The following is a 143,039-nucleotide window of genomic DNA, read 5'->3' as shown; positions in this document are numbered from 1 at the left end:
CCAACCCGCTCGGGCCAACTTATGACCGACCGACCGACTAAGGACCGACGACCGACTGGTGGAGGACCGTCCGACCGACCGACTCGGAGGGACCGACGACCGACCGACTGCCGGAGGACCGACCGACCGACCGATCGATTAACGGCCCTCTTCCGTCCGTGGATATGTCGGTCGGGTTTCCACTCTCCGGGCCGACTGAACCAGGGAGTCTGATGGCCGACTCTCGCAACATGCCCGGCTGACCGTCAAAGGGGCCCGAATCTCCACCCGACGCCACACAGATGGCCACCGACCTAGGGTCGGTCGACTCCTCCGATCGCCGTACAGCCGCCGGAGCCTGTCAGTCCTGACAGCAATATGCGGCACTGCCACCTAAGGGCATTATCCCGCCTAGGGCATTGTCAACCCTAGTGATTTGACAGCCCCGCGGCGATATGACGCTTTCACGGCGACTCTGACAGTCTACAGTGAGTTGACAATTCCTCAATTGTCCGCGCCATTAATGACGGCGCCATACGCGCCCACTATAAATATCGGGGAAGGCAACAGTGCAGAGGACTTCGAAACCACAGGCTTGCTCCCCTCTCTCTCTTTCTCTCTCTCTCGTTTGAGCTCTCTGTCTTCATTTCACTGTTGCCCAGTCACCTCTCTGACTTGACCGTCGGAGGGTCCCCCGGAGCCGCCTCCGGTCAGTGTGGACTTCCTTTTTTGCAGGCGCTCGTTCCCGGCGATCAGGCGACGAGGGGATTGGCCGCAACAGATTGGCGCGCCAGGTAGGGGGGTTTACAGCAGTTCTAATGACAAAGACAAGGGCTCAGCGCTCGAGGATCACTGGGTCGGCGAGGCGCTCTTCCCGCCGGGAAGAGACCTCTCCGCCACCTTCCGCGGGAACCCAGTTCCCCACACCCCGCGGTCACCACGGAGGCGCAGATCGCGGCGATCGTACGGCAGATGACCGTGCTGACGGATGCAGTTAAAAGCCTTCAGCAACAGCCGGTCCGACTGCCACCGTCACCGGCCGAACAGCCCGCGGCACGTCCGATGCCCTCCAGGAGCAGCCGCCGACGCGTCGACCTCCATCGCCCTCGCAGGAGCACCTACCACGCACTCCTACCGGGAGGAGGGGAATGGCCGCGCGCGACACCCACCGATCCCGACGAGACTCCATCCCGACTGGAAACGGGCAAGGAAGGAGAACGCCCGCGGACGCTGTCCGCCTCTCTCTCGATTCTTCGGAGACTCCACCCCTGGGTCTCTCAAGCACCGGCGGACAGGACGACTACGAACGTAGGTTCGAGAAAATCGACCGTCGGCTTCGCGCAGTTGCAGGTGGACAGGGCAGAAGTCTTCGAACGACGTCGGACTTTCAGACCGTCCCAACCTCTCTCCCGACTCATCCTTGATGAACCGATCCCAGTCGTTCAAGATGCGCACGTGAGCCCTACGACGGCTCCACCGACCCAATCGACCACCTGGAGAGCTATAAAGCTCTCATGACGATTCAGGGGGCAACCGACGCTCTCTTTTGCAATCGGCTCCCCGCCACACTCCGCAAGGCTGCCAGGGCCTGGTACTCCGGATCTTCGATCGGGGAGTATCCACTCCTTCGGCAGCTCGAGCACTCTTTCGTGGCTCACTTCAGCACCAGCAGGAAGCCGCCGCAGACGTCGGACAGCTTCTCACCCAAACAGAGAGAAAACGAGACCTCCGACACTTCGTGGCGCGATTCAATACGGCCACGCTTGAGGTCCGGACCTCAACGAAGACATGGCTATCTCAGCCATGAAACGGGGGTTGAGGGCATCCCGATTCACCTACTCCCTGGACAAGACCCTCCCCCGGACGTACGCCGAGCTGCTGGAGCGTGCATACAAGTACATGCGCGCGGATGAAGGAGCTTCCGACCGACGCTTGGCCGAACCCAGAGGCCCGAAAGAGAAGCGGAGGAAGGGTCGGGAACCCGCTGCGCCCAGCAGGCCCCAGACCGATGGTCGGGTCTCGACCACCATGATAGAACCAAAAGTCGCCCCAACGGCAGACTCCAAGGCCGACACGCCCCAGGTATGATTCCTACACTCCTCTCTCTGCCCCCCGTGCGCAGATTTTGATGGAGATCGAGGGGAAAGAATACCTGCGACGGCCCTCCGCCTCTGAAGGCAAAAGGTCTCGACCAACGAAATACTGTCGATTCCACCAGGGCCACGGCCATAATACCGAGCAATGCATCCAGCTTAAGGACGAGATCGAAGCCCTCATCCGTCGAGGGTATCTCGGTAAATTCAAAGGAACCCCCCAACCCAACCTGTGGCCGACCGACGACCCCAGCCGACTGAGGAAGCAACCACCAATCAGCCGACGGCGGGTCATCAATATGATTTCCAAATGACTCGGCCCAGGGACGTCTGCTAAGAGGGAGCCCATGAAGAAGCCGCGCCCGAACGACGCGATTACTTTTACAGAAGAAGACGTTCGGGGCATCCAAACTCTCCACGACGACGCTGTTGTTGTCTCGACAATAATAGCAAACTACGATGTAAAAAGAATTTTTGTAGATAATGGAAGTTCCGCGAACGTTTTGTTTTACTCGACTTTCTCCCGGATGCGATTATCGAACGACCGACTCAAGAGGGTCCCTACACCCTTGGTAGGCTTTGCCGGGGATGTTGTCACAACAGAAGGGGAGGTCACCCTGCCCATAACGGTCGGCACCGAACCACGGCAAAGCACGGTCCATTTGACTTTCACGATCGTCCAGGTGCCTTCGGCCTACAACGCCATACTTGGAAGACCCAGACTTAACGCCCTCGAGGCAATCGTCTCGACATACCATCTCCTCGTTCGGTTCCCGACCAAAAATGGGATCGGAGAGATGCGCGGGGATCAACAGCTCGCCCGACGATGCTTCCAAATCTTCGTCCAAAGCGATGAGTTGAAAGGCTCCCTGGCGATCGACAAGCTGGACCCACGGGAGGAGGGAGAACGGGGCGAACCGACTGAGCAGCTCGTCCCCATCCCGATGGCCGGGGATCCCGACCGAAAGGTATGGGTCGGTTCTCAACTACCCGACCCAGACCGACGATGGCTGGTGGAGCTGCTGAGAACCAATACCGATGTATTTGCTTGGTCGGCAGCGGATATGTCGGGCATCCCCCCAGAGACAATGATGCACCGACTCAACATCGATCCGACTATGAGGCCGGTGCGACAAAAGAAAAGGTCTTTTGCCTCGGAAAGACATAAGGCCATCGACGAAGAAGTAGATAAGCTACTCGAGGCGGGCTTTATCAGAGAAACCACCTATCCCGACTGGCTCGCGAACGTTGTCATGGTCAAGAAGGCCAACGGGAAATGGAGGATTTGTATCGACTACACCGACTTAAATCGGGCCTGCCCGAAGGACAGCTTTTCACTTCCGAAGATCGACCAGCTGGTAGACGCAACGTCCGGATTTCGACTACTCAGCTTCATGGACGTCTTCGCCGGGTACAATCAGATCCGGATGGCGCCTGAAGACGAGGAGCACACTGCCTTCGTGACTCCCAAGGGTCTCTACTGCTACCGAGTAATGCCCTTCGGGCTGAAAAATGCTGGCGCCACCTACCAACGACTCGTCAACAAGGTCTTCAAAGACCAGATCGGATGCAACATGAAAGTATACGTCGACGATATGCTGGTAAAGAGTGCGCAGATTCAGGATCATGTCCGGGATCTTGAAGAGACTTTCCGCACTCTACGACGACACCGGATGAAGCTGAACCCGACCAAGTGCGCCTTCGGGGTAACTTCGGGGAAGTTCCTCGGATTCCTCGTCTCGCAATGAGGAATCGAGGCCAACCCAAAGAAAATCAAGGCCATCATCGACATGCGGCACCCGGACACCAAAAAGGAAGTCCAGCAGCTGAATGGGAAGATCGTCGCCCTCAGTCGATTCATCTCTCGGTCGGCTGAAAGATGCCTCCCGTTCTTCAAAACCTTGCGGCAGGCCAAGCAGTTCTCTTGGCCGGACGAGTGCCGACAGGCCTTCGAGGAACTGAAGAAGTACCTCGCCTCCCCGCCACTCCTTGTGAGGCCGGAGGTCGGGGAGGTCCTGTACCTCTACTTGGCCACTTCCCCAGAGGCGGTCAGCTCTGTGCTCATCCGGGAGAACGAAAATCAGGTTCATCAACCAGTATATTATGTCAGCAAGGTGCTCCACGAAGCTGAGACCCGGTACTCAAAGGCAGAAAAGATGATTTTCGCTCTAGTCATTTCGGCACAGCGACTCCGTCCATACTTCCAAGCACATGCCATTGTGGTCCTCACCGACCAGCCCCTGAGGGCTATCTTGCACCGACCTGACACGTCGGGACGGCTGGTGAAATGGGCTGTGAGACTGGGCAAATTCGACATCCGGTACTGACCGAGACCTGCCTTAAAGGCCCAGGTTCTTGCCGACTTCATCGCGGAATGCCCGACGACCGACATACAATCGGGGAGGACGACCCGGTGAAGGTCGGGACCTCCGACTGTTGCCCCGATCCGACCTGGGTACTACACATCGATGGAGCTTCCAACGCTCAGGGGAGCGGGGCCGGTTTCCTACTCACCGACCCAGAAGGAGTGACCACCAAACACACCCTCCGATTCAACTTCAAGGCCTCCAACAATCAGGTCGAGTACGAGGCGCTCATTGCGGGGTTGAAATTAGCACTAGAACTTGGGATAGACCGTCTCCAAGTCTTCTCCGACTCCCAACTGATCGTCAGACAGACCAAGGGTGAGTTCGAAACACGGGATCCGACCATGGCCAAATATCGCCAAAAGGTGAAAGATCTCGTGACGCCCTTCAAACACTTCGAGATCTCCCACATCCCAAGGGCGGAAAATGCTCGGGCCGACGCGCTATCCCGGCTCGCGACGTCCGACTACGGCGCCCTGGGTCGGACCTTCGTGGAGAATCTCGGACGACCTAGTATCGACGAGATCGACGAGGTGCTACAACTGACGGCCGAACCAAGCTGGATGGACCCGATCGTTCGGTATTTGACCGACGGGATCAGCCCCGAGGATCCCACGGAGGCCAGGCGGCTCCGATGGTCGGCCTCCCAATATGTAATCATGGATGGCCGACTCTACAAAAGGTCGTTCTCCCTTCCCTTGCTTAGGTGCTTGGGACCGATCGACGCAGACTATGCTCTCCGAGAAGTGTACGAAGGGATCTGCGGGAATCACTTGGGGAGCAAGTCTCTAGCCTACAAAGTCCTGCGACAGGGTTACTACTGGCCCACCATGAGGAAGGATGCGGCTGAGTTGGTCCGGAGGTGCGAACCCTGTCAGAAGTACGCCAACGTGCAGCACCAACCGACCAGCCAAATCGCTCCCATCGTCGCTCCATGGCCCTTCGCCCAGTGGGGGGTCGACATTCTCGGTCCTTTCCCTCTGACATCGGGTCAAAGAAAGTTCATAGTTGTCGCCATCGACTACTTCACCAAATGGGTGGAGGCCGAACCCTTGGCGCAGATTACCGAACGAAAGATGGAGGACTTTGTCCAAAAATCCATCATCTTTAGGTTCGGGTTGCCGCATACCATCATCACCGACAATGGGTGACAATTCGACAACCAAGACTTCAGAGATTTCTGCGCAAGGTTTCACATCACACACCGACTGTCTTCGGTCGGGCACCCTCAGTCCAACGGCGAAGTCGAGGTGACCAACCAGACCATACTGCACGGGCTCAAAATCCGACTAAATGAAGCCAAAGGCTTCTGGGTCGACGAGCTGGGTTCCGTTCTGTGGGCTTACCGAACGACCCCCTGCATTCCGACCGGGGAGTCGCCTTTCAGCTTGGCCTATGGAACGGAGGCAATGATTCCACTCGAGATTGGACTGCCGTCTACAAGGGTCGAGCGGTATCAAGAGCCAGACAACTCTGATTGTCGGAGGGCCGACCTAGACCTCCTCCCTGAACTGCGAAATGAAGCTCAACTTCGCATGGCTTCATACCGACAGAAGGTGGCCCGGTATTACAATGTCAGAGTCAGACCAAAGCTCTTCAGGCCTGGTGACTTGGTCCTGAGAAAGGCAGAGGTCTCGAAGCCCCTGGACCAAGGGAAGCTGGCTCCGAACTGGGAGGGGCCCTACACGGTAGCAGACACCTATGGTCCGAGGGCCTACCAACTGAAGACTCTGGAAGGAAAATCCATTCTCCGAACATGGAACGCCGACAACCTGAAGTTGTATCACCAATAAACTTTGTACTTGTTCATTGGGAATGCGAATCCAGTTTGAAATCTCGGAGTTTAACTCTTCAACTGACGATCGGCGCTCGCCAAGGTCGAGCCCCGACGTGCCAAATCGGACTTGGTATCCGTGCGAAACCGACGGCTCCATAGTCGACGACATACCGGACTCTGACAAGGACCGATATACCTACATGGACGGGAGCCACACTCTTTCGACCTTCGACGACATATCGGACTCTTACGAGGACCAATATATTTATATTGACGGGAGTTGACACTCCTTCTACGATCGTACTTTCGGGCCAGACTATCGGCTAACTTACCGATTGAGCCCCGACCAAAGAAAGGCGAAATGCCTATGCGACCGCCATCGCGACTCACCGACCGAGCTACGGTCGGTCGAAGGGTATTCGGCTAGCCATCGTTTACCAAACGATGTGACCTCAGTCGCATTCATGATTCACCAACCGATATGCTATCGGTCGGAAGATATTCGGCTTACCACCGTATATCATGAAGCGTAGTATGGATACCCGACACGAGGGTACCGGGATCTGACTTATCGGTGTTCGGATGACTAAATGCGCCGGACGACAGCCGACTGAACGCGTCGGAAGAGACCCGACTACCACACTTTTATCCCGCAGTTGGTCGGCTTCCGACTCAACGGACGCACCCGACTCATGGTCGGAGGAAGGACGCCTGACTTACGACCTCGACCACCGAAGGCCGGTCCAAAGTCGGGACTTGACCTACCTTCGGGGCAGCGCGAGTTGCCGAACGACCTAACCGACCTATATGAGTCGGCGACCTATGAGTTCGGATGCATTCTACAACTCATGAAAGAAAGAAAAACAGACAGGGGGAAAAAGTTTAAGCCTAAGACTGATTTCATTCAAGGTCAAAAGGAGCTTACAAAATCGGACCGAAGCCCCAGCTACAATTGTTCTAAGAAGAAAAATGAAAAAGATAAAGGCCAACGAGGCCGCGGTCATCCCTCCGAGTCGATCTCCTCGACCGATGGAAGATCGGGGATGACCGGCGTATCCACCATGATCGGCGCTGGGTCGACGGTCGAAGCAGGATCGTCGGTCGGTGGGGGGCTGACAGTCGGCGTCGGGACAGGAGTCGCAGCCGTCTCTCCTTCGGCCACTTGTCCCTGGACGGCCTCCCCCGCCACGGCGATGCCTCCCGATGACGGGTCGGCCATCTCTTCAGTGACTTGGTCGCCGGCCCCCGGCGGGACGATACTGCTGAGGTCCAGCTCTGGGTACAAGGCTTGGACCGCATCCCGACCATCCTCGTACCCCACCCGGTACGACGCGAAGCCGGACTCTAACATTTCCTCCCGATATTGGTCGGTGGCGCGGAAGTCGTCCACCGCCCGACTTGCCGATCCTTCGCCGACCTTGCTTCCTCTTCCGCCCGGCCGAGAGAGTCCTTTGCTGACTCTGCCTCTGCCTTCGATATGTCGGCGTCGGCCTGGGCGATTGACAGATCCTCCTCAGCCTTGGCAAGTTTTTCCAGGCTGACTCGGAGCTGCTCGCGCTCACCCTCGAGTTCGGCGGCAACACCGTCGCGCTCGCGCCGCAGACGGTGCACGGTTCGACCCTTACGTTTGGCCTCTTTCCTGGCCGACCTTAGCTCGGACCCGAGGCGGGAGACTTCGTCTACCAACTTGGCCTCCCGGTCGGCCGACTGCTTCAGGTGGTCGACCAGCATTGCCCGGTCGGCTTTGACCGCCGCCGCCCTTTCTTTCCAAGCTGCCCGGACGTTCCCGAACCTCCGGTATCCGGCTTCGAGTTCTGACATGGTGTAGATCAGCTGCCGACGCAAGCGTTTCGTCAGAAAAATAAAGTAACTAAAATATTAAGGAAAAAAGAGGCGAAACGAAACTTACCTCGACCATGGTCGGGTAGAATGAAGATAACATCTCGGTTACCTGCCGAGACCTTAGCGCCTCCACGTCGGCTGGAAGGAGGATCCCCTGGCACAACCTCCTGGCCAGGTTGTGGTCGGCCAACGCCGACGCCCCTTCGGGGAACTGTGCGCTGGGTGGCACGGTGCGACTCCCCGACCTCGTGTCGTCCGCGGGGTCCATCGGGGCTTTCCCCCGATCGGCCGCCCCGACCGACGGAACTGGCAGGGAGGGGATGCTCGAGTTTGAACCGGCGCCCCCCGTTGCGGCCGCAGACGCCGTCGGATGGTGTTCGATTTCCCGAACGTCATCCGGTGCCACACCTGCCGGTGAGGCCGCCGATGTCCCTTCGGTCACTTCCTCCGCCGGCCTCTCCTCCGATTGCACTGCCGGAGCCGCGAGCGCTATTACCGGCTCCGACTGGTCGGTCGCCGATGCTTCGACGGTCGGCGCCGCTGGGGTGGGCTTCTTCGATGGACGCGAAGGTCCTGCCCCCGATGCCGGCCTCTTCCTCACTGCGTACTGTCGGATTTCGGCGTCGGTCGGCCGCATTCTCGGAGGTGTCCCTGCGATACCGATAGAAATGTTAATCTAAGAACCGGAATAAGGGCCGAATGAAAAGAGGACCGGGGGATCGGGCGATACCTAATCGGGGGACCAAGCTCAGGCCAGCGTCATAGAGAGCTTGTTCGGTAACAAGCTCCCTCTGCTTCGGAACCGACATGTCTTTGAGTCGATGGAAGTCCTCCCGGTCGTCCGCCTCCACCCGGCTGTTGTCGTTTGCTTCGATTCGGGGCACGCCCCAGTGGGAAGGAAAGCCCCAGGGAGAAGAAGATGAGACGAAGAAAAACTGGTTCTTCCACCCATGGATGGACGATGGAAGACCAGTAATGAAGGAAAGACCCTTCCGGGGGTTGAAGAGCCACCACCCTCGGGCCTTAGGGTGGGGTCGGAGCACAAAAAATGCCCGGAAGAGCGAGATGCGAGGGTTGGTCGGCAGAAGCTGACACAACAGAGCGAAGTTAATTATTAGTCGGACGGAGTTCGACGTCAGTTGCGCCGGACAAAGTCCGTAATAATCTAGCAGATTCCGGACGAACTCCGAAATCGGAAGCCGAAGACCCGCGCGGAGATCTTCGACGTACAGCGCCAATTGGCCCGACGGAGGGTTGTTAACCCGACCGCCGGCCCCTGGGGTGGAAAGTTGAAACTGCTTCGGGATGCAATACTGATCCCGAAGCCGATCAACGTTCGGCTCCGAAAGCGAAGAAACCTCAACTTCCGGAGTCGACCGAGGGTCATCGGTCGGATTTCCCGACCGAGCCCCCCGAGATGGATTTCCGGCCATCGCACCAGAACCGAAGGAAAGGCGAGGCCGAAGAAGAAGAAGAAGAAGAAGAAAAAGAAGAAGGAGAAGAAGAAAAAGAAGGAGAAGAAGGAGAAGAAGAAAAAGAAGAAGAAGAAGAAGAAGGAGAAGAAGAAGAAGGAAGAAGGGAAGGGTCACGAACCACCAGGAGATCGGAAGGGGAGGCAACTGCCGGCGCCGATGGAGGGGCCACTCGGACAGAGTCTCTGCAGCAAGATGTTCAGGGTGGGGCTTCGAGCACAGGCGGCCCTATATATATAGGGCCGTTCGACGGCCGAGATGACCCCGCGCTGACCGAGGTCCCCCGGACGGGCGACACGTGGCGGCATCTGGGCCCTCCCTTCGGCCCGATGGATCGGTGCGCCCATCCCAGAAAAGCCGCACCATCCTCATTTAATGCGAAAGACGACGGCCCCAACCACCTCCGACATGTGGCAAGAGGACCGCAGTTTCGAATTTAATCGCCCGCGGCGATTCGCGTTTCCGATGGGACGCCTGACAGCGCCCCGCGCTCCCAGAATCGGCGTCGGGCGACGGTTTGCGTTCCCCAAAAGGCGCCGGACATCCGATCGTCTGACACCGAATCGTCCGACATCCGACCTCCTGACGCCGACGTGACACCTGACGCCGACGGAATGGGACGTCTGACACCGACTGGATGTCTGACACCGACTGGACGCCTGACGCCAGTGGATCGCACGGCATTCATAAGACGCCTGACATCGCATCAACCCGCGGTACGGTCGGAATTAGGCACACGGTGATTCCACTCCTTGTCGCCCAGCGTCGCTGTCCAGGGGATGGCATCGGCCAGCTCACCGTCCGACTCAGGAGTGGAGGGGGGCAACTGTTGGGGAATACCGACCGACCCCGCTCGGGCCAACTTATGACCGACCGACCGACCGACCGACTGGCGAAGGGACCGACCGACTGGCGGAGGGACCGTCCGGCCGACCGACTAGCGGAGGGACCGACCGACCGACCGACTGCCGGAGGGACCGACCGACCGGCCGATCGATTAACGGCCCTCTTCCGTCCGTGGATATGTCGGTCGGGTTTCTACTCTCCGGGCCGACTGAACCAGGGAGTCTGATGGCCGACTCTCGCAACATGCCCGGCTGACCGTCAAAGGGGCCCGAATCTCCACCCGACGCTACACAGACGGCCACCGACCTAGGGTCGGTCGACTCCTCCGATCGCCGTACAGCCGTCAGAGCCTGTCAGTCCTGACAGCAATATGCGGCACTGCCACCTAAGGGCATTATCCCGCCTAGGGCATTGTCAACCCTAGTGATTTGACAGCCCCGCGGCGATACGACGCTTTCACGGTGACTCTGACAGACTACAGTGAGTTGACAATTCCTCAATTATCCGTGCCATTAATGACGGCGCCATACCGCGCCCCACTATAAATATCGGGGAAGGCAACAGTGCAGAGGAACTTCGAAACCACAGGCTTGCTCCCCCTCTCTCTCTTTCTCTCTCTCGTTTGAGCTCTCTGTCTTCATTTCACTGTTGCCCAGTCACCTCTCTGACTTGACCGTCGGAGGATCCCCGCCGGAGCCGCCTCCGGTCAGTGTGGACTTCCTTTTTTGCATGCGCTTGTTCCCGGCGATCAGGCGACGAGGGGATTGGCCGCAACATTTTTCATAATCTATATATAAAGGTTTGCAATTAGTTTTTCAAGCTCTACATGTTGTATGTTGTAACAATAGCAAATCATCTAGTTTGAGTTTCAATGACTATTAGATTTTCCTCCATTTTTTGCATTTATAACACAAGATAAAAGATTAAGTAGATGACATTGTGCAATTAAACTGAGATTTTAAATTTTTAGTCTTTAGTTGATGTGGGATGCTTTGCCTTGTGAAATAAATAACAACCATGTGTTAAGATAACAAATTTGATGCAACACCATATCAATCATCAACTGAATGTAATACATGTGTGCGTGATGGACTTGACATGAGCAACTTGTATATTCATCTAATGGAGGCCTTTAGTCATCACTCACTTCCGTATTATTGTATTGCAAATTAAAATGAGGGCTACAAAAAGTATTCTACTATATCTTGCTAAGAAGAAGCCACCATTGCTTCCTAGCATCATCTCCCGCACATAGCAACGAAGATTAAATCATACTCCAAAATCACCTTTGCTGAAAAAATGAATCCTGGGTGCGGTGTGCCACCACGAGAAAACCGGACTAGACCGTGCGGACCGTTGGATCCAGACCGGGCCGGAACCAGTGCATCCCCGGTTCGCGTAACTTTAAAAGGACGAGAGGGGGTTTATAGCTCCAACCAAACTTCAGGTTTCCGGCCGACACCCAAAACTAGGGTTTTGGAAACAGAGGAGGAGAGAGAGGGAGCCTCATCGATGCCGAAGAAAGGAGCCTCCGTCATCGCCATTAGATCGCTGTCGGCGCTCTCCAAGGTCAGCTACTCTTCTCCTCCCCCTACGCCCTCGCCTCTCCTCTCCCGCCCCACCTCACGCCCTCTTAGTTCTTCGCAGAAGGACCTCGAGGATGCCATCAAGGCGTCCCCTTTGGTCCTTCGCTTCCGGAGGCTAAGCACCGCCGTGCAGAGGACCGACTTCGCCGCCGACCCTCCCGGCGGCGGCGGGCGGGAGGTCGCCGGAGATTCGCATCCCGGCCTCAGTGTCTCTTGCACGCAGAGCCCACATGGGTTCTATAACGAACACCCGTATCAGCAGAGAACCGATGGTGTTCATGGAGGAAACCCAATTCCGAGCCCCGATGGGTACCAACGGTGGAGTCTTGGTGAAGGTTATGGGGAAAAACTCAATGGGTTTTATAGGGGGGAGCCTCTGAGACAGGACCCAGGGAGCTTCCATAATGAGAATAATGGTAGAGTCGTTGGGGGTTGCTATCAAAAACCCGACGGGCATTATGGAGGGAATATTGGAGAGGTGAACCAGAGGAATCCTGATGGATTTTATAGACAAGAATACTATCAGAACCTTAATGGGCATCAGGGAGTAGGTACTGCAGAAACTTTTCCGCAGAACCCAAATGCTGTCAATGGTAACAAACCAGTAGGAAAGGGAGAGTCATATATGAATCCTGGTGGGATCTATGGAGAAAGCCAAAGAGGGTTTCAGCAAGACCCTAACAGGCATTATGGCTATTGTCCAGGCCAAAATTATCAAAATCCCAATTTGTACTACAGAGAGAGCCCAAGAGGTGATATCCCAAATAATATACAAGGGGTTTATGGTGAAAGAGCTGGAGATATCCATCACAGACCCAATGGGAGTTATTTAGAAAGACCTGTGGATCCTCAGCAGATCCCAATGGGGTATCAATCAATGAGTGCTGTTAATCCTCAGCAGAACTCTGCTTCTTTTCACAGTGAAACTGGCTATTCTCATCCAATGAGCAGTACCCAAGCTAGGGATGGATTGCCTGCTAGCGAGTCTTCCGCAACTGGTGAGAGTGGTGGTTATAAGGGTACCGTTGATGAGTTTGATGAATTCTGCAAAGAAGGGAAGGTGAAAGAAGCTATAGAAGTTTTGTCTTTACTTGGGAAAACTGGTGTGGTTGTGGACCTCCATAGATATTTACAGTTGATTCAAGCATGTGGGGAGGCAAGGTCTCTAGAAGAAGCAAGAATTGTCCATGACCATATAGCACGAACAGTGGTTCATGTTGAAGTTGGGGTTCATAACAAGATTTTGGATATGTATACCAAGTGTGGTTCAATGGTTGATGCTTACCAATTGTTTGAGAACATGCCTCAGCGGAACTTGACATCTTGGGATACTATGATTATGGGTCTTTCTAACAATGGTCTTGGAGAGGATGCAATCGATCTTTTCGGGGAGTTTAAGCAGAAGGGATTGAGGCCAGATGGACAAATGTTTGTCACTATTTTTGCTGCTTGTGGCATTCTTGGAGCAGTCAATGAGGGAATGTTGCATTTTGAATCGATGCAGAAGGATTTTGGAATTTCTCCTGGCATGGAACATTATGTGAGTATTGTCAGTATGCTTGGAAGTGCTGGTTACTTGGAAGAAGCTCTTGAGTTTATTGAACAAATGCCTGTTGAGCCAAGTGTAGATGTTTGGGAAACTTTGATGAATCTTTGTAGGGTTAATGGAAATGTGGAACTTGGGAATCGATGTTTCGAAGTTATTGAGCAGTTGGATTCTAGTAGGCTAAATGAACAGACTAAGATTGGTCTTTTGCCTGTGAAAGCTTCAGACCTGGCTAAGGAGAAAGAAAGAAAGAAGGCTAATCTTCTTGAGGTTAGAAGTCGGGTGCATGAGTATCGGGCAGGGGATAGGTCCCATCCTGAGCATGAGAAGATTTATGCACAGATAAAGGGTTTGGCACCACAAATGAAAGAGGCTGGCTATGTTCCAGAGACACGGTTCGTGCTGCATGACATTGACCAAGAATCTAAGGAGGAGGCTTTGCTTTATCACAGTGAGAGGCTGGCTGTTGCTTATGGCCTTATGACTAGCCCTGCACGTTCACCAATTCGAATTATAAAAAATCTTCGTGTTTGTGGAGATTGTCATAATGCTATGAAGATCATATCAAAACTTGTTGGCCGTCAACTTATTGCACGGGATGCTAAGAGGTTTCACCATTTCGAGAATGGGGCCTGTTCTTGCAAGGATTATTGGTGAAATGGAACATGTAAGTTTCTATTACACTAAGCTTTCCTCCCCTTTTTTGAAGAGTGAGAATGGAGTGCTTTGAATGAAAATGCAATAATTATTGTTGTTGTGTGCTCCACATTGCTAATGTAATGAATTTTACTGGTTGTATTAATGAACCCTCAGGGCAATTGGTAAAATAATGCCATCTTCTTCTTAAACAATGTCCCACATCTGAAGGAAGCAAACTTCTTAATTCTTATGCTATTGCCAACCTTTTCATTTGTGGGTTTTTCATGCCTAAGATTTCCTTGTATGTGTTATGCCAAATCTGCTATTCAGGTTTCTTAGCAATGAATGTCAACAAATCATATAACATGTGTCTCTAATATGTTAAAGGTATTTATTAGTGTGTAATATGGGGGGCATTTATCGGCAAAAACTAATCAGAGTAGTTGTGTTTTTCTGTTTGGTTCCTAAATAATTTAACCAGCAAGTACCTTATTCAAGTAGGTACTTATTTCTTGTTAATTGACTAAAATTCTTTGGCCCCTCCCTTCTCTGAATTCATGTTAAAATTGAATAAGAATGAACAAGATGCTTTCCATTTTATCTGAAATCCGAAAATTGTTAGATTTTATTCAAGAGCCAAAATAGTTATTTGGCTGAATAAACAGGAAAAAAGTTGAACAAGTGAACTTTATTTAATTTATTCATGTTTATTCAGAACCAAACATGACTTAAGAATGAAAGAACAATCATGCGAACAATGTCTTTATCCACTTGCCCATCCTGAACTTTACCAACTATCAAAATAGCAACTAAAGCCTCCATATCAAAGCAAAGCAATATAAAATCATCCCATAAAACCAAACATGGAATATAAATATCCAGAGAAAAGATAAATTTCCCACCCAATATAATACATGTTCCAAGTATGATAAACTTTAAATCTTGATGGATGAATCATAAAGTTTAAGTGAATGATAAAGAATTGTTTGGAATTTATTGTCATCTTTAAGGAAGATTTGAGAGGACTATAATATAGTTTGGGTTGAAGGACATAAGAAAGAGAAACAAAGACCTAGAATAACATGGACAGAGGTTATGAGGAAAAAATATGGCAAATAAAAATTTCCTATGAGATTGACTTTGTTGGAATGATCGACCTGACTTAGAAAATTTAGCTGTCTGCAAGCACAGGCTAGTCAATCTTTTCTGAGTGTGCGAGAGTTCTGCATACATGTATCTATCACTATTATCTTCCAAATGTTTTCGAATCAATAAGCTTGGTAAACATTATCCCAAAATCTACTGTTCGCTATTTTTTTTTTTTTCCAGAAATACTTTCTCAATCTCTTTCCATGATAAATTTTCATTTTCTTGTGGGTACCTTCCACAGGTTATGATAGAGGAAGAAAAGCGAAGGGTTGAGGGAAGGTTCTGGACCATTCAATGTTGAGTTTTGAAAATATAAAATGGCATCCATATTGATAGATTAATCACCTAAATGTTTAGCTTGTTCATGGTGCATATAACCTAAAACATATTCTAAGAAGAAAAGTAGTATATGATACTCTTATATCGACCATTAGCTTGTTAAAAAAGACCTCAAGAGATGATCCACATTTAACCACTGTTTGGAAGCATAGCTCCTTTTATTTTTCAGTAAGCGAAAACGTATCTTTTGATGTTAGTTGGTGGGGATGATTTGAACATTTAACCTCTCTCAGAAAATTCTGAAGATGAGTTGTGTTGGATTGGGTCTCTGGATGTAACTGTTGATGATGTTGGTGCAGATAATTTTAAGAAGAAAATGAAGGTGTTTTCTTGCTGCCACTCTGGGGTGTGATTGTTTCTTTAAAAGGAGATGAGGCCTTCAGTTACTTAATTCTTGACAAACCTGTTTCTTTTAAAATAATGATCTCCTTGGCATATTTGCATCCTGATTAATGTATTTTGTTTGGGGTTGGGTCTCCCCCTTTTTTTTAACCAAAGCGGGGAATAAGTGATGTGTAATATCTCTGATTAGGCTATAACTTCTTCCTACAATAATCAGGTAAATTCCTGTAACATATTTGACAAAAAACAGTAATCATACCCAGAATCTTTAGTGTCTTCACCTGCCATTCCCTTTTCCCCTGTTATCCTTCTTTCTTTAGCTTCTTCACCATAATCATACACCCTTCGCATGTTTGGGCAGCATTCATAGTTTGAAGGTTGACCCATCATCCATGAGCATCACCAGACCTCCTGGTAAGGTTTCTGTCATTGAACTTATAGTTGCAGCCTTCATGACACTATGAGGGAAGGCATGAGGAAGCTACTTGAGGCATTCCTCTAATCTTGAGCTTTCTGGCCTCTGGTGTCTTCGATATTCATGCTTTGTCAGGGAGATATCTGTGCTTGTGTTGTATTCATGTTGCATGAGAAAGAATTCGTATAGTGTGACAGAAAACATGGCAGATGATGAGCAATTAGCTTTGTTGCAATGGCTCTTCCATCCATAAATCAACGAGTCCTTTTTTTAAACCTTTCCTGAATCTATAGAGGTGGTGAAATACTTTATAGGGTTGTGGTATGAATTTATATGTCATTTATTATACCTTTGATAGAAACAAATATAAACTTAGTGGTTATACTCCTGTGAGAACTATCTCAAAAACAAGGCTTGCATCGGCTGTCCCCTTTTGATTTTTCCATTTGTTATGTTTTCACAGCATCTGATGAGCATAACCTTAACAATTGATTCCAAATTTTGCTTAATGTGATAGATCTGTGTATTGTTGTTCTAATTTGAAAGTATTTAGCTGTGCTTTTCCCATTTCAGACGGCAGCATTAGAATAGACAATGGTAATTGTAAATTGTGGCGAAGAGGTCGACCTAATAAACCAGAGAATGGAGAAGTTAGTATCATTATCATATTCCCAGCCTTTTCTTGTCGAATTAAAATTGACTATGGACCTTCAAGTCAAGAAGCCTTTTCTGTAATTATAGTAATCATCCAACCAAAGAATATTTACCAAACTTTGTGAGATCACCATAGTTTGTTAAACTCTGAGTGCCCTTGATCAATGGAAATGTTGATGAATGCATCCTTTTTGTTTCTTTTTCTTTTTTGAAGGACATGGAGGGCCAACGCACACCTTTTTTTTATCAATGGATTAAAACAATACAACAGGAGCTACAGTACAGAAAGGATAAGGCCACAAGGACCTAACAGTCTGCTACATAGCATCTTCACACTGTTATGGCTACTAGCATTGCGGAGAGGCTTCCAAAGAGAGATCAGGATGCATGATGCTGGGGAAGGCAGACTTCTGTAAGCTCTGTTGTTGCATGAAATTTCTTTTGTTATGCTCGACCAAATACACCAACAAATAGCTAGGACCAGTTTATCCCAGCCAGCCCGTAAATCCTTCTAAAATATTCTGCCTTCTCCTGTCCCTCTATAGATGAAGGACATTAGAAAAACTTCTATTGATTCGTAGCTGCTTCAACTTTATCTTTCACCATATCTGTGTGTCATTTACATATAAAAAACTTCGATGCCCATAATATACTCTCTTCCTATAACTTTTCTAGAATTCAAAAGGGTGTTTATGTATAGCATGAATGGGAATTACCTGAATTCCCACTGGGAGGGAAGATGGAGACCTCCTGCAAACTTTTTTGAGATTTCCTACTTGGCTTGGATTGTGGTCCTGTGCATTACCTAAAAACAATCAACTCTTAAGAACTCACAAAATAATCTAGAAATTTGGTGAATTAAATAAAAATTTATATTTAATGGAAATCATGACGAGGCCCACCATTTTGTACTAGTTTAGATAGCTCTTTGGCTTCAGTTTGGCAACAATTACCAATGTTTTTGTGACCTAAGAAGAGGAAGAGATGAACAGCAGGGAACTAAGGGGATGTTTGGTTGGGAAGAGTGGGGGTTCAGAATCGGAATGGATGACTCTTATTCCAACCGTTTGGTTGGAAGGAGTTCCATTCCGATTTGATTTCGATTTCAGGGTGGAATGGGAATGGTTTAATCTATATAGAACTCAATCCTTACTCTCTTCTATGGATTCAAATTTTCATTTTAATTCCAATTCAGATTCCAGTCACGAACCAAACACTTCGGAGAATTTGGCAATTCCGATTCCAGGTTATTTCGATTTTCATTTCGATTTCGGTTACGAACCAAACATCTTCTAGCAGTAAACAGATGAATGGCTAAATAAACCCAACACGGAAGCAAAGAACAATGAGCGTGTGTCAGATGCTCTAATTTGGAGGGGTTAAGTATTAATAGTGCTAAAGACCTTGAGGCCATATCATTCTTAATGTAAGTTGTTGATATTGTGAAGAAATCAAATTTGCTGGCAATTATTTAAATTGTGGCTTTCTTAGAGCTATGTTTGGCATATTGGCTCTTTTGCCTTCATGTCCCGGGGTCTCAGAGATGTCCAAAGATTTATAGGTATCAATTTCCTTGTGTTTGACTAATTTATTTTATCTATGAATCTTGCTTATTTTTAATTTAAATTTTTAGACTTAAATAAGATTATAAGATGGAGTCCTAGAGGAGAAATTATATCTACATTGCATACACTATGTGGCCGTACATGCCCTTGATCTCAATTGCTTGATTTTATAGAGCCCATTCGTCAAGTGGCCATCTTGATGCACTGCTACAGGAATAAGTGGCTGTGATTATCATTATACATTGTCATATGGTGCATGCTATATAGGATATAATTTTTTCTATTAAAATTATGGTGACAATGAATTCAGATTATCAATAACCAACACCTCCACCTCCGAACATTACAAAACTACTCAATTAGTATCTTGCGGCGAATCTAAAATTTTGAAGCAATAGGCAAATCTTGTGTTAAGAAAAGACAAAAAAAAAAAAGGAAAAAAAAAATCCCAGTGCCCTTTCTTGACGCATCCCTCTCTTGTTTTAGGTTTTGGGGGGAATATCAAGTGCTTGTAGAAAGACCATTGCCCGAAAATGACCCACCCAAATAGAAGGAGCATGTTTAAGGATCCTCTCCTATCCTTCTGCCAAAGTTACGGTGACAACGAATTCAGATTATCAATAACCAACACCTACGGACATTACGAAACTACTCAATTAATATTGTGATGACTCTAAAATTTTGAAGCAATAGGCAAATCTTGTGTTATGAAAAGACAAAAAAAAGAAAGAAAAAAAAAAAAATCCCAGTGCCCTATCTTGACACATCTCCCTCTTGTTTTAGGTTTTGGGGGAAATATCAAATGCTTGTTGATAGACCATTGCCCAAAAATGACCTGGATAGAAGGAGCATGTTTAAGGAATCCCTGCTGTCCTTGTTCTAAAATAAAAGAAACATGTTTAAATGTATTCCATATAACTGCATAATTTTGATCTTAACACTGCTGTGGATCCAACCTTAAACCAACACTTTGCCAGACCCAAGGTTAAACTTGAATGTTACTTTATTGGTGTCACATTGCCTTTAATTACTTATGGTCAAATGCGATCACCTAAAATTGTCCAGTTTGATATGGTTAATTCAATAGCAGATGTGGACAAAACAAAAAATAACAGTTTGATATGTTAAAAATTTGGGGAAAGAAAAAGGTGACATATAGTTTGTTAGAGACATTACATTAGAAGTTCAGCAGTGTGACTCATTGTGATGGAGTCTTTCTTTGCTCATGCAAGTATCACAGAAGTTTGTTATGCATGGAAAAACAATTGATCTCTTACTTTTCATGGTTTGATGGAATAGCTACACCAAAAAAAAAAAAAAAATGAAGATTTGAATGGATTGGATCTCGCTGCTTTTTCTCCAAGACAACAATTGCAAACTTCTTGTAGGAAGCATATTGAGATCATATGGGTGAGTGACACTAGTTTCTTTATCTAGTATTTTCTTTTGAGTATGGGTGCCTCTGTTGTTGTCTAGAAAACATAATATTGCCACTTCTAAAGTTAAAAATGCAGCTTCCTAAAAATTTTTAAATGTTAGATAATATCTTGAGAATTGCTTTTAGTAGAAGATTAGTCAAAATAGAGTGCTTAGAAGAAACTCAAAATGTTAATTTGTAACCTTTTCTTTGATATGATTGTTCATTATCTTTCAGATATGGAGAGTCCACTCACAAAAAAACTGTCTGGTAATATTTTATTTTTGGTACAATATTTCCATAATGTATCACTCCAAATTATCGGATATACCAAAAGTATTTTTAAAATTTGCATAAATATAATTTTTTAAAAATGGCTTTTTGAAAAGCAAATGTAACACTGATTTTAGGTGATGGATTCAGTTAGGTTTCTTGTCAATAAAATATATAAATAATATATATATATATATATATATATATATATATATATATATATAAATATATATATATATATTATAGACAAAAAGAGCATCAATCAAAAATCATTGCAATAATTGTAGCCAAAAGAAATGGAATTATATTAATCATAACTGTTCCCAATTGTGGTATGGACTTTGGCTCGATTAAATCTGATCTTATTCATAATTGAAGACCCATAAGTTAGGTCATATTCAAAAATTGGATATGATCTAAATTTTAGATCAAGTTTGGATTTTTTTTTTTTTTTTTAACTCAACTAAACATGACCAATCTATATATAATCTGAGTCTAATTAAGGTCAACAAAATGGACCCAACCCCACTTGAATCGATCTGATCTAACGCAAAAATCCTGACCATGTGAACCTTCTTCTCCTTCACTCTAAATATCTTTTTCAATTTTTTGAATAAACTCTTATTTAAACTAATTTTTTTTCTTTTATTTTACAGCTGCATCTCTTCTCTCATCCATTTTCACTTAACTACTCTTAAATACTCATATTTCATTATTTGCTTGAATATATTCTTCTTTATCATGCCCTCAAATATATATACATCTATGCATATTATAAAAGTTATAGTTTATAAATTTATTGAAATTCATATATTTTTATTTAAAATTTTAATTTTTTTAATCTATTTTTCAAGTATTATATTTTAATTATGAAAGAATAATAAAATATCTGACTCAAATTATAAACTTGACCTATCTTGACTTGATCATGTCTCCAACCCGAATCTCTCGGGTTGGGTCCAGATCATACCTGGCCTCGACTCCACCTAATCTGACTCGGCCGACTAATACCCTGGGCCCATATTCATGATGGGAAATCAAGTTAGGTCGGGTTAGTGTCAAGCATGTTCGGTCCGACCCGATCCGTTTGCAGCCTTGGTCTGGCCAACTTTATTAGTTAAATAGGCTCGTCTCCTTGACGCGTTGCTTGTTCGGTAGGCACGGGGTGAACCGATTCCTTGGAAGACTGAGAGGCGAGTTTGGAAGTCCTCTTCGATGGTAGCTGCCCTCGAGTTCCCAATGCGATGAAATCTTCTCCATTTGCTCCTATGGATCATCGCCACTTTTCCTTCTAATGGTAACCTTTTGGTCCTCAATCTTCCGATCGTTTGTTTTATAAGAGAACGAGACAAATTATAAAACCCTATCTTGATCCTTTTTAATCCATTGTTTTTTATCCGAATCATTACCCTCTTGGATTAATTTTTTATCTTTTTAATTTTTCATTAGATTTTTGCGAGCTCAAATGGGAAGTTTTTAGCCAGTCCGATCTGGAGGGCGCGAGCTGTTTTTGTCATTTGTTGTTCATATTATTAAAAGCATTAATTTTTCTCTCTTTTCTGGTGCATCGTGGATTTAATTCTTTGTTGGTTGAGTTGGAATAAGAATTCTGCGAATTATGAGATCTTTATTGTTCTAATTGTTTGGTTCTTCATCAAGAAAAAGGACGTTGGGGCTTTTGAGATGTTTTTTTTATCAAAAAAGTTTTTAATGTTTAAGTGTGATTGGCTTGCAACATGAGTGTTACTGTTTTTCTATTTATTATTATTATTATTATTATTATTATTATTATTTAATTTCAGGCGGTGATGGTAATTGGAAAGTTGTGAGCCTTGATCTTGTTCAGTGAAGAAGAATGGTGTTAGTTTTAGCGTTAGGTGATCTTCACATCCCTCACAGGGCACCTGACCTGCCGGCAAAGTTTAAGTCCATGCTTGTCCCAGGGAAAATCCAGCACATTATATGCACTGGAAATTTATGTATTAAGGTACTTCCCCTCCATATCTTTTATTTTTCTTTTGATGTTTTTGAGCCTTAGTAAGGACATGGCTTTCTTTCTGATTTCTTTTATGTGTCTTTGTGGCTGTATCTAGCATATTCAGTATATTGTTTGTAAAGTTATGATTTGCAACCAAAGGATTAGGAAAATTGGTCTTTGTTGTGTGCTTAACTCTTTTTTTTTTCCTTGTTGTTGTTGTTTTTTTGAGATTACGAGGGGCTAATCCCCACTTTCTACCCTATCCCCACCTCAACATTTGAGGGTGACTCCAAAAATCAAACCTCTGCCCCTTGCCACTTGGGTAAGGGTTGATACCATCTGAGCAAGCTCTTTCGGTGATGTTGCGTTCTTTTCTTCATTTGAGCAGAAATGGTTGCTTCTTCTTTCAGACATGGATTTTGTTGCTGAGTGTAGGGTTTGGACAAAAAAGTTCGATGGAAAAAATGATATTGTCCTTAAGTATTCATGACACTGTAAAACATCAAGCTTTTATGTTATGTCACCTAGACCCTTCAATTTAGCCTAAAGTATTTGGACGTAGCACTTCTGCATGGATGTTGGTACTACACTTAGAAGGTAATCTACTTTTTCTCCCAGAAAATCTGTGTATAATGGTTTTGGGTCATTCATGACCTGGTAATTTCCTTCCATTGCTTTAGTTGGTCATGACTTTCCTTATCTTATATTCACATGGTATTCTACTGATAACAGAGATTCTGATTGAGTATTGTAGCTGCAACTTCCTTTGACAGACATTTTTCATCCATGAAAGTTGCATGCAGTTGGTAGTCCTCCTATTCTGTAGTTTTCATGGATGAAAGTTGGTTGTCAGATCTTTTTTTTTTTCTCATCAATATAGTGGGGATCTTTCAGACAAGCTTATAACATATTTGGCAATACTTGAATATATCATTTTATGATTATAGAAGTAAAAAAGATAGCTCTCAGGAAAGGTTGTGTTTGGTAAGGTTCAAAGAAGAGTGCTCACATAGGCAAAAGTCATAGGCTGCTTTTAGGAGAAGCTAGAAAACTAGCTTTTGCCTTATTCTTATATGAAAAAATATTTTATTTCCATGATGATAATTAGTTTGCTTCCCTTAAGAATAGACATATTGGATTTGCACATGAATTGGCCAACATTCAAACGTTGACGGTCATTTTGAAGCCCTTAATTAAAATAGATATTTCAATGATGTTGGATTTAAGCCTGATAGAATAGAAGCCATCAGTTCTTGGTTTTTTTCCAAGGCAAGCTTTTTCATTCTTGATATATCATTATGTATGACGGGATGCCATTTTGTTATAGTACTTTAACTGTATTTTATGTTCAATTATGCTGATAGTCAACAAGCTGTTTGAAGCAACTCCATTATTATATTCTAAAGAATTATTATACAATAATATTATTTTTGATTCATAATGTTGGAGCCTGACAGAAGTTTTATTTGGGTACTTGTAGTTTTTGCTTTTTATTCCTATCAATAATCAACTTATACGACTAAATTATTTTCTATTTCTTTAGGAAGTTCATGATTACTTGAAGAGCCTATGTCCTGACCTGCATGTTACTCGTGGTGAATATGATGAGGATTCCCGTTATCCAGAGACCAAGACTCTTACCATTGGCCAATTCAAGCTTGGACTATGCCATGGCCATCAGGTTGGCTTTCCCTCTGTGTCTGTTTTTATCTTTTCAACGTGTTTTGTTTTGTGGATGTCACAATAATTGTATCTTCATGCATCTACTGGCTAAACTTTTTGCTATTACAGCATCACCTCATAAAAATATGGGATCTATGCAAAAGATCAACTGTCAGCTCCACCATGTTTACAAATTTAGGTGGTGGAGTTGTTTTCACCCCGCTAGATGATTGTATTCTAGGTAAAAATCAAGGGGTCTAATAATTTTATATCGACACATTTACAGACATATCTAAACCATGATTTTCAAAGTCCTGGTCAGTACCAAACCATATCAGGCGACCCAGATTGGGCCAGTAATTGACTGAGTTCTGGGACATATATGGGACCCCGATTCCATGAGAACTGGTTGGGCCCAATTGGTATTGCTTGGTAACAATCAATGCAAACAGGATAGGGACCAGGACCATCTGGTTCCAGTTGATACAGCCTGGATGTGGTTTAAAGGCCCTAACCGGCTTTTTTTTTTCTTTATCACATTCTAACCCAGGGAGGAAAGAAGGAATAAAGAGTGGAAGAAGAGGAAGGGCTTATACCGGCCTCCTCCAACTCTAAATCTTTTATGGATATAAAGAGTCTCCTCTCCCGCCTTTTTATCAGTTTTCCACTAAAAGTGGCTGAAAATCAAAAAAGTAAGGGAAAACAATGCTGAATATGTGATCAATATCAGCATTTCAAACCCATTTTGACTTAGAACCTCACCTAACATAAATAAATATAAAATATCCTAACCAACAATAAACAAGCATCACAACAAATAGAACAAAAAATCTAAGAAGTGGGGGTCCTGGTAGGTAATGAGGTGCCGACAAGTCCCAAGTGTTGGTACAGGGGCATCATGGTATTGTATTAACACAGTGCCCAACTGAATTTGTCACTGAGACTGAGAATTTTGTAACCTTAATCCACACAGACAAAGGAAAATTGATCTGCCTTATTTACTTTGTTCGTTGAAATTAATATCTTGCATTCCTTGAGAATAAGTCCAAGCTTCCTCAGAATATAGTTACTAATTGCAATTCCATTGTGTCACTGAGAGCTAGTTCACAACAAGCAGCAGTTATTTGTGTCAGCACACCCTTCAATTCAGGTTTCCAACAACTCCAGGGATTAAGGTTATACTAATAAATTAGAAGCATGCTAGAATTGAAATTCCCAAAAAATATAAATAACACCCTCACTAATTAGTAGAAGCATTAGTGTATACTTGAGCAGGTAAGCTCCTCTTGGTCCATGAATCCCATTTGTCTAACCACAGTTTAGCCTCTTCCTAAGGTTGTCTATGGCCTTTTTTTATCCTTTGATCTTTAACTTGACTATCTATAGTGAATAATCACTTCTTTTTGCATATCTACAGTGAATAAAAGCATTGCTGATATGCTGGCATCGAGTATATCAGCTATGTCATTAGTAAGTACAAAGCTTGTAAAATAGCCAACCTAACTCTCCACACTTAAAATGGATTCTTTAGTTTTGATCAGATAACTCTTGCCCAGAATTACACAAGCAAGTATATCTTTCACGGTATTTGAAGGTTTTTTTAGCATAAAGGGAGGAAAAACCTAACAAGTAAAATTACTCAAGTCCAAATAGTTGAACAAACACCTCCAAGTCTTCAAACCAGAACCTCAATTTTGAACCTGGAACCTCCTCCATTTGGAGGAGGGTTGCAACTAGGAAGCTTTTACCAAGCTTACCTTTCCTTCCTAATCAATGACCACATTTAAGAATTCTACCTTTCTAGGTTTGGAAGAGGATAGAAGATGCTTATTTTGTCAAGAGCAAGACTCCATTTATATGGCAAGACATGCCTGAGAGGAAACATGAAGAGGAGAAAAGAGCTGGGCATCAAGCTAGAATATTATATTCATTTTTATCCATGCAAAGAAGTTAAAGGTGTGGGAGTTTATTTTTGCAGCATCATTTGTCAAGGATTATTTATTAAGCCATCAGAAGTTGGCAAAATGTGAGGATGCATGTTTTAGACTCACTCAAACATCTTTGGTGATCTGTGGTTGAAAGTCCCAAACTCGGAAGAACGAGAGGATCTATTCAGTGTGGATCAAATCGGAATTATTTGTCCATTTTCTTTTCTGGACTCATCAATTTTGGGCTCAGTAAGCATTGATGTTTGAAAAATTGAAAGCAATGTTAATATTGTCCTAGGAAAGAATCATTATTTTCATAATGCAATCTAGAGATGGCACTTCAGCCTTTTGATTTTATCATATACAAAGTGATAAATGAAGAAGAAACAAATCAAATCTTATCATGGTACGGCTTGGTTGCTTTATTCATTATTATTGGTGGACACATACTAATTGATCCCTGTGGATGACATCATTTGGTTTTGTGGGTATGTCTGTTTGATGGAGTGAAGGATATGGAAAATGTGATCCCCTAGTTTTTTCAGAAGATCTGGAGTAGCAGCTCAGCAAAGAAAATAGCCTACCATTTGAAATGCTTATTTATAGGACAGTCTCAATGCTAGATTGGTAGTTAGAAAGTTGGGAGATGCTAACAAAATAGATTTGCTTGTATTTAGTAAACCTACATAGGCTTTCAAGTAACATGGACGAGTAGGTTATTATGAAACACTGACGTACCTAACCTTGGTACATGAATCTTGTGATTCTTTCTTCATGGCAAATGCAGGGAATGATATAAGATAAACTTTTGTTTATCAGTTTACAAAGCCTTTTATCTGTTTATAGTTAGATGAATATCTAACATCATGCTACATTAGAGTTGATAAGCCTTGTTGACATTAATTCTGCAAGGACAGGTATTTCCTAAATGATGTTTGATATGAAAATTTATTGCTAGCGATGTACTTCATATATTTTATTTTATCTGTCCAAATACCCCTCTTTAGCTATTTATTTCCTAGACTTATTTCAAGCATGCATTCTCATGTGAGTACTTCTCTCACTTGATAAAATAAATGCAGATCATCCCATGGGGTGACCTGGATTCCTTAGCCATGCTTCAGAGGCAGTTGGATGTTGACATCCTTGTGACAGGCCACACTCATCAGTTCAAGGCCTACAAGCATGAGGGTGGTGTCGTCATAAATCCTGGCTCTGCAACGGGTGCCTATAGCAGCATCACCTATGATGTCAACCCAAGCTTCGTGCTCATGGACATTGATGGCCTCCGTGTTGTGGTATACGTCTATGAGCTAATTGATGGAGAGGTCAAGGTCGACAAGATCGACTTTAAGAAGACTGCAACAGCCAATGCCTCTCACTAAAACTCCACCAGCTGTTATCACCATGTCATTCAACTGAACGTGTGGAGCATACATTTGGAATTCTATTTTCTTATTAGACTTGAGTGTGGCTTATGATGATTCTGAAGAGTGGTTTCTTTGCAACTGAGAAACAGGACTAGATCTATAGATTGTTAATACCAGAGGAATTTTTTTGTGGGTGATTACTTTAGTCCTTGAAAAGTTTTATGACCTTTTCAGATCGATGGTTTTTAGTGAGTTTGGTAAATTTATTTATTCCAATCTCCCAAAAAACCAAGTAGCCCAGGTATACAAGCCAAGGGAGTTATCAGAACATGCCACAGGTGGATTCCACTACTGATAGTTTCTATGGTGATATCTTGAATGAGAGATCAGGTTGAAGTAATATCCTTATTAGGAGCTAAGAAGGCTACATACTTGGTTGTGATTGAGGCATTCATTGTGCCTGGAAACTATGGTGGGACAGATGAAGGGCTCGAGGTATGGGTTTTGAGGCATCCGTGATTCGATGGGATGGTCATGTTGCTTCGAGTAAATTGCAGTAAACCTTCTTTTAAATGATTATAATGATTCGACATAGCTAATTCTTATAAATCTGATACTCTGATACATGTTGCTTCATGTTGGTGTCCTGTGCACCGTCTTCTGCATGAGCGTTGTATAAAATCCAGAGGGGAATGAGATGCCTGAAACAAAATTCTGTCCTTTCATGTGTACCATATAATCATTCAACAAATATGATGGTAATTAACTAGTATACATCCGCCAGGTTGAGTTGGTTTTAGGTCAAGCCTATTTCCATTACGACCCTCCAATGTCAATAGTTGCACCTTAGACAATATATTGGATTAACTGATTGGGTATTTGCAGCTTCATATACCAATGCATTTTGCTATAATGTCAGTTTCCCGAAGTTTTCCTTTGTTTTCTAATTGGATATTCCAAGAATATCTTGAATTTCGATTTTATCATCAAGATTCTTTCACATGAGAATTTCCCGCCCACATTCTATGCTTGCCTTTCATTCATCAGAATTATTGTATTAGCTGTCCCCACTTTGCCACTTGAATGGTTCTAGTGTCCCAGCATTTAAAGAACTGTGTATCATCAAGAGTGTGATGGTCCCCCCAGCCCTTTCTTGTTCCCTACTCCAAATATCCCCCTATACAACAATTGCCTTGATATAGATAACATTTTCTTTTTGGACACCCAACAGTGCCCTACAGGTGGCCTGCACCATGACTTGCATTATTAAGGGCAAAAGATTCTGTCATGAAAAACAGAGAACAGACCTCGGTTGCCAGCAGTTGCACTTATTACTGCAACCTTTATTCTTTCTTTGAGAAAATTGTTAGAAGGAGAACTTGAACAACATGTAATGTTTGTAAACCTCCCCAGGATTCACAATTATGGATGGAAAGTTGGGATGGTTCACAGCATCTGGAAACCCTTGTGTCTCAAGGCACAGAGCAGCATGCTGACCATAAACAAAGCCACCCTTTCCCTTGACATCCTTCAAAAAGTTGCTGGTGTAAAATTGCACCCCTGGCTGGTTCGACCACAGCTCGAATGCCCTCCCTGAGCCACCATCCTTCACGACCGCCACCTTCCTCATCCCGTGACCGTCCATCGGTGAATCAAGAACATAGTTAATGTCATATCCACCAGTTAACTCGTTGATGCGGCTCCCAACAATCATAGGCTTCAGGAAGTCGTACGGGGTCCCGGAAACCGATCTGATCTCGCCAGTTGGAATGAGGTGGCTATCAGTTGGTGTGACATGAGATGCAAAGATCTGGACCGTGTTCGATAGGATTGTGCCGCTGTTATGGCCACCCAGGTTCCAATAGGTGTGCTGCAGCAGGTTCACAGGGGTGGCCTTGTTTCCAGGCTTTGCATCCATGGCCACACTTAATTCATAGGCCCCCGAAATCTTATAGGTCACATAGACATCTAGATCACCAGGAAAACCTGTTGTAGTTGACAAAAAGAGTTGTAGTTAACATACAGAAAGGGTGAGAGCATCTGTCGTTTGACACAACAAATGATTCATGTCTTAGTTGTTTAAAGATGAGACAACAAGAAGTGGATACCTTGTTCCCCATCAAAACTATGATAGTACAATGTGATGTAGGGAAATTCACCATCTACCTTCTCTTTTACAGTCCAAATGACATGACTGAAACCTCTGTGCCCACCTGAAATTAAAATACATAGGAAATTGCTCCAGCAGATGTGGTAAGCTACATGATGATAATGCAGGGAAGGAAAGGGATACCATGAAGTGAGTTGTTTCCATCGTTAGCATATAATCTATATGCCTTCCCATTTAGAACAAATCGTGCTCCAGAGATTCTGTTACCGACACGCCCGACCAATGCTCCAAAATATGCACTATTGTTCTGAAAACAAAGTCAATAGTAGTTTCATTAGAAAGGGAATTGATAGTGTTATCATGTTTAACAGAATCAACAGATGTCAAATGAGATGGTAACTTCTAAAAATTAGAAGGAAGAGTTTAAATGATTGATAGCACATAATGGTCCATATATTAATTTCAAGACCAACTAGGTTTCAAGAATAAATTCAAAAAAAAAAAACAAATATTGAGTTCCATGGCAAGCACTTATCATATCATCACCGACATCAACTCATATCTGACAAAAATCAATTAGTTCAAGCACATGGGTTTAGCTGGTTCAGTGAAATCCTTTACCATTCATTCTCATAGGGGTATAATCAAACATATGATAAGTAAAATATTGGAAACCATGTGAATGATCTGATCATAATCAACAATATGTATATATATATATATATATATATTGTGTCCTCTTAAAAGCAAGAACAGTGAGGCACTCTGTAGCTGGAAAGCCACATTCACATGCCATTACTTTTAAAAATGATCTAACTTGATTTCAGCAATGAAGTTTGAGAGTATATACTATTCAAATATACTGCAATATGGAATAAAATATAGCAATCCAATATGATAAGCTAAAATACAGCTAACTCTTCAACATATGTTATGACTTCCAGCAAACACTTGACTTGCTTGACAACCTTTGGCAGTTGTACCAAGGAATCAGCTTCCCGCCTCTTAAAATATCAACTAAACAGTGTCAATTCCTTGGCATGGCTACCATGGATGCTGTGACCAATTAATCCGCCCACCAATTTCATACATTTGCGTTCTCCATATGTCACACTAAAATGGGGATTCCTGAGTTATAAATTCAAATAAATATATTCATCTTTTTATTTTTTTCATAAAATCTTAATTTCGTGTTTGTTCCCTAAGCTGATAAATAAGAGAAGTGCAGCAGGGTGAAGAAACTGGGAACCAAAATAATCTTCAAGCTATATCACTTAAAATTCCTCTAACTGCCAGCCTTTAAATGAAGAAAAAAAAAAAAAAGCGAGGAAAAGAAAATGAAATGTTAGAAAAAAAGAAGTTACAGGAAAGAAAGAGACAGGACCCTGATCTCTACCTTAATCAATAACAGAGCCAGCATCAAGGCTACAGGCATTGTGGAATAGAAACTTTATTGATAAAAAGAAACAATCAAGGGCAGAGATCTATTAATCTTACAATATATGGGCCAAGTCCATCAAAACCAAGAACAACATCAGCTAGATTCCCTGCAGAAGAAAGAGGAAAAATCAGAAAATTACATCGAAAAGTCAAGAAAAAAGAAAACTTATGCACAGATAGATCCAGGACAAAGAAAAAGAAAACGAAAAGCTCAAGCTTTTAGAGGCCATACGAAAGAAAAAGAAAAAGAAAATTTCAAACTTTTAGAGGCTTTGTAAGAGCAACAACCAACATGAATCCAGACCTTTTGAGTCAGGAAGAACGACAGAGACAATGGTGGCACCCCAGTTGGTAACCTTCACACAGAAATCCCCCTTCTTGAGCTCATAAAACCCCACCATTTTCCTTGGGCTGGCAGTGGAAGCACTCAGCAAAGCCAAGGCCAGAAGAGAGAGGAAGAGAACCAATGGAGGTCTGGCCATGGCTCCCAGAAGAAGAGAATGCCGACAGGGAAGTCATAGACCGGTGGTCATATAAATATAGAGTGGGGAGAGAGAGAGAGATAAAAAAAAATCCAGGTACGGCTCAGATATTGCAAAGTTGAAGGCTTGAAGCGGTTTGTCGCATTATTCTTCTCAGAGGATTTGTCTCGTCCGGGAAAAAGTCGTCAGTCTAGAAGCCGTAGGGTTGTTGAATTTTCCTGAAGAAAAATTATATTCCAGTTGCAAATCGTACAGTAGCTAACAGTACTCATGCATTTCAAATAAATTCATTAGATTGAAATTGGCCCCCCACGTTCTAGTGCCGGAGAGGATAAAAAAAAAATTATAAATAAATAAATAAATAATATCTTATATTTTAACTCTATTTGTAAGTATTTGTATGCACCTCTAATTTTATCAATTCCAACCCTATATTTACGTATTATTGCAATATCCTCCATCAACCTTTTAATTTGATAAAAAATTCACCACCGATACCACATAACATATTATTTGGAATTGAATGAGTTAATATAATTTTATTAAATTATTTTAAAATAAAATTTAATATAAATTTAAAATAAAATAATGATTAAATATCTAAATCTTAACGATGACTTTATCTATTTCTCTAATTCTCTTAATATTAACTTCATCTTTTTTTTTCAATCATCTTTCTTATAATGACTATACAACCGTCGGTGGTTACCCCCCGGCCATCATTGGCAAAAAAAAAAAAAAAAAGAACCAGAGTTTCTTCATCTTTATGGAAAGGCATACTTCTTTTTTATGCTTCAAACACTATTATCACAACTGACATTTTCTGGGTGGCTTTGGTGATCAAGCTTCCCAGTGACTTCATTCTCATCAGAAACATTCTGATTGTTCCTTATAAATAGTGAAATGTCCTCGGGCACATCTATACCAGCTTTGGAAAGTTGGACAGCTCCCCTGCGTTTTTCCTTTGTAGTCTTAGCCTACCTACATCACAATTAACCAATGCAACAAACTAAGTTTTAAAGCCAACTCATAACCTAATTGTGTAAATTATTTCTAATGTCAAAACCAATTCAAGTATTGTTAATTGAATATTACATACTTGACCAATAGTGCCTGAAGAATGTAGAAGAGAATAAGCACCATCCGATATCCTGCATTTCCTGCAGCAAAGCATAGGATCATTGAAAAGTATCAGAAACAAGTTATCTCGGCAAATGTAATAAAATCACCACCAGCATTTTTTTTAAAACAGAAAAAAAAAAAAATAAAAAATGAAAGACTCGTCATTCATTTGAAAAAGATCAAGGAAATGAACGTACTCTAGAATTTTAATACTTCTAGCTTGCAACAGCTTCGTTTGCTTCTCCTCCCGGAGATGGAGAAAAAGATTCAAGGAACAAAACAAACTAACGAGAATAGGTATTTAAGAAAAAAAATAAAGAAATAAATTCATAATACTTCAAAAAGGTACCTCCTACTATTCAAAGAAACGCTCCATACCATGAGTTTTCTAAATATTTTATATCGTGAGAGCTTCCTAACAAAACTTTTTCAGCAAGAAGGAAACAAAAAAAAAATTTAACAAAAAAATCCTCCATCCCATGGCACGGTCACCCACATCTTCTTCTCCTTCTACTCTCTTTATCTTATTTTCCCTCTCTTTTTCTTCACCGATGATGGTCAGAAGTCGCCTGCGGATGTTGTACGATCGTTATAAAAATAAAATTAAAAAAATTAAAATTAAAATTAAAATATTTTAATCATTAAATTATTTTAAATTTATAAATTTTATTTTATTTTAAAATAATTTAATAAAATTATATGAACAATCTAACTTCAAATAATATATCGTGTTGTTTCGATGACGAACTTTTCTTCAAATTGTAAAATTGATAGAAGATATCGTAACAGTTTATATTTTTTATTTTATTTTAAAATAATTTAATAAAATTATATTAATTATTTAATTTTTAATAATAAATTATATAGCACCGATAATGAGATTTTTTTCTAAATTGAAAGATTGAAGGGAGATACTGTAATAACTTACAAAATACAGGATTAACAAATGTATAGAATATTTAAAAAATGAGATAACATATATTTTTTTTTTCCTTTCTATCCAAAATAAAAATAAAAAATAAAAAAATTATTATTTTTTAAATATCACATGGGTACGAACCTATCCAATCATATTAACAAGGCAGATGGTATCATTGACCGAGTAGGTTCATGCAACAATATTTTTGCTGCACTACTGAACACTAGTACTAATAATTATGAACACTCATGTTAACATTTACGCTTTTGATTGTCAACCTCAGGTACATCGAGCATTAATTACTTCTTCTATGGAGAACCTACGATTGTCCAAAACTATTACAACAAGTGATTTTAATAGTTGACGGCACATAAAAGTGCATGCGGTGGCGCGAAAGACGCTTTTACTCAACATCAACGATAATAATTACTTATTAAGAAGTCTTATGGGGCTTATATATTTTTAGATCTATCCATTTGAATGCCAAATTTTTCAATAGAATCTTCCCATGATATCAGAATTTACTGATCCTTCTTGCCCACTGCAATCTCCATACTCTCACTTAATAATATCCTAGATACGATGGCTAGCATAGCTTTTCATTAATTTATGTTTAATCAAATTGATTAAGTTCTGCCCACTAGATAGACCATATCCAAGATCATTATAATTGAAATTATCTTTGAATTGTACTGTATGCCTGAAGCTTCGATCATCTTTTTTTTTTTTTTAATACAGACAGACGATCACACCAATCTAATACAAAAACAATCCAAAAGATCAAGATATATAAAATTTTACAGAACCGACGGACAATCATCGTCCGATCTCCAAATTTAATTAGCGGTATGATCTGCAATAAAGGCCGCCACCTAATCTGTCGTAATGTTCGCCTTCCGTTAAATATATCAAATATTAACCGCATCAGCTTGACGGAGGAAGGTCCAGATATTTCGAATAAATGGATGAACCTCGAGCTGCCCTCCACCTCCCTGGATCCAAGCAATAACCGTAGCAGAATCACCCTCGAGGCAAATCCTCTTTGCATGAAGCTGTTGGCTAGCAAAAGTGACACCGGCCCAGGCGGCATAAAACTCCGCACTTGGGACAGAAGGCTAAACCAGGTGGCAGCCACCAGCCGTCAAAAGCCTAGCATCAGGACCACGGATGACGATCTCTGCACCGCCTCTCCCATCCCTGACACTACTATCAAAATGCATATTGACAAACCCCAGGAGAGGGGGCTCCCAAGACAGAGAAAATCCTGTGGGTCGCTCCCAAGGCAGCCAGGGAGCTCTAGGGACCGGGGTTGTCAAGGGTCGGAGTGGCCATATCAAACCGGTAATACTCCTGAGCAAGACAGACAGCTCTCTCCAACACCCGTCGAGTAGAGATCACCTCACTGTCAAAAATATGACTGTTCCTAGAAAACCAAATGTGGTAGGTGATATAAGCCATCCGACCACCCATAACAGTCAGCCCATCAGTCACGCTGTGACGAATCAAGTCAAGGAAAGACACCAGCCATGAATCAGTGCTCACTCCCATGGATAGGCACCCACCTGTCTCTAGATGGCTCTCAGCGTAGACAGCGCAGAATGGCGTGCTCCATAGACTCCTCCACACCACACACCGAACATAGGGTGGGAATCTCTATACCCCTATCCCTAAGGAGAGCCCGAGTGGAAAGCCGGTTCGAGGCAAGCTTCTAGAGAAAGGCCCGTACCCTAGGATGAGCGGTCACTCTCCATATCCAAGCAGCCTCGATCCTCCTGATCAGCATCGGACCATACAACTGGAAAAGATCCCTCAAGAAAACCTTCAGATAGTAGGAACAACCCCAGACCCTCACATCCAAATTGGGGTACACCGAAATTGGAATAGTAAGGATCCGCTCAGCAAGAGGGCCCCCAAAAGATGAGTGATCTTCTGAGCTTTCCAGCTCGCTCCATCATCAGTAATGAGGTCAGACACCCTCATGTGGTCTTCTACCTCATAGCTGAAAAAGATCAACTAGCGAGAAAGAGGAGTGCTAGAAATCCAGGCATCCTGGGTCACCTCCATCGAGCGCCCATCTCTGACGAGATATCTGATCTGGTGTATAACGTCAGGCCCTCAAGCACAAATCTTCTTCTAGATGAAATAGTAGCTCTGGGCCGCCTGGACAGAGGTGCCATAGCTCCACTCATCGTATCGGGCTTTCATCATCCTACTCCACAAACAATCAGGCTGGATCAGGAATCAGGCCACATGCCTGACAATCAAAACCTCCCTTCTCGTTAGCAAGGAATGGATCCCCAAGCCACCATCCTACACAGGTTGGCACACCATCTCTCAGGAAAGCATATGAACTCGATGACGATCGCTCCCGGAACCCCACAAGAAGTTGCAAAGCTATTGCTCCATCCCTCTGATGCAAGCAAGCGGCACGATCGTGTTGCCCAAAAGGTACATCAAAATAAAGCACAGCACCGATCTCACCAAAGTCATCCTACCCATGAAAGACAGGGTGTTGGCTTGCCAGCCTTGGATCTGCTCCTGGATCCTTTGCTCCAGAGGTCTACACCCATCCCGCCGTAAGTGGTGCCCAATGATCGAAACATCGAGGTAGGTCAATATCTCAGTCTGCTCTTGAATCTCCAGGCTCTCCCTAATCGCGAGCCTCCTCTAGGGCTTAGTCCTCGAGCTGAAGAAAACAGCAGATTTCTAAATGTTGACCCATTGACTAGATGACCGATAGTAGGCCCGTACAATAACAGCAAAGCACTCCGCATTCTGAGTCGAGGCACGTTCGATGAGAAAGCAATCATCTACAAAGAGGAGGTGCAAGAGAGTTTGAGCACCAGAGGCAGGCCAATATGGCTCTAGGGCCTGCCTCTGGACCGCAGCCCTCAACACTTTGGATAAGACATCAGCGCATAAAATGAACAAGTAGGGAGATAGAAGACAACCTTGGCGAAAGCCAATGGATGAGTGAAAGAAGTCCGTCGGGGTGCTATTGACAAGGATGGCGAAGCTTGAGGCCACAATGCAGTCCATAATCTAGCCAATCCACTCCTCCCCGAAGCCCAGCTCCTGGAGCATCCACCAAAAGAAAGATCAGCTCATTCGATCATACGTCCGCTCCATATCCAGCTTGATCGTCATGAGGCTGCATGACATGAAGCTCTCTGAAAGTCATGTATGAACTCCTGGGCCAACATAACATTGTCAGTAAAGAGTGATGCAAAGACTGATAGGTCTGCAGTGCTCAGGGATCGAAGCATCAGGCCGCTTCGGAATGAGGGTGATCAGGATCCGTTTCCACTCCATTGGAATACCTCTAGACTCGAAGGCCACTTGCACCACCTCCTCCCGGATGATCGACCAGTAACGACGGAAGAGCAGTGGTGGAAAACCATTAGGCCTCGAGGCCTTATCCTCTTCAAGAAATCAAAGGGCCTCACACACCTCCTCAGAAGATATCGGGTTGGTCAGAACATCATTCTCCCAAGCGAAGACACAAATCGTCGGCTGAGCACCCAGAATGGGATAGTCTTCTCCTAGTGATGCCATCCACCGACCCCTGAAGAACTGAAACATCTCAGCATGAATCCCGCCACTATCATCCACGACACTACCATGTTCCTCCGCAACTGTCTAATACAGTTGGTGGACCTCCGAATCATGGTAAACTAATGAAAAAATCTGATATTCTGGTCCCCCTACTAAATCCATTGGACTCTGGACTTCTGCCTCCAAAAGGTCTCCGTTGCCTCAGAAGAGAGTGATGTTCGGAGAGCTTACCTCCCCATCTCTAGCTCATGAAGGTCCCCCTCCTGATCCTCCCTCTGCTGCAACTCCATAATATCCATCTCGACCAGCTCGATCCATCGAAATATATCCCCTACCTCAAAGTAGTTTCATCTAAAAAGTCTGCGTCTAGCTAGCTCCAACCTGTGGATCATCCTGTACCTCACATATCTATGGATCGGCATCCTCCACACCTCTCGAATCAAGTCCCATGACCTCGGATGAAAGGTCAGAACTTCTCGAACCGAAAGGAGGCCTTGAGCTGGTCCAGGCCGTCCGACGGGTGCTGAACACAATATCCCGAAAATCGTTAAATCCACTCAACAAATGCAAGCGTCCGATCAATTCTCCCTCAAATTCGAGCTAATCCATGTCGATTGTTGCACCAAGTGAACCTTGGACCAGTGAAACTGAGATCAATCTGTCCCGTTCTACTAATGAAAGCTCTAAACTCTCGAGACTCAACACTGTCCTCCCACAGCCTGCTGCCATGCTTCTCATGGAAGCCCACAATATAGTTGAAGTCTCCAGCCACAAGGGAGGGCAGACCCTGCATCAGGAGTCTGGATATCTCCACCCAGAGCACTCTCCGATCCCTATACTCAGTGCTCACATAGATACCGAAAAGGAGCCAGGGCCTCCCAGATTGATCCGTGTTGACTAATATAACCTACTACTCACATTTATGGAACACATCCATACGGACCAAACCACACCTCCACATCATCAGGATGCCTCCCGAAAGGCCTTGAGACTCCACAGCATAGTAGCTCCAGGTCCTAACGATCCTCCATCTAGCCTGGACCAGACCTACTCTAGAAAGATAGGTCTCACTCAGCACACAAATATCAGGACTATGCTGCTGGAGTTAACGGCTGAAGGTCGATCGAAAGTAGGGCTTTCCCATCCTCCGATAATTTCAGAGCAGGATCCTTATGGAGAAGACTCACTGGGAAGGGGATTTTCACTCGCATCCCCTCGTCCAGAGAATCCACCCCAGCCCCATAATGAAACGAATCCACCGTCACCATGGTCATCCCCTCATCGTGGCTGGCCTGCATGAGTCTAGCCACCACAACCTTATGAGAGGAGCCCTGGTTGACATCTGGTGCCTCCATGTGCATCTGGCCCTCAACTGCCGCACCACCAGGGGGTACCCTCCATCTCATCCTCAGGCCTCCGCTCCGACACCCCTGCCATCACAAAGGCACCGGGCTCCCGACACCCACCACCATCCTCGAGTGGGCCTTGCATCGCATCCATCAGGGTCCTGGCCAAAAAGGTGAAGACAGCAAGGCCCTTAGATCGCATCAGTGCCTCCAGATCCATGGATGAGGAGGCTACAGACTTGCCCTTGGACTTGGACTTCCTTGTCACAAATTTTTTGGGGCCATCCAAGCCCAACTCCTAGTTAGAAAGCTTAGTTGGAGCCCTGCCTACTTCAAAGTCAGAGGGTTGAGCCACTTGGGCTTGCCCATCGCGCGCCCCCTATGATCCACCAGACCCATCTTTGGATGGGCCGGGCCACCTGCAGAACCTCCCAGAGTGCCTAGCACACTCACGTGACCACCTGTACCCACCAACGTAGGGCTAGCCAATGGGGCAAAAGGGTTCGAGCCATCGCCCTCGGCATGCTTCTCCAAGTTCCCCGTCATTCTTCTGACCGATGGCCCCGGGCACGCATAGCCAGAAGATCTCCTCCGCATCATTTTGGATGGTTGACTCTAACCATCGGTGTCAGATAATGAACTCGCCCGGACTGAGTCAGACCCCGGCCTGGGTTGACTCACCGTTGACATGGGGCGGGATGATCCGATCTCCTGCTTCCTCCCGCCTGCCCCAGTGTCACTTCCCAATTCCTGCCGACGCACCGCCATTAGTCAAGGTCTGAGTGGGGGCCCAATTGTCCCCTTGCCCCCCACCGGCACCTCCGTCCGGAGGACATTCTCCGAAACCAACCCCACCACCACAACACCTCTCCCCTATCGGCAACACTCCTCTAGTGGATGAAAAAGTCCACATTGGAGGTAAACACCTTCAACACTCTCATAGACGAAATGCTGCCAAAACAGGCCAGATGGCCCCTCAACGAGCACCCCTAACAGCAGAGGATGGCCGAGGTCAATCCGAATGCACACCTTTGCAAACTCCAACCGACGCATCTTCGCCGTGCACTCATCCATGGAGACCAATTCTCCGACAAGCCGCAATACCTCCTGCAGTGCCTCCTCATCCCAGAACTCCACCGGGAGCCAAGGGAGACGAACCCAGAGAAGTGCCGTCGTAATCGCCCCCTCCACCGGAAAGAATCCCAGCCTCCATAATTCGAGGGCAAGAGCCTGTCCAGCTGCAGTCCAAGGCCGTTGGAGGACGAGATCACGTTCCTCCGTCACCTCGAACCGAAAGAGGAGCAATCCCCTCTCCAGGCCATACGGAGCAATTTCCCCCTTAACCCCTCTCCGGAGCCAGAAGTCCCTGACCACCAGCTCCAGCGAAACACATCGTCCCAAGCTCCTTGCAACCATCACAGTGGCCGCCCACTGCTCCGTTCGCTCCCGGAGGGCCTCTGTCGGGGCCTTGACAACCTCCGAAAACCATCTGATTAGCTTTGCCATCTACTCCAGCGACGGATCTGGAGAAACCCACACCGATCTCCCTTGTAATGCTCCTTTCCATCTCGTCTCCAATCGATTGCCGCCCTTCAGGACTCGAGAACTAACTCGCAACTCCTGTGCCATCATCCACCTCCTTGCCAGCTCCGGCAAATAATAAGGATGCCGATGATCACCCCCGGAAGAGAAGCAGTCCGAATCTTAAAGCACAAACATCAGAGCAAAATGGTCTCACGAGAACAACGAGGGGATCTCGGCTCTAATCATCACCTTTCACTCCCGGTTTTCTTCGACTAGCTTTTCATTTTTTTTTTTCCCTCAAAGTTGAATAGTATTTTCATTATATTCTCGAGAGCCTACCATGTAAGACTGTCCCAATCGTCCTATCCTGTTTGTCATCCTCACCTTTGTTTGTAGTTCTCCTGCTCTTAGACATTTCGATTTTGCATTAAATTTGAAGTCCCCACTGAGAAAGGCATGACAGTTAGGTGATCTAGAGGCCTTCACTCCAGTACAAAGTTCATCAAAAGAGAGACCATTCTCATTGATTCAGTAAGAAACTTACTGTTAGAAGGAGGACCTTTTATTTTTAACGAAAAGATAGGGGTTGCAAGTCCTTCCATTTTTATGAGAATATGAAATGAATACAACCAAGAATGTTAAAAGGAGAACTACAATATATAATGTTTGTAGAATAAAATTGTTAGGAAAATTTTGAACCCAGACCTCACTTCTCATCGGAGCAACCTCTTTAGAGAAGTGTTCCAGACCAAAGTTCGACGAGGGATTTGCCCTCTACTTTCCAATGACATGTTTAACTTAGACACATAAAGTAGGAACAGGAGGAACAAATTGTTTTGATGTCATTAATTATCAGTTGATTGACTCTTCAAATACTACATTGGGTATGATGATTAGGTCGATAATGGAGATGATTGCATTGATCAAATAGGTCTAACCAATAATAATTTGTTGCCCTGGTTTAACACCTAAGTTAGTAATTTTATATATCCTGTTACCCAACATACCCACTATTTTGAAAATAGGATTAAAACATATTAATTCCTGAAAGAATAATGTTTTATCAATTTGTCAAATTCTAGTATATCAAACCAAACAGAGAGAAAACTATAGGGAACAAACTAAGAATTGGTTTCTGGCCGCTATCGCTGGCAATCGCAAATCATGTATCAACAAAGATGGTAATGTGTGCATATGATGCTCCCCTAACTAAAAAACATAGGAGAGCAAGCGATCAGATGGGCTCCTCTCACATCTCCTTTTATATATTTGTTTTTATATATTTGTTTCGACCGCCGCTCCTCCCAATTCCTAAACTCCTTTCTCAAACTAAACTTGATTTGACCCAAGCTATTATTACCAGTGACCATGATGGGTGACAGCTGGGGCTTGTCTCAGTGATCATGCCCTCTGCTTTAGTATACATTGTTCTGGATTGAAATTTTTATGGATCTAGAGGGTTAAAGGGTGGACAGACCATTCTCCCTCTTAAAAAATAAAAAAAAATTCAAGACGCACATGCATGATGTGACTACTATTTTGTCGCAAGCTTTCCAGTTTTTGTCAATCAAATAGTATTTTCTTTCCCTGGAGGCCAGCTTGCCATCTAAGACTCTCCAAGCTTTTCTAACCTCACAGCCTACGTGCTGGTCTGGTGATAGTGAAGGCCTGTGGAGTGTTGGTCAATCTATACATAATTTAAAGTGGGATAAGACTGGAAATGCAATTGAATCGAGCGAAATTGAGTCGAACCGTGTTGAATAGTTGGTAGTGAGAGTTCAATTCGACTTAAAATATTTATGTTCGAAACTCAATCGAGATCAATTCAATTTGACTCGAATATCAATCGAACCATCCTTGAGCTTGAGTTTGAACTTAAAATCGAATCTTAATCTACTAATAATTAATATATATATATATATTATAAATAAAAATTAATATAATTAAAAATATATAAAAATTTGAATAGACTCATCAGTTTTTGAGCTCCAAATATCTTGCTATTCGAATTTGATTCGAAAAATTATTCGAACTACTCGAACTCGATAATAATTGAGTCAAGTCAAGCTCGAATAGCTCATGAACGACTCGACTCATTTACACCCTTAGATAAAATAATTGAGAATAATATAAAAAAGAGAAGAATAGTGTAAAATAAGCTTAAATATATATCTTATATCCCAAGCTTCTTTTTATTGATAGAGACTCCTAGTCCCACTAGGGTTGAACTCTTCAGAATTCTGAATCAAATGAAAAGCTATCTCTCAACTTTTCTTGTTTAGATTAGCATGGAAATGAGTCCAAATGAAATTAATCATCTACCATATATCAAGTTATATTAAATAGAATTTGGTTGTAGCCGCTACACTCATCTATGAATGGAAACATCTTATGCCTAGCAACTATGAGCAACTTTATATTTGGCAAAAGGATGTTATCTTTTGTGCAAATTTTATTTAGATCTAAAAAATCAATGCAGCAAATTCATCTGCCCTTCATTCGTACTCTCAAATATTTAAATTTTATATTAATTTAAAATATTTATAAATAAAAAATTTAGAATCTATTTAGATGGTTGGATCAAAGATTTATACTCAGCTAGGCTTGGCCCGCTCAGCTTCTGTCATACTTGCTGTATGCTAGAATCGACCTGCTAGAATTCTGGATACAAGGTGTCATCATCTTCGACGCTTCCTCAAAAGAGGTCTCGAAGCAAGTCTCAGAATGGGTTTTTCAAAGTACGGAGACCTAAGATGGGTCACTATATCTCGAAGAAAGGAACTTGAAGTACCAGGATCTTGAAGAGAGGAGCTTGAAAACCCGAGAGGTGAGCAGAGAGCAGAGACGTGGTAGAACTGGTAGGTTCTAAGAGAGGATGTCGAGATACCAAGGTCTACAAAAAAAACTCGTATCATTGGGGTTTGAAACAAAGAGGCAATTGAGAGAGATAATAAGGGAGTAACAATGGCAAAGATGAGACATTAATTCTATATATGGTTGGGATCGTGAGAGGATAAATAGATAAAGTTGAAATGATTGATGACTTCTATCCGTCGTTTGATTCAAAAACTTAAAAAAAAAAGATGAAAAGCCTCTATCTACCGGTTCAAAAAAATAAAGAAAAGAAGGATGAAAAAGAAAGATGGTCCATCCAACATGACCCATCAATTTGCATTATCCCAAATAAAAAGATGCGAATGATGGATAGAACATTGATGGATGAACTTTTATATTAATAAAATTACCCCTAATTAATTGTTTGACAAAACTATAATATTTCTTAATCTTATATATATATATATATATATATATATATATATATATATATATATAAAATTTTATTATTTTAATTTAGTACATAATATCAATAATTTAAATAATTAGAATTATCTTCTATTTCTCTATTTTTATTTACTATTTTTAATTAGCTATTTATATAATATTAATTAACTATTTAAATTAAATTTTAAATTAATTAGTTATGTATATAATTGATATATAATCATTTCATTAATAATTAATTTATTAAATTATTTATTAAATTAAGTTAAATTAAATTAAATATTTATATAATTTTTATATAATTATAGATTATAATAATTATAAGTTTCTATATTGTTTACTTCTTTCATATAAATAAGTATTATAAATTGATAATAATAATATTTTTATTAAAAACTAGTCTAATAATAAAAATATTATATAAATATCATCTATCTTCTTTTTCAATCCTTGTATATCAAACAAAGGAGGAAATTATTTCTATCCATCATTGCATGTTTCACCAAATATATGAAAGAATGAATAGAAGATCCATCCATCCTCTTTCTTATCCATCCTTCCTTTAATTTATCCTTCATACCAAACAGAGAATAAGATAGAAAAGTGAAGTAGTGGTCAATGGTAGTAAGAGCCAGAAAGGTAGGGAGAGAGTGAGAGGAGAAGGAAAATTGAGGCAGTGAATTGGGCATCCTCATTTTGGACTTAAACCTCTTAAGCCATTGGAAGTCATTCAGCTTTTAGATTAAGTTCCAATACATATCCTTTAATAATTTATAGAGCCTTTTATTAATATATTACACAGGTTATTTACTCAAAATATATATCTACTATAATGATAATTATATAATGAATTCCAAGTTATTCGAACTGAAATAAAACCAGATGAAGATAAGTCAAGCTTGGTAATTTATTTTCAAGTACAAAAAGTTCAGCCCAAGCTCCACTCATTTACTAATCAACAAGCTAACAAAACGCATGCTGGCTCATATTTGTCCTGTACCCAACCATGTCCTGCAAAAATGCAGCTGATAATACATAAATGTGTTCAAAAGTAATCATGAATTTCTTTTTCTTTTTCTTTTTTTTTTTGATTGAAAGGTAAGCAAAGCCCACCTAGAAAAAAAGTAATCACGAGATCACCTCGTGTGAAATAAAACAGAGACAACCATATGAGAGCTGAAAATGTAGTGTCCACTTAGCATGTTGAAGCTTGCTCAATGTAGTCTTAATCCCTCTATGGATCTGTGGTCTAGATTTTGAGTTATTGTCAATCTATTTTTAGTTCTTAAGTATCAATTTACCAAGTTGGTAAAGTATAACAATCCAGTACCTTATTTAAAAAGATTGTGAAAAATATATTATTTAAATTTATAAAGTATATAATCAATATAGATCTAAACATATCTATACAGATCTTCATATATTTTTCTCGTTTAGGTTCTGACATTCTAATCAGATTAAAGATTCAAATCCATTCAGATCCAATCATAAATACCATAAATCCAATAATAAATACTATGATCAAACTAAATTTGTCCGTGTTGTAATATCTCCTAGTGTATATGGGCTATATAGGTCAGATCTCCTCTAATATCATTTTGCAACAACTTAGGGCTCACTTGGATTTAGAGGGTTATGGATGTTTAGGGAAAGGCAACCATTATTGTGTAGTTCATTATTTATGAGCTATACATGTGCGTGTGTGTGTGTGTGTGTGTGTGAGAGAGAGAGAGAGAGAGAGAGAGAGAGGGAGGGAGGGATAAATGATTATGATGCTAATGATATAATGGAACACCTGGGAACCAAAAGAGCAACCATTTGGCCCATCGGGCTACCTCCATAGAAGCAAAACGTGTTTAATGGACCTTCAAGGCGATCTTATCAGCCCATCAATAGCTTCGAAACTCCGTGTTAGTCTGTTAGATACGTTGGGTTACACCTAGAGTTCCCCCAAACACTTCAGTAGAGTTCATGCTCCCCTCCAGTGAAGAGAGAGCCCTGATGAAGTGTCTGAGGGAACTCCAGGGGACAGCCAACTTGCCTGATTGCACTTCTCCAGCTACTTAACCCATCAAATGCTCCTTCACATAGTTCCAGAATTTGTCATGTTAAGTGGCGCCCGGAGTTCCCCCAAACACTTCAGTAGATTTTGGCTCCCCAACAGGGGACCAGCCCTAATGAAGTGCCTGAGGGAACTCCAGGGGACACCCAACTTGCTGACTTGGCTTATCCCTGGGAAAAAAACTATGAGGAAAGCCCCATATTATAAGAGGTTTAAGAAACTCACAAGTCTCATACCCTAGCTTGCCCCATTCCCTCAAGCTTTACCAGCTTGTGTTGGAGAACACCACCCCTGCTCCCCATTTATAATATTTTTCTCCATTGCTTTTCTTGTAGTTCACACAAGTGAACTAGCCTGGATACATTGAACCGAGGCCCATTTTCAGTTCATGTGGAAGGAAGGGAATCCATATGAGTGCCTTTACTTCATCCTGGTGGTGGGAACTGTATGGGTCTCCCATGTCCCTTTTTATCTATATGTCGGTCTCTCAGAGATGCCAACCCTTCCCACAAAAAGGCTTGGCCTCCCAGCGAGTACTCCTTATCGCCAAGTGCTCGATGTTATCGATCCACTTGAAGTGATGCACATTCCTTTCATCAGATAAAAACAAACCGGCGGTCCAAGATCACCCAGAAGATCATGCTTGAATGCTGGCGTGTCACGATGATACACCGTTGGTTTTTACGGTCAAGGTAAGGGTTCGAGGAGGAGTAGAAGAGAGCTGAGAGCCCCCACCTCTCATGGCTGAGGGTATTATGGCATGGCATCATTGGATAGAGATACAGCAAGAAGGGTAGCTGTGACGTCCACTAAGGTTTATTCCCCTTTCCTACATGCATAGGACGGGAAGGCGTCTAGGTTCAATGAATGTGGCCAGTGCCCCCGACCTTTGGAACCCCTTATCCGATTATAAGTAGCCCTTGAAAGTAGCATTCCTGAAGCCAGCTGGTGTAAGAAAGGTTAGGTGTCCCCTAGAGTTCCCCCATCCACTTCAGTAGGGTAGCCTGGCTAAGCCCTGAGAAATGCTGAAGTGTTTGGGGGAACTCCGGGTGATGACCAACATACCAATTAGGTGTTGTTGCTGAGGCCTATGCCATGGGGCTCTGTTAAGGCACAGCTTATGGGGATGTGGTTGGCTGTTCCCTGGAGTTCCCCCAGAAACTTCATTAGCTGTCTCTGGTAGGAGGACCAAACTTTACTGAAGTGGTTTGGGAAACTACATGTGTCACTTGATGGTCTGCTTACAAGCTCTGCAGTACTGGGCTAATTTTCCCAAAGGTTCATTCAATCAGCGTAAGATCTTTAGGGAAAGCTCAACAAGGGTTTGAATTTTCTATTTGCATATGATTCTTAGAGCCCTTGTGTGCTACCTTGTTCGCCTTATACTTTCATCATGCGGCTACAGGCTATAGCTTCTTGACAGCAGTTTCTATTTGCATGATGACAAATTTGCATAAAATATTGGTTTGAATGATCTTTGTCGCGCATGTCTTTGTTCATTTGATTTTTTATGACAAGATGAATGTTTTAATAGGTTCATAATTCAATTGAATTTTTTTTAGTTATTTAATAGAAAAAAAAAAAGTCAGTTTCGGAATATTGTTGAAATGAAGAAAAGAATCTTCAATCAGATTCAACTAAATCCAGTACCATGTGACGGCATGTTGTGAATTTCTAATATAAGCTATACAGTAAATCAGCCAAGACCACTATGTGCTAGAATTACAATAGATTTGAGTTTAAGATATGCGTGTGTGTGTGTGTGTCCAAAATGAATTATTTTATGTTTACTTTCCAAAAACCATTATTTGCATATATAACATTCAAACATTTCGTTTTTGCAATGATATCCCTTCCATTTGATTTTTGGCTGACAATGTTAATGAATAATTATTTAAGCATAAAATAATTTTGTTATCCTTTTGCATTAATTTTCTTAAAAAATATATTAGAAAAATATGTTTCTTATATGCTGTTAGTAATTACTGATGTAAAGGGAGGACATATGATATTATATAAGCAGTTATACACAGTTTCAAATTAAGGCCATCATAATTACATTTAAACAAAAAATATTATTTAAAATATGTTCTACTATAAGAATAATAATTGTCATCTTCCATTCCATTATTCATTTTAGTTAGTGAATTATGCAATGCCTCAGTAACTAGACTCTTCATCCTGACGGACGATCTGAGTTTAAATCTTGGATGGTGCATTCCCTAGATTTTTGTTTTTGTGTGTGTGGGTAATAAAACGAATCAATTCCTCCTTACATGGCACCAACTAGAAAAATCAAAAAGAACAATATTATTTAACTCCAAATAATCATATGTCCGGCAAAAATTCACAACCCAAATTGGAACAAATGTAACATATCCCACAGAGCATGGCAATACAAGTTGAGTAGCCTTGCAAAGGGGGGCTAGGTCCCAACTAGATCTAGGACAATCCAAACCTGTTCCGGTTTCCTTTTGGGTATTGACTTTAGACCTCAAACGGGGACTATCTAACTAGGTTGATACGGTTCAAGCCTTCGCTCAGCTGGTTATTTGGGTCATGATGGGTCAAGGATTATCCAAATCCAATGCCATATGTTCGACTTTAGGTTGGATCAACTGAGGCCTAGATTCAAGTTAAATGTTCCATGTATAGAAGGGATATGAGTAGTAGCATGAACAACAAATTAAAAGGAATAAATTAAGGGTGTCAATGAAAAATGCTATTGACATCATGTTCTATAAAAATGCAATTCATTCTTTATAAACCTTTTGTCTATGAACCAAAAAAAATCAATACCCCAACTGCAAATCTTGAGTGAGTGGAGGGGTTTGTAATCCCAGAAAAAGGGATACTTTGGGTTGAGCTGAATTGGGCTGATTACGTTGGGTCAGTCACTAAATATATGACTCATCTTAGACCCAACTAATCCACGTATTATATAACTTTTTCAAATGGATTACATCTCATTTGTGCGCAACCGGATGCAGAAAAGCAAGCCAGGCCGAACATTTGACCCGACCCTTTTGCAGCATTATTGTTGCTTAAAGAAGAAAAGAAAAGAATCCTCGCCACGGTACATTAATATTTTAAGTTTCATATTTGTATGTCAGCTAAAGTCAAAAATATATATATACATTTAAAAATTTGAGATAGAAAACAGGTTATTATTTCACTAGATCTACATGTAACGTGTCATTAGGACCATTATAACAACCAATATCTGTTCCTAAACAGATGAGTCCATGCAGAAGAAGTCAGCAAACAAATGAACAATGACCATTCTTTTGTTATATCAAGAAGAATAACATTTTGCAGGAAATCATAATCTTATATTTCTTAGAGAATTATTGGATATTTGAACATAAATCCTGGACCCAATTAAATCAATAAAAGAAATCCAAAATCAAGGCCAGTCTTGGTTACCTTTATTAGTTTGTTTGGATTATATCCTGCTTGAGCCCCACTCAAATCAAGCCCATTTATAATCCCTTCCGGTTCCTCTCACTGCCGCTGCGACTCGATTCCACCCACCATCCCATGGCCCACCTGGACTCCCTCCTCCAGCGATGCTCCAACCTCTCCCACATCAAACAGCTCCACGCCCACCTCCTCGTCACCGGCCTCTTCTCCCTCTCCGCCTCCCTCCGCTCCCGTCTCGTCGAGCTCTGCGCCGTCGCATCATTCGGCGATCTCCACTACGCCCTCGCCATGTTCCGCTCCACCCCCCGCCCCGCCGCCACCACCAACGACTGGAACGCTGCCATCCGCGGCCTCGCCGCCGGCCCCGACCCCGCCTCTGCCCTCCTCCTCTTCTTCCGCGAGATGCTCCCCCTCTCCCCCCCTCGCCCCGACGCCCTCACCCTCTCCTTCGCCATCCGCGCCGCTGCTCGCCTCTCCGCCATCCACCCCACCCGCCAGCTCCACTCCCTCCTCCTCCGCCTCGGTCTCGCCGCCGACGTCCGCCTCGCCACCACCCTCCTCGACGCCTATGCCAAGGCCCCCGACCTCCCCTCCGCCCACCAGATCTTCTCCGAGATGCCCCTCCGCGACATCGCCACCTGGAACGCCCTCATCTCAGGCCTCGCCCTCTCCGACCGACCGCCCGACGCCCTCGCCCTCTTCCGCCGCCTCTCTTCCTCTCCCGATCCCTTCGACCCCGCCCCCAACGACGGCACCATCATCGCCGTCCTCTCCGCCTGCGCCCAGCTCGGCTCCCTCCGCGACGGCGCCGCCGTCCACGACTACGCCCGCGTCCGCGGCCTCGACGCCGACGTCCGCGTCCGTAACGCCCTCGTCGACATGTACGCCAAGTGCGGCGCCGTCGACCGCGCCGCCGCCATCTTCCGCGCGTCCCCGGAGAAGACCCTCGTCTCCTACAACGCCATTATAATGGGCCTCGCTCTGCACGGCCGCGGGGCCGAGGCGCTCCACCTGTTCGACGAAATGCTCCGCTCCACCGAACTCGAGCCGGATGCGGTCTCGTACCTCGCCGTCCTATGCGGGTGCACCCACGCCGGTCTGGTAGATGAAGGCCTCCGCGTGTTCCGCTCCATGCGGATCCGGCCCAACATGAAGCACTACGGTTCGGTGGTCGATCTGCTGGGCCGGGCCGGGCGGTTGACGGAGGCTTACGGCGTGATCGAATCCATGACATTCGCGCCGGACATGGTTCTGTGGCAGACGTTGCTCGGGGCGTGCCGGATCCAAGGGGACGTCGATCTGGCCGAACGCGTGTCGCAGAAGCTCTTCGAGATGGGATCCAACGGTTGTGGGAACTACGTACTGCTGTCCAATGTCTATGCGGCCAATAGACGGTGGTCCGATGTTGGAAGAGTCCGTGAGACCATGAAGAGCAACGACGTTAAGAAGATACCGGGGATTAGCATGACGGAGATTGAAGGCGTGGTGCATACGTTTTACAATGGTGATAAGGAGCACGAGAGGTGGAGGGAGATATACCGATCGTTGGATGAGATCGGGGCGAGGATCAAGGCTTTGGGATACGTGCCGGATACCAGTAACGTGCTGCATGATATTGGAGAGGAGGACAAGGAAAACGCGTTGTATCAGCATAGTGAGAAGCTGGCTGTGGCATTTGGCTTGATCAGCACGCCTGTCGGTACACCAATACAGGTGATGAAGAACCTTAGAATATGTGGGGACTGTCATACTGTGGCAAAGCTGATATCGAGGGCGTATGACCGGGTGATCGTTGTGAGGGATCTGGCAAGGTTCCACCGGTTTGAAGGTGGGGATTGTTCGTGCGGGGATTATTGGTGATGAGATCCTGGGAGAGCCATTTGACATTCTCGATGGATGATGATGCTCGTCATTCGGTTGGAGCCACTAGTATGAAGAGAGATTGGACATGCAGCATGGATGATGATGCCTCTTCCAATTTAAGGAACCACTTTCAATGGACTACAATGATCGAACCTAGAATCAGACCGGTGGAGTGTTGCATGACGAAAGCAATACAGGATGCTGGATCTTGATGAGATATCCTACATGTACCACAGCAACACAACAGTGTACCTGTACTGCTCCACGACAGCACTGGAATAAGTTCAGAGGCATTAAACTGGAAACTGGTTTGAGTAGGTCGACCTTCCTGCTTTCTCTCAGGATCTTCTCTCAGTCAAATCTCATGCAACTCGAGACCACAGAAGCTAATCAAGCTGCTAATTGGCTTGCCAAAAGTGACTTTTGACAGTAGCGGATGCATGATCCGTTAAGTCTGGTGAGGTGCAGCTCGGCAGGAAACTGCAGTCAGCAAAGTTAGAAGCCTACCAAGAGAAAAGAGAACCCCAGGCTGGGAGCTGCCGCGTCTTCACAATAAAGTTTTTTGGAGACCGGAAATATTTATTCCAAAGAGATGTGATTCACGGTATTCCTTGGAATATTTTCCTGCATGTCTAGAAAGTTAACCAACAGTCAACACATAATCAAGCTTCTTCTTTTTTTTTTTTCTTTTTGTGGTAAAGGGAGAAACTTTATTTATACTAGGATAGCATGTACAAACAAGAGTTCAGTAACAAAGTTGAAAACATGTAACACCCAAAACAGTTATGAAACCTGAACATTTGCATAATAGCCGTTTAAAAACGACAACCAAGATAGATGAAAGCTTGAGTTAGAGGAAATATGCAGAGAAGTAGCAGCCCAAGAACAGCAGAAACTCTGAGATTTGTGCATCAACAGCAGTAAATTGAGACTATCAGAACAGGGAACAATATGAAAACCTTATACCAATGATTTGAAAGTCCAAGATGTTGCCCTGGAAAATGTATTGTAACTTTCCTTACATAGTAGGACGGTTGAAAAATTATCACCTTGGCTTGGATGAGAGTACAATGACCACCATAATAGAACTGAATCTTAAACTGGAACAGATAACAATCTGCAACGAGTGCAAGGGATGCAAACAGAGATATTATAAACACCCCAGCTGTATGTAGAAACAATCTGAACCACAGCATAAACACTGCAGCATAATGAAAGGTATGAAGTAAACTATCCACCAGAACATGATCAGGAGGTAAATCAGTGGGGTGTAATAGAACAACATTCAGAACGCCTGCCGGTCCATCTGAAGACTGATATGTGCAACGGTAAATTTTGATATAGCAGCATTGAAAGATGAAGAACACTATGTTATATAGACAATAAAAGATGCCATCACTTTCTGCATAACATATATGAGGAAGTAAAGAACCCATTTCAAGTATATAATTAGCAGGATTGAAAGAATCATTCACAGCATTAAAGGAATAAGCAGCTAACAATGAAACCGGCAAAGAAGAACAGCAAAGGTTAGTAAAAAGATTCCTTTTTTCCCTTTTTCTTTCTTTCTTTTTTTGTTTTTTTCCTCTTCATTTTTCTTTCCTTCTTTTTGTTTTCTTTGTTTTCTTTTTTTATTTTTTTTTTCCCATTTTTCCTGTTCTTTTTCCATGCTCCTGTTTTACTTGTATACAGCAGCGAATGGCACATTGACAGCAATATTGGTCCCATATACCTCCATGATGTGTAAGGTATAAAATCCATACATGATGATAAGCGCAGCACAGGCTCATAATGGCAGTGTAGATGAAATAAAAGTTGGTAGCAATTGAAGAAAATAGAACAGAAATCCAGCTGATGTAACCATGATCTGACAAGCAGCATCAGGATTATAATACATGTAACAAACATCTCAGTATAGAAATTGATCATAGGAAAAGTGTAAGTTAGTATCACAACCTGCACAAGACAAAATAAAAGAAAGTCAAGTGCTGTCAACTCTACACTCCTCACTATTTTTTTTCTTATTTGACTGAATTTGTCTTTTCTTCTCAACTCTTTTTTCTTTTTCGCCTCAATTTTTTCCTGAATCACTGAATTTCCTCCTCTCTTCTTTTCCCAGCGTTATTTTTCCTATTCTCTCAGATTTTTCCAAGTTCTTTCGATTTCTCCGTTCAAATTTTTTCCCTCGTATATCAATATTTTTTATAAATTTTTCACTTCCTCTTGTTTTTTTCTTCCAGTATATCGTTCTCTTTTTGCTGATTATACAAATCCTGTACAAAGAAATCTTCAAAGTATCACCCAGTATTTGATATATATGATACAATGCCTCGGCATCCACCAAAAGTATGCACAGTAGGGGACAGTTACTCCGATTATGCTGGTCCTTAGAAAGGAACTGGCCTCCCAAATACATGCAAAAATAGGCTTCCATCCACTTTGTTCCAAAAATCTGAAGATATGGCTGGATCAAGTAACAGTAATGGACAGAATTTTTCATTATATAATCTAGATCTTCCGCATCTTCACACTTCATCCTTGCATGCTTCTTGGAACATTGCAGGAGAAGGAGAACAGTGTGTTCCTCCCAATGCCATAGTTTATCGAATATGGTCACGCATATCCTCATAATTCCATATAAATTCCCCCTTCAAAGCACTATTAACCATAAAATCTGCAAATTGATTTGCCTCTACTTGAGATATGTTATAAAATGTCACGATTGTTTATAATGTAAAAGATCATTAATATGAGGAATATGATTCGTTAAATACAAAGAAGAGTTTCTTAGCCGAGAGAAGCTGTGGCAAAGTCTCCTTCCACCCAAATATGAGTAGCCTTTAGTACCCAAATATGAATAGTCTTTAGTTCAAAAATAGCAACGCAGATGCCGAGCGAAGCTGCTAACAATTTAACAAAAAAAGACAGTAGTATAAAATAGTACTTCACCTCCAACACATGGCAACAAAACATCATGATTTTTAATCACATAGCCCGCAGCTATCCTATCACCGACTACAGATGCATTTAAATTAATTTTCATTATCCCAACAGAAGGTAGCCAAGACACTACACGAGATTGACAAAAAGATGACTCCTTTTATGTTTGACTATCCCAAACACGAGGCAAAAAAGGATGAAAGAATACAAGCATCCATAATTTTTAACAAAAACTATCAATTTACACATTAATTAAATAATCATCATCTGATTGTTATTAAAAATTCATTTATTTCGAATCCATCGTAGCAACCAGACTACATATGCCAATAGTGATCTTTGTTCCATCACTACCAGACTATTCAAAATGTAGTTAGTTAAAGCCGGCAACGAATTAAGACAGAAATTCACTCGGTACATATAACATGACTGCTGCCAATATAACAGAGCATAAGAGCAGCAAACAAAGGGATGAGCACAATCCTCTATTTGGTCTGTGCAAAGATCACAGGTGATATCTATAGAGGATATTATCTTACAATCAAGCATTTTTCATAAACTTGATTCAAACCAGTCACTAAAGTAGTCACGCAGAGTGTGACCAAACATGTACGTTTCACTTGATGCAACATGGTCAAGATGCCTATGCTATAATAAACAACAGTAAAGCATCAAATATAATCAAAAGCTGTCATTTCAGGAAAACGGGCAAGATGGATATCCAACAGCACTACTGCACCAGATAACCTAATGTTAACATATAAAAGTGACCTAACACCATTTAGAAGAATTTAGAAGATGGATGATGAGCATCCCTGGAGATAAGTATATATTTACATCTTAGCAACAACAAAATGATGATCTAGAAACCATCGGATAGGTAGGCCTGTAAATTTAGGTCGGTACTTTTGAACGGCGACAAACTTGCATGTACATCTGCAGCAGCAGGATGCATCAAAAGCATGCACATAAAGAAATTAACCTGGCCATATGTTTAATCCAATCCAGCTTCGTTGCCACCACAAGTGCGCCAATAAGTATCTTGAGATTAACAGACCTCTGTATCAAACTTCAAGCAAATACCCATGCTGAAGAGCTCCTGATAGAGCAGCTTTGCACCGTAAGGCACATTGATCTTGACTATGTTTTCAGAGGACTGACAGAAATTACAGTATGGTCCACGAATCTTGTTACCCCCAACCACAGGCCGCAGGATAACATTCGCAGCCCGCCTGCATGTCTGACAGATGTGCATCTGAGAGAAGTCGCTGAGCATGAATAGCCGCTCATGTAGGTTGGAAGCTGCCCCATGAGCAAGCAGGCAGTCCCGCTCCATCTCTCCAAACTTCACCCCACCAAACCTCTTTCTGTCGGCTACCGGCTGCCTTGTGAGCGGGTGTACTGGCCCAGTGTTCCTGAACTTGACCTTGTCTTCAGCCATATGGATTAATCTCTGATAAAATGTGGGGCCCATGAAGATCATAGAGCGCATGACTTCACCAGTCCGGCCATTCAGAACCTTCTCACTACCCCATCTGGAGAAACCAGCCCTGAAGAGTTTGAGGCCAGGTTAGATTAGCAATCAGTACATGTTTTTTCATATTTAAATAAGGAAAAGCTGAATTCAATCATATGCTGTGTCATATTGTGCGTATAAATTGACAAAACTGCAGAACATGTTGCTATTAATTTTACACCGGGGCAAGCTAAGCAAAGGCCGTTATACTTGGCATGAGATGAATTTAACACACGCAGCTGCTGCTCAATGACAGCAACAAGGATGGTCAAGAAACACAAAACAATAGTTTTCAAGGTTAGGTACTCTGACTTGCTTTAGTCTCTGGCATGAAATGTATCTCACCTGTGCAGCTGCTCCGTTATAACATCAACTGATGCAGTGGTAAATGGTGTAGCATATCTCACTGAACCTCCACAGGCAATTCCCTTACCCAAAGCAGCCTCAAGCAGCTGACCAGGAGTTTGCCTTGTAGGAAAAGCATGTGGATTTATCACAATATCAGGAACTATTCCTTGACAGGTGAATGGAAAATTTTCCTGAGACTCCAAGAAACCAACCACACCCTTCTGCCCATGCATACTGGAAAATTTATCTCCAAGACAGGGAGATCGAACCTGAAGTGATTTGATCAATTAGTCACACACAAGGTTGAAAAATAGAAAGTAAAGAGAAAAAATGATCAAAAGATCTAGCTTCAGTTAAATGGGTGGTTGCACCTTCCCAATTCAATCGAATGTACACCTTAACAAATTTGAAGAACTACATCTGTAGCACAGAGGTTGTAAAAATATAGAGAAGGTGCCGTATTATTTTTGAGAAAAGGTAGTATTGCTTTCTGTAGATAAAATGCCCAGTAAAGCTGTTGTACTATGGTGACCGGTGAATATAAGATTGTGACCATTACAGTCACGTATCAAGAATTTACAAAAAGTTCAGCACCATGGCTTATTTCTATAACATCTAAAAAACATTTAAAGTAACTTTTGTGTAGAACCGAGTGTTGAACAAAATATATTACTCATACCCTTGACAAATCCACGTTGAGGAAGCTAAGATGCAAGTAGTTGCAACAGGAAGGACAAAGTTGCAAACAGGAATAACGAACAAAAGGGTGCTAGACAAGAATGGAACAGTAAAAGATAGAATGTTTCTAACTATAAAATATTAATAATGGTCTTCAAGCTATGAAAAACAATATTTAAACTTGTATAGCATTCAGCATATAAAAAAGGCTGGAGATTGACTGATGTATGGGACTTTATATCTAGAGCTGACCTGTCTCAGAGTAACAACTGCAAAATTTTTGCCTTCATCATTTGCTGAAAGCACTACTTTTTGTACCATCCCTTTTTCTGTGTGTTTCAGCTTGATGCCATGATCTTCTCCAGATTCTGCAACCTTCCCAATAACAATATCACCACTTTGAAGACTAGCACCAATATATGGGAAACCATCATCATCTAGACTGTCTACTTTTCCTTTTTTGCTTTGCATTTTGCCAAAGTCAACCTTATCCCTCAGCTTAAAACGTTTGGTAAGTTCCTTATTCTCAACCTCAGCTTTGTAACTCCTGAAATGTTCTGTACGGAACATTCCACGCTCTAAGGAAGCCCTATTCATGACCAAGGAATCCTCCTGGTTGTATCCTTGGTGAACATTGACTGCCACAATAGCATTTTGACCATTGAAGTACTCTGGTCTGGGCATGCTGTCTTTTCGTCCCAATGAATGGACAGCCCTACCAAGGCAATCAGCTATCACTGTTCTGAAAAGTGGTTTCTGTGGATAGTACAGTTGGTGGGAAAGAGTGTCCACTCTGATGTTTGGATTGGTCGTGGAGAAACCGATAGCCTGTTGAGAATGCTTCTCGGCCTGGTACAGAACCCTCCTAGCAAAATTGTGGTTGGCAAAAGGGATGATGCCACAACTTAAGCCCAATAAGAATGAAACATCAAGTTCACAGTGGGTGTATTTTGGAGCAGGTTGACCTTCATCTCCCATAAAAAGGTGCCTGATTCCCCATGCTGTGGGGCAATCCTCTTCTTCTTCAACACCTATAAGTTCTATGATTCCCTGATCCATAAGATGTTGGAAAGAGCAAACACCTCCTTTAAGCTTGCTTATTTTCTCTAAATTCTCAACTATTAAAAGTGGCCTCAGAATTCTTCCTGCATCAGAAAATATTCGGACTTCTCTTTGGTGCTTGTCCCTCTTGATCTCCACCTATGAAGTAAAAGAATATCACAACAGAAATCAGTTCAGCAAATTCAGTTGAGTAAATTCACAACAGTAGCAAATCACGTGTTACACACAAAAACAAATTAGACAACTATTTTCCAAATGTCATGAGAAGCTCTTATTATCAGTGTATATTCGAACATGTATAAATTGGGCCAACATATCATATATGTGTGAAAAGAGATGAGCATCATGGTTCATATAAGCAACACCATGTAGACACTCACAAAAGAAATACAAATATTTAGAAAGGGTGCACTATAAATCTGTGCTCAAATTTCAGCATGAGATGATTACTGATTCTGTCTCAGGAATGTGTTGCATTGGTCATGCACCCAAAAAAAAAAAAAAAACCATACATTTCAATACTACTGAAAAATTCATTTAATGTTTGATGCTCTCTCTTGAAGTCAATTTTACTGCCTACTAACAGTTTAGTGAGACATTTTAGCAGATTCTAGCAGCCAGCAAGATAAATTCAGGCAGCTTTTTTAGGCAAGCAGCAAAAGCTAACCTAAAAGCTTAAAAACTTCAAAGATACAAAAATAAGGATGTTCTTTTGGGTAACATGTCCACAAAGCAGTCCACAACCATCCTTAACACAAACATTTATTAATCAGCCAACTTGAGTGCATGAAGTACTCCTTTGGTAATTTCATAAGAAAATTGAATCATGCTCCTTTAACCATTTCGCTTAAAGCTTATGTCTAAAGGGATTTCGCATTGACAGGCTACAGCACCACCAAATTAAATGCAGATTTCAATAGAGACAAAGCAATATGATTAACAGCCAGACTTCTTCAAGCAGGTGGATATTTCAGGCCAATCTGCAATTCTTTTTATCCATAATGCAGTTGTGCAATTTTTATGCATGAACAGCATGCTTCTTATATGCATTCCAAATCAGAGTTTAAACCTTACAGTAGCAACCTACACCAGGAATTAACAATTGTGAAATGGAAAAACAAAAATCAAAATTCTTAGGCATATTTATCATTGTGTATCACCTTACTGTGACAAACTTAACATACTTAACCTTCCACTAAATGCACATATACAAAATATAGGCACGTGAAAGCATAATAGTGATTTTTTGTGAGATTCATCATAATATTACAAACAGTTGTTTAAAAAAAATCAAAGAAATAGGAGATATAACTAGACATAAGGAAAATCAATTCTAAAGAAATTAAAAATTCCTTCCCAAGATAAGGGACAAGCAGTCCTAGTCCTCTTGATGGTACAGACACCACAAGGAGAGGATCGAACTGGTAAGCAATTACATGCATTAAGAAATTATGCACATGGTAATTAAGAACTTTGAAGTAATGGAACTAATTGATATCTGGAATGAACTTCAGAACGAATATAAGATTTACGGGGAAACTAGAAGAAAGAGAAGCGGTATTGTGGGGTTAGGAGAGGCTTGCAATTTGAGAGAGGTACAAAGTGACTAGTGAAATTCATGCGAGTATTAGGAAAATATATCAGATTTGGGGGGATTACCAGAACTGAAGTTTGCTTTTTTCTGCCTATATATATATATATATAAATACCATTGGAAATGGGTTTATAAACAAAGTTACATAATAAATATAGTAACTTTTTGGGAAAGAAAATTGACAGATCGGAAGGTTCAATTTGTGCTTTTTAATGTGGCAAAGAATTAAAAGTTCATAATAAACGGGAAGAAAAGGACAGACCTGTGAATGGATTAGTGTAGCACGACGCATGCATCTTAATCTTGCAACAAATGAACTTGAATCAGCACAAACTCCAACCCAGTCTCCATTCAGAAAAACTTTATCCATACTGCTTACTGATGTTAATGAAATTTCATCCAATTTCTCCATACCACAGGAGATCAATTTATCCAATATTGGTTCTGTCACTTTCAAGCTGACAAGTGCAGTGACAGCTAAATTTTTCACAAGTCCACAATTTTCTCCGTCTGGGGTGGACAGAAAACACAACTTGCCCCAATACGACGGGTTTCTGCATGCAAATTGTACATCAAGTCAGTGTTAGAAGTGAGAATTGCCAAACAAAACCAGAAGCAGTAGTTATTCTTATGGTCTTAACAAAACCATAATATGCTGCTATTTACAACAAAGAAAACATCAACTTTATTGCAATAGCATATAATGCACTACAACTCCAAATTATAAGCAGAGCAACAAGATGTTGGACCACCTACATCATTAAATTACTTGTTCCTGCATAACCAATTCTGATCTATAACCAAGTTCTACCTCAATGTCCACCAATAAGATCATATTTATCAAGATCGTCTTTGGCATTGAAAATTACCACCGCCTGATCAGTGATTATTAAGATGTACATGATCACTTCTAAGGACTTAAACCCTTTGTTAGGCTTTTGATATAAAGGGATTGCATTCATGTTGATCTTCATTATTTATATGTCAGGAAACCTATGCTCCAACTTAACTCTTCATAATCAGGACTCCTTCAACACCTTCTCTCACTTCCCAAAATACATCCAAGTGAAAGAGCTTAATCTTTTATATATCCCATAACTTATAAATCGCATGACAAGGTATAAAGAGGGAGGGGGGAGAGGCATGAGTTCATTAGTTGTGGTCTTCCAGTTTGCATTCCCAAGCTTGCTTCTTTGAGGCTAGCAAAAACATCACAAAAAGGAATGAAATGCAAATGACTAAATATTTCTCTTGGCTGAAGAGAAATTTCAGCCAGTATTCCTTGAACTGTAAAATATGTAGTTGCATAAAGCTAATCCACACAAAATATTTAAAAAAAAAATGCTAATATTTGATGTTATAAAACATTTACTAAACCAGAAGTATGCATAGAAAAGGAGATAAAATAAAAGAGAAAAGAAAAAAAAGGACTCACGGATATCTAGCATCTCCAGCCTTCCCTGCATATGCAACCTGTTGACGTGTCTTTCTCAAGTCAGACATCATTTGGAGGGGATTTGTTCTTCTAAGAGTTGCAACGATGCCCGAGCACCTTTCCGTCCTTTTGTATGGATGGCACCATGCACCAGTTGAAAAAGCTCTATTCAGTCCATTCGTGATAATCGAAGCATCTAAATACCGTTCAATCAACTGCAGGTCACGGTCCCCATATAAATCCCTCTGCATTGCCTTCACCATCCGCCTCTCAGCATGCCTAATATGAGCACGCAACTCTCTTGCAAGCAGTTCACCAGCCAAGTCCAATCTCTTGTTTCTGAAATCATCCTTATTGTCACATTTTCTTTTCCCAAAGCATGCCAATAGAAGGCATTTCACCATGTATCCTAAAAACAGTGCCTTCTGCCTGTGCCCGTAGATATTGGGAAATAGGAACTTATCAACATATTCATCAAATGATTCACTGGGAGGAAATTTTGAAACTTTGACCTGACCATTTACATAATCCTGAGCCTTATCAATCCTGCGGAAGTTCTTATCATGCTCATCAGCATCCTCACGGAACTTCTTATAATGCTCGTCAGCATTTTTAACAGTTGCCAAAATTATATTTATCAAATCGGCACTAGATTCTCCAAGATCAATCATCTCAAACACTTCTTTATCAGATGATGCACCAAGGGCAAAAAACATAATCCAAACTGGAATTGTAGCATACAAGAAAAAAAAGTTGACAACCTTTCCACCACTGAAACCTTCAGCTTTTGGAGCTTCAACGAGTTTTATGTAGATTCTCTTCCTCTTTATTTCAGATAAATATGATACCGCCCAGCTTGGTTTGTCAGTGACCCAGACTCTTGCTAAATGCCTCTGTTCCTGTGCAATAAAGGTCTGCAAAGCAGAACAAAAAAAATGAAAAATTGATCAAATAAATTCATGCCCCTTTACATAAAGCTTAAAGGCATGTTCACATCAAATGGATAAAACAATCAGGTCCATTGTAGTTCATCAGCAAAATAGTTACACACTAAACACAATACATGCATTTATGGAGCAGGTTGACAATAATTACAGTGTTACGCCAGAGTTCTCAGATAAGCACAGTAATAATAGACAACTATTTCTGTAAAGAAAATGTAATACATGCATCCATTTTAGGCCTGGCAGTGCAAGTTCCAAACTGTTTTTATGTCTCATAGTTTTCAGTTTGTTAATTTGAGATAATATTTTATCATGCTCGGCATAAACCATAACCACCAAGCCTTGCCAAAAAATTTGTGGTCGGTTCAATAAGATGCTGAACAATCGAGTCACAATCAGAACACATGATCTGATACAAGTTCAAAGCATGTTAGTATCTTGGACAGGTTTCCAGAGTTGGTAACCCAATATCCAAATAATAGACTTTGTTTCACTAAGATTTTGTTGGTTTTATATAGAAGGGTTACATGCAGAACACTTTAAGAGTTCTATTATAAATACAATTTAATTTTTAAATATTTTTATTCTTTCTTTTGCTTGTGAACTTGATCTTTCAAGAATATAGTGCTCCTTTGCTTTAGTCAAAGCATGAACTTGCCTGGTTCCACAGCTACCATGCACTCATTATACCAATTCAAGTTATAAGTTTAGGTGCTTATCTGGTTCGCTATGTCATCTCATGCCCCCAGCAGGCCAGAGGAGTGTGAGGTGGAGCAGAGGGGGACTGGGAGGGTGCAGTGGTGGGGGAGGAGGATGCTCAAGAATGCATTAAAGAATGTGAAAAATTGTACTGAATAAATTTGACATAATAAATTAACATATTGAGATGACAAAGTAATTCTTTGTGCAGCTACATCAATACTAAGAGAGATTCAATAACATATTCACCTTCTCCATTCCTTTGATCAAAAAGTAGCCACCAGAATCAAAAAGGCAATCACTTTTGTCAAGTGTGTGGAGCCAGCAAAGCTTTGATCTAATCATAACAGGAATTCTTCCGATTGCAATCTCCTTCTTTTTGTCGCTCACCACGTTCTTAACAATATATGCATCTTTGCCGGTCTTTGCCTTGTCACTTTTTTCTTGTGTATAAACCTGATGCAATTACATCACTTATTTGAGTATGAAGCAAGAATATAAACGAGAAATCATGCAGATGTTCAACAAATTCTCCAATCTGACCAACTAACCACATCATGCTGTATAACAAAAAAATAATAATAATAATTTATTAAAACGAATAGCCATGTCATATATAAACATATGGTTTATTCAGCTAGTCTATAATGGTTCACCCTCCAAATAGAGATTTGAACTGTCAAGCATATCATGGTCTTAAAAACTTTCAATTATATGATGCATTAGAGACCCAAATGTATAACAGCTATCTGAAGTTTGGCTACCAGATGCTTCTGAGCAGGAACAAGGTCTACACAAACAAAGATGAAGTCCTTTGTGAAAACCAATAATCTATCTTTCATTTTCCTGACATTTATCAGTTTTCCTCATGTTTATTTCTTCCAGCTTCTTGGTCGCATCACAACCCCGATTAAGCACCTCACTACAATCACATCAAACATTCAGGAGCTGATGCAATAGGTGACCTTACACCCAGTATTATAGATATATGATTACATTGCTTTGAGCATTGTAATATTAAAAATTGTTTTTCTTTATCTCAAAAAAATGAGAGATCATCAGCAATGAAAAAAGGGCTTTAAATTCTTTATCCAAAAATCCCTTACACATATGGCAGAATGGAATGGCATATGATGCCTCAAGATACATTTAAAAAAAACAAAAAAAGAAAAAAAGGTAATAGCTCATATTAGTACAGTCACAAGAGACTGTTGTATGAAACCTCGACTCTGTAATTCAAGTCAAGGCAGAACATAATGTCTAAATATTGAAGCTACTAGCTCCCAAGAGAATGGATGAAAGAGTTAGAAAGTGTAACATCTTATCATATATAAAAACATGCAACACACATGAGCCTTTACTGGAATATCTAAACTACATGTCGACTATTGTGTGTTATACATTCCTTCCAAAAGCATCAACTAATAAGGGCATAACAAGAAAGTGAAAATGGTTAGCACGCCTGAGAACATGCTAACCAATTAAATTCTCTTAAAACAAAATGTCTAACTGCTTCCACCTTCCCAAGAAAAAAAGAAATTAACAAAATGCAAGTCATATAAATTAGACGAAAGGAATGAAGGGAAACATAGTACTTTATGTGCATGAGCGAAAAGGATTGCTCGGTTTCAGTTGGGTGCACCATTGCACCTGGACACGAAGCCACCAAAATGAAATATTAGAAAAGTGACTCATGTAAGACTAATTGCAATTAAACATCAATATGTACTCATTTTCATTCTTCTTATCATTCTAATAAATCAAATTGATATCACCGAGCACCATTGTCTCCATATGATCACATCTTAAAGAATCATTAACCAAAGCAACTCACACAAAACAGCAGGCACCCTTTTTTTTGGCAAATATTCCAAAAATGTAAAAAATGCATGCATATGCTTAAGCCTCTAAAATTACATGTGACAGCCATAATATCATAGGTATCATAATAAGTAGACTGCCTAAGCTCATTTAATAGGATAACCACAAAGCGCAATAAGCTTTTTATTCCGATACACAAATGAGTTTCTGCATGCTTCCCATCTTTATTTTCTTCATGAGATAAATTTGAAAGGCACCATTGACAGTTTATGACTGTAATGAATACTGAAGGCGAAGATGGCTCTGAGTCATAGATGATGACAAATAAGCGTGTGCACAGAAAGTTAAACAGGTTACATATGATCATTGCTTTCCAAAGCAAATTTTATCAACTTAAAATGATAAGACAAGAATGAATAGCTCCACAATATCTATCTCAATCATTGAGAAGTTTGATAAACTGATAAGCTTGCAATGACCATGCAAAACATGGATTGATGTCCAAAGTAAATGTTACCAACATACACGATAAAACAAGAACAAATAGCTCCACGATATGAATCTCACTCACTAGGAAGAGTGTTAAACTGATAATTTTGCAAGGACGATGCAAAACATGAACTGATGTCCTCCTTTGATTCTGTAATTAAGATGATGTTTTTGGTGATACTAATAACAGACAAATGAAATAACATGCAAAACCAGAAAAATAGTCCCAATTATGAACAAAAAATAGTAAAATGATTTCAGTGATGCTAATCACAGCCAAATGCAATAAGATGTGAAGTTTTCAAGTTTCAGCAGAAATCACTAGTGTTAATCATTAAGAGTGTAAGAGCAAAAGTTTACAGTTACCAAGACAAAAAAAATAAATTGTGATAACATTTCAGACTGGAGTCACATTATAGTCAAAAATGCTGAATCATAAAAGCATCAATCAAGGAATGAAAATTAACAATTTTCTGCAATTATTCATCCAAAACATGAAGGGAGATAAATTTGACTAAACAATCCAAATGATGCATTTATATTTGCACTTTTATTGGCAGTTATATAGAGCTCCTTTGGAGAAAGATATACATGCAAATTATAAGACTAGTTTATATTAACAGAAGAAGTTGTAATTAATTAGCAGACTCTTTGAGGACTGCTTCTTTCCCAAATGATATTCTCACTAAATCAATATGACAGGAATAAACAAATTTTAAGAGTGGTAAAGCAGTTTCCGCACCAGCACTCTCACTTCCACTTTCATCTGAGAGGAGTACGTCATATTCTGGAGGCGAGCATGTCTAGGCAATAATTTGAGATTTTCCTCTGGTAGGTCATCCCTCCCAGACCAAAATGAAGGCTTCTCTAGCCTAACCTTCCCAAATGAAACAGTTGCATGACGCCATTCAGCACCCCGTTTCTTAGAGGGATCATACCCAGGCTCTACATTCACTTCACCAAGGGAGTCAAACAGATCTTGAATCCCATGCTCTATAAATTCATTATACGAATTTATCTGGTGACTAATGAGCCCCCATTCAGCAAAAAAGGACCGGGCAGCTTCTTTGCAAAACTTTTCCAGACTTCCAACATTCATATCAAGGTCCTCAGTGCCATTATTAGGAGAATCAACATTCATAGGCTCAGGTCCATCGGGGGATTGTTCCACTTCCATCTATGACTCCAGCAGTTGTCACACACACAAGTCACAACAATCCTGAAACAGAGTCACGGTAAGCTGTCAGAGACAAGAATTAATATAATTCAAACAAAATATCAAGCCGATTTCGTTTCATGAACTCGCAGATCATGGTCCTATTTTAATGCACCAGACACTTGAAATGATTCGCCGGCCTAAAGGAAAATGGCCAAACATTAACTCCACAAAATCCAAATCTGTACCCAAGATATTTGTAGTAATGATATTCGCAAAAGTGTACACTTTAAAAGGAACCAGGAATGAGCATTATATAATGTATACTTGAATGTTAGGACCAGTTACTATTGAACATAAGAATTTATGATTGCCGCTTCCTATATGCTTACCAGCTAGAAGGATGAACCTAATGGATTTTATACAAAATCAACAAATACATAGACTTTCATGCTAGACTCTTCTCCCCCAACAATAATACAAGGAAAAGCTCCAATCCATTCCCTATTTCTTGCAACAGAAGGTTTCAAACAACTTGCACAGTACCAGTCTACCAGCAACTTCTTACCATCTAATAACAAAACCATGATAACATACACTAGTACACTAATAAATCAAAATGTGTGCTTCAATTATCATAGAAGGGTTATTATTGTACTCTCCCAACACAGAAAGCCATTAACTGGTACACCAAATAAGCAAATTTATTGATTACTCATAAATTGACATCAGCTTCTGTATATACCATAAACACAAAAATCCAGCAACCATTAACAACTCAATATCGAAAACCTAGTGCACTGATGAATAATATTCTTCAATAGAAACTCGTAACCAAATAAGCTACATAGCATATAATGCAAAAATATTTCAACACAAAGTTTCGAAAACATTCAACGATCAACCATTTCTGCAAAGCTCTTCTAGAATCAAGTCAGCACCAAGCTACAAAATATTATCTCTTCTACATCTCAGTTCATCAAAACGTTCCGATGAAAAAAATCCATGAAGGAAATCTCAATCAATAAACAGCAAGAGAGTACGAGACGGCCCAAAAGGGCCGAAAAATGTAGTCAAAGATGGGGGTACAGAAAGGGGAAGGATCGCCGGTGGTGGACGGCCGGAGGCTGAAATGGAGGTTCGCCGGCAATGCCTCGGTGGTCTCTCCACCCGAGTCAAGTAACCGACCACGAGAGGCCTGATCTCGAGAATGGAGATAGAGAGAGAGAGAGAGATCTCAGTACCTGCGGAAACAACATCGGCGGCAGTGGAGGAGAGCTCGCTAGCCGGCGGTGAGGCAAATTCCCCCTCCAAAATTGGTGCTAGGGCTATGGTTAGAGATCGATGTGACACGAGACCATCTCCACTTTCCCCTTTCGTCTCCCACAGAGAAAGACGAGACTTGACGCTCCACTTCCCCTTTCGTCTCCAAGAGCGAGAAAAAGAGAAGGATGTTTTGTACGAAAAGTATATGCGGGAGAAGTCTCTGCCATCGTGTCCACTTGCATAAGAATTACTATGCTTAGTGCATTTGGTGTTTAAATGGCTTTTTGATTGCTCGAGCACAGGGGAGGGGCTGAGCATGCGTTACCAATGCGGTCACCGAAAAGCACAAAACCCGAAAATGAGACCCACCTCAAGAATGACGTCGTAAAGCGAGTGTAGAAGCGGGTAGCGCTCCCGCTCTCCCCAGTGTCGAGGCTTTTTTTAACCACCTTTCTTAGTAGTACAATGAGGTAAACCAACCTATGTGCACACCGTGCCGTAAATGAGCGAAGCCAAGCAACCTCTAGCTCGAACGACGAAACTAGATTTAAGCTTTAGCTTATTTGTGCTTGGTTCCAATTATCTCAAAATAGTAATTTATAAATAATTTTTTATATTACACATTATTTTAAATGTTATTATCTGTATAAATAGTTATTTATAATGATTATTATAAATTAATATACTTAATGTAAAATAAAGTATGTTTTTAACTATAAAAATAAAATAAGATTGAGATTATTATTAAAATACTTAAATAAAAAATATAAAAATTTAAATAATAAATAATTCGCAATTTGGCTTGATTATCTATCGAGCGAGAGGCTGTCCGGCTCCACTCATTTACGGCACCATGTGCGCAAAGGTTGGTTTATCTTGTTATACTATCAAGAAAGGTGGTTAAAAAAAATCTCGACACCCGAGAGAGGGAGTGCTACCCGCTTCAACACTCGCTTTACGACATCATTCTTGAGGTGGGTCCTATTTTTGGATTTTGTGCTTTCTGATGACCGCATCGGTAACGCCGAGACTCTGCCCCTCCTATGTCCGAGCAATCAAAAAGCCATCTAAACACCAGATGCACGAAGCATAGTAATTCCTATGCAAGCGCATCCTCTCCCGTCGATCCAGCATCGTCGCATAAAAAGGGAGACATCGACGGCACAGACTTCTCCCGCATATACTTTTCATACAAAACATCCTTATCTTTTTCTCTCTCTTGAAGACGAAAGGAGAAGTGGAGCATCCAATCTCGTCTCTCTCTCTAGGAGACGAAAGGGGGAAGTGGAGATGGTCTCATGTCACATCGATCTTTAACCATAGCCCTAACATCAATTTTGGAGGGGGAATCCGCCTCACCGCCGGCTGACGAGTTCTCCATCGCTCTTTCGCTGCCGCCAATGCCGTTTTCGCAAGTCCGGGATCATGCCTCTCATGGTCGGTTACTTGACTCGGGAGGAGAGACCACCGAGGCATTGCCGACGAACCTCCATTTCCACCTCCGACCGTCCACCGCCGGCGATCCTTCCTTTTCTTATACCTCCATCTTTGACTACTACATTTTCCGACCCTTTTGGGCCGTCTCATACTCTCTTGCTGTTTATTGAGATTTCCTTCATGGATTTTTTTTCATCGAAATGTCTTGATGAACTGAGACATAGAAAAGATAATATTTTGTAGCTTGGTGCTGGCTTAATTCCAGAAAAACTTTGCAGGAGTCGTTGATTATTGGATGTTTTCGAAACTGTGTTGAAATATTTTTGCATTATATGCTATGGAGCTTATTTGGTTACAGATTTCTATCGAAGAATTTTATTCATCAATGCACTAGGTTTTTGATGTTGAGTTGTTAATGGCTGCCAGATTTTTGTGCTTATGGTGTATACAGAAGCTGATGTCGATTTATGATTAATGGATTTATGAGTAATCAATAAATTTGCTTATTTGGTGTATACAATAATTACCCTTCTATGATAATTGAAGCACGCATTTTGATTTACTAGTGTATGTTATCATGATTTTGTTATTAGATGGTAAGAAGTTGCTGGTGGACCCGTACTGTGCAAGTTGTTTGAAACCTCCTGTTGCAAGAAATCTATCTAATAGATTAAAAAAGAGCCAATGGGTCACCCAAAATGCCATCTGTCAAGCGTTGGGCACCCCACATGTCAAGTCCAGAGCTTTTTCAAGATGTCATCCATCGGTGCACCACGTGTCGATGTAGGATGGTGCCATGGAATAGAGGATTCGGTGGAGAAAGTCAGGAGGGAGGGAGGGAAACAGCGAGGTCAACCAAAAGCCTTGCAGGAAAGGAGAAAAGGTCTCTGCTTTTGATTTTCCCCACAGTAACGTACGTCTGAGTCAGCATCCTGGGTACTGACTCCCTTTCATTCTGTGTTGAGGCCGACAGAGGATTCGGTGGAGAAAGTAGGGAGGGAGGGAAACACCAAGGTCAAATAGAAGCCTTGCGGGAGAGGAGAAAAGGTCTCTACGTTTGATTTTTCACTGACAGAGAGGGAAAAAAAAAACGGAACGATACTTGGATTTGAAAGGGACATTACATGGTTTCTTGCAGGATCGAGAGTTAAGAAAAGGAATCGCAGAGGCTTTAATTAGAGAGAGCAGGTTTTTTGGGCAAAAAAAAACAGAGGACAAGGATGGATTGTCTTATCGACCATTTCCCAGCTCAAGGCTATATATGCGTGGGAAAGTTCAGAGGCCGATTCAAACACGGAGAACGGTTGGATAGAGAAGGTGAGGTTTTTTTCTTCTTTTTCTTTTGGTTTTGATTGATTTTTTTTTTTTTTTTTGGTCAGGTTTACTGAGGGCTCAAAGACACTGAATCGAGAAAAGAAAGCTGCAGAAGGTGATTTAGAAGACTCTTTCTTATTTTTTTGTTTATTTTTATCGAATATTTCTGATTTTCGTTCCCTCGTCAGTTTGGTCTGGAGCTCTTTCATTGTGCTATCAAAAAGGATGCAGGAGGGTTGCTGTTTGGCAGCCTTCCACTCCTTTATTCATAAACATCATCTGAGGGAGGGAGGAAAGGGACAGAGGCTTGCTACCATGTTACAGCAGCCTTGCTCAATGTCCATACATAAAAGGGGGAAAAAGTCACGGTTGCTGCTGGCAATCAGCAGCCTCCCAGTGAACAGAACAAGGGAGGGACAGAGGGTTGCTGTCAGTGGCAGCCTTCCTCAATGTCCGCCTGAGAGAAAAAAAAAAAAAAAGTCACGGGTTAGGGTTAGGGTTGGGGTTAAGGGGGTATTGGCTCGGGTTAGGGTTAGGAGGGGGTTGCAGAGAGGGGTGGATCGGAGAAGGGGACGCCGGAAGAAAAAAAAAAGGGGGGGGGGGGGGGGGCGGGATTGCGGGGTTGGATCGGAGAAGGGAACTCCGGAAAAAAAAAAAGGCGGGGTGGGGGGGGGGGGGTGTTAGCATGGAGGAAGGGCACCCAGAAAAAAAAAAAAAAAAAAAGGAGCGAGAAAGACGGCCGACAGGAAGAATAAAAGAGTAGATCGGATCAAGGAAGGGAACTCAAAAAAAAAAAAAAAAGCGAGAAAGACGGCCGAGAGGAAGAAGAAAGGAACGGGTTAGGATGGAATTAGGGTTAGGCTGAGAGGAGAAGGAGATGGAAAAAAAGGAGAAAAAAAAAGAAAAAAAGCAAAATAACGGTATCAGAAAGATTGAATGAGCTTTAGATATGAGGAATAGGAGGAAGAGAAGGGTTACCCACGGTCCTCGGCGAAGCCCGGGCCTGTACACCGTCGGCCGCCGTTCTCTCAGGTTCGGCGTCCTTCCCGGTCTGCTGACCACCACTCACGACAGCGGTAACGGCATCTCCTCATTGGAGAGAGGAGAGACGGCGGTGGTGGGAGAAATCGGGGTGGATGAGGATTTTGAGAGGGGCGGCGGCGACGAGTGGGTGGGGAAGGTTGAATACGGAAATGGACGAGAGGGGAAAAGCATGGATCGGAAGGGTGTTGGGAGAGGTGGCGGTGGTAGGAGAAAGGGGGATGATGAGGGTTTTGAGAGGGGGGGCCGGTAGCGGGTGGGTGGGGAAGGGAGAAAGGGGGTGGATGAGGATTTTGAGAGGGGCGCGGCGGCGGGTGGGTGGGGAAGGGAGAAATGGGATCGATGAGGGTTTTGTGGGTGGGGGTGGGGGTTTTGCAGCGGGCGGGTGGGGAAGGGAGAAAGAGGGTGGATGAGTGTTTTGAGCGTGGGTGAGCATGATCCGATTTGAACTGGTTTCCTACTTAAAACTAAGACGAATCAGTCTTAAATAATTTGATATTTTTAAAAATTAAATTAAATTAATAGAAAATTAAAATCAAATCAATATGATTTAAACAGCCTAATTGGTTTGGTTTATCGGTTTATATTATTATTATTATTATTATTATTATTATTATTATTATTATTATTATTATTATTATTCATAAAAATTTATTTTTTTATATAAAAATATCATAAAAAAATTATCAAATAAAATAATTTAAATTAATATAAAATATTATCATTCAATAAAATAAAATTTTTAAATAAATATCATCATTAAGAATTAAGATAAACACCTCCAACACATTACAAAAAAAAAATAACCCAATAAGTAAGTCATTTAAGGTTTAAGATTAATCAACATAAAATCAAATTAATAAATAATATCCATCTTCATACCCAATGAGTTCGAAAATACCAGGAGTAACCCATTTCCCCATACCTAACTCATATCCGTCCCATGCCTATCCCATATCTAAAAAAAATAAACAATCAAAATAATTTTATGCATATTATTGATCAAAACAAAATTACTAATTCAACATAGAATATAGTTTATAAGTTCAAATTTATGAAAATTAAATATAAAAATAGAATTACAATTCAACATAAAATATATAAATAATCAAAATAATTTTATACATATTATCAACCAAAACTAAATTATCAAAACTGAATTATAAACATATATATTCGAATATGGGTTCGGATATTACCCATATCCGTAGGTTCGGGTCAGGTTTGGATTGGAATTTGGGTAGAAAACAGTACTACCCATATTTTATCCATATCCGTGCTACAGTTTTCTGGTTTTACTCAAATCTAAATTCAAATCCGATCAAATCATGTTTTTCAGATTTGATCGAGTTTGGATAGAGTGCATACCCATCGGATCGGATCAATTTTGCCATCCCTAGCAAAGAAGCTGCCCGATCCTTTTTTTGCTGAATGGGGGCTCATTAGTCACCAGACTGCAACAGGTTGACGCATCAGAAAATATTCGATCCTTTTTCTTATTGTCCCATGATTCGATCGAGCCCAACTTATTTAGACTTGGTCTGACCTATTTTAAAAAATTTGCGATCGAATTCTAAAATTAGATTCATTCAATATTTCGAATCGGATCTAAATTTATTGAATTAGGACCAGATCCGATCCAATTCGATCTAAATTCAGTATTGAATCCAATATGTAAATTATAAAGTAAATAGAGTGGGATTAGAATTTCAAATACTATTGTAGTATTGTTATTTTTTATATAATTTCACTCAATTTGATTGTGAAATTTTAAAAAATTATTTATAAATTAATAATCAAAATAAAATATTTTTTTTATCATAAACTTCACATATATTGGTTTATCATACAAATCAAGTCCGATTAGAATTTGGGCTCGAGTCGGATCTAAATTTTTAAGATTGAGATCAGATTATACATGAACTCGATTTGATCCAAATGATCCAATGGGATAAATTTTTTGATCATGGATCCGATCCAATTTTCAATTAGATTGGGTCTGAGTCTAATATTAAAATCTAATAAAAAAATTGAACTAGATCGGGATCACTCGTGATCCAATCCAATTCAACTCATTTGCACCCCTAGTCATGAATGGCTTGCTCATTGGTCTGCTCCATGTCCAAACGGAAAAAATATAATATAAAGAAAAGTTCCTTGCCTAGAAGTATTTTATCAGAAAGTTCATTGTTAAGCTCATTGCTTAATGGATAGCCCGATTCCCTCAACAACATGAATGAGTCGTCAGGAATTTTGAGTCATGCGGCAAAAACTTATAGACCAACCACGCATGAAAGAGCCATACTACAAAATCGTTTTTGTCATTGAGAGATTTCTATTAGTGAATTTCTATCAAAGTTAACATGCTTTTAAATGTCTCCCATCAATTTTTCTAGCATGCCATTGGACACATGTTGACAAACACACGTTTTGAAGTGAGTCACACATTATAGACAGATCCAAGTAGAATAAGCATCACCCACTTCACCCTAAATCTAAACCGCTTGGCAATGAAATAAAAAATTTCTGACTTAATGAGATTGTATTGGTAATGTGATAGAATTGGATAAAAATTTCATGATAAAAAAATTATGTCGAGTGGCGATTTATCTTCCTGGTAAATACCCTATTAAATATGCAAATTAGATCTCAATTATATGATGAAATGTTTGTACCATATTTGGCAAAGTTTATATGTTTATGTGGGCATGGATCTCTAGCACCCCAACATGCAAGTGTTCCTCTGTTGCAAGCTAGACAACTAGTAAATTTTTTCAGACACATCTGACCTATTATTAAAGAGGTCAGTCCTAGCAGAACAATTAAGGATTTTTGAAAATTTATCATCAAATTTTATGTGGGAAACATAAAGTGAATTAGACATAACTTGAACAACAAACGGTAACTTATTATTTTTGTTTTTCTGAATACATCAAGCCTTTCTTGCATGCACAAGATCACATTAAATACTTCCAATCAAGTTTATCTGTCCCAATCTAAGCAGAGTGCTGAATCTTCCTAAACCATCAAATCAAAGTTAACAGAGAAAATTGAGTGGCTTATATTGAAGGCCTCTTCTTCAGACAATAAAAAAGTTAAGCAACATCCTTCAAAAACATAAAGGGGAAAACAAAGGCACCACAATCAGAAATTTGGTAACTTTAGAATCATGCTTCTGTCATATGCCACAATAACTGAGACACATACACCAGCAATAGATCTAGCTTCAGTACCACACCTAAAGGAAACTTGCAGCATCCTTCTCTACATAACGAAAATAAAAAAATTCCAAGAGAAGATACACTTATCCACCGCAGTAGTAAAGAACCATTGCTGAGCCAAAAGAAAAAAAAGGGACTCGAGAAAGGAACAAGCAAGCCATAGCAATGAGTAGCAGACTACCTCCTGGAAGACTAGGACAGCCTTCAATTAGCACCAGACCATACATTTCCGACACTTCCTATCTTAAATCTGGAAATGGTGCTGTGCAATCTGCTCCAAGATGTCGAGGTCTGTTTTCTGATGACATTTCAAAAAAATCCTAGTCTTTTAGTGGTCTGGCCTCGAATCCCCCATCTCGGCACATAACTAAGTTGTAAGGCATGTGGGTACCCAATAGCTTGTCCCATATTGAAAAGAAAGGCTGTGAGTAGTTGTACTTGAGGCCTTGGAGTTGATGATGGATATCATGGTAGGCAGTGTTGTTCTGGAAGAATATATGAAAGATGTTGCCAGGCAGCCAGAGCCCACAGTGATCATCGACAGTCTTGATCACAGCAAAACAGAAGAAGATCACAGCTGTTCTTGCAGTCATTCCTGATATCAAGAATGAAATTGCACCACCGAAAGTGTCCAGAAGAAGGCCCTCCAGTGGGTGGTTGTAAAGGGCTCCGATTGCATAAGGAACAACCAACTTGTGATGCTGGGAATGGATATGGCGGTACAAGAACTTGTTCTGGTGCATGTAGCGGTGCACAAAATACTGCCATGTGTCCATTACGAACATTGCCACTAAGATCTGGACGAGTTGGACTGGAATCGATGGTTGAACTAAGGTACCTGTTGGTACTGGTTTGGCAGTAACCTGTTAACATGAAAATTAGAAGAAGTAAAAATGATATCAAATAGTAATTACTTCATAGTAAGACTGACAGCCAATGCCAATATTAACATTCTACCACTCATGGTATAAGCTAATACACATGCTTCTACATGAATAGTTTTGGAGAACAGTCCGACAGCCAACTCCAAGAAGTCCAACTCCATTTATTTACTGGCAAAGACAAGCTTACATGTTAATTCTGGTAGCAAATTGAACTAAGTCCTTGATATTACACCTTGTATACCAATCCTACTTTATATTCGGTGTATTAATTGTTGATATGATCAAAAACGGACATGCATAGCCACACATCAAAAAAAAAGAAAAAAAGACTGAGAGAGAATATACCTGTACTGACTGTTACCTTATTAAATCCAACTATGACCATCTCATTCCTTCTTAAAACCTCTCAAACTATAAATCTAGAAATAAAATATACTACCATTGCAGAACATACCCTAGTATTTCTGCATACACACAAAGAAAAGACTATACAAAAGACATGCTTTGAAACAGACAAGAATGGCTTGAGAATCTTAAGATGATATAACTCATCAAATCAAGGCAAACCATAATCATAACCACCATGCCTTGTCCCTACTACTTGGGATTGCCTTCATGGTTCCAATTATCTAGAGTTAAGATTTCCACTTGTTCTTCCTATTAAGGGCTACCTTTATTGTTATTGCTTTATTTTTCATAGTTTGACATGTTTTCCACAACTTATTTTCAATTTCAACCTGCCACCTTTTCCATCCAGGCTCAGTGACCGGTATCAGTGGTGTTTCATCATGCAAGCAAAGTGTATGAAAAATCTTTGGTGATTCACTTCCGGCAGTAAAAAGCTAAACGAGTAAGGTATTGGCAGATAATTTAGCTCATAATTCAGTCATGATTCATGAAACATCATGCATATGAATGAACATCAGCCTACAATATATATAAGTTGTACTGCACGACCAGAAGATGAAATCAGATGCATGGGGGCCTCTTGGGTGCTCACAGATCAAAGAATGCCGTGGGACTTAAGGGTAGCATCTAAGACAGGGAAATGCATGGCACTCAAACAAACTAAAATATTGCGCAACAAATACTCCGTTCCACCAAATAATGTCACAACCCCAGTGCCCATCACCGCTTGTTTGAAAGATTTATCAGTAAAATTGCCACCTTCCACGAGATATACAGATTTAAGCATTTCTATCTACAGTTTTAATCACCACAGCAAACACATCAACTGCCATTAGAGCTACGTATTGTGAATGATTACTTACTAGTAACCCACAAGACACCTTAGATAATCTAAATAAAGAGCTATTCATATGAATCAATAACCAAAAGATTGAAGATTGGTGAAGGAAAGAAATGGAAACAAAAGCAGAAACATGGCTCTGATAACAATTTGAGACCATTGTTAGTGATCCTCGCTTCTAACTTCTAAGCACAAAACTATTCTAATTGACATATAACAGAGTTCAGCCACATATTCTTCATGTAAATCTTTAGAAGCATCCTAGAACTCACACTTTTCTTTCTAGTATTAAGGGATTAATGCACCACAAAAGTATGAACAACATTACCCACTCCTTCTTTAATTGTAATGACCTTGGTTAAGCTCATGAGTCCTCAAATTCAACATACAGAAATATCAATACCTATTTATGTTCTAGTTGCAGTTCAACTAGTAGGAGTGCAACATGGTCCCGAATAACCCAAACCGAGACTGATCAGCCCACAACTTTGATTGGTTTTAGCCAAGATGTACCTACATGGTTAGGTACCGTTGGGAACTGCTGACCAGATCTCAAGCTGGGTTAGCTTCGGATTGAAGGTTCACACAACCCAGACCAACCTAAATTTCTGTAAAGGGCTCTTAACCTGACCCAACAAGAGTTCCAATCTGAAGCAACCCAAACTGAAAGCATATCTCAACAAGTAGAGTTGCCAAGCCAACTGAAACTAAACTATGCCAGAATCAACCATAACCCATAACCGACCTAATCTAACCTGATCCAAGCCAACTTATGTTTGGGTTGAAAACATTAGACATCAAATTTGTAGGTGCTATTATTTATTGTTTGGTTGGGATCCATTGTCCGGTAGTATTGCATTTGAATAGAATTGTTTTTAGGTTGGAGTGGACTTACATTGGCCACCCAAATTGCACCATTATTCTCCAATCAAAAACACACAGTTCACCATAGAAACTTCCCTAAAGCCGTAGAAACACTAAATGTTCACCCACTCACAATGCTTGGTCCCTGCCATGTCCCATGCATCCTTCTAAATTTCGTTCTTATTAAAGCATGTTTTCAAGGGTATTATCCCCAGCATTGATGGTCCTTATCGGAAGTAACCCTCCCTCTTAAAAAATGCATTTTCATTTATTTAAATAGTCTCAACCTCCAACACTTTTGACATGTAATATCAAAACTAGAATATATCTGGAATACTTATTTGTCAATAAAGTAATGTAACTCTAGATGTTGGCCTCAAACAAACCTCCGATCTGAGCAATTCATCTTGTGATCTGATTTTCCATGAGAAAAAAGCCAGCATTAAATCTATCAATGCATTTGATGTTGCCTTATAAAATGGTCACATAACATCAGAAGAACTTGGTCACTTTTACTCATGGTTCATGGTACTAGTTTGGCACCTGCACTAGTCGTATGCAGGAACAATGTTGGTACAAATCGGTTCATGATATCAACACTCAATACACCCCTGGTATCAGTTGTCGGTTTGCCTCTCACACCAACTATAAGTTCGCTATCAGCATCCTACGTTATTCCGAGTACCAAGCAGTATAGTCCGATACAGTAAACCATACTTTCACTGTTCTAAGAAAGAAAGAGGTATCAATTGTCACAAGCCAATGCAAATGCCTACTCATCATAAGTCAAGATGCTCACCATAATTCAATCAGATCCTCAAAGATCAATTATATATCAGCCATAACTGATATAATTGAAAATACAGATGTCACAGATTTCACTCAAGTCAGGAAGAAATGATAAATGACCCAATACCAACCTCGATAAAAATATTCAAATAATTTCCCATAAGATATGCATTCTCTAACTCACCTTAAACAAAAACAAGTTTGACTTGAAGAGAGCTTTTTAATCTCTTAGCAAAAAGATACTTTTAGCCCCCAACTCCCATATCCTATAGCAAAATCATCAAAATTACTCATCAAGGGAAAGATTCTTCTCTATCCATCCAGTCATAGCTGAATCTAGAGTCAGCAAACCAACCAAGTATGATTCCATTGCTCTTTTCCTCGATAGGCCATCTAAAACATTCCCCTTATATATAAGCATTAATTGATGCAAACACTGATATGACCCATTAAAGCACATTACCTGGTTTTTAAACAAAACCAACAAAGATAAACACCAGGATTTCAATCCAAGGATGTGCTTAGATCCTGTACAATTGCAAGATCTAAGCAGTATCAATAGCATTCACCATGGGCCACTCAGTATCATTCTCGAATCATCATTAACAATAGAAAATGTGAATATTTTCTAATTCATTAACAAGAAAAAAATAATCCTAACCAAAAAATGAGACAATTGAACACACTAGTAAAGTGTCTACTGACCTTTATCAGGATATTCTGGGTACAGAAAGACAACAAAGGTATAACATGACTAACCAATGGGTTTTAATGAGAAATAGGACACCATGTTCCAGCATGCAGGGAGTTATGAGATTAAGAGCTTTATCAAGCACTTCAGCAAGCTATAACCCCTTCAACAAAAATTTTAAATATATAATTTTTGCTTCTCTTTCCTTTAAGTATTCTTAACTGATAAAAGTGAGGTGCGTCAACAAGTAAAGGTTTTCAATACTTGATTGCTTGAAGACAAAAAAAAGGGGTCCCAAGCATATCCACAATATTTCAAAAGCTACAAAAATAAAATAAACAAACAGCACACAATGTTCAGAAGATGGTTGATACAAGACACCTCTGTTCATTCCTGAAACTCTGTGCAAGACAAGCACCTCATTAATGACAATGACCAAGGAAAAGCTTTGATCTTTCAAAACATAATCAGATTCCAAATTCTCTGATTACATAAGCCACAATTCATATGCAAGGCCATGCATCTTATTTCATCAATACTACAGCAGCTGTTTACAAGATAACCAGAGGATTAATTGCATAAAATATAACTAAGCTTCCCACGAACCTAAGAAATCATTAAGTCATCATGACTATGGCAATCGTCCATGATGATACTCAGGCTAGCATAAGCCCCTCACAAGCAGCTAGCAGTTGATTCCTAGCTAAGGTCATGCCCTTCATCATCATCAGCTTCTGCAGAATATTTTCCGCTACAGAGACTGATATGTACAGGTCTCCTCTTCTTTATCCACCAACTGGGTTTGAGTTCTCTAGTAAAGAAGCTTGTTGTGGCCTTTTTGCACATCAGCAAACCAAGGTTAAAGCTTCTTCACATCATCCATGAAATTTCAAAGCTTCCTAAGAGTACAAAGTACCATGCACAAAGCTCTTCCACTTTAGTATTTTTGTTTCTACTTTGCTCATCTTCATGCATATGCACTGAGTAGCTAATCTTGTCTTAAAAGAATTTTGCTTAAGCCTCACAAATATACAAAAACAAAAGATTCTGTAAAAGAACAATGCTTTATCAAAGACATTACCCTGATTCTGTCAAACTAGTTTTTCATCCTTTTGATGAAACGCAACATAGTAATATGCTCTTGTTTCTCTACACAATAGACAAACTTCTCATAACATTTAGAAAGCAGATCTTCCAAAAATGCCTTTCAAAGCTTAATGACAGGTCTGACGTTATAGACGTATTTGCCAAGGTCTCTTTTGGTCATGCAAGATCCTTCTTTGTGATTACCATCAAAATTTCTAGTATATGTCTTCATGTAGTCCATGTACCATCAGGCACTATTTGCATCATAGGTTTCTTAAAAGAGTTTTGGTGAATTGACAGAGTGAGAGTTTTGTGCTACACACTCCATTTGGAAACAAAGAAATCATGAACAAGAAAAAACTCAATAGACATACTACAATAAAGGGACAGCAGGTCTATGCTAGTACTAAGAGATCAACTGTTTTCCTCATGTGTTATCTTGGAAGTGTATATACAGCATGATCATCACCTATCAGTTGATGATGAACTCTATGAAACAGCCTTTATTGAGAAAATGAAGCAGAATAACATATGCAATTGTTCATGCAGTTTATTTAAAAAGAAGTCTACTATTCAAGCTTGTTCCTGCACTTTCTTCCTGCAAATTATATGGATCTACTAGGACATACAATAGCATTCTTTAATCTTTCAGCCAGTGAACCTTAATCCATTATCATATTTTTATCTCATTTCAACACATGAATCTGTCTCAAAGGTAGTAACATATACACTTCAAGATTAGTAAACTGAACTGCCCACAATGGCCCACAGGAAAGACAAGATGTCCATTTCACAAAAGGATTCTACAAACATCTAATCGATGAACCAATACAATATTCCACATTGTCCAAAAACTACAAGACACTTACCAAGAACAGTACTCGCGCAACGGTGGCCTGAACCAGCTGTTGAAGCAGAACACCCTTGACCACCAACGACATTGGCACCAAATTCTTCTGCTCCTCTTCTTCCCTCGTGTGCAGTCGATACTGGTCCAAAGGCGGCAAGAGCTGATACATTCCCGCGTAGATCCAATAAACTACAATCGGCGCAAATGTGCCCATCAACTCATCACTGATATAACCTTCCCAGAAAACCATCTTCGCCGAACGCCAAGCCCAAGCAAAGACGGAATTTTGATGAGAAAACTCAAAACCAGTTGTTCTACCAGTCAAATCCAACACATTACTGAAGATAAGAACAAAAAATCATGCCAGTGTTTCTTCTATCCCTCAAAGTGGTCGCAGATCTAGGGCAAATCAGAGCTCCATTTCAAAATTCCAACTGGAGAAGGGGAGAACTCGGAATGGCACCTTGTTCTCGGATCTAAAACGCGATTTTGGGCCACAAGGAAATGAAAAGACGGAAACTTTTGGCGGCTCAGAAGCAACATCTGCATCTGATCTACGGCGCACTAAAGCTTCATCGAAGAAATGAGGCGGAAAAAAAAAATCAAATTTGAGAAACCGCCTCCTGCTCTGGATCTAGGGAGGATCGAAGCGGGGTTTTCAAGGGTTTGGAAGGCCAAAGAACGACCGCCCCTTTGTCTTCTCCTGTTTCTTGTCTTCCCCTTCCGTTGGGCCTGTAGGAGATGGAAAACGGCGTTCAGCCTTTAAGAGAGAAAAATAGTACAACCATTTCTCTCTTCCTATTTTTTAATCGAATTAAATTTATTTTATAACAAAATCAATATTTAATCCTTAATTGTTCTTAAATGCATCATAGTTAATTTGATCTAGAGAAGCTAGGCCAGCCCATGGTTTCTATTTTATAGACGTGCTTGAGTGTTAATCATTTGTTTTATTTTTAATAATTTTTTTTCTCTCTGTCGTAACTGGGATATAGTCTGTGGTTTATTGCTATACTTTTTAAACGATCTCTCTCTCTCTCTCTTCCTTAATTGATTCTCATTTATCTCTTTCCAGTTGGTTCGTTCTGCTCTTTCTCTGGCCAGCAGGATTCTTGTTGGCCTTAATCAACAGTTGCATGACACGGTCGGGTGGTAGGGGTAGCTTTGGTTGCTGTTAACGTGGTTGTCACTGGTAGCCACTTCATAGGATGGTCCCGAGGAACATTTGAACAACTTTGGGAAGCAAGTGGTCCAACTGCCACAATTTATGGTGCCATCAAGTTATTGTCAAGGTTGGATGGTTCGATGCAGTTTACGAATTCGTCGGATGGAGTAAGGTAGAGAGATGCTTGGTTACACATGTAGTAATTCACCCTAAATGGGTTCAGATTGCATCTTTCATCACATTTTGCACAGTTTCAAAGTACAACATCAGCTTCATGATTTATGTTGCAGATGGAAGGGAGAGGTTTGATCCACTTTGAAAGTTGTGCAACAGGCAATCAAATGGTTGATGTTGCAAAACAACAACAATCATTCTTTTGTGCCAAAGATGCAACACCAGAACCCTTCACAAATGAGCTCACTGTTGGGGAAGAACCATCTGAAAGCTTATAATAAAATGCTGCTACTTTGTCCGAGAAGTAAAACTCTTTCGACAGATTGACACCACCAACTTCATGAATTAAATATTTACTTATTGCGGTGCAGATGTTGGAATACACTCAACCATGATTATCAGATGAACCATGCAGCTTCAAAAAATTCTGGCAAAGACAGTGCACACTGTAAGAAATGGCAATTTCCATAAGATTCTAAACAATTTATTTGATGAAATCCCTATTGTAGAAACACTTGGAAATCAACTGAACAAACCAAATTATGACATTACTAATTTTAATTTTTACACAGCAGTAAACAAACATTTGAAGACAGTAGAATAGGATCATTGGCTGAATCACTAAACTACCATCATTCACAAGAATTGAAATCTGAAAGCTTTAAGGTTCGAAAGCTTTCAGAAATTATTCCATCAAATATGTACCAAACACCATTATAACCATTAATATATATCTCACAGTTGATGGAAACTAACACAACCAAACCAGACTAGACACCATAAAGTTCAAATTGGAAAATGCAGTACCTAAAGTATGCACATCTGATTCTAATCAATCCCCTTCCATCCCTCCAAATAGGACGATTGAATCATCCATCTGACAAAGCTCAGATTGCCCCCCCATCGAAAGCATTCTTGAGATCTCCTCCCAGCAAAGTCATCAAACCACCGCCATGCACCCTTCCCTCAGGGACCACAAGTCCAAAGTCCTGGTGGCTTCCTCCTTCCTCTCTGCCTGCATCCATCAGCACAGATGATGGTGAGGGGGATTTCATAGAGAGCGGGACCAACACCTGAGGTGGTATGAGCTGCTTCCTCCCCATGCTTTCTTCTGACTCAACAGAGTCTGATATGGTGCTCATGCCTGAGGATGAGTGCTCGTTGATGCTGCTTTTCGCAGCTGTAAATGTGGAGACAATACCTTGGAAGAGACCGGGCCCGATCATGCTCCCACTCTTCCCTGCATTGCACTCTTGCGGTGAGAGCATCAAGCTCCCATGGGCCGCACAAAGACCACTCCTCCCCCTGGCAAACTTCTCACACCCCTGGCTCCACAAGCACCGCTTCCCCCCACCATGGGCCTTACAGAAATCAGTGCTCCCCTGGGCACTCTTCCCACATCCGTCAAACTTGCAGCGCTTCCCTCCACCATGCCTGACACAGCAATCAGTGCGCCCACGGGCACTCTTGGTGCATCCTGGCACAGTGCATCGCTTCCCCCCACCATGGGCCACGCAGAAATTAGTGCCGCCATGGACACTCTTTGGGCAGACACCACCACCCTCAAAGAGGCACCGCTTGCCCCCACCATGCCCCTTGCATAATGGAGTGCTACCCTCAGCCCCCTTGGTGCACCCTTCAAAGATGCACCTCCTACCCCCACCATGGGCCTTGCAGAACTTGGTGCTTCCCTGCGCGCCCTTGCCGCAGCCTGGATACTGGCACCGGCGACCACCTCCATGGGAGATGCACAAGCCTGCCTGACCCTCAGCGCTACGGGTGCACCCCTCTACTGTGCACCTCTTTCCTCCACCATGCCTGATACACAGCCCAGACTTGCCTCGTGCTGCTTTGGTGCACCCTGGATGAACACACCGACGGCCCCCACCATGACCAATGCAGAAGTCTGTCTTTCCCTCTGCACTCTTGGTACAACCAAGCTGCTGGCACCGCCTCCCTCCACCATGGGCCTTGCAGTATGCTGTTCGACTCTCAGCTCCTTTGTTGCAGCCTGGCTTCTGGCACCTTTGTCCACCTCCATGAGCTATGCAGAGTCCAGATGCCCCCCTTGCACCTTTGGAACATCCCGTGAATCTGCACTTCTTAGGATGCTGGTGATGAGTCCTCATATCGGTGGTGGCAGCGGCAGCAATCATGGCCTCAGAGATTGCACCCAGTGAACCATCAGTTGTGACAGAAGGCTCAGGGCTCAACTGAAGCTGGTGATGAGGAATGTGATGTTTACGGGTACTCCCACCACTTCCTTGGTCTAATAGATCTCTAGTTTCTGGTGCAATTCTCATTCTATCAAGACTGTCCAGCCTTGGAGCAAAGAGCAGAAAAGGCATATATCCACCTGATCTCCTCTTGGCTGAAGTTGATCCCTCATCAACAATTGGAACGGGTAGGCTTCTTTTGGCAGGAGGTGAGTGGGTCTTGTGATTGTTCTGGGGCAGGGCTACGATCGTTTCCAAATTCCCTCCTGAAAGGCCCAGCTTTAACATTGCCGCATCAGGTCCTGAAGAATGCTGGGCAAGCAAGCTCATAGATGGTCTGGTTTTATGAATCCCAGATGGATGATGATCAGCACAGTAGGTATTTGGAGTTGGACCTAGTCCAAGGACCAGCTTACATCCATCATCCTGAGAAGAAAGATCGCAACTGATCTGAGTATGGACTGTTCTATTGGTGTTGTTAATTCCATTGCCGAGGCAGTCAAGGCATAATGCGGTATCACCCAAGTTGTCATTCTTGCCACAAGTGGAGATGTGAGCTGTTTGTATGACTGAACCACTCATCAAAGATTCCTTTCCATGCAAGAAGACCTCTGTCATGTTAAGATCCATTCTGCTTGATACTATAGCATGCAGGAGAAATCAATTATGGTGGATTTGGAAAGCGGTTGGACCCAGAAGATGCCTCCAATCTACTAACAGTGAATTATTAAAACTTCATCACAGAATGAGAAACTAGTTTGCTGATAAATATATAAAATCGAGATAAGTAACAAATCTTGATTCACAACAGCCTCCCCCACTGACAAAGCCGGATGTGTCTGCCCGGTCCATGACTGCAATACTGACTTGATTATAGATGAACTTATGGTCAAGAGGCTACTACATTTCCAGCATATCTGAAAACATTTCACAGATAAAATCCTATTGAAGAGACAAATGATGTGAAGCAGCAAAATGAATCTCCAGGGAGCTGCATACTTCCGGCTGAAATATCTCTAGACTTCATTAAGCCTGCAATTCACAAAAGAGATATTAATCCAGAAGAACATCTCATTTATTTCCAAAGTAAAAGCAGCTGACTGTATACCACAAATATCATAAGAGCATGTCACAACAAGATTATTTCAATCAGTTTTTTCAAACAATGTGCTTAGGACGTCTTAGTAAGTCAGAAAATATTAAAGAATTTTATGCAATCTAGACAGAAAAAAGTCACACACACATGTTGAGACATTCTGTTTTTAACATTTAGATTCCCTTTTCTATGAGTTCATCGATAGCAGGGGAGCGGCAAGGCATGCAATACATCTCGTCACATTTGTCTTCATCTTGAGAATTGTAATTATTTGAACACACTGAAAATTGAAATGTCAAATGCAATCATCATAGCAAATCCAACTATCAGCACATCTGTACAAGAGTACGGATGCTTCACGATGTGTAATGTAGCATGTATCTATCAACATAAGAATTTTAGTCAACAAAAAGTCAACTCATATTACATATCCCATTCTGAATAACAATATTCTCGGAAAACATTTAGATTTTCAACTTCTAGTCAGAACACATAGTTGACAATGCATTACGAAAAAACAAAATCCATATGGGCATGAAATGACAACATAGCTAGCCAGCCACATAGGACTCTCAAACAATACATACATGACAAATTTTGCATGGAAAGATACAGTAATAATAGTTTAAAAAATATTTTTTTAAAAAAGTTAGTAAATGACTCACTTTTCCATAATAACAAGATCTCATCACAATCAAAGCCCGTCTATCATCCCACACAACCATCGATCAAGAAGCCCAAAATCTCATTTATCAAAGGAATGGATATCCTTGAAACACATGGATTTATTTTTAAAAATTAAATAAATAAATAAATAATATTGGTGCAAAGACAAAAGCTCCCCTTCTCACAGTCAAATGTTATTCTCATCAGCCAAATTCTTAATAACAAATACATTGCCACCTAGCTTCCATCACTCTGGACAGGAAATTTTTCTTATAAACACCATATAAGAAAAGCGCTAACATATTTAGCATGCAGAACCACTGCATCGTGCAACAGACGTGAAAAATATATGGATCACACATAAAACTAATGACAATTGCAAATTTGCATCTATCCCGGTATAGTTTCTAAAGTTGATATATGATAAGACTAATAGCCACTAGCATATAAAGGTGGTTAAACATGAGTGGGGAATCCAACTGGTGTGGATTAATATTGCATCATCAAATTCTTCAACCTTAGATTTTTCTGTCAAAATAATATCACGAGATTCCTATGTGATCAAGGATTGCCCAGGGAATAAAAAAATATCAAAGAAGGGAACTCACATAAATCTATAAACATATTTGTGAATGTGTCAATGCATATTCTCAATATCTGCTATCCATAATTTATATATCCTAACAGGCAACAACATAGCAACTAACTCATATGCCTCAAAGCTTATTACATGGAATTTAGATGGCAACACCAAACATATGCTATCTGACTAACAGTCCAAAGCTCATATCTCTCCATGTAAGAGCTTGAAGCAAATTTAAGCCTCGAAATTCAAAAGAGAACCATAGAATGATTGCTACTTGAATTTAGAAAAGATGGAACTATTTGATGAACTAATTTATATTTAAGATCACTGAGACAGAACAAGACTACCCCATAAGAAAATTGACTCATAAGAAAATTCATCAGATATGTTTAAGTGTTTCTCTATGTGTGTGAAGAAATAAACAAGTCATGCCCGATATGCCCAAATATCTAGCACCAAATTTGCATTTATTGAACATAACCTATGAACCTACCCAAAAAATCTTCAGCAGATATAATATACAGATATAAAAGATCATAAATTTGTAGTGCACTGTGCCAACCATGATCATACTTCAAATATTTCAGTCCCAGATCCTAAGGCCGCACAACAAAAAGCTCAACCAACATCAAATTTATGTGCTAATGAAAAAGAAAGTAAAAGAAATGGACGTGCTCTTCAAAACCAATTTTGAATGGTTCCAGCAAACATATCCATATTTTACATACTTAAAAACATATTTATCCAAAAGAGTTCATCATAGGATTCCAATTTCCTCACCAGAACATCCCACAGACGGAACTCATAGATCTCCTTCCGGGAAGGAGAACTCTATTAAGCACCTAACTTTTGCGACTCATCTCATCAGCTCAACAGGTTCCCAAAAAATATTTCTTTCAGAAGACAATCAGTTCTGGGGCAAACAATATTTAATAACACATAAACACATTACCGCCCAAAGTACAGATTTTACACCGAGCCCAAGCCCCATAACCACACACCCGTAACTAAAACAAAATAAAACGGAGCAAAAAAAAACCTAAAAACTCAGAAATCATCACAAATTCCAGTACTGATGCAGATCAAGAACACTCAAAAACTCCCACAAGAGATCTAAACGAAACGAGCCAAAGATCTATCATTCTATATCCCGATCACAGAAACAGCCAAACTTCCCAAATATCGAGAGAAAATAATCACTCAAATCGAACCCTAAACACACAGAATCCCACCATCAAACAACAGAACTGAACCGAAAATAACAGAGTATAGGAAAAAAAAAATACTCGAAAAAGACTACCAGAGAAGATCAACAAACACATCATGAACACCAAAACTTTCCACAATCCAAAACAAAATCGAAAAAGAAAAAACAAAGAATACAAACATTCAACTAAACCAGAGAGAGATAGGTAGGCGGAAAAATACCAGAACGCCTTCAGGAGATCGACAGGGGAGAGAGCCATGGAGGGATCTAAAATCCTCAAAGAGGGGGAGGGGGAGTTGGGTTTACGACCGTGGAGGAATCCAGGAGGAACGGCAGGAGAAAGGAGAGAGCTTTGGTTCGAGGCGAGAAGGAATTTGACGTCGCTCCGGTTATATTATTGGGGCTGGGAAGGCGAGGAATGGGGAGATGACGGCGGGCTGATGAGCTGGGAAACGCCGTCAACCGCGTCGACTGAGACGCGATGCGCCGTTTGAGGTTTGGTGGACGTAATCGGAGAAGAGCCGGGCGGCTCGGCGTGCGGTTGGGTGGGGCCCATGTCAACAATTACGCACCTTCCTACTTTGGCGCGTAGCTGGTGGTTCGTCGCATCCACCTCCCGCCACGGGGAACAGATTTTCCTACAAACAAATTCGAAATGCATTAAAAGAGAAAACTAGTGGAGATAAGGAGACCGGCTTATAAGAACCGGTGGCATATATCAAAGGTGGTAGTAGTTCTTGAATGTTCCATGGAAGCATTGTTAGCTTTGTGGCAAGTGCTCGTCTACCCAAAACCATGCATTATTGCTTAAAATTTTAAAGTTTTTGACTGCTATTTACTAGACACCAGCATGTCAGTAACACCTAAGAGATGCTTACATGGAAAATATGCTTCTCTTATATGTACTTCTCTTTAGAAAAAATAATTGCGTGGGATATGTCTCTTATTTGATAAAACAATAGTTTAAAACAATAGTTTATAATAGGGTAGGAACATGAGGCGAATGGATAGGCACTATTACTGACATTCTTGTTGCATTATCATTGTTAGCTTCCATTTTGTGCGGTCGTTATATTTAGATAATTTTAGGTTTCGAATAAAAAATTATAATATATAAATATATGTTGATACATTGGATCCATCAATTTTTTGAAATATTATAAATTATGTTACTTTATTTAAGCATCTGAATTTAGTGATGGAGGGATTATGACATATCACCTAATGATATTGACTAAATAGGGAAGACAGGCCCTGAATCATAACACTCGCATAATATATTTTAATGCGATGCTTTGTTGTTTTATGAATAAAATAACTAAAATTAGCCATTCAGTTAATAATTTTGTTTGCTTCTAAATACATTTAGGTTATATTTGGTTGCGATCATGAAAGAATGATTGATGGAGTTAAAAGGATTGGCTAACTCCATCTATCGTGTGATTTAAAAATTTTAAGTAAAATGGATGAAAAGAAGAGATTGTCTATCCATTCGAACCCACCATTTTGTATCCTTTTAAATTATGAGTGAGCAAGAAAAGATTGATAGAATAAAAAAAGACTAATTTCTAAATTGACATAATTATCTTTTATTAACTTTTTACAAAATTCAAATATTTCTTCACTTTTTTATTTATTTTATTTATATGTATTTTTATTTTATCCATACTCTTTATCCTATACTATAAAGTTTATTACTAGTTAACTATTTATATAAAATCAATTAAATTATAAACTAATTATTTATTTATATAATCAATATATTAATAAATTTATTCATATATAATTAATTTATTAAAATATTTATTAAATTAAACTATATGTTTATTTAGTTATAACTTATAAAGACTATAACTTATATATTGCTCAATTTCTTTATTATAAAAAAAATATTATAAATTAATAACAATAATAATATTTTTTATCGAATGGTGGTTCAGTTAAAATATCTACAAATATCATCTACCTTCTTTTCATCCTTTTATACTAACCAGAAGAGGAAATCATTACCATATATTCTTCGATATTTTACCAAATAGATAAGAGGGTGAATGAAAAATCCATCCATCATTTTCTTCATCTATGCATCCTTCTTCTAATTCATCCTTCATATCAAATAAAGAGATAGAGTATGTTTGGTTCGTGACCAGAGTCAGAATAAGAATTTATTAAGGTAGGAATGAGCATGGCTATATTTCCTGATGATCATGATTGAAATTAAAATCGGATTTGAATACTATGAAAGAGTTCGGATTAAATTTTGAGGGATTAGGATATTTTTATTTTTCTCTTGAATCAGAATAAGAACGAACTCCTTTTAACCAAACTGTTGGAATGAAGATGCTCATTCCCATTGCTATTCCAGACTCCTCAATCAAACATGGCCTTTTCTAATCTTCGGAGAGAATTGAATAGTCTTTAAAGAGAGTTTTGGTCATTCAAGGAACTAGATCGCTCACCCTCACTTTCGATGATTAGGCTATTGATACCTTCCTTTGATGCATCCATGGACATTAACTTCTCTATAATTTATAGCTGCCAGCCATAAGTGTGACATAAAGAGTCTTAATTCTTAATCCACCCCACCTACAATTTAAAACCTTGAGATCATTTCCACCAATCTCCTTCCCAATCCTGACCATCTGATTCCCGCAAACAATTCCCTACACCATATGAAGTTTGGTGCTGGGTCACTATAGTCACCTTTTGTTAGAAAGGGATATAATTAGATCATTGATGGGGATTGCTAGCGCGGGGGAAGGGGGGTGGGGGGTGGGGGTGGGGCAACAAATTAAGCCCGGGGGCCGCTGCCTTTAAAGCATTTGTCTACGTTCTAGAAGGGATGGAACATTCAACGGAGAAGCATATACCAAGAGCCACGAAAGGGTGAGGATAACTCGAGGTAACGTCTCATGACAACACAATTATTAGAAGGAAGAAGGTGATTATTTTTTTAAAAAAAAACAATGAATACATAAAATTCAAAGAGAACAGGTTCTTTACCCCCAAAAAAAAAAAAAAAAAAAAAAGAGAGAGGAAGAAGAGATAGCCATCACAGGGGATATCGATAGTGGTGGGAATTGGATCAGATGATAGTTTCTTTGGTTTGCCAGATTACAGTTACAGTGAAATTCAAAAGCAAACGGCTATATATTTTGTCTTTCTTTAATCATGATGGACGACAAACGCTTTAATTTGTCTCCACCAAGCGACATAAGGAAAATGAAAGCCAGACTGAATCAGAGGAATAGGGAACTTGCGAAAGATCAATTTTTTTTTTAAATCTATGGATGTTTTGACAGCTTATTTTCGCCTAACCTTTCTTTTCCTTTCATTCAATTATCTTATTAGGAGGGAAGGGACTGAGGATAGACACAGGTCAGAGCACAAGTTGTTGTTTAGCATACTTTTAAGGATATAATGACACGAACCATAAGCTAACCTCTAGTCTATCTTGTCGATATAGGTTAATGGAGTAGCATGTCTCTAAAACATAAACCACAATAAAGTCAAATTCAAATTTTAGGATCAAAGCTGTCAACCAAATATGTATTATCCTACATAAGGATATCTCCAATGAGCAGCATTGCATGCTCATAACCTAAAATATTACAACTGACCCTTACAAAGCATGTCTTAAAAGATATCGAAGCCCATCTAGACCGAGTTCACAATAATCCAATCGCAAGTATTTGCCTAATATATAACATATAAAGCACTAGATTTCATCTCAATTTCATTGATCATGACTTCATTCACAAAGTTACACTTTCCACCATCTTTTTTTTTTTTTTTTTTGTGTGCTGTTGTGGGGGGGGGGCGGGGATGTGGTTGGGGGGTATAACTTTCACCATCTTAATTGTTAGCACGGTAAAGCTGTCCTCTGTGCGGTCCCCCCCACGCCCCACCCTAAAGCCAACCAAGGGTGGTCCCTTCACCGACCAACGACTAACGATTACTTCAGGAGCCAAAACTCCACCCTCCCGGTTCGGCTCCACTCGGCTGGAGCCGAGCCGACTGGAACCCAACCTAATGGTATGGTCCTGACGCCGTCTTCGCTCTCCCCACCCCTGCGCGTGCGTGCTCCCGCGCCCTACTCGCGACGTCCGTACACGTGTCGATCAGTTATTGCGTTGCCCTACGAGACGTGGCGGGAACCGATTCGCCGCCAACCCGACGTGGCGATCCGGACTTTTCAAGGCGCGGCTTAACCGCCGATTCACAAGCGGAAGCGCTTGCCTCCGCGTTTCCGCGTCGCGCATTCCGCCACGGCGACCCGCAACACGACAAACGAGGGCGTGCAATGCGAGGCGGTACACGTGTTGCCTCCTGATCGGCTGAAACGGTCCCAGCTGTCTTCTCGCAACGTGCATAAAACAATCTATGCGATAGGAGAAGTGACCGTCCTTTTTGCTAGCGCAGGCTTATCCGTTCGTTCGACGCATTTTTTTAACGGTCGTGATGTGAGGATCGGGATTTGAACGGTTAATTTAGCTTTTTCATAGAAATAAGTATAGGGAGTGTGCGGGACGTCCCGACCGCGGGTCGTCGGCATCAGAAGCGACAAAGGAGAACAAATTATGCAATGACGAAAATACCCTTTTACAATTTAACATGTGACGGCTGTGAACCCCTCCATGGCTTTGGCGATTATTGCGGATCGTGTAAAGATTAAAGAAAGGTTTGAGTACGGGAACGAGTTTTTTGATGAGTTTATCCTCCTGACTCTTGAGACGCGTGACAGCCATGGAGGCGAATAAATTTTGATTTTTCAAAAGAAAAACCCAAAAAAAAAAGTTTGAACCAATAAAAAAAATTTTAAGTCATATAAATTTTTGAATAATAATAAAAAATTATATCGCTATTGATGCATAGTAGGATGGTATGTGCAAATAATCAAGCAAGCTAGGAGTTAGGTGTTGATTTGAGAACAAAAGTCTTATGGTGCATTTATATTTGTTTTTTTTTTTTAGAAAAAAAATGGGGGATTTTGTTTTCTTTTTTTTTTTAGCAAAAAAATGGGGGATCCACTTAGTTGTAGGTTTATGTGAACTTTTATTTCCATAGTGATATAATATATTAGATTGGCAGATTGATAGATTTAGCAAGACGACACTTTGAATAAACAATGGATATGTAGAAAGTAAAACAAAACATAATATAAAATAATGACAAGCTGCATGACGTAGAGGACAAGCAGCACAAACTGTGGGACCTCCTCCTCGTTGCATGCATGCTTAGATCATCAATCTTCAGAAAAATGTTTTGAGTAATTTATATTTTAAAGCACGTAGCATGGACCATTTCCCATCGTGTTACATTGTACACAGCAAAGGAGCAACAGCCGTAAGCTAGAATAGTTCGTTGGAGATTGACAAGGCTATAGAACATAAACTCTGCACTAGAAAACGGATAAATTGTGTACTTGTGAACACCTTAAAAAAAGAGGAATATAGAATCCTCTGTGACCCGTACGACCACGAGAAATCATAATTGATTGGATTAACTACACGCAAGCATCAAATGCCATAGTTAGTAAAGCGACCAAGATGCCCCTTTTATTTTTTGGGAGGTTGGAGAGTGAAGGGCCGCAAAACTCTAGCATGATAATTTTTTTTCGATCATTTATGATTAAAATTAAAAGCTATTATATATGTTAGCAGGTATGAACGATACAAAATTTGTTGGTTAGCAATGAGATGATTACGTTCTCTTTATTTTTTTATTATGTCAAATTAAACTTTGAATTGTTCAATATAATGGACATCAAAGAGAATGGTTGTCGGTTCTAAAAAAAAAAAAAATTGGAGAATGGTTGTGGCTTCTCTTTGAAAAAATGATAAATTATGTTGCCAAAATTTATGGCTACTTCCGTTCTTTCATCAGAAGGTTTAGGAGGAACAAGTAAATACATAACAATAGCCGCCGTCTTGTCTCTCCCTACAAAGCTAACTCCAAGTCCACCCTACTATAATTTTTAGAACTTTCCAAGGCTTCAAACCGACAGCTGGGATCTAAGTATTGCTAAAGTTTGAGATTCCGACTCAACTTGCCATTTTAAAGTAAATAAAACATCGTCATTATCAAGTGCAAATGGGCTCTTGTGGGTAGTGCACTCCATATTTAACAAGCAAAGCCGCATCCAAGAAACTATCAGTTTTGCATATATATATATATATATATATATATATATATATATATAAGAATTCATATTCTCTGGTTTCAGAAACATGGGAGGCAAAAGTGATATTACCAACCATAATAGCTTAAAAAAACAATCTTAATCTAAAATTTATTCTGTCTGCAGCTTGATGAATTCTTCACAAAACTTCCATCCAATTTTTCTTAGCTCACTCAGAAGTCCAAGGGAATTTCCATATAGAACTTGCTCCGAGCAGACAATTCATGCACTAACTTAAACTTGAATGCTGGTTGTCTCAAGGAACGGCAGCTGCCAATCTAAAATAAGGATGAAACAGGACTTATTTAAGTCGCGCAATTCCCATTCTTATCCTCTTGATCCTCTTAGCTTTTGCTTGTAATAATTTCACATCTCGTTTAGAAAGATTAGTCTAAAAGTATGGTATCATTTAAGTTCCTTGACCATATTTAAAAACTTAAGATTGTTTCAGCGAATAATTGACGTGGAACCATACATACATCAGTAGAAATCCTCACATCGCTAGCCTCTCTTCTGTCTAGTTTATCAGATGGTCTAAAAAGAACCGCTTGATAAAGGACTGACGCGGAAACGGTCATATAAAATTTAGTGGACTGCTAGAAGTGTCATTAAATTAGAATCAGTTATATCAACTTAATTGGCCTCAGGTCTTGTCATTAGCATTACATTACTGAGGTAAAGAGAACTTAACGGGGAGAAATTGTCATGGGAAAGGGACTTGGCTGAGCTACTGACTTCAAGTGACTTCAGCGCTTTTAGATTATTTTTTAACTGTTCTTAAGGTTGATGGCCGTGAGGATTTCTTCTCCATGCGCATGGGAAAGAAAGGATTCCTTTTTGTCAAACTATTATTTTATGAAGCCTCGGAAGCGGTAATGACCTTCCAGTGATTTAAGAAGTATGCAAGTTATCGGCTCGTGGCTCTTAGGGGAAGAAAACAGTGGAGGATGACAACACTTTGGGTACAAAACTTTATGCACCAATTGTACCCTTTGCTTATCCAAAAAAAAAAAAAAAAGGATCACCCCACTAATTAATTTATAAAACTATGATATAACTTGATGGTCCAGCATGAGAATCACTTGGTCAGAATCAGTTGATTTACGTTACCAGTATGAACATAAGAATTTAATACTTAAATATATAGTTATTGCTTTTCTTTATAGCTATTGATTTAATACTTAAATTTCTTTTTTTTTGCCAAAGGATTCAGGTTTCAAGATTTCAAACACCATACAGAATTTTCTGCTTCATTCTCCACTCCAATGCTCCTGAGAAGTGGTTATATGGTCTGGTCCAATAACAACCGTCTCTTGTAATTTCATTATTGGGTGTCACCATAACCATCTATTAAATTCTATATGTCATGCTACGCGCGAAGATCATCACGTCTTTTTTAATATGGAATATGGCTCTTCCTGATGAATTATGGTACAAGAAGAGAGGATGACCATCATGTGATTGGCCGATCAACCTAGAAGAGAGGATGACCACTGTAATAGGATAGATAATTATGGTACAAGAAGTTCTATGTTTGAATATGGTGCCATCTTGAGAGCATCCGTATCATGCTTCCCTTTTGACTCCTCTAGCCATGGTGACTACTGACATCTGTGTTTAACTGTGGATGTATAAAGTGACCTCTAAAGAACAAATGAAACCCTACTTCATGGCCTAAATAACGATGAAAGTACATTAAAAATTAGTTTTAAATTAAGATGAAGATTTAGATATGAAACTTTCTCAATATTAGATTTATATAGAATCCATTTCACGCTAGGTGCCGATCAGTGAACGAAAATATTATTATATTATTAGCTGCATGCAGTGTATGCCGTGCCAAGTGTTTAGTAGATCAGGACAATGCCTATAAAACCTAGAGTCCAGCATGTTATTATTATTGCTTCACAAGTATAGGTGCAATGGTTGTGTTTTGGTTAATCAATTGCATTTGAAATGTTTTGATTTTTTAAAAAAAAAGAGAGAGAAAATCATGGAGGCATCAAATGCAAGTAAAACTGAAAGCAAAGTCAAGACCTAGACTGATGCAAAGCTCTATGAAGCATAAAAGGCTGGTGACTTGAGGTATTAAGGCACCGATTCAACTCACTAGCAATAGTTGGATACCTGGCCTGGATTCCATATTGATGAGGAAACAATAATGCAAAAGATAGTAGTCGGATTTTGGAAGACTAAAGCTCCCAACTCGTGATGGTGGTGGCTCAGGACGTCACCAAGATGGATTTACTCATTGGTAGCCGAAAGGGGGTCCAGTGGGGTTAGAAAATTGGTATACGAGCAATAGCAGAGAAAGTGAGAGGGTGTGGGAGAGGAGGCTTGAAAGAGAGACAAAGAAGAAAACTAGACATAATAATGAGGGTATGAAGATAGGGCATAGCAATTCGTCTCATTGAAATTTCTCTTATATTTGATATGGAACTCAGTTCATGCTAAATCATGGGTCATCTTGGCCTTCAAAAAGGGCATATGGAAGGAATAGGATGGAATAAGTCCCTTATTCAACCTCCATTATATTGACCAAACACAAACTAATCATATTGCTTAATACCTATAATAAGATAATTTTCTCTATGTTGAGTTAACTTTAACTTCATTAAATTGGATAGGGCAGGTCTAAGTGACTCAATCAATGAATCATGAGGCATGGACTTGATCGAGACCAAGATCATTTAATAAAAATTATCAATAGTGGATTTTAGGGTTCTTCAATAAAAATTAAGATGATCGATCATATATTTTTAGTTAGAGCCAACAAAAATTGATTCGACTCAAAAATGTAGCCCAATCCAACCCTATTTGGCTCGATACAAGTCAAGTATTTTTTTTCTTTTTTAAGCTTAGGTCCAGAAGAAGTCAAATTTTTTGTCTTAGATCTTAGATGGGCTGGATACAACTGAACTAGAGTAATAAGGATGGTGTTGCTTATGAGAGGTTTGTGCAACACCTTGGGCAACGATCTCATAAGTGGTCGATCTTTTTAACACCACATGTTCATTTGATCTTGGAAATAGGTCACCAAGCTATCGGGATTGGATTTGACGTGTTAAATATGGTCATGCAAGGATCAAGCTTTACAAATTAGATGCTATGTGTTAAAGGGGTCAAATTGAGTCATGTAGGTCAATCTATGGATGGGTATTATGAAAGGATCTCGAGCTAATGTTGGTCAAGTACGGGCCATGCTTTCATCTGTTGCTATCTTTACTGGGCCATGACTTGGACCTAAGCCCACCCAATCCACTACGACCCCATCCCGTCCGAGAGACCACGATCGTTTGAAATATGGTCAGGACCGAACGATGCGACCATCGAGTGACATCACGAGTAATTACAAAAATAGAAGTTATTCATTCAACTGATCCCGTCCATCCATAAGACGGGCCTTCCAGTCCCAGCATGACAAGGATCCTCATCACAACCGTTTGGATCATCAATCGCGAGCCATCCATAAACCATCAGGCGGTCCAAAAGCACGAGAACAGAGGGCACGAAGCTTCCGTATACGGAGACCAACTCGATCTTTGAGAGCCAGGTGCAACCGCGGCGCTCGCGACGCCAGGAGGCCTAGGACAAGGGCGAACGATATAGCTCCCGGTTCCCTCTCAATCTCTCTCGCCCCTGTTAAAAATAACGAAGCCAAGGGAGCGAGGGACACCCAAAAAAAACCCTAAAAGGTTTGCCCTTCTCCCTAGATTCTATCCCAAGTTGGCGTTTTGATTCCTCTCCTACGATGATTTTAGGGTTTGAAGCGTTTTGTTTGCGATTGTAATTCTTTTTCGGTAGTTCAACTCGTTGCTTGCTCGGTATCTGTGGATCCCCCCCTCTTTTTTTTTTTTTTTTGTTGGTTTTTAGCTGCATGTCCCTATTCTAGATGATGGGGCATGATTTTTTTGGTTTTTTTCTTTTGATTTTATTGTTTTTATTAGTTGTAATTTCTTGCATTGAAGGCTGAAATTAAATTTATGCGTCGTTGATACGATAAAAGGTTCAAAATTTAATTTTCTCGGGCCTCCAATTTGTTGTTTTGAAGGACCTGGTTAAATTTCCTGCCTTTCTTTGCGAATATTTGTATTGATACCTTCGTGCTGATAAAAAAATCATATGTTTGGAACCTGTGATGCTCAATAAAATTCCGTTCTTTACTGCCACTGATTCTTGTTCTATATGCTCTGAGCAAATGTGCATTAATCTCTTTATTTTCTATGATATTTTAATTTGCAGATTTATCGCTACGAACGGTAGCTTAATACCAATAACTGTTATAACACCACGGGCGATGCAATAAATTTTTCGAAGGTTAGAGAAGGTTGCAATGTATGCAAGGAGATTAAAGTCTAGGGGCCAGAACTGGTATTCTCTGTGCCGACAGGCTGGATGTTTATATAGGTTGATCAGAAGGGATATTTCACAATCCTATTCTAGTAGAAGTATCTTCCATGCAGACCAATCACTAAAAGATAGTGTTATTAGGAAGTTCAGCTCAGTTCCACTTTCCCTGTCGGTTGGTAGTGATTTAGGCATTTGTTGGAGGTACCCTGCATCCTTCTCGTATGGGTTCTGTCGATTTTATAGCTCCAAAGGTGACGGGAGTAATGCCAGGGGGGACAAACATGTACCGGTTAAAGATGCCACCAACTTCGACAAAGGGAAGACTAGGAAAGAAGAGGTTTTATCTGATTCAAAGCACTGCAATGAGCATGCTCGGCTTGGGGAACATGATCAGCAGGAGTGGCTGACTAGTGAGAGATTGTCCATTGATAGTAAAAAGAGAGAATCCCCTTTTCTAACCAAGCGAGAGAGGTTCAAAAATGAATTCTTACGGAGGGTGATTCCATGGGAGAAGATCACAGTTTCATGGAGGACCTTTCCTTACTATATCCAGTAAGTTCATTTTATTATCTTTTTTTTTGTAGCTAGATTATTATGTTCTCGGCTGTAAACTTATCCCCTTCTTTCTTGCTACTAGTGAACACACAAAAAATTTGTTGGTGGAATGTGTTTCCTCCCATTTGAAGCACAAGAGTTTCGCATCATCTTATGGTGCTCGGCTTACCTCTTCAACTGGGAGGATTTTGCTTCAGAGTGTCCCAGGTTGTTTGTGGTTCCTTTATGGCTTGTTAATTCCTTTTGCTAAATATGTCATTCAAGTTGGGTAAATACTATATTTCTTGCCATTCATAGGAACTGAGCTGTACCGGGAAAGATTGGTGAGAGCTCTGGCTCAGGAATTACAAGTCCCCTTACTGGTGCTAGACAGCAGTGCTCTTGCTCCATATGTAAGAGCAGTGCATTTCACTCCTTGGTTCCATATTGGTTTTGACCTGGTTATGATCTCTTTCATTCACTTATCAAAGGTATTTGCTTGTTATTGTTAATTATCTGCTGTAGGATTTTGGTCAAGAATGTGCATCAGAAAGTGAAACAGATGATGAGAATGTGGAATCAGGAGAAGAATGTACATCAGAGTCAGATGCTGAAGATGATGGAAGCAATGAAGAAGAATGGGCAAGCAGTAACGAAGCCAAATCTGGTGAAAGTGATGATGATGCTGATGATGTGCAAGTTTCTGCTGAGGCCCTCAAGAAGCTCGTACCATACAGCCTAGAAGAGTTTGCAAAGGTAAAAAAGATAGAATTATTATCATTACAATATCTTGCTACAGGAGGCATGCTAGTGATTATTTCTTTTGAAAGTTTGTTCATTAAATATGTGTGTGTGTGCACTCCTGCACTCCTGCACGTGTGCGCATGTGTTTATGTATATGTATGGATCTTTTTAACTGCATATTGTATGGCCTTTTCTCACCTAACAGTTTAGTTTCTTCTATTCATACTCATCAAGAGTGTTTCTTTTAGTGTGAGAATTTCAAACCAAGCATGATTTAATTGTTCTGGACTAATGGTATCTTTGTGGAGAGGGAAACAAAGGATGACATGGTTGTGCGGAGTGAGGGGTAGAATGATGCTTCTAGAATGAATGTTATTGTAATACCAAGTTGAAGAAACAAGGAAGAGAAATGGAACTGTCAAGCACCACTCTCGTGTGAAACTAAAGACCTGACTACTTTATCATATTCTCATGCTTTTATGAAGTTAGGCCAACACTGACCTGACATGTTGTTAATTATCAAATATTGAATTTCACTGTTTTTATTACCTTTTCATAATTTTCCTTGATCAACAGGATACGTTCCATAATGTTTTTAGGGAAATACATGCCGCTTAAATGCCAGAAGCGTGGTTTTTGGTATCATAAGGTGATATATTATGTGGGGTTAATCATAGAGCATACCTTTTTGTGTGCTCTCTAAATGGGCTTCGCCTCACTACAAGCGGGGCCCTTGGGTGGGCTTTGCGTATGCCTTGCATCTAGGTGTGTCTTTGACAACACTGGTGTTTCATGAACTGAACTAACATCTGGTTAGGAATTGATCAACTGTTTTCACCCTCTGAATTAACTCTGGTTGGGTTAAATGTCTTGTATTTTTCTTTTCTTGTCTGATACCTTGTCTCAATATCTTCTTTTCCTCTTGCCATCTCATCATGATTTTCTTTTTCCTCCTTTTGGTGCCTTCTTTGGCGGGCAAAAGTGGTTTTGTGTTTCTTCTCGGATATAGTTGTTTGCTCAAGAATATATATGGAATATTATCATTTGACATACATCTGTTAACACTTTGAGTGTATTTTTGCTAACCTTAGTAGCTACAGGGGTCTATGTGCAAACATGTAAAAGAGGCCTATATCTAAGTGAGTTAAAACTTTAAAATTAGGGGTTGTGTACCACAGACTTTTCAAACAGGTTGCTAGAAAACACTGCCATGCCTGGCTCTAGTCGAGAAATTGGAGAATTGGTTACAATTGATCAGGCTATATTTTGATATTGCTAATGCCAAGAAGTTTCTTGCAAAGCCACCATGCAACATGATTTATAATAATTGATAATGGTGATACGAAATAGTTCGGGTAGCATCACGTGGATCTGAATTGGCTGTGTGCAATTTGATTTAGCTTTTACTAGAACCCGAAGTTTAATTGGGTATATTGTTGTTATGGTCAGTCACCAAGATGTCTAGCCAACCTGGCCATATACAAGCCTTAGGACACCAATTAATTCTTGCCACCTACATGCATACATACATACTCCTGTTAAGGTGAAGAGGCTGAGCATTCTTTGTTTCCTATTGGTGGAGGATGATAACTCATGCTTTGATCTCTACTTTCTTTTTTTCCTCTTTCTTTCCTTTTATCTTTCATATTCCTCGGACCTTATTAATTCTCTCAATGAATAGTTAGGCCTTGCCTATCCTTTTATCGATATATGTATATATATGTTTGCATGCTATATATATTTTTTTTGCATGGTTGCCCATGATATATGTGGATGCAGAGATGTATACATGTAAATATGTTATTATGTATGCCTCTCGCTACTCATATACATGTACATGGGTATATATAAACATGCATATGATACATGTAAAAAGATATAGTTTTATACAGGCATATACACCTCTCTCTCTCTCTCTCTCTATATATATATATATATATATATATATATATATATATATATATATATATATAGACACACACATACATGCATACTTGATATATGAAGCATATGTTGTTCGTGTATTTTTTTTCTTCTTTGCTTTTTTTTTTTTTTAAATGACATGGCTGCTAATAAGGGAGATAGTACATTTAATTGGATCCGGAGGAAAGATAAACTTTTATAAAAAAAATAAACACCTTCAAGTTTTGAGTAACTGACCTGAAAAGGTCTTTCATTGAAAACCCTGAACAAGCTGGACAAGTAGGGAAGCTTGACAATCTTCACCATCTGATCCAAGAGAAAAATGATATCTATTACTTACTATAAATTGTTTATTCATGGATTTGGTATAAATTTTAACTTTTTACAAACTAGAATATATTGCAGATGTTTTTTCAGTGGTATTTTTTTCACTATTTATGCCTTAAGGTATATTAAAATATTAGTTCATTGAAATAGTGTTGAAATCTTTTAATGTGAATGAACTGTTGAAGCAAAGAATGATTGGATTTCCACTAAGTCTGCCACTTGGTTCTTGGAAAATAGTCTAGGTCACTCACCTATAATTGCCTAGACTATTTGCCAACTATGGTTGGGCAGTTTTGATTTAGATTGGACTTTGGTTGAATGGTACTGATCTTACAAAATTGGATTCATCTGATTAATCCCATTAGAACTGATAAAATTTAATCAGAATATCTGATTCTACCTTTTAAACTTAAGACTCTACTAGACTTAACCTTAAATGAGATCTTGATCCAATCTGACCATCCAAGCAAATGAACTGTTTTTGAGTCTAGAACTGAAAACTAATGTCTGTATGGCTGACATCTTGTCAAATTGGATCTGGATTTGATCCAACCCATTTGCAGCTCAAAGCTAGGTCAAATCTTGTTGGTTGTTGTCATTGTCAGTTTGATAAACCTGCGTGTAATATATTTGCTTATTTTAGTAGGTAGTTTGATTTATGTTCACTGAATTGTGGACAAGAGCCAAACTTGAACTTGAGAACCATGAGGCTATGATATGTTGTTTGGTGCAATATTTCCTTTGGTATTTTTATATTGATGTGACCAGGTTTGTTGTACTGGTTTGGGTATTGTACCATTACCTTATTGGTATTGTATTGTACATTGCCTATACTGAGTCAGTGTTGAGCAACCCTTTCCTCATGCCCAACTATTGTACCTAGTGTAAGCTGATTTGGCTCCTGCACCATATTGAACCTTGGTGGTGTACTGATATCTTTTTGGTATGTTATGATAATGCCTAGTATAGGATGGTATGGTGAACCATGGATTTTGATCAAACTATGTTTTTTAAGATATTTGCCGAGAGCCACAATTTTATGAGTAATAATGAAATAGAACATTGGGCAAATTGACTTCTCTAAAGGGTCTTAATTTATGTTGAGTTGGAAATGGATTAGTTAATAGTAGGGTTATCTCTAAAGGGACTCCTTTATGCTCTTTGCTGAGTGGATTTTGGGGGATTGGATAATCTACAAGTTAGGGTCTCCAAGGTACATATTAGAGGAAATTAAATTAGGCAATGGAGATAGGGGTGGTTGTGTACTGGTAGGCTGTTTTATCATGTTACCATGTGTACCGTTTAAGCTCTTAATTCATATCACAATTTGAACAAGGGACCACCCAAATTCTGTATCCTTTTGCACTATTAATAAATATTTTGTCCATTTAAGAATAAATTCATCATACAACTTATTGAAATATATTGTTATGATTTGGATTCTTAACATTGTGTGGGAATCAAGACTTGGAGTTCAGTCGAACTCTTCAACTACCATCGGTCTTTATAGTATCATTTCAGTTTTAGTAAGTGGAAGGGTATTTGCAAATATACCATTGCAAGTATGGCTTATTGAATACTTATCTCCTAAAAAATCACTGTTTTCATATATATCGTCAATTCACCCTATTTTTGCAATAATGCCCCTTCCATTTGGGATATTGATGCAAAAGGGTGATAAAGTCATTTTATATTCAACATGGGAACACCATCAATCAAAAAATCTAATAGAAGGGGCAGTGTTGTAAAAATAGGGTGACCTAAGGGGTATATTTACAATAGTAATTTTTTGAAGGGTAAATATGTACTAGGCCATGTTTATAGGGATACATGTGAAAATACCTGAGTTTATCAGGTTAAGTGAGAATTCATTTTTGCCTCACGCTGTTTGAACAGGTTATATTTTATTGTTGTCTGCTATTGATTTAGCTTTATATTTCTGCTATAATATATTGCAGAGAGTTTCTGGAGAAGTTGAGGATACCTCATCATCACCACAAGCAGAGGCTGCTGAGTCATCACAACAACCAAAAAGGCCTCTCAAAAAGGGTAATGTGCCTGCTTACCTAGTTAAAGATGAATCTGTTATGCTATTTGAGTAATTCTTGTGTAAATTAATCCTGTTTCATGGTTTGCTTTTGTAACGTCGATCTATTTGTAACTTAACTATCACTTGAGATTTGGTTCTTCTTTTAATGTATATATACTTTTTCTGTTGGTGTTTTCTTTATGGTTGTGTGCCAGAAAAAACATCTTGACCTGACCTATGAATTGCTTTGCCATGTAAGAGTGGGGATGAACAAAAAAGCCATATCATTCTTATCATACTACTGGGAACTTGAAATTTTATACTCTTTGCCAAATGATTTCTTTCCTATTGAAAATATAGCACCTTCAGGAGAATATTGTTAAAGTTTTGTCGTATTATTAACATTGCATGCAATGAAATATATCCGTATTGGATACGGGTGGTGATGGATTGGGCCGGTTTAGGTTTGGGTCGGGACAAAATATGTTTAGGTCAAAAACTCCCAACCCAAATCCAAGCCATTTATATTCGGTCGGAAGAGGTAAACCCATACTTGACCCATTTGTTTTCCATAAACCCGGGCCCACCCACCAACCTATTTAAAATTTTGCTTTAAGGATCGGTCAAAGTAGGTCTAGGTCAAAAAACATGCAACCTAAATCCGACCAATTTATAATTGGGTTGGAGAATGTAAACCCATACCCAATTTATTTTATTGTACATAAACCCGAACCCACCCACCAACTCATTTAAATTTTTGCGTGGCAATTACATATATATATATATATATCAAATTAAACCAATACATGACATGCAAATATCACAAACAGAAAAAAAAATCATATTTTTATCATCATAAGCACAAAAGATTTAGAAGTTTAGGATATGTCACAATAAAAAAACAAATTAACAGTGGACTAACTAAAAATGCAAGAATAAGAATAAAGTAGGTCATAATAATTAACTTGTTTTGTGGGCCTATATCTTCACAGTTGCTATCATGGCTAGTTATCTTCATGCAAGTGATATTGTTATCTTTTTTGCTGCACTTCTAAAAATCTGGTATATTTTGACTTAGGTGGTCCACCAGGTTCGGAAGCTAAACCCGAACCCATCCATTTATGAATGGAATGGTCGCAGGTTGACTCATTTCCAACTTGAATTTGAGAATGGCCAGCCCAAGCCTGTTTATTTTGGCTGGCTTTGTGCAGGTTGGTGGGTTCGGATAAGGTTTTGCCACCCCTAATGTTGGAGGGTGTTATTTCGTAGAAGACATAGGCTTATTCATATGAACCAAATTGCTGGATTAGGGCTTGCTGTTTCTGCTTGGTTGTAGTTTCTACGTGGTTGTAGACTTGCAATAAAGAAAAATGGATAATGTTCATTCTGCAAGCTGTCAAGTCACGAATTAGTAGTGCACCCGACTCCTGCCTGGTAGGAAAGACATTACTTTCATTAGATAGAACTCTTGATCTCTCTAAAGATGTAATTGCCTTGAAGATCCAATAATTCTATTATGGAGAAATCTTGTTCTTGTTTTAACATATGATAGCATGTCCCTGTTATACAATTGTTTATAAGCTCAAGGAGAAATGCTGTTTTTATATGACCAAGAGCCAATTTATTGAAGTATCAGTGGGTTGTTTCCAGTTAGTCACCATGATGGTGATTATACCTCAAACTGAAGTTTTTGATGATATTTAGGGAGTGCATACTAAAGCAGTTTTTTGACTGATATTATGTTAATATTTACTGCACTGATCTTTTGCTGGTTCACAATTCTACATATTGAGGTGGGTTAAACAAATTGAGCACATGAAATGTGAACAATAGGATATGTGATGGTTGTATGCAAGTTAATATTTTGATGAGAGAGGGTTAGCTGGCACCTATCGTTTACATGTCCTAGCAAATAAATGCATGAAATGTTCTGATTCTTGGTGGGGATTATGCCGGGATCCTTTGTTAGTGTCATGAAGATTACATATGTGCACCATCTTCATCAAGATCAGGTTGCATACCTCATTTTATTATTATTATTTTGTCTTGGGGGATGTCAACCAGGATGATCGGCTGCCTTCAATTCCTTTCTTTGAGTTTGGAGAAAAATTTTTCCTTATCATCTTCTATGCGTTCTCAAACTATTCTATCCATTTTTCAGGGGACCGGGTGAAATATGTTGGGGCCTCAGTGCATGTTGAAGCTGATCACAGGTAATATAATTAATCTTCTCTTCATCTTACCTCCAATAGATAGTGAAATGCAAACATTTTGTTTCTTGGTGTGGGCTATGCGAAACATTCATGTTAAAAATTTTGATTCTATGTGGATATTCTAATTTTTCAACTATCAATCATTATATTGATGCTTGAATCTGAAATCTGTGTAATGTCGTGAACCTGAAATCTATGTACTGTCATTTTGGTACACTATGCCTTTGTTCTATAATAAACAATCACTAATAAGTTAACAAATTTATCATGAACATGTATTGTGTGACTCAATGTTTGCTATGCTGGTCTTAGACCCCGGACTGGTCAGCCGATGGTATGGTTCAGTCGATGGTACTGGGCTTGAATGGACGCAGCGAAGAGAGCGGGAGAATGGGAGAGAGGAAAAGAGAGAGAGGGGGGGGGGGGGGAGGGAGGGAGAGAGAGAGGGAAGGGGGGGGAGACGGTGGAGACATTGGTGGTGGCCGTCGAAGGGCTGCGGAGGTCTTTGGATGACCAGAGCAGCGGCTCTGCCCTCCTCTAAATCGAAATAGGGGTGATTGCTTCTGTTTCGATCTGGAAGAGAGGCCCTCCGGCGGTCTCCCCAAACTTCCCTTCTCCTTTCCTCCCCCCTTCTCTCTTTTCCTCTCTTTTCTTCTCCCTCCCCTTGTTCTTGCTGGTATATCATTTCAAAGGCCAGAACTGTTGTGGTCCACCGCCGATATGGTTCGGCACGCCCGAACTGGGCGGTTCGGGATCGTTTTGCTGACCATGACTATGGCCAGACCTGATTGGTTCGCTATGAATAATTGCTATTAAGGGAAAGTGGTGCACTTTAGAAGTTGGGCACACCTCCATCTTTACATCTGTTTAGGTCGTGTCTTATCGTGTCCTGATAAAATAGGAAAGCATCAATGTCTACTGTTGATTGAAGTATATGGATGAGTACACAAATAGTCATGTATGTGTTTTTCTACAATAATCTTTCAACTTTGTCAAAGCATCTATTGGAACTTGAGTGGTAGGTGGTGGCTATCCTGCCTAATGCAGGGTTAATGTGTAAAGAAAAAAGATTCTGCTTTTGGACAATTGCTTACATTTCCCCTGTGCATCTTTTGCTTGAGGTTGCATTGGCTAAGAATTTGCCATAATTTCTAAGTGTAAACGACAGCTTAAGGGTCTGATCATAAACGATGCTCAAGTTTTGTTGGATCACTTACTGCCGTTTCAAATTCAACCATGTATTTTGATAAAGGCCTGCTGGTCAAGGCTAAGATAGTCCCTTGCTGCAGGCCACTTGAAACCACAACCTTACACTATGCTTATGTGGATATACATATTTTGAGAGCTAGAACACAATGTTTTATGTTCTCTTGTATGATTACACATGCAAAGTTGGAAAGACCCTTGTGATATGTTTAATTTTGTTGCTGTATCACTAGATCTTTATAAAAGAATATCGTTCAAGAGGGGCAGGCCATTTGCATCCCTTGGTTACTGACTTGGGAGGTATAGTCTTTCGTACTCAAGGGTATCTCATGAGAGCTATTAACTGCTTATCAGAGACTGGATAATTGATTTTATCCATAAGAAGGATATTTTAATTTGTTAGTTTTCTGGTATGACTTTTGGTCTGATAAGTTGTGCTCCAGAGATGAAATGTTGTTCCCTGGTTGCACGAGTTTATGCTGTGATCAATATGGCACATTCCTTTGCCTGCTTATTGGTCTTCTAGGTCCCATGGTAGAAAACTTGCTTGCCGAAAGTTGCCTTGGCCAGAAATTTGACTCCTGTACTTGGAGAGTTGACATCATGTTGGCAACTGATGATAATAATTTGCTTAATGCTTTCATGAAGCATTCTTGAGTTGGAATTTTACTCCGTATTTTGACCTTATTTTCTAGGAAAAAATGGTTAAACCCTGAAAAAAATCTCTAATATTATCATGCAAAGTACCCTGAGCCTTCACCCATGGTCCTCAAGTCTCCATTTGTGCTGAAATGCTGCCAACTCTTTGCCCCTAGCTGCTCTAAAAATAACCAAATTTAGTACAAATACACCCCAATCAGTTTAATTTTTGCTTAAGGGAGAGGAAAAAGAGGTGTGTTGCTAGCTTAAGAGCGCATTTATTAGGTTAGGGATCACACCCATGCCTTCCTTCATGTTCATAACATGTGGCCAGCACTAGTAGTTTAGACCCTTGAGTATTCATCATTGCATCATCACCATATGATGATTGAAGATGATCTTTCCTTATTTTTACTTGTACGGGAAGCTGCAGCAAAGACCATTCAAACTTCTATCCAATTTATACTGGAAATGACTATAAAGGGTCATTTCTGAGAGAGATTACAATCCATGTGATTGGATTGGTGTGATTGTATAGTTTGTGAGAGGGACCAAAAACAACATCTTCCACCAATTCTAGCTCGCTGTATTTCACAATAGGAAGTTGATGATATTTGTTAGTTGATGTTGGAATCCTTGTTTACAGAGTTGATTTTAGCGAATCAGTTGTTCTTCCATTTTTTAATCAACAAGGCACAATATGTAAGGATAGAGGAAAAGTGAGATGCACATCCAACTGGAAATTTACTTATTTCTGCAGTCAGTTAAACTACTGTTTCATGGTAAATTTTTTAAAAATATAAAGCATAAATGTTTGTATTAGTCTTTTTTTGATATTATAACAAAGTTTATGCAGATTTTTGCTGGATTTTGTATCGTTTTCTCAGTTATTTGATAAATTTGAATTTCAAATGTTATGTCTTTGGTAACATCAAGAGTGTAAGAAGCTTCACCTGGTTAAAATCATGAAACTGGTCGACATTCTATCACATGAAACTGGTTTAATTGGCTCACTTCCACATCCTTGTATTCTTCGTCCCCCCTAATTGAGCTGCATATTTATGAAGCCTGATTGATAGCATATATATTGTATCACAGGATCTTATTGGGGAAAATACCAACTTCTGATGGCTCAACAAATGCATATACATTTATTAGAGGCAGGTGGGTGGGTAAGTCTTCCCTATATAGCATAGGATAACTGTTGGATCAAGTGATTAGCCTTCTAAATTAGGCATATTCTTTAGAATGGTACCTTGGTGCCACTGTCACAGTGTTTAACAGCTTGATCATGTTTTCAGCTGGGGAGCAGGATGACCCTTTTCCCGTCACTTTGTTTTTCTTCTGGCATACAGCTTTTACATTGTAATGGTTTCAGTTTCAGTTGGTTGCAGAAGAATAATTGCCCACAATGCCTGTCAGGAATTCAAGATTTTTTTATAAACCTAGTGACAAGCATTAAAATCAGACTTTATTCTTTATATTCATCTCATTTGACTTTGTAATTATACATATCATCTTGCCAATGAGAAATCAAAGGAAATATTTCTTGTCATATTATTGCATTGTTTAGGGGACAAATCATTGAGAAATTTGTGCTTAAAGGGCTGTACTGGTGGGTGGTGTAGGGCTTACTGCCAGTTCTTAGATGATCTCTGATGATTGATGTCTGTTTGGTTCAATAGTTGGTAGAGGTTTCCTTCTCTTCTTTTACAAAGCTTCTTTTTTTTTTGTTTTGGTCCTAAATTCTGTTGGTATATGTCTGGTAGTTTTGCAGATATCATTACTGAACCTTTCATTTTAATGTGGTCCGTTAGGGCATGATGACTGTTTTTTAACTTATAATGAATGTCACCTTAAATTTTATATAGTGAAATGCATGCTTTTATCGCTCATATATTCCTGGAATTGTGCCAGATATATCTTTGTTGTTAACATCAGAACAAAATTGTCAGTTTTACTGGTACCTTTTGACTATCTTAGCATGTAATGCTATTTGTCCTATGTTACCTGGACCATTTGGTGTAACCTAAAGTACTTGTACCCCGACACTTGAACATAGCATTGGTATGACAACTGGACATGGGTCCATAAAATAAAATTCTTAGATATTGAAAGGATCAAATCATCAAATGCTTGGAAACAGATCCACTACCAACAAACATACTGGAATCAAGGTAGTGTAGGTTTTACCCTGGGTTCTGTGGGCAGAGTACAGGCCTTTTTTTTTTTTGTTTTTTGAAAAGTGAATTTCCTCTTCAGAGCCTCAACTGATTACTTGTCTACTAATTAATCAGAGTAGAGGGCTAGTATTTGGTAATTTGTTTCTTCAGCCAGTGTTTAAGAAAGTGCATTTTCTAAGTAGCTATTACCGTACTCGCATTTATTGGTAGGCTAGCATAACTTGGATCCTATAATTGAGATGCTTGGAAAGAGACTTTAAAAGGTTGTATCTGATAGGTATAGGGGTCCCAGCCTAGTCGGCCCTGGACCTACCGGCCAAATGTTTCATGCTAGGTATGTGTGTTGAATTTCCTGAAGGAAATGTTCTTAACAAGCTGTTGAGATTTTGGAAAAATTCCTCAAAGAAAGTGGGAGTGCTGGAGGGTAAGTGGTTGCTATCATCCTTTAAGTGGGTTCTGGTTTGTGACTTTGAGTAGGAAGAATTGAGGGCAAGAAGAAGCTTTACCAAGTTGGTAGGTTGGTTTTGTTTATTATTTTGATTGAGGATCTGTGCCTTGAAGGCTCATCTGCTCCATATTGGTTGTTGTTGTGTTTGACTGCATGTTACTTGGTTCAAAAGATAAGAAATGCAGGGAAGTCAGCTGCAAACTTAAACATCTGTGTATTTGTCCTGAGAAAATTCCACAAATATATTACCAACTGAAACTAGTGTGATTCTTCTGGACTTTGAAAATGAGTTTTTCACTGGAGTGAATTCTGAAAATGATGATCTGTCTAAACTCTACAGATAATGATCACAACTCACAAGTGTAACTTTGTAGTCAGGAACTGCATTAGGAATTTATTGGTGCAAAGAACATCATGACTCTTTGGGACTAATGAGACATACAATTTCAGTATTTAGAAATCTTATCTATTTTGGGCTTGTGCTTATGATGGTGCATTAGCAGTGATGGATGGAATTCATAAATATCAATAGTCAAAACCCCTTTCCCATCCTTAGGGGATGGCTCTTTAGCTGCATATTCTTAAAATGAATAGCCAATAAGGCATGTTTCATGCCAACTGGTTCTTTGGGATTGTCAACTTGTCGCTCTCTTGCTCAATTTTACCTTTATATGGGACACTAGTTTGGAGAGCTGGCTTCAAATTTAAAGTTAGTGGTAAGATGTTTGGAAACCCTACTGAGTCATGCTTGATATATGAAGTCAATACATGTATATATGATACATGATATTATATTCATGGAGCAAAAGTGTGCCCTTTTGTAGTTTGTAACTAACTATAGGTGGTGCCAGGATGAAGGGAATGTTTGGGAGACTGAGATTGGAAATGCTAATTGGGCAAATCATTTTGCTACAAGCACTACTTCGAGCACATATAAAATATCAGAAGCATAATTGAAAGTTCTTCTAGTGTCTCTAGTGTGGGAATGCTGTCTGTACACCTTGCAACAACCCATATGCTGTGCTATACATGGAATACAACTTCGCAGCATTTTTATTTTCAAGATATTAATTTTTTTCCCCAATAACTTAACATTCATATTAATACAATATGCTGTCTTTTCGTTTTGTAACTGTCAATGTTGTCATTGGTTCTTTTATTTTGTCTATAAAGTATGTGTCTTTTTGAGATGTACCATATGTATGTTTTATCCTTTCCTGCCTTCTATTTCAGATGTTTTGTTTGTATTTAGTCTCTCTCTCAAACCATCCAATCTTGCAGGGCCCTGTCAAATGGACAGCGGGGAGAAGTCTATGAGGTCAATGGGGATCAAGTAGCTGTTATTCTTGACAGTATGGGGAATAAAATGGAGGAAGGAAATGAGACTGAAAGTATCAATGAGCCAGATGCAAAATCATCTATTTATTGGATTGACAGTATGCTTCTATTGCACGCTAATGATTAGATTGAATTAACATTTTTCTGGCTATGTACTTGTCAGGTTTACATGCTGTATGCTTTTTTTTAAAAAAAAAAAATTAAGTGAATTATTTAGAACCTAAGGTTGTGTTTGGCATGACTTTTATCTTTTCTATTTATAAAAGTTAAAAAATCTGTTTCTACTATTTTCTTGTATTTTCAGAAACTTAAACATATCTAGTGTAGTCGACTATTCTTATTTTTGTAAACACAAATGATCTTAAAAAGATCAACCTCTCTTCTAATCTTTGGAGGCAACGGCAGTAGCGATGGTGGTGGAAAGGATATGGAAGAGGTTGGGAGTTCTGCCTGCCACCACAGATGGTGGCTCTTGTGGTGGAAAGGATATCAGGAGATTGGGGCTTCTGCTTGAAAAACTTGAATTTCTTTTTTTTGAATGAAGTGAAAAGCAAAATATTCTTGCTTACATTTTTCCTAAGAATAATGAAAATGATTTTCCAAAACAGAAAATAGAACAGGAGCACTAAACATGTTTTTGTCTTGGTTTCCATGGTTTTGTTTTTAGAACAGAAAACATGAAAAAAAAAAATAGAAATAGGCCTTGACTTTTAGCTATTTTGTTGTCCTTGAATTTTGTTTCTGTTAAGTGCAGAAAGGTATCTCTGCATGGAAACCATACATCACAATGATCTATAATGCCGATGGTCAAGAAAAGAGATACAGTGTAGAAAAGTATCTGTGTGCTTGACAAGCAAGGCACTTAGTGAGTTAGTGGTTCTGAAATTATGTGTCGCTAGTATTCATGTGTTTTTTTTATTAATAAAAGGGGTGCTTTGTTTTTTTTTTTTTTTTTTGTGGGTTGTGGTTGGGCGGGGGGGTGTTTTGGGGTGGGAGAGGCTAGGTGAGAGTAAAGGAAAAGGAAAGAAAAAGGGCATAGTTGTTGCAGGACTTCTCATAAGAGCCCTTAATTATTTTTTCACAATAGAGGCTTCACTCTTGGAGTCTGGCTTCACGTGGCCTGCTACAAGAGTTTCCATTATATATAGTAGAAGATAAGAAGATTTGTCAATATGTAATTGATTGTGGACATATCATATGAAAGATCTATTGGTGGTGTAGCAATGTTCAGTTTTGTTCAAGGAAATCTATTATAATGCTTCCATTTTTCATCTTGCCTGTATATTCGTGATGTGCAGTTTTTGCAACATCTTAATTCTGTGAGTGGTGACAAGGAATGCAAATCTGATTTTCTGTTCCTTTCTAGTTCAGGATATCGTGTATGATTCTGATACTCAGGCAGAAGATTGGTACATAGCAATGGAGGCATTTTGTGAGGTGATTATATTAATTGATATTTTACTCACTTTACATTCCAAGAGATTGTTTCTCATCATATAGGTTTATTTAGGATACCTTTGTTTTAATGACTTTAAGCAAATGATCCATTTTTGTAGTTTTTTTTTCTGTAGTGTGGTTTCCTATTGATTTCTTTTGTACTTTTTCTTACTTACATTATTTTTTTTCTGGTTTCTGATTGATTGCAGGTTTTACCATCTCTACAACCCATTATTGTGTATTTTCCTGACTCTGCCCAGTGGTTGTTAAGAGCAGTTCCCAAGTCAAATCGTAGGGAGTTCATCCATAAGGTGGAGGAAATGTTTGATCAATTTGCTGGACCTGTTGTTTTGATATGTGGACAAAACATAATAGAGACAGGGTCGAAGGAGAAAGAGAAATATGTAAGATTCACTTCATTTCTAAGCTGCATATCGAAAAGATTTGTTGTTTATATTGACATTTTTAGACATCTGTCCTTCCATGAACTTATGCAATTTTCAAGTTGATTTTTTCTGATATATGGAGTGTTGCAGACTATGGTGCTTCCTCAGCTTGGTCGCCTGGCTCGGCTGGTACTTGCTTTTCTTCTTTCTTTTCTTGTAGTTAATATTTTATTAATTGCTAATTCTTTCTCATCCTTGTTAAACAACAAAGCCATAACCAGAAAGTCTCCATGTGCCTTGATCCTTCCTATTGGAGACTAAATTTCTGTATGTGCTTGTTTCATCAGTTTTTTTTTCCCCAAATGCAATTTCCATCCATACTTTCTGGGTCGTCCACTTCGCTTCGGGTCCTTCCACATAAAGCAAGCAAAACGCTTAGCATGACCTGCTATTTTGGATGTGCCTTTACCATTTTAATCTGTTTCCAGTGAGTATAAAGTATTAACCGTGCACGTCATAAAATTCCTACATTGATGCAGTTTATTATGGTATCCTTCCTAGACTTCCCACAAATCTACCTTTGCTTTCTTGATCATGAAATATCTCTTTTATTGGCATGGATTCTTAATGTAAACCTCATAGAAATAGCACGGATAGGTTGGGAAATTCAAAGTGTAGGTATTCTAAACATGCTTTTCAAGAATAATAAGTCAACATGGAATATGGTTCCTGCAGAGAGCATATAGCATATCAAAGAAGCTAGTGGGAATGGCTGCATATTCCTGCATACTTGGAAGTTAGACAGTTTTGGAGAAAACTCTGTAAAGATAGATGTTTAGCAGTGGACATTGTATAAGCTTCAGTAAGCCAGATCCGAGGATGAATCTAGCTCATGTTCATATTGCCATGGGGATTGATTTCTTTGTTATTTTTTGGTTACTGGACTACCCTTAGACCTGCTTCTTGATTAGTCTTTTATATTATTTATTGAGAGTAGAGTTCATACTTCTTCATAGTAAACTTCCCTTTTTTGCCTGTGATTTTTTGTTCTAATTGAGATCAGGCTTCATACATCTTCATTAGTGATTTTCTCGTGTGTTTGATTCTTTGTTCTAATTGTATAAGTAGTCGAGTTATTTTGCCTCAGTCTAACTTTGCTGGACCTAAAGTATTTATTTCCTGTATTGCTGAATTAGCTATATTACATGACATACCAGTTTGATTTTGATGTCAGAGTTGGAGAAGGGATGATAAAGTACAAGTGGGCATACTGGTGTAAGAAGCTCCTACGTTTATGGAATCCACCAAGGGTGGAGCAAGAAGTCGCAGATGAGATCTTTGAGGAACCATGTTTCAGATCCAATTTGGAAAACACCTTTTCTCTTACATTGTTAAGCCCTTGTTTAGAAAACTAGGCATATTGTGGAATGATCCTCCAACAGTCTGAATGCAAAAGTATAGATAAAAGTTTCTGTCCATTTTTCGTGACTCTAGTCATCTTTCCAACATATAATGACTACAATGTACTTCTAAACCTCAACTACTTATTGCTAGGAATAGATGTAGCATCAAAACATAAAATCTAGTGCTAATGCTGATAAACTTGAGAAGCAAAGGTCTTTTTTGAGTATGGTTCATGGGATTGGGCCCATGAGCTCGGTAAAATTATTCTTCTTGGGCTTTTCTTTGTATAGATATGTTGATGACTGTTGTATGGAACAATATTCTTTATAATGATCATTTCTATGTTTTCTAATTATAATAATGATTATTGACCTGGAATGTTAACTATATTTGCAGCCTGTGCCACTGAAGCGACTAACGGAGGGACTGAAAGCAACTAAAACTACAAAAGACAATGACATAAGTAAACTCTTCCCAAATGCTCTGTTTATTCATCCTCCAAAGGTATGCATCAATGTAATATCATTTTATCATTCTTTTAATTTGTAACATGTAATATGGTTCTATTTACTCCTGGATAACTTAGAATTTTGGACATAGTGTGCTTTACATGATAAATATTTAGGATGCACTGATGCACATTTGTTGCCCATTATGCTGGTTTCTGTAATTTAAATCTCTAGTTTGTAATAATTAATAACTTGCAGAAACAACTGCTTGATAACATAATATAGCTTTATGAGCTTATGATTAGAAAATGATTCCATACAACTTACTGCTATTTCTTTGTAAGTAATTTAATTTAGTTCGTTAATTGGTTTTGAATACCTGATCATGTGATGATATCACCATGCATCTCATATTGTTGATGTACCATCTGACGAATCAGCATATATTTATCAGATGCAATCATGCTTATACCTCATTGCAATCATTAATATTGAGAGAGGTCTATGACTTTCTGCTTATTTTGATGAAAACTTGGAGAAGGTGGCTTCCTTATCCTGTCATATGCCCTGGAAACCTTATTTTGAAGATTACTCAATGTTTTTACTGAATTCGGTCTGAATATGCTGTTGGCTGGTTCTTCCAACACATGCGTAGGGACAAACATGCTCAAACGAGTAAAAGACCGAAAATATGTTAAGCTGGATGTATGGCGTAGAAGTTTGAAGTTATTGGAGCATATTTTTTTGGTTCCTCATGTGGTTTCTTAAAACTATCTTAGTTCCTTCCCATGGAAAATGCCCCTAAAGTTTTATGCGCAATCTTTTGGAACCTATTATCAAGGGTGAGGACTTGGGAAACATGTCATGCAAAAGTTACTTTGTAATATTAGGTCCATTGCTGCTTTATTTGCTGTTTTTTTTTTTTTGCCTCCATTTTCTTTCCATCCAATTTTCTTCCTGTTCCTTTGGTTTTTGTATGGTTCCTGCTTCCATAAAAACAAAGTATGCACATATAAGCAGCATCCAAAGAAGAATAAGAAATTTGAAGTATATGATATATTAAGGTCCCACAATCATGTCTCTTGTCAATTCGTTAACCTTTTCACTCTAAATTTCTAACAAGTACTTTGCTCAGTTTGCATCCTCTCAAGTGAGCTTTTCTTCCACCTCTTCCTCCTCCTATGTCTGCAATTGCTGTCTCTGATGCTGTTTGCCACATTCTTAACTTCTTTGAACCAAAAAATGTTTCCTTTTGCACACAAAGTAGGACAAGATGTCAAATTGTCATGTCTTTGGTAGACTATCTTTTTAATTTATATCAGTAAGCAACAGAACAATGAAAAATGTATCAAAGAGAGGAACCAAGTTACACAAGTTTATTCTAAATATTTTTTCACCTACATCTTGTTGGCCTCTTTTAGTTTATGCCTTTAGGCAGATGCATAATTACAATCAAATCAGAAAATTTAATCCAAATTGGATATATATTCTACATCACTAGAAAATAATCCATTAAGCAATGTGTGTGCATACAAAACTGTGTTACTTCTTAAGCATGCTAGGATGTTCAAGGCTTATGTGTATCGAGGAAACCATGTATGAAAAAGAGAGGATGGAATGACTTGGTGTCTGACTATCTCAATAACCTCATATATGGACATTTTGCCCTTTGTACTTTTGTGACTTCTTTTTTTTTTCCCCCTTACAGGAAGAGGAGCAACTTAGAACATTCCATAAACAAATTGAAGGGGATAGAAAAATTATCATATCCAGGAGCAATCTTATTGAACTGCATAAGGTGTGGAGGCCATTATTTTAATTCTAAGGACTAATTTAGGGAAATTTTCTGAATAATATGTGATGCAAACACCTGCTTTTGATGGGGATTTCTTTTGTCTTTTATGCATTTGGATCTTCTTCAGCTTATAAATTTATTTCCTCATATTGTAGGTGCTAGAAGAGCATGAGCTGTCATGCATAGAGCTTTTGCATGTAAAGACTGATGGTGTGATCTTGACAAAGCAAAGTAAGGAACCATTTAATAGATTTGATCTTTTCCCATTAATGTCTTATTTGATATTTAACACTCTTTTGAATCCTGTCTGGACAAATTATTTATTTATTTATTTTTTTCATTTTGGTTCTCATGCACATCTTTGTATTTGGATCATGAAAGCATAAATTCCAAGAAAGAACATTAAATTAGAAAGATACCAAAAGAAATACTTGAGGAACTAATTTCCTATACTTCTACTCCAAGTGAACTCACACCATAATATCCATGCTGCTTAGGCTTGTTCCAGGTTGTGACATGTGCCCACATCCATAAGGACCTACATATGGAAGTCTCTAGAGAGACATCCGAGTAAGGATCAGGTTCCCATGCAGTGCAAGGTCAGCCCTAATTATTCTTTTCGGTCTTCTGGCTATGCCTTGTGGGTGGGTGGGGGGGGGGGGGAGCTGGGAGGCCTTGTGGGCTTGGGGGGGGGGAGGGGAGGTGGAGAGTAAGGATGTGGGGATGGGGATGAGCAGGTGGAGGGTAGGGGGGAGAGAGATGGGAGGCGGAGAGGGTGGGTGGGGGAGGGGATAGAAGAGAGGGGTGAAGAGAGATGGGAGGCGGAGAGGAAAGGTGGGGGAAAGGGGATGGACCAAGGGAGAGAGGAGTTGGGGTAGAGAAAGGTGGGGGAAGAGAGAGAGAGGAGCAACAACAGAGAGGCAGGCAGCGGGCTGAGCTAGTTTGGGATCTGAAACAGGCTTTGACATGGGCCTGATATCGATTTGGGCCCTAAAACCCTAGCCCAAACCCTATCAGCCTAGGCCCAAGGCCTCTTACAAAGCTGGCTTGGGCCTAGTTTCAGCCCCACATTTGGGCTATTCAAACGTGGTGTCATATCACAAGGAGGCAAGGAGCCTAACCATCTTAAATGACAAGTTGTTGGCCGATGTTTTCTTTGTATTCATGAATAATCATGATGTACTTTGTGATTGTCATATAATGAGCCAACTTTTAGTTTGTTTCTTTTTTTTTATTGCTATATAGCTTGTTCTGGTTATAATTGCTATTTTTTAGTTTGGTCTAAAGTAGGAAGCCCAATCAGTTATGGCAATTGTTATCATGATTGAGTCTGATAACTTGCAAGATGGATTGACTTAAGTTGGAGTGCCATGATTGAATATGAAAGTTGAAACTACGTTCTTTGAAATTACATTCTTAAACTTAATAAATAATATCAGACTTTGTGTATGACGAAAAATGGCTGAGCAGCTGACCCGCATTAGTTGTGACCTAATAATTTGGATGCTATTCTATACTACATGTTAATTTATGTGGTGAATATGGTTTCCTTTAGCATCTTCACCTTGTTTGTTGCTGCTTCAAAGTCGAGACACTAAGGTGCTTGACTATTAGGTTGACTAGAATGGAGTGCTCTTACCTTTCTGTTAAAGAGGGGATTAAAATAATTATTGGCGAAGAACTGGGAGGGGGAGATTGTGGCATTATTTTTCTTCTTTTGAAAGTGGTTAAGTTGGGCAGTGCAATTGAGGATGTGAAAAGGATACCATGGTGGGAACCTGTAAAACTATTCTACGTTTTATATTTTTGTGATCTCTTATTGGACTGAGAGAACTGGCTTTTCTGGAGGAGTATCTGGAATGCTTTAGTGCTTAAACAACATTTACTTGAAAAACAGTTTTGTTATAGACCCCAGTCTGTGACATTATTGTTGTGAAAGTCATGGCCCATGACTGCACATGAATCTTACATGAGGCTGGAATATTTTCCTATTTTGTTGACTTGTTGTAATGTCAATAGGAGATTACTGCACCAATTTCTTGTAAGATTCTTTATTTTTTTTATATTCTTTTCCTACTCCTTTTCCTCTATCTTTTGAGTCAAATTGGTGACTGTACTGTCTCAAGAGGTTCATTTTTTCTAATGTGTTTCCACTAATTTTTTGCGAGAATATGGCATGTGCTATCTACTTGTTTTTTTAATTTAATAAAATATTAAAATATTAAAATAAATAATAAATGCTGGAAGGACTTGAACCTTTGATATTGTGCTTAATAAAATGCTCAATTTTACCTTTCTGGATTTGACGGGATGGGAGAAACATTGGAAAGCGAATACAGAAGGATGCATTGTGGGGAAGAGGCAAAATGAGAAATGCAAATGGCCAGACATACCTCATGCATGGATACATTAAAGGAGTTCACGTTATATTATAAAATAGACCTCTTCCGATGAAGAATTCTCATTAATCCTATATTCATGTTTTGATTCTTCAGTGTGTCTGACTTGTTTCATCACCCCAATTTTGATTGGTACAAATTGTCTGCTTTATAATTATGAATTATCTTTAGTATTTGATAGAGCATTAAAGATTGCATGGTTCATTTCTTATTCTGACCTTGTGCTTTTGTTTTCTGATCCATATATGAAGAAGCTGAGAAAGTTGTAGGATGGGCTAAAAATCACTACCTGTCCTCTGTCATTCTTCCCTCAGTAAAGGGTGATAGGCTACTGATTCCTCGTGAAAGGTAACAACTCTCAACAATGGCATTCTGCTTGTCAAATTATTCCAGTGAGTTTGGGATGATGAAAACTACGGTTTTCTTTATGTGAAGTCTGGATATTGCGATTGCAAGACTAAGGGAACAGGAAACAATTTCCAGAAAACCGTCGCAAAGCCTAAAGGTGTGTACATTACACTTTCGTCATCCATTGCATAGCTTTAAAGTTTGATAATTGATAAAGTACAGGTAAACCTTATATTGGCCGTTTGCAACATATTTAAATTCTGTTATTTTATGTTATCATAATGCATGTGTCCTGCTGCAGAGTCTTGCCAAGGATGAGTATGAGAGCAATTTCATTTCAGCAGTGGTTCCCCCAGATGAAATTGGGGTGAAGTTTGATGATATTGGTGCACTTGAAGATGTGAAGAGGACACTGAATGAGCTTGTCTCACTTCCTATGAGGAGACCAGAACTTTTTTCTCATGGAAATCTACTACGAGTAAGTTATTTCTTTGCAAAATGTTCTCCTTCATCATTGTTAAAACTTAAAACCTATATACTTGGTTTCATGCCTTCTTCAGGTAGATCATGTGCGTGCATTCCTAAATTTATACAAGCTTTACACTGTAATGAATATCTTAGTGAAAAACAATTATTTTACTAATTGCATTCAGCGGAGCAAATTTCTTTGAGGTAATATTGTTTTTACGGTCTTTCTAAATAAGAATCTGTTAGGTAGTAAATCTATTTTTTCTTATCAGAGAAGTGGTCAGGGTAAACTCTCCTAATGAATTTGTCACTTTAATTCATCAACAGTTATTTGGCTACCAACTATGATTCTGAGTTTCAATATTTAATTTTTAGCATTCTGATTTCCATTTTTAAGCAGCACTATAGAAATTGCTTATTCACAGCCATCAACCAACCATTAACTAGTATTTTGCCAAAGGTACATTAAATTATCTCATCAGAAAGATATAAAATCACAGAAATTGAATTGTTTCTTCTGTGATTAATAATGATTGGAGATAGTACTATTGGTATGTCTGCCACTTTTTGTGTATGCTTAGGAAATGGTGGATGCTTTTGCTAGGACTAGGACTTTGTCTCTTTTTCTTGTTAGGGGTGGCCCTCGTATATGCTGCTAGTGTTTTAACTTTGTATCATCCAAAAAGAAGCATAATTTTGCTTTGGTTACCTCTTGGTGCTGGTGATCAATGTATTACCCTTATCTCACACTTCTTTAACAATGACTAAATCAATTTACGTATTTGCTGTTTTTGTTCTTTTCTTCACAACTTTTCTCTGACCTTAAAGAGCAATATTTGTAACAAATGTGAGATACAGTCAGTGATGAGTTCCAGAAGTCTCAATGTGTGACTTGAAATGTTGCTAAGCCTTCAGAAGGCAAGTGGTTAGAGGGAGCGGATCAGGAAGTTAGTCTACTAAGGGTGTCACTCAAGTATATTATTAAGTTTAGAAATCAAGTGGTCCTTGAGGTGTATTCATGGATCAGCTATTCATCTTAATCATTTTGATCTGTGCTCACTACATTGAAATTCTTATGATGACATGTAAACAAAACCACCTGCTTTGTGCTACAATGCCAAATTTTTATGGTGTTTGATCAGTGCCCGTTCGATTCTTATACTTCTTTTTTGGACTGATGTGAGAAGCACTTTCATCTGACTTATGATTATGTTACACCTCTATCAGCCTTGCAAAGGGATATTGCTTTTTGGGCCTCCTGGAACAGGGAAAACTCTTCTTGCAAAAGCACTTGCAACAGAAGCTGGAGCAAATTTTATCAGCATTACAGGATCAACACTTACCTCAAAGGTAGTTCGTAGTAAATTTTCTTTCCAGCGTATTTTAAGTACTATAGGTCTTCTGGATTGGATTGATCCCTTGCATAGGCAAGGATTAAATCTGCCTCAGATGTTAGGATCACCATTTTGTGTGGTGTATAGAATAGATTGGTCCGGATAAAATATACATGCTGGAGCAAATATAGAAATATGAGGGCAGGCCATGGTGCAATAGTAAGATTGCACCATTGTGACGAAGGTTTCATGGGTTTAAAACATGGAAAATGCCTCTCGGCATGCAGGGATGAGGACGCATGCATCTGACTGTCCCTAGACCCCGCAGTAGTGGGAGCCTCGTGTATTGGGACACCCTTTTTTAGCAAGTATAGAAATATCTATCTTGGGCAAGAGACCTGCTACCCATCTTTTCTACCAATTTGCATGAGACTACCACCGGGGGAATAATCAAACATCAGATTTGTTTCTCAGAAAACATGGGTCACAGATCAGGTTTCGCATGTATTTTTTTGTATGGGCTGCTGCATTTAGTTATGCCCAATTCTAAATGGATGTTCATGTTCTCTTTCCTCAAGAAATCAGATGTATATTGAAGCTCTAAGAGAACTGAACTTGACACCTGGAGAACTACCCAATTTGAGCTGCTGTATGTTTGGAGAGTTTGCAAGTGTTTAGTTTTCTTTATGGATATCTTACTTTTGTTTTTTTGTTCCTGTGAACAGTGGTTTGGAGATGCTGAGAAGCTCACAAAAGCCCTATTCTCATTTGCTAGCCGGCTAGCCCCTGTCATTATATTTGTTGATGAGGTGGGCATTGTCTTCACAATGTGATATTTTTTTTCCTTTGCTGCTAATGTTGAGGCAAGGACAATTTACCTTTTAATTAGCATGTTAACTTCTTGATTGATGCTCCGGTTATGAGTGTTTCGTTGTCATGTTGGCAGGTTGATAGTCTTCTTGGTGCTCGAGGTGGTGCTTTTGAGCACGAAGCAACAAGAAGAATGCGGAACGAATTTATGGCTGCTTGGGATGGGCTGAGGTCCAAGGACAGTCAAAGGATTCTTATCCTTGCTGCTACAAATCGTCCATTTGACCTGGATGATGCTGTAATACGCCGCTTGCCAAGAAGGTAGGATCAGGGAGAGCCCCTTCTAAGAATCTACTTTCGTTTTCATTGTTTTCTCATTTGAAGTCCTAAGTTGATGCATGTTTGAATCTATAGGATATATGTGGATCTTCCTGATGCTGAGAATCGAATGAAAATCCTAAGGATATTTCTTTCTCTAGAAAACCTTGAACCTGGCTTTAGGTACGATGAACTTGCCAATGCAACTGAAGGATATTCAGGAAGTGATTTGAAGGTAAGAAACGTGCTGATATTATTTCAGTTCCGTGAATTATATTGTTGCATTTCTTACTCTGTTGGCATGCAGAACCTGTGCATTGCAGCTGCATATAGGCCGGTTCAAGAACTTCTGGAAGAAGAAAAGAAGGTAATAATCTTTCATCTTTGTAATCTAATTTATACTTCAAAAATTTTCTTTGCTAAGTTTGACTCGGTTGTCACTAGAACATTCTCAAGTATAGCTGGCTGTATCAGTTTTAAGGCATCTTTCTTGATGACAAATTTCTATTCTGCTGAGTTCCAATTTCCTAATGCAAGAATGGTTCTGTCGATCAGAAAGGTGTGACGGGCACGGCACCTTCACTTAGGCCTCTTAAGTTGGATGATTTTATCCAAGCAAAATCGAAGGTATCGATTATATTTTTCTTATTAACAGCAATTGTGATGCTCGAGTTTTTTATTGACTCCGGCTCTCAAGCTATAATATTTTTTCTAATTTTCATTTCTTTCACCCAAGGTGGGTGCATCGGTAGCGTATGATGCTACTAGTATGAACGAGCTAAGAAAATGGAATGAACAATACGGGGAGGGCGGAAGCAGGAGACAGTCACCGTTTGGCTTTGGTAATTAACATATTGAAATCATCTTTGTAATATTTAATAGGTCTATTCTCTCCACAACTGTAAAGAGAGTGATTCCTTAAGAATGTTAAGGCCCTCTCTGTTTTTTCCCATCTCTGTTCGGTTAAATATCCATTGCGAATAGGTTTATTCTTTGAATATCTCTGGCCTCCCCTCTCTGTGCGCGCGTGTTTGTATCCATGGAATGATCACTGATTGTTTTGGGTTTCGAAATGGTAGTTCGTTGGGCCGCATGGCGGTTCACGACTCCAAGTTTTGAGAAGGAAATAGCAAACTGTTAGAACGACACTATTAGCGACGTACTGAAATGTATGCAAACAAGAAAACTTCGAGTGTATGGGATTCTAAGATTTCTAAGATTTGGTCTGGGGGAATTGTTAAAAGCTTCAGAGGAGCCAAGTTATTGATAACGTCGTTCTTTTAGTGTTCTGGGAATGTCAACTTCCAACCAGCAGCCAAGTTTTTGTGTTCTAATGGAAATTAATGTTGCTGGCAACTGGTTTTCAAGTTTAATAAGAGGAATTCGATTTTCAGTTTTGCAAGGGGGCATTGGGGTGAAGGACATTAGTGAAAAAGAATGAAGTGTATGCTAGAAATTTTTTTTTAATCCTTTTTAACATGTTATCACATTGGAGAGTAATTCTTTGCCCAACGCAGTTGGTGGATAAAAAGCTCGCTACTTTAATAGATTGCGCCACGTAGCATAATTAACAACAAGACAAATATTTAATATAGTTTTTTTTGAAAAAAGTTTTTTTAATCAAAATATCCATTTCATAAAGTAAGATGGGAATTATTATGATATTTTGATAATTGTAAATAGAATGTGATAGGATGTTATAATTTTTTATAATATTTTAATAATTATTTATAGGATATAATAAGATGTCATAGGATTGTAATAGGATGGTATAATATTATTATGGTGTTCTGTAAATTTTTATGATATTTTGATAATTATGATGTAATAGAATGTCATAGTATTGTAATAGGATATCATAATATTATTATAATATTCAGTAAGTTTTCTATCGGAGATGGTGTATGAAGAATTTTTTCACAATGAATTACAATGCTTTGCCTTTGGACAGGTCAAATCAAAACTGGTTAGAAAAATAATCTTGGGATTGCCGGAGATAGAAAAGGCTGTGTGAGAGAGAGTGGGAAGGCTGCTAGTCCCCATCCTTGTTGATAAAAATAAAATAAAATAATAATAATAAAAAAAACTTAGACCTGTTTGGTAACCCAACAGGATTTGATCGCCAGTTTTGTAGATTGGGCAGCCCATATGGGTATATCAACCTAATACACCTTACTTACCAAAAAAAGCCTAATACACCTTAGCTTGAATTCGATGAGAGAGAGAGAGGGGGGGGGGAAGATCTTTAGAGCAGCCCATTTAAGTATGACCTATGTCTGAAAAAATTCCTTGTTGCCTTCTCCCTGTGCCAGCTTCCCCTCCCCAGTTCTTGGGGGAATACCTAAATATGCCCTCAAAAGATCTTTTCTTCTCCCTCTTTCTCTCTCTCTCTCCCTCGCTCCACGCTCCATTACCTCCTGCATTGCACTTCCTTCTGGCTTATCCTGCTACATGTCATCAATCCAAACGAGGCGAAGTGTCATGGTGCACCCAATTCCATATGGTTATCAACCATCGTCTTTGCAAGATTCTTTGATGCAACTTAATTTATTGCGTGGTGTTGTTGCTTTTGAATTCTTATTTGATGCTACGATGATTAAATGAGTCAACTGCAAGATAGAAAAACAGACTACAATTGAATCTGATAATATGTATTGCTGCTTATCGGTGCTCCGTTCCCCATGGGGCATCAAATGAGTCAAGTCAGACTGGGGCATGCTCGACCCCGACATGACCCGATTTCATATCTGGGTCATGATTTTGAACTTGCACCCAACCTAACCTATTAATTGACTGGGTCAGATCCAATAGGCCCTTTGGGTTGAGTTGGGGTTGGGTATGACTTGGACCCAACCTGAAATGGTTAGCTTTGTAGTTCGAGTTAAGCACCTTGCAATTCATTTATGACTAAAATATGATAATTGAATTAAACGGAAAATGACAAAAAAATGAAATAAAACTACAAAGAGTAAACTTAACATGAATTTTCCACTGAAAAGAAGGTTTAGAAGCTACGATTTTTAATATATATTGATATTTCTGAGAGTGTTGTAAATAAGAATCTATCAAAACAACAATGAAATATGGATGTTTAAATGTAATTAAGTGAAAATAGGTGAAAAATATGTAGTTGTTAAGACAAAAAGAGGAGTTAGTTTAAATGAGTATACATTCAATTAAATGAGAAACATATTAAGAATTAAGGAGAAAGAAGTTTACATAATTTGGATTTTTGGTTGAGCCGGATTAGGTCCGAGTTGAGTCCGTTCCATTTTTATTAACCCAAATTAGACCCCGATGATATCGAAATTAGATCAAGTTGAAAAATAGAAGACCAAAGCTCAACTTAGAATTTAGATCGGGTTTGATTTTTGAACCCCATCCCAGTGGACAGATCTTCTAATACAACATGGGTCGAGTCTATTTGGTTAGGATCGAGTCAGGTCACAAGTTGACCCAACTCATTGTAGCCCTATAGAGGACATGTTTGTCAGGTTCGGCTAGACTAAGTCCACATTAGTACATATTCAGCTAAGCCCAAACTGGCCCACTCAAAATCCAACAGTGAGTTCCAGTGGGTGCGACGTGAAATTAGGCTAGACTAGGTTACTTCCCTTTTTTTTTTTTTTTTTTTAAAAGGAAAAGATCCAAGATTCACACGAAATCTCCTCATCGTCCAATCTCCACTTCAATCAATAGTGTAATAGCAAAATTTCTTTGTTACTTTATGCGTAGAATATGATTGGAGGGATAATTTCTGAAATAATGACTATTATTGTTTATCTTATAGGCAAGATTTAGTACTACTTCATAGAGTACAAATACGTGTGGAGTGGGTAAGGGTGTGCGCGTGCGTAACGATGACCGGATGAGCCACATCGGGCTCTCAAACTTGGAGGCTGTTGTATTAAGCCCAAACCCAATTTCAAGTCAGGCTACAAATTTCAAATTAAGCTTAATCTAATGCATAATAGTATTGGTTCAACCTACTTAAAATGAAATGAATCGAGAAAACCTTGGATGGCGTTGTGGAATGTTCATCCCTTGGTTAATTCCCCAACCTAATGTGACGACTTGGGCTGGTGTATTATATGAGAGATAGGTCCACATTGCATGAGGCTAGGCCATGCAAAGAGTACAATATCATTTTTAGCTTCCACATTAAAAACCGGGAATGGAGTGATATTTCCAAAGTTCTTTTTTTCTTTATTTTACATATATGAGTTTTAAAATTAACTACAACTTAGGGTGCAACTATGGGAGGCCGATCCAATCTCAATTTAAATAACTCAACTCAATTAAACCTTAGTCCTAAATTAGGTGTCACATGAGGTTGAGCCATCCAAAGAGTTCATCATCGTTTTTAACTTCCACATTAACAATCAAGAATGGAGTAATGTTTCAAAAGTTAATTTTTGCCCCTTTATTTTACATATTTAAGGAATAGCAAAATTCACTACAGTCTAGGATGCAACTAAGAGAGGCCAATCCAATCTCAGTTTAAATAACCAAACAACTCAATTAAACCTTAATCTTGAATTTGCCATTACACGAGGTTGAGCTATCCAAACAATGCATCATCTTTTTTGGCTTCCACATTAAAAACCGAGAATGGAGCAATATTTCAAAAATTTTTCTTTCCTTTATTTTATATATTTAAGAAATTTTTTACTCACAATTATAATATCATAATTATATATTTGGCAGTCGATCGTTTGACAAGCGGCAGTCGGTTGTTTGATAGTCGGCCATGAAGATGATCAGTCGGCTATGAAGACGGTCAGTCGGTCATGACATAAAGATGGTCAGTCGGCCATGAAGACAGTCAGTCGATCACGATATGAAGATGGTCAGTCGGCCATGAAGAATCGAAGATGGTCAATTAGCTGTGAAGATATTCAGTTGGCCATAAAAACGGTCAGTCAGTCATGATATAAAGATGGTCAGTCAGTCATGAAGACGGTCAGTCGGTCATGACATGAAGATGGTCAGTCGGTCATGAAGATGTTGCTTCAGCCATGATGACTCTGTCTGAGTTAGATGACTCTGGTTCGGTCATAATGATTCTGCTTCGACCAGATGACTCTTATGAAAGCTGAATTCTGAAAATTTTTTTCCTTCCAAAGCCTCACCTCTTGGGATTTCTTGACTCTTCTTATATAAGTATAGAACAAAGGACCGATCTCGAATATGGGAGTCGACGTAGAATCGGAAGGACCAAATCCAATTATCTCAACAATACCACACACACACACACACACACACACACACACACACATATATATATATATATATATATATATATATATATATATATATATATATATATATATATATATATATATATATATGATATGATTGGACAAACTTGTTTTATTTATACCACACCTAGTTGAGGTCGAGGAGGGAATTTACACCACACCTAGTTGAGGTCGAGGAGGGAGAAAAAGTATGAAAGAGTGAATGGGAATGCTCCAATTCTCTAAAATTCAATCTCGATTCTCTTTCTAGTTTTCAAATCTTATTCCATCAGATTTATTTAAAATATAAATTTTTTAAAAATATTTTTTTATTTAATTATTTTTTTAAAAAATATTTCAATCCATTGTTTTCGAGGATGGTAATTTTTTCTAATCCACTGGGTATCTGATTTGATTAAAATCTGAGATAGATATGGATTTTAGAAAAAAAATTTGAAATGGATTCGAATCGGATATAGGCCATAGTATACCCTACCCAACCCGACCCAATAACTCCTATAATATAAATTCCTAACACAAAGTCCTAGTTACCGTTTAAGCTTACCTATTTGGCTGCTCAAAGCCTCCCAAGTCCCATCAGATGAGAACTCGAACCCCAGCCATTATCTTCCCTAGTCATCCAGTGGAGGTGGAGGTGGTGAGTGCGAGCAGAGTGGGTAGAGTGGAGGCGAACAGTGAGCACGAAGATGCAGACAGTAATGACAAACAAAATCCTAATGGGGATATGGGGGCTCCAATGAGGTGAGGGGGCTCTGAGGACCGCCAGCTGGGCATCGGAGAAGGAGGAGAGGAGGGTGGTGTCCATGGCTCCGATAAAACCCTAGCCATTGTCTAAGTTTCTTTATTTGGCCGCTTCAAGCCTCCCCCCCCTCCCCGATTGAGACTCATAAATCAAAGGGAGAAAAGGAATTAAAAGGTAAGTCCTTTTCCCATATAGACTGATTATTTTTTTTATTTTTTGCTTCCTTTTTTTATTTTATTTTATTTTTCAGAGATCTATGGGGAAGTAGAGCACCATAGGAGATCGGAGGGCCAGGGGGGATTTTTGATCAGAGAGGCTCAGGAGATTTTTGATCGGAAGAGAAAAGTTTTCGGTGTACCTAATCCAATAAATTTTTATATCTTTATTTTATCCGACCTGATCAGATCCGATAAAGATACAAGATGGATATGGATATAGATTTTTTTTGATGGGATCGATGGATTTGGATATTAGTTGACTTGATTAATATCCGACCCTTTGTGACCCCTAACCATTTTGATTCTGATTATGAATTAAATATATTTAAAATATGATCATTTTAATTTTCATTCTAATGTATTCCAATTTTTATTTTGATTGCGAATCAAATGCATACGAGAAACTAATCTAATGATCACATGCTTTGTGTCAGCAGATTTCATCCGTACATTTGAATGTTCCTAATTTTTAGTGCTGCGTCCGAGCACCATTCCATTCGTCCACCAATTCTCATGGTAGTGAAAAAATTTAAGGTATGCTTAGAGGAGAAATAGATATTTTTCTTAAAAATTATTGTATGGACCAGATCCAAACGGACCAGGGCAAATCTGGGAGCATATGCATGATGGATATCGTACAATCAAGAATTGATCAAATTTGATCTGCTATCTATCGTGAAATTTAGCATGATCCATTGGACCTGATTTAAGTAATAATTAAATTATTTTTTTATTGACAATCTACAATATTTATTATGGAGTAAGTCTATCTAATAATTTTCCGTGGCAGTGAGAATGTTCGGGTACATATGTCACGTGGGTGACATACTGTCTCCAATACGACTCCACCGCTCACTGCACATGAGGACAGGAGAAGGGAGTTGTTCCATTTTTAATACACATTTGTCAAGCTTATTCTTCAAATTAAGTTGTTAGAATGACATTTTTCCCACTAGGCAGAAAGTCTGGTAAAACAATGGGAATTGGTCTAATAAGGCCTAGCCTCTTGTGTTTGGTGAATTGGTCTTCAGATTATGAAGAAGATCACGAGCTACTTCAATCATCCAAAAATCCAGAGCTTCTTCCATCATCCGAAGATCCCAAGCTGCTTCCCCCGTAGATCATGAGATGACATGGTTATACTTCCCTCCTCGAGCAGAGTGAGAGAATCTTGATGTTGTTGTTCTTGTTGCTTGGATTAGACTATCTTTCTTATGGATTTTGAAGCCTTTGGTGATCTAAAAAACCACTAATCTTTGATCATAATGTCATCCGGATCAGTGTCTTGGCCCCCCAACCAAAAAAAAAAAACTTCTAAAACCTTGCTTTCATTGACCTTTTTAACGTTTGTTTGTTCCCTGGATTCATAGATAAGTAATTGTTGATACATAGCCTGTAAGTATGCCTGCACACCCATCAACAACTGCGTCATATACAATCCGTATTTGGCATGCATGTGCAAGGCACATACTTTATTCAAGAGAAGGGCAGGGATGGATTCATACATACAAATGAGAAACGACTCTAATAACATTTGACACTATGCCGGAATAAATAAATCCTATCCATTGAGGAAGCACAAAATTAAAAAAAAAATTATAAGAACATTCTTTCAATTTTAGTCAAATTTTATTTATATTTTTATATTTTAAAAAATATCAAATTGATTCTTTTACTTATCGATATGTTCCAATATAGTCCATCTGTTTATATTACCATCGAATGATATTAGTTTTTCCTCTCAATGAATGAAAATGCCTGTCACTCATGGATGAACTTAGAGGAGGAAGAGGATAAGAAGAAAAAGTAGATGAGAAGGTAGGGAAGGAGGGGAGAAAGGCCATTAGTAAGAAATTGATTGGAGGAGGAGAAGGAAGATAAAAAGGAGAAGAGGGTGGGGAGGAAGAGGGTGGAGAGGAAAAATGGGTTGTCGACAAGAAGGAACAGAGGTGAAAGAAGCCGCAGTGGAGGGAGATAGCTTATGGGTGACTTGGAGAAGGAAGAGGAGGAAAAATAGTTGAGGAAGGGAAGGGAAAGGATGGGTTGTCGGTGAGAAGGGACGGATGTAGAGAGGGTCGTCGTAGAGGAGTAAGGTTCATGGGTGTGTTTGGAGGAGGAAAAAAATGAGAAGAAGAAAAAGAATGAGAAGGAAAAAAAGATGAGGAGGAAGGGGAGAGAGATCGCCGATAAGGAATGAGTTGGAGGAGGAGGACAAAGATGAGAAGAGGATGGGGAGGAAGAAGAAGAAAAAGACAAAAAGAAATGAAGGTGGAGCAGGCCGCCATGAAGGGAGATGGTTTATAGTGGTTTGGAGGAGGATGATGAGGAGAAGTAGATGAAGAGGAATGGAAGAAGATGGAGGAATGAGTAGAGATGGAGAGAGCTACCATGAAGAGATAAAAATAGGTGAAGAGAAAGGAAGGAGGAGAAATGGGAGGAAGTAAGAGAAGGGGAAAGAGTGATACTGGTGATAGAGGAGGAGAGGATCAATCGAAGAGAAGGAAGAAAAAAGAAGATGGCGATAAGGATGTTTTTATCATTTAATAAAATTTTGTTAACGAAAATAGATGGCTAGACCATATTAGAACATATCAATAACTAGAAAATTCAGTATGACACTTTTTAAAGTATAAGAGGTGTAAATAAAATTGAGCTAAAGTTGAAAAGATATTTCTATATTTTTTTTAAAATTTTAATGAGGTAAAATATTATGTAAAGAATTTAAGTAAAGAACTTGTAATATAAAATACTAATGAGGATCTGTACAGATATGTATTTAGTCCTATATTAATTATATGCTAGATAAATTTTGGATATTTATATGGGATCAAATAACTCAAATTATATCTTTAGGTTAGTCTTTTTGGGTGAGACTTTAGACTGTTACACTAAGTGCTTGATTCTGGTCATGAGTGGTCAAATTCTAAGAGCTGTCTATGGAACAAAATAGAAAATGTTCACCACAAGCTGCATTGGTACTAGGTCTAATTTTGTGTTCGCCATTGGTACCAAGGCATGCAAGGTAGGGAAGGAGGGGAGAAAGGCCACTAGTAAGAAATGGATTGGAGGAGGAGAAGGAGGATAGAAAGGAGAAGAGGGTGGGGAGGAAGAGGGTGGAGAGGAAAAATAGGTTGTCGACAAGAAGGAACAGAGATGAAAGAAGCCACCGTGGAGGGAGATAGCTTATGGGTGACTTGGAGAAGGAAGAGGAGGAAAAATAGTTAAGGAGGAAGGGAAGAGAAAGGATGGGTTGCCGGTGAGAAGGGACGGATGTAAAGAGGGTCATCGTAGAGGAGTAAGGTTCATGGGTGTGTTTGGAGGAGGAAAAAAATGAGAAGAACATAGAGGATGAGAAGGAAAAAAAAGATGAGGAAAGAGGAAGGGGAGAGAGATCGCCGGTAAGGAATGAGTTGGAGGAGGAGGACAAAGATGAGAAGAGGATGGGGAGGAAGAAGAAGAAAAAGGCAAAAAAAAATGAAGGTGGAGGAGGCCGCCATGAAGGGAGATGGTTTATAGTGGTTTGGAGGAGGATGATGAGGAGAAGTGGATGAGGAGGAACGGAAGAAGATGGATGAATGAGTAAAGGTGGAGGGAGCTACCATGAAGAGATAGAAATAGGTGAAGAGAAAGGAAGGAGGAGAAATGGGAGGAAGTAAGAGAAGGGGAAAGAGCGATACTGGTGATGGAGGAGGAGAGGATCAATCGGAGAGAAGGAAGAAAAAAGGAGATGGTGATAAGGATGTTTTTATCATTTTATAAAATTCTGTTAACGAAAATAGATGGCTAGACCATATTAGAACATATCGATAAATAAAAAGTTCAGTTTGATATTTTTTAAAGTATAGAAGGAGTAAATGAAATTGAGCTAAAGTTGAGGAGATATTTCTATATTTTTTCTAAAATTTTAATGAGGTAAAATATTATGTAAAGAATTTAAGTAAAGAACTTGTAATATAAAACACTAAATATGAGGATCTGTACAGACATATATTTAGTCCTACATTAGTTATATACTAGATAAATTTTGGATATTTATATGGGACCAAACAACTCAAATTATATCTTTCAGTTAGTTTTTTTGGATGAGACTCTAGACTGTTGCACTAAGTGCTTGATTCTGGCCATGAGTGGTCAAATTCTAAGGGCTTTCTATGGAACAAAATAGAAATATTTTCACCACAAGTTGCATTGGTACTAGGTCCAATTTTGTGTTCGCCATTGGTACCAAGGCATGCAAGCCCGGTTGATGTATCTCAAAGGTAACCCTTGTCAGACAGCATGAGGTTTTCCCAAGTCCTGTGCTTCATCACTGGGTAAATTGAAGGCATGAACACAAGACATTTCCCTAATAATATGAGCTTCGGAGGACTGCATTTTTTTTTCCCTAACAATTCTATATGGTTCTTATGCGTCGTCAATTACCATCCATCCGACAACAATTGCACCAACACCAATAATAGTTAGGTCATTATTTATTGTCATCATTGTCATCATCAGAGCCGGCCCTGGGGCGGGTCAAACTGGGCGACCGCCCCAGGCCCCCGATTTTTTTTTTTCTGGGTAAACCAAACGTCGGCACCCCAACGGCTCACAGCAACAGCTTTAAGCTTTTTAGCCCTCAATGTCCTCCGGATCCGACGACCTATGGCTCCTCTCCCCCGCCTCCTCCTCCGTCTCCGATCTTTTCTCCCTATTCTGCTGTCCATCGGTGATTCTTTCTTATTTTGGACACCAAAAATCAGATCAAAATCCATTAAAAAGTTAAGTAAATCTCTTCAATCCTCCTCTTTCAATCTGCTATGAATTTTAAACTTGATTTTTTACCGATTTATTATCAGAAAAATTCTTGAAATCCTAGTTCAGCAAGTTCCCCTGTTTTTTCATTTTTTTTTATCTTTCCGGCACCGTTAGGCCACCGTCGGTCACCGGAGCTTGTGGTTGTCGTCGTCCGATCGTCGAAGACTGCCACACCACCGGGGAGGAGGATCTCCCTTGTGGGTTGTGGCCTTGCCTTAGGAACAGGGATGAACTATTCTTTGTTTCATTAAAAAAAAAAATAGAGAGAAAGAGTCCCTATTTTATCGTGAAAAAAGAAAGAAAAAAAAAACTATTCGACCACTGTCGGCTGAATTGGATTTTTTGATGCTTTATATATATATTTTTTTATTTCCCATTTTACATCCTTGAATATATTGTACTCTCAACTTCTCTTGTTCTCGGCTCACTGAGTCTTCCAGATGAATTTTTTCTCTGACCATTCTCTACGCACATATAATAAATTTAAAATTAAAAAAAAATCATTGAAGCCTGTGGTTGTCATCATCCGATCGTCGGAGACCGCTCCTTTAGTTGTGGGCGGTGTTGGTCGGGGAGGAAGATCTCCCTTATGGTCTTATCTCAGGAACGAGAGATGAGTCCTCTATTCCGTTAAAAAAAAAAAGAAGAAAAGATCCCCTATTTTATTATGGAAGAAAAAAAAAAGAAAAGAAAAAATGATCCACGGTTCACATAATAAAAAAAAAAGAAAAAAAGATGATCCACACTGTTCCGTTAAAAAAAAGAGAGGATGAGTCCTCTGTTTTACTATGGAAGAAGAAGAAAAAAAAAAAGATAGTCCACAGTCCACACAATAAAAAAAAAAGATGGTTCACACAATATAATTACATGGATTTGTTAATTATAATCCAATTGGTTTAGGTATATGAAATTTGGCCCGTCTATGTGAGAGTCTCATTCAATAGGTCAGTATTCTTGCATATGATGGAATATATTTAATTTTGTACACCTAGGACTTGCTTTTTTAAATAAATATAATTATGGTTTTTATATCCATCTTATTTTTTTAGATAGCTTGTGGTTTCACTTTATTTTCTTATTATTTTTACTATATCTTATTCTTAAAATAATTGATTAATTGTCATATTTTATTTTTTAGGTTTAAATTTTTATTATAATTACAGTAGCTTTTGCTTAAATTTTGTTCCATCAAAAAAGCCTTCAAGCAAGTTCTATTGTTCTATCAAAAAGCTTTAAATCAGGTTCTATTGTTCTAAACTTTAAATTTATTGATTACTAATTTTAGCTAATATTTATTATTTTATTTATCAACATGATACCTAGAAAATATCTTTCGAGTCATGAAAAACTTAAGAAAAAAAAAACAAGAACAATTGACTCAATCATTAAAAGGAGGTCTTGATAAATTTATTATAAGTAAAAAAAGTGATATAGTTAAGAATTCAAATAATATTACTAGTGAATTTGTCAATGAAAATATAAATGTTACTTATAAATTAGATAATGATAATAATATTATTAATTATGATAATACTAATAGCACAGATGATCTCATTAGTGGTGATAAAAATTTAATGAATGAAAAATCAAGTAAATTAAATACTTTTGACATTTATGATCCTAGGATATGGGATAGTCTTGATACAAATTCTAAAAATTTATTAATTAAAAATGATCCTAAAAGAGATATTAATATAAAGTTTCCTCTTGATCAATATAATAGATATTTTTTTAACATATTATGATCGAACTTTACCAAATGGAGAGCAACATGACCGAAAATGGTTAGTATATTCAAAAGAGTTAGACAAATTGTTTTGTTTTTGTTGTAAGCTATTTAAATCAAATGATAATAGTAGTAGAAGTCAATTAGCAAGTGATGGCTTTAGAGATTGGAAACACCTTAGTGAAAGACTTAAAGCTCATGAAACTAGTAAAGATCACATTCATAATATGACCAATTGGATTGACTTACAGAATATATTTAAAAAAAATCAAACAATCGATAAACATATTCAAGAGCAAATTAATAAAGAGAAAGAATATTGAAAAAAAGTACTATTAAGAATAGTAGCTGCTGTTAAATTTCTTGCTCAAAATTTTCTAGCTTTTCGTGGAACGAATAAAAAAATTTATCAAAATAGTAATGGTAATTTTTTATAATTAATTGAAATGATTGCTGTTTTTGATCCAATTATGCAAGAACATCTTAGACGTATTCAAAATAATGAAATTCAATATCATTATCTTAGTCATAAAATTCAAGATGAGTTAGTAATTGCATTAGCATCTAATATAAAAAATTTAATAATTAAAAGAATTAAAGAAGTAAAATATTATTTCATTATACTTGATTGTACTCCAGATGCAAGTCATCAAGAACAAATGTCTTTAATCATACGATGTGTGAATATTTCAAAAAGACCAATAACAATAGAAGAATACTTTTAGAATTTTTAAAAGTGGATAATACATCAGGTTTAGGCCTTTTTAATGAATTACAATCTATTATAGAAACTCTTGATTTAAACATTGATGATATAAGAGGACAAGGATACGACAATGGATCTAATATGAAAGGAAAAAATCAGGGAGTACAAAAAAAATTATTAGAAATAAATTTTAAAGTATTTTATACACCATATGCTTGTCATAGTCTTAACTTAATACTTTGTGATGTGGCTTCATCTTGTAGTAAAGCTAAATTTTTTTTGGTGTAATACAACGTATATATAATGCATTTGGTGGTTCTACAAAGAGATGAAAAATTTTACTTGATAATGTACCTAATTTAACATTAAAGCCATTGTCACAAACACGTTGGGAAAGTCGCATTGAGAGTGTCAAAGCAATAAGATTTCAAACTTCACAAATAAGAGAAGCTTTATATCAATTAGCTGAAATTTGTGAGGATTCAAAAACAAAGAGTGAAACTGAATCTTTAGCAACACATGAGCTTGAAAATTTTGAATTTTTATTAAGAATGATTATTTGGTATGATATACTATTTACTGTTAATTTAGTTAGCAAAAATTTATAATCTAAGGATATGCGTATAGATGCTGCCATTGATCAGTTAAAATGATTAGTTTCATTTTTTGAAAGATATAGAGAGACGGACTTTACTTCTGCCATGATTTCAGCTAAGAAAATTGCAAATGAGATGGAAATTGATCCTATATTTCGTATAAAACGTCAAGTAAAAAGAAAAAGATAATTTGATGAAAATATTAATGTAGATATTGAACAATCACCAGAAGAATCATTTAGAGTTAATTATTTTTTATATTTAGTAGATCAAGCTATCTTTTCATTGAAACATAGGTTTGAACAATTTCAATTATATGAAAATAATTTTAAATTTTTGTTTGATTTCAAAACATTAATTTCATTGGATGAAGAAAGTTTGAAAAAAATTTGTCTTAATCTTCAAAATATTTTAACAAATGGTAATCATTATGATCTTAATGGGATTGATTTATTTTCAGAATTAAAAGTTCTAAAAATAATTATGCCAAAAGAAAAAAATACTGCTATGGATATACTTAATTATATTAATGAAATGAATTGTTATCCAAATACATCAATTGCATATAGAATATTATTGTTCATACTTGTCATTGTTGCCTCTGCTGAAAGAAGTTTTTCAAAATTAAAATTATTAAAATCATATTTACGATCAACAATGTTACAAGAAAGATTAAATGGTTTAGCTATGCTATCTATTGAAGAAGAATTATTGTCAAATATTGATTATAAAGAAATTATAAAAATTTTTGCATTCCAAAATGTATGTAGATTAATTTTTTAATAATAATTAATATTTAAAATATATTAATTTTTAATATATTTTTTTTATTTGACCCCGAGCCTAAAAAATATCAGACTGGCTCTGGTCATCATCATGAAAAAGGATAGGACAATTAAATGCTAACAATATTATAAAGTAAATAGATTTCTCTTCTCCATCTCTGTCAATCCAGAGCCACAACGTGTGATAGAGTTCTGAAGTACTCAAACAAAGTCAGAACACAGATCCGTACAAGAAGTTTCACTGCCTCAAGTCAATGTTACCAAAACACCATGTATCCAACGCGATGAGCTATAGTGCTAGGCTTTGCACTTTTTTCCACCTTTGAGGAGAAACTCTCGTGTATAGAAACTGTGCTTTTCTGCAAGAGGTGGAAAGTTTGTGATCTCCCATGAGAGTTGAGAGTTTTGGTGAAAGACTTCATTGGAAATAACATTAGCCATAGAGAGTTGATCAGGATTGGAGTTTGAGGGACAACTAAGATGACACCAAGAAGAGACTAATTTGGTGGTAAATTCGGCTTCTAATGAAAAAGGATATACATTGAGAGAGGGTATTTCTCCTTGGTATAATTTTAGCTCATCTTGGCTTTTTATGTTTTCTATCCCCTTGGTCTCTTCTTCTTTTTCTATCATCAACATTGTCAGCTTGTATTTTAGTATTAAACCTGAACTTTTAGGTGCTCGAGGAGACTTTTAGTGATGTAGACATCAATCTACACACGTTGCCTTTATTAGTTCAGCCTTAAATAAATACCTCTACTAAGTCCAGCTTTGAAGGAGAGAGACAAAACGAAATACCTATCTGAATATATTTATTAAATTTGAAAACCACCACCACCATGGTAAATTCTTCTCATGCATCACATAGCCTCTAAACTCTATTTATCATTCATTTCTAGGTATCATCACCTCTTTTGATTCTTTCATAATCCGTCCAAGTTGAAAACTCTTTGTCTTCTAATGGGTTGCTTGATATTAGAATAGGGACTGCATGTCGTAGACCTCCACAAATTGAGCTTTTGTACTGAGTACTCATCAGATTCGGATAGATAACACAGTCCTATCTTATGGCATTCAACTTTAATAGACAAGAACTCTATGATTGGGGTCTGATTGAGCTGTATGCATTATGGGACCTACTGACCATACCTTTAATGTTTGTCAAAGAACATTACAATTGAGTTTGTGATACTTCTAAAATAATTAGCAGAACCAAAGGAGAGAAAAAAAACGATTCAATGGTCAGACTAATTCACAGCATTAGAAATGATTGAAACATACATGGGCCTACACAAAGGAGAAGTAGAGCCTTCTATATTGACACACAAACATTCTCTTATTGCCACTGCAAGCATGGCTTCAAGGGCCCTATCACCGTCCGAATCACTGTCCAACATGCATCATTCATACCCTGTAATCACGAATCAGACAACATGCATTTTGTGATTTATATATGGCTATGGTTGGCACATTTTGTTGTCTTCAAAAGAATTTCGTACTACCTTTTTGCTGCATGGTCAGTTAAAGAACACTAGTTTATTTTAAAAAAAAAAAAAAATTCTCGCTTTAAAAGGTAGTGACAACAAATGAAACAAATTAAGTGAATTGTAAGCCTAATTTAGACCCTTATTCCTCAAGTTCGTCCATCAGAGTGTCGATACTTCTAAATGATTCCTTTTGACTTGTGAACCCCATGTGAGCATCACTATTGTTGTTTGTCACAATTAGCCACACGATACTTTTATATTCATGTTAAGCTACCTCACCAACTCTTAAGGAGGAAAATTAAAAAAAGAACCAACTTATGAAATCTTGGATGATTGCAAAGCTAGGCTACAGTCTGGAAGTGGCATCTCTCCATTTATGTGATTCCATGTCCAAATCTTAACTTCAAATCATGCGTTAGCAATAATTTTTATGGGTTAAATTAAACTGACATCTTAGGCTGTTACTGACTCCTTTGGAAGACCATCTAATCATTGCATGATACAAGCTTCGCTGCATGAGAGCATTTACAAAAGCCAAGGAACACAACCTAACTTCCCACTTGAGTGTGGAATGGGAAACAAGCTTATACACCAGTCCCCACTTCAGTTACCCCCATCCCTCCTCATTTTTTTCCAAAGTAAATTAAAATATAGAAATAAAGGAACAAGGTTGATTATGTGGACATAAAATCGTTTCACAATCTTGCTGCTATAATTTTTTTCCCCTCTCATTCTTCTTTTTGCTTGTCTTGAACTCTAACTTTGGGAGACAGCTAAGTGAAGCCAATCATCCATTTCCCTTGCGTTGTCATGTGAAAGGTGCCAAGTGACTTCAATTGCACTCCACAAGCACAAGTAGTTCTTCAGAGCCCTGCGGTGCTCTCACAGTCCATTTATTTCTTCCATTCTTTTGCAGGGCAACAAAGTGGCTTACCTACCATTTGTGCATGTAGCTTTTCTCATACTCTCCAGACCATACTCCATTGGCCATTTCACCTTTTACTTCCTCCTCCTCCTCCCTTTAATAATGCTTCACCTCCTATGAGGCTATAAGCCTCACAAATAACATGCAGGACAAGGTTTACTGGCTATTGGGACCTCAACAATCTTCAGTTTTTGAAGCCAATGCACAACCACCTCATGGCGAATTCCAAGTGCCTCACAAGTCATGCCTGGTGTCTGGTTGGCAGCAGCTTTTCTACATTTTGGTATGTGGCAGATTTTATAGGCTAAAAATATTAGGTAGGATTCTCTTTCTCTCTGATACCATACACCACCTAATGTGTACAAATATGTCATGTGCCTAAGTTGCAGGAAATTGTTAGAATTGGAGATTCATTTGTCTGAGCTAATATGACTGCTTGTTTTCCACCCAAATGATCAATTTTTAGGTAATAAAACCTTTCATATATGGAAGCTTAATCATGATTGGAATGGTTGGTAAGTGGGCACTTGAACCATGTGAGGTGAGATGGCTTTGCAATGATCATTTCCACAACTACCTACCATAACTGATCCCCTTGCTCTTTAATCATTGCATCTCACAGAGTTTTGGATAAACAGAGTGCTCCAGCTTTGTGTGGGCACGCACGTGTACATGCGCCTGTGTGAACATGTGAGAGAGAGAGAGAGAGAGAGGTGCAAATGGGTCTGATTTAGTGGCATCTCAACCCCACCTACAAGGATTCAGGCCTAGATATAAGAATGGAAATCATACGAAGATGAAACAGAGTCCTGTTTCACATCCAGCCATAAGGATGACCTGAATTCTTCTATATGGAGGAGTTTATTAGGTACAAGCCGTCCTCGTAGGCAACCTAACACGAAATCTGGATTCTGCTGTCATTATAAAGGGGTTCAGTATTGGACTGTCAGGTCTCAATATGAGAAAGGTCTGGCTCCACTTGACCCCCTTGCACACCCATATATTAGTCAAGTGCCACTGTAATTCTCCACATCTGCTAATTATCACACAAAACTCTTAAAATTAGAAATCCTATCCTTTTGGCTTCTAATATATATCCTAGATTCCTACAATTGTGTCAATCACCCTTTCATAGCATACTCAACCACCGCTATCCGTGCCCCGACAACTTGTTTGGTTCTTGGAAAGAGAATGGGAAAAGTGTACATAATAAAAAAATAAAAAAAATATTCAACTGGAGTTTCTCTAATAGAGGGATGGGAAAGTAGCTTTTTTTTTTTTTTTAATAAAATTTTCAAATTTTAAAAAAAAATAAAATTCATGTGAAATATGAAAAAAATCTAATTTTCATCGGTTGGAAATAGAGATATTTTTTTTCTTTAAAAATATCCTTAACCTTGTAGGTAGAATGAAATAAAATTTTTTTTTATTAAAGACATGATAGATATTTTATATAAATTTATCAGAATAGTAAAAATATAAGTAAATCTACGATGTGTTGCTTTTTCACGATGAACCAAAGTAATATGCAAAAATTATTTTCTCAGCGATCATATTTCAGAAAAAAAAATATTTCATTGAGAGATTTTTTTTCCATGAATCAAACCAATCCTGAATTACCCTTGGGAATTTTTTACTTCTGTTCTCATGCATGCATTGCATTTTGATTGTTCAACATTAAAGAAGGGAGAGATGACAGCCTCCTTTCCTTGAAAAAGAAATAAAAACCTGAAAAGGCAAGCGACTTTGGAGCTTGTGTATCAATTTCTAATATGCATTTAGAGGCTAGCATTTATACGTCCAATTATTTGTTCAACGTTAAAGAAGGGAGAGATGACAGCCTCCTTTCCTAGAAAAAGAAATAAAAACCCGAAAAGGTAAGTGAACTTGGAGCTTGCGTATCAATTTCTAAGATGCATTTGGAGGCTAGCATTTATACGTCCAATTAAAGCTAACGATCGTTGATCCATCAGGATCATCTTTATATTATGGTTGGTGACGCAAGTTGTCCCGTTGCTCAGGTAGTGATTTGCAGCACAAAAGTCATGATCACAACCATGAAATGGAATACTATCTGCATGTGGAGGGAGCCCGTAGTTAGCTATCAAGTCTCCCTCGGATAATAAACGATCAATATCATGTCAAGCACAATACTCTCGTGAGTGGCAGTTGGTGCACTATAGAGGTATTGAAGGAACAATTAGAGGAACCTAAAGATCTACGATCTTGATGGCAACATAAATTGACAGCGGAGTTTGCCATCCCTAGTGTGGTTCAAGATGGTGCCAATCTACCACACATGCAAGGTCCTCATACATACTTCCTATCAAAGAGAAGTGGTTCACTCCACTAGCATGCTAAGGTGGCACATCCTTTTGGAACCCTACATGAAAGAATAAAAAGACCAGAATCCAGTAATGGAAAAATTAACATCACCTTTTGGTTTTGTGGTGATTTGGTGATGGGCACTAGCCAACAGATTGAGTCCCCATGCAAGGAACTACGGCGTGCTCGATCTTATTGGTTCATCGATCTATTTCGACAAACCTAGCTAGGTTGCTCAATATTTGAAGTTGCTGAGGATGAGCTTTCATATAATTGGACCACAATCTTATCAAAATGTCATGACTGAGAATCTTTTTTTTTTTTTTCCCTGTGTTGGAGAGGATGGTTTTGTTGTTTTTAATAAAAAATGCATGTTCAAGGGCATAACTTATTCTCGAAAAAGGGAAAGAAAGATAAAACCAACTAGCTTAAATACAAGAATATTTTTCTTCTGTTTTACCATACAACTAGATGAGATGAGGGTTGAGAAGTAATGCCAATATAGTACTTATCCAAAAAAAAATATAAATATTTATTAATGAGTGCATTAAACTATAAATTTTATTTATAAAATAATTTAATCAGATGTATCGAGAAAACTTAAACCCTGTTTATGTTAAATTCAGTGCTCAAATTGGAACTATTTTTGTTTGATACACAAAATAGGCATGGACTATATATCATCCATGATTAAAATTCAAGATTTAGGATAGTCGAATTTTAAGTTTTTTTGCATTGGAGGTGTGGGATCTATGCGATTGTGTATTTAGTTTCACATTGGTTCTGCATTGAAAAGATTTTGGATATTTATATAGGATCAAGGAACTCAAATAATATTTTTCAGTTAGTTATTTTGGATGAAATTTTGAATTATCACAAATGGTATCAAAACTAATACAGTCCATAATCTATGTGGATTAGGGAATACTGGAGCATGGGGGGCTGGCCATAAGTTAATCATATTGTTTATAAATGGATTTGTATGGATTTAAAACTTTAGTCTCACAAAGACACTAGGACTTAAATGGGGGTACATTGGTTAAGATCTTAGATATTTATAGATGATCAAGAAATCTAAATAATACTTTTTGGTTAGTCTTTTTAGATGATAACCTGAGTTGTTATAGGAAGTATAATGTATCATACAAATAAGATCAAGTTCATCGAGCATTTAACTCATGTATGCTTCCTTGGGTGGATTCTATTGTTACTTGAAATCGATTCGACTAGTTCGTCGAACAGGTTGATCTATCGGAGGGCACATCCTGATCTTCGATTGTTCCCTCCATTTGAGTTAGCCATACATCCGAGCCATCAAGCAGATCAGCTTGTTCAACATCCTGGCTGGACTGATTCCT

The 143,039-nt window shown here is 39.5% G+C and overlaps 9 protein-coding genes across 17 annotated transcripts; 4 read left to right on the top strand and 5 right to left on the bottom strand.

The window, feature by feature from the left end:
- Positions 1 to 11,808: 11,808 nt before the first annotated feature.
- Positions 11,809 to 17,650, top strand: LOC105056542 (pentatricopeptide repeat-containing protein At4g32450, mitochondrial). 3 transcript variants are annotated; one of them, XM_073247680.1, is made up of 3 exons: positions 11,820 to 11,944; positions 12,023 to 14,174; positions 17,260 to 17,650. In XM_073247680.1, exons 1-2 carry the CDS (start codon positions 11,888 to 11,890, stop codon positions 14,162 to 14,164), a joined length of 2,199 nt encoding a protein of 732 aa, XP_073103781.1. In that variant the 5' UTR covers positions 11,820 to 11,887; the 3' UTR covers positions 14,165 to 14,174; positions 17,260 to 17,650. The 3 variants fall into 3 exon arrangements, with proteins under 3 accessions (XP_010937064.1, XP_010937066.1, XP_073103781.1); XM_010938762.4 differs by having other exon boundaries at positions 11,809 to 14,174; XM_010938764.4 differs by lacking the exon at positions 17,260 to 17,650 and adding an exon at positions 15,537 to 15,961 and having other exon boundaries at positions 11,809 to 14,174.
- A 3,795-nt stretch (positions 17,651 to 21,445) lies between these two features.
- LOC105056541 (vacuolar protein sorting-associated protein 29) lies at positions 21,446 to 27,471 on the top strand. Its single transcript, XM_010938761.2, has 4 exons — positions 21,446 to 21,597; positions 22,103 to 22,287; positions 23,822 to 23,959; positions 26,951 to 27,471. The coding sequence occupies exons 2-4, from the start codon at positions 22,156 to 22,158 to the stop codon at positions 27,251 to 27,253; spliced, it is 573 nt and encodes a 190-aa protein (XP_010937063.1). The 5' UTR covers positions 21,446 to 21,597; positions 22,103 to 22,155; the 3' UTR covers positions 27,254 to 27,471.
- Positions 27,472 to 28,526: 1,055 nt separating this feature from the next.
- On the bottom strand, positions 28,527 to 31,339 carry LOC105056540 (uncharacterized). The gene is made up of 5 exons (XM_010938760.3): positions 31,093 to 31,339; positions 30,846 to 30,895; positions 29,532 to 29,655; positions 29,347 to 29,451; positions 28,527 to 29,224 (listed from the first exon to the last, which is right to left on the bottom strand). The coding sequence occupies exons 1-5, from the start codon at positions 31,268 to 31,270 to the stop codon at positions 28,605 to 28,607; spliced, it is 1,077 nt and encodes a 358-aa protein (XP_010937062.1). The 5' UTR covers positions 31,271 to 31,339; the 3' UTR covers positions 28,527 to 28,604.
- A 7,746-nt stretch (positions 31,340 to 39,085) lies between these two features.
- On the bottom strand, positions 39,086 to 39,718 carry LOC105056733 (uncharacterized). The gene has a single exon (XM_010939041.1). The coding sequence runs from the start codon at positions 39,716 to 39,718 to the stop codon at positions 39,086 to 39,088; it is 633 nt and encodes a 210-aa protein (XP_010937343.1).
- Positions 39,719 to 45,880: 6,162 nt separating this feature from the next.
- LOC105056732 (pentatricopeptide repeat-containing protein OGR1, mitochondrial) lies at positions 45,881 to 51,174 on the top strand. The gene has a single exon (XM_073247630.1). It carries the CDS (start codon positions 48,621 to 48,623, stop codon positions 50,361 to 50,363), a length of 1,743 nt encoding a protein of 580 aa, XP_073103731.1. The 5' UTR covers positions 45,881 to 48,620; the 3' UTR covers positions 50,364 to 51,174.
- A 2,796-nt stretch (positions 51,175 to 53,970) lies between these two features.
- Positions 53,971 to 70,396, bottom strand: LOC105056538 (DNA-directed RNA polymerases IV and V subunit 2). Of its 2 annotated transcripts, none has more exons than XM_073247302.1 (8): positions 70,044 to 70,396; positions 64,635 to 65,111; positions 61,832 to 62,038; positions 59,940 to 60,853; positions 58,767 to 59,058; positions 56,101 to 57,048; positions 55,168 to 55,439; positions 53,971 to 54,856 (listed from the first exon to the last, which is right to left on the bottom strand). In XM_073247302.1, the coding sequence occupies exons 2-8, from the start codon at positions 65,067 to 65,069 to the stop codon at positions 54,355 to 54,357; spliced, it is 3,570 nt and encodes a 1,189-aa protein (XP_073103403.1). In that variant the 5' UTR covers positions 65,070 to 65,111; positions 70,044 to 70,396; the 3' UTR covers positions 53,971 to 54,354. The 2 variants fall into 2 exon arrangements, with proteins under 2 accessions (XP_073103403.1, XP_010937061.1); XM_010938759.4 differs by lacking the exon at positions 70,044 to 70,396 and adding an exon at positions 66,293 to 66,449.
- Positions 70,397 to 73,229: 2,833 nt separating this feature from the next.
- LOC105056537 (very-long-chain aldehyde decarbonylase GL1-9) lies at positions 73,230 to 80,472 on the bottom strand. The gene is made up of 2 exons (XM_010938758.4): positions 79,760 to 80,472; positions 73,230 to 74,190 (listed from the first exon to the last, which is right to left on the bottom strand). Exons 1-2 carry the CDS (start codon positions 79,988 to 79,990, stop codon positions 73,648 to 73,650), a joined length of 774 nt encoding a protein of 257 aa, XP_010937060.1. The 5' UTR covers positions 79,991 to 80,472; the 3' UTR covers positions 73,230 to 73,647.
- An 879-nt stretch (positions 80,473 to 81,351) lies between these two features.
- LOC105056536 (uncharacterized) lies at positions 81,352 to 87,272 on the bottom strand. Of its 3 annotated transcripts, none has more exons than XR_002165927.3 (3): positions 87,072 to 87,272; positions 81,887 to 84,327; positions 81,352 to 81,525 (listed from the first exon to the last, which is right to left on the bottom strand). XR_002165927.3 is itself a non-coding variant. In XM_010938757.4 (2 exons), the coding sequence occupies exon 2, from the start codon at positions 83,923 to 83,925 to the stop codon at positions 81,967 to 81,969; it is 1,959 nt and encodes a 652-aa protein (XP_010937059.1). In that variant the 5' UTR covers positions 83,926 to 84,327; positions 87,072 to 87,272; the 3' UTR covers positions 81,602 to 81,966. The 3 variants fall into 3 exon arrangements, 1 of the variants encoding a protein (XP_010937059.1); XR_002165926.3 differs by having other exon boundaries at positions 81,352 to 81,506; XM_010938757.4 differs by lacking the exon at positions 81,352 to 81,525 and having other exon boundaries at positions 81,602 to 84,327.
- A 9,313-nt stretch (positions 87,273 to 96,585) lies between these two features.
- On the top strand, positions 96,586 to 123,131 carry LOC105056535 (uncharacterized). 4 transcript variants are annotated; one of them, XM_029267971.2, is made up of 25 exons: positions 96,586 to 96,726; positions 97,274 to 97,933; positions 98,019 to 98,143; positions 98,234 to 98,328; positions 98,441 to 98,671; positions 102,868 to 102,958; positions 105,100 to 105,151; positions 108,095 to 108,160; positions 110,909 to 111,063; positions 112,332 to 112,402; positions 112,612 to 112,806; positions 112,939 to 112,977; positions 114,589 to 114,696; positions 116,350 to 116,439; positions 116,592 to 116,667; positions 119,087 to 119,183; positions 119,271 to 119,340; positions 119,485 to 119,661; positions 120,879 to 121,001; positions 121,711 to 121,794; positions 121,932 to 122,116; positions 122,210 to 122,348; positions 122,421 to 122,480; positions 122,669 to 122,740; positions 122,850 to 123,131. In XM_029267971.2, exons 2-25 carry the CDS (start codon positions 97,365 to 97,367, stop codon positions 122,961 to 122,963), a joined length of 3,084 nt encoding a protein of 1,027 aa, XP_029123804.1. In that variant the 5' UTR covers positions 96,586 to 96,726; positions 97,274 to 97,364; the 3' UTR covers positions 122,964 to 123,131. The 4 variants fall into 4 exon arrangements, with proteins under 4 accessions (XP_029123804.1, XP_010937055.1, XP_010937058.1 ...); XM_010938753.4 differs by having other exon boundaries at positions 122,651 to 122,740; XM_010938756.4 differs by lacking the exon at positions 108,095 to 108,160.
- The last annotated feature ends 19,908 nt before the right edge of the window (positions 123,132 to 143,039 follow it).

Source organism: Elaeis guineensis, chromosome 13, assembly GCF_000442705.2.
Source record: "Elaeis guineensis isolate ETL-2024a chromosome 13, EG11, whole genome shotgun sequence".
In the NCBI taxonomy this organism is placed as follows: domain Eukaryota; kingdom Viridiplantae; phylum Streptophyta; class Magnoliopsida; order Arecales; family Arecaceae; genus Elaeis; species Elaeis guineensis.
Note: the sequence above shows the minus strand (reverse complement) of the source record. Positions and strands in the feature narration are given on the sequence as shown.

Coding starts and splice junctions, on each gene's coding strand:
- LOC105056733 (XM_010939041.1), bottom strand. CDS start 39,718: ATGGCAAAGCTAATCAGATGGTTTTCGGAGGTTGTCAAGGCCCCGACA.
- LOC105056535 (XM_010938753.4), top strand. CDS start 97,365: ATGTATGCAAGGAGATTAAAGTCTAGGGGCCAGAACTGGTATTCTCTG. Junction 105,152..108,094: donor CATGTTGAAGCTGATCACAG/GTAATATAATTA, acceptor ATTGTATCACAG/GATCTTATTGGGGAAAATAC. Junction 112,978..114,588: donor TTGGTCGCCTGGCTCGGCTG/GTACTTGCTTTT, acceptor CTATATTTGCAG/CCTGTGCCACTGAAGCGACT.
- LOC105056537 (XM_010938758.4), bottom strand. CDS start 79,990: ATGGTTTTCTGGGAAGGTTATATCAGTGATGAGTTGATGGGCACATTT. Junction 74,191..79,759: donor TTGCGCGAGTACTGTTCTTG/GTAAGTGTCTTG, acceptor TCATGTTAACAG/GTTACTGCCAAACCAGTACC.
- LOC105056538 (XM_073247302.1), bottom strand. CDS start 65,069: ATGGAAGTGGAACAATCCCCCGATGGACCTGAGCCTATGAATGTTGAT. Junction 60,854..61,831: donor TGATCAAAGGAATGGAGAAG/GTGAATATGTTA, acceptor TCTGCTTTGCAG/ACCTTTATTGCACAGGAACA. Junction 54,857..55,167: donor ATAACGGAGCAGCTGCACAG/GTGAGATACATT, acceptor CAAACTCTTCAG/GGCTGGTTTCTCCAGATGGG.
- LOC105056541 (XM_010938761.2), top strand. CDS start 22,156: ATGGTGTTAGTTTTAGCGTTAGGTGATCTTCACATCCCTCACAGGGCA. Junction 22,288..23,821: donor CTGGAAATTTATGTATTAAG/GTACTTCCCCTC, acceptor CTATTTCTTTAG/GAAGTTCATGATTACTTGAA. Junction 23,960..26,950: donor GACTATGCCATGGCCATCAG/GTTGGCTTTCCC, acceptor AAATAAATGCAG/ATCATCCCATGGGGTGACCT.
- LOC105056536 (XM_010938757.4), bottom strand. CDS start 83,925: ATGGATCTTAACATGACAGAGGTCTTCTTGCATGGAAAGGAATCTTTG.
- LOC105056540 (XM_010938760.3), bottom strand. CDS start 31,270: ATGGCCAGACCTCCATTGGTTCTCTTCCTCTCTCTTCTGGCCTTGGCT. Junction 30,896..31,092: donor CGTTCTTCCTGACTCAAAAG/GTCTGGATTCAT, acceptor TTTCTTCTGCAG/GGAATCTAGCTGATGTTGTT. Junction 29,656..30,845: donor ATGGACTTGGCCCATATATT/GTAAGATTAATA, acceptor CTTTGTTTTCAG/AACAATAGTGCATATTTTGG.
- LOC105056542 (XM_010938762.4), top strand. CDS start 11,888: ATGCCGAAGAAAGGAGCCTCCGTCATCGCCATTAGATCGCTGTCGGCG.
- LOC105056732 (XM_073247630.1), top strand. CDS start 48,621: ATGGCCCACCTGGACTCCCTCCTCCAGCGATGCTCCAACCTCTCCCAC.